Source organism: Pinus tabuliformis, chromosome 7, assembly GCF_031772625.1.
Source record: "Pinus tabuliformis cultivar Carrire ecotype Pingquan chromosome 7, CPIR1, whole genome shotgun sequence".
Classification (NCBI taxonomy): domain Eukaryota; kingdom Viridiplantae; phylum Streptophyta; class Pinopsida; order Pinales; family Pinaceae; genus Pinus; species Pinus tabuliformis.
In genome coordinates this window covers 1,252,032,492-1,252,176,670 of record NC_142293.1, presented here as the reverse complement: position 1 = coordinate 1,252,176,670, position 144,179 = coordinate 1,252,032,492, and the positions used below count along the sequence as shown (strand labels likewise).

The 144,179-nt window shown below is 36.4% G+C and overlaps 1 protein-coding gene across 1 annotated transcript; it reads right to left on the bottom strand.

Moving 5' to 3' along the window:
* Positions 1-54,884: 54,884 nt before the first annotated feature.
* LOC149251911 (uncharacterized) lies at positions 54,885-55,951 on the bottom strand. Its single transcript, XM_089456592.1, has 2 exons — positions 55,452-55,951; positions 54,885-55,305 (listed from the first exon to the last, which is right to left on the bottom strand). Exons 1-2 carry the CDS (start codon positions 55,539-55,541, stop codon positions 54,895-54,897), a joined length of 501 nt encoding a protein of 166 aa, XP_089312718.1. The 5' UTR covers positions 55,542-55,951; the 3' UTR covers positions 54,885-54,894.
* Positions 55,952-144,179: the final 88,228 nt, after the last annotated feature.

The window sequence follows — 144,179 nt, the reverse complement described above, 5'->3', positions numbered from 1 at the left end:
AATTGAGAAGTTAACTGATTAGATGAAAAACTTGAAGAGCATGTTGTATCTTTGTCACAAGTAGACGCATCGCAAATGGTAGAGCACAAGGGATAGTGAGATGAAGAGGAAGTTTTGATAAGGACATCTTCTTTGAGAAAATTATATTCTAGATATAAAGTAAAGTGTTCATGAGAAACCAAAAGATCAGATGATTCACCTAGGAATTCATGATCACATAAATCAACAGAGTCAACATCATCAGAATGATTATTTCTCAAAGCTGCAGATTGATTGAAAGAATTGATATCATTTGATTCACTACCAAAACTAGGAGATTGAAAATCATCCAAGAATGGAAGTGCAACACCTTCACATGGAAAGTTTTGGAAAAGAGAAGAAATATTAAAATCATCTTCACCTTCCTTCTCCTCTACCTGTGTAATGTGACTACCTTGTATATAATCACAATTTGAGCCAACAACTTGAAAATGAAGAGAGTATGAAAAATTAGTTGCTGGAGGAGATTGATTGAGTTGATCATGGTTCAAAGAGTCATGGAATGTAGATGATATAGGATAACAAAAATCCAGATCAGATTCGAGACTATAGCTATGAGTGGTAACATCATCTTATGGAATGGAGAACTTAGTCTTTGCCATGGGATTCATGAGCCATTATGGGATTTCATCCATTGAATCTGAATCATGAAAAACATAAGAAGAATGAGAAGATGAATTAGGAATTTGATTAGCAGATCTCCCAACTTTATTATCATGGAAAGGAGGCACCCACAAAGGAACTAAAAAGGGAGAAGGACAAGGAACAAAAGGAATTCTAGATTCCTTCTCTGAAATTATAGGTGTCTCATGGTTTACAAGATTTGTGGAAGTTGAAACATTAGGAGGTTTATATTCATCATCCAGAGATATGTGAACCAAACACTCAAACTTTTTCTTAAAGAAATACCAATTCATGTCTTCTTCAAGAAATTCATAATAAATGTGAAGGAATCGATCAAATAAATCCTCAACTAAATCATTAGGCTTCATTTTTAGCTAATTGATTCATTTAAGAGAATCTTAGTAATAAACCCTATCGAAGGCCTGAAAAATATCCTTAAGGAAATGATGAAAGGAGTGGATGTAAGGAGATGGTAAGCTATGACACCATTGATTAACACAACCTTCAAGGGAAAGGAAGAAAGCCACACAAGTAAAATCTTCATCATTGATTTTGTAACATTCTCAAAATTTAAGAAAATTAGAAATGTGCTCGGTTATGGGTGTTTCATACTCGTCACTAAACTTCAATTGAGATAAGTACTAAAGAGTCTCATCAAGGATTATCAGTTTACTAGGGGGTAGGTTGGAAAAACACCCCGGGACTATGATTTGAGGATGAGCCATTTATGATAAGAGATTCAAAATAGAATCAACAAAAACAACTTGTCATCTGGCTCTCCTTCTAGCACCATTTTGTTGAATGTATTGGAAATACATCAACCAAGGGAGTATCCCTGATGTGAAGTTCCAATTAGACCTCACACTATTTGGAATAGGACCCCCATCTGGAGTATCAACCTAGTTTCCATGTATTACTATAGATTTTCCTTGGCCCTAACTGTCAGCAAGATAGAGGAATGCAAATGTTCCTTTGAAAAGCAAGTGAGTGTTCCTGGTGAGTGTTTGGTTGTAGGTGTGTGAAGGTTCTTCTACTACAGAGGGAGAAAAGAAAGTGAGCCTCTAAAAGAGAGGTAATAGTACCACCCTAGTAGAGACACATGCAACCAAGTAGGATCCATCTAACATCCAAAGGAGTGGTACACAAAGATGTGATGATCATTACAACCAATCAACAAGATAGATATGTCTAACATCCAGTGGAGTAGTCCACAAGAGTGTGACAACAAGAACAACCACTACAACACATTCTCAATATCATAAGTACCAAAATATCTGAAATAGTTCAAATACTTTAGCACTGAGTAAAGGAAACATGAATCATAAATATCCACAAAACAATATTGCAAATATTCAAAATCCATGCATGAAAACATGTTGAGCATCATGCTTCAAGTATTAAGTAAATTTTCCAAGACACATGTATACAATGAACACCACTAGCTCCAATAGTGGAGTGTTAGAGCCACTCCTTTCTCCCCAAAAGAACCGGCTTGTCTCTCTAATGCCTTGAGGAAGAAGCTAAGGTGAAAATTCATTTGCATGAACAATGTGGGTGCATATATAACAAATCGACCATATTTCATCTCCCTTATGACTCTTGGACTACCCTCATGACTCTTTGAATTCTCATGAATTTTCAACTTCCTACATGACTCTTGACATTACATAGATGATTCTTGGAATTCCACTTCACATTACATTTTCCATTATAGAATTACATAATCCACAAATGATGTGGCACATGATGACTCATGACAAGAAATGACATGACACTAATGACACAGGACTGCATGATGATGTGGCAATTCCAAGTTGTTCTTATTATTACTTATTCCTATTGTCTTAAATAATATATGTATTCAATGCTTCATATTCATGAGAGATATGATTTATTCTTCATATATACCCTCAAAAGGGTTGTGAATCAAATGGAGTACTCATGCAGACCTGATCTTTGGTCTTCTGTTCTAATATAATGCTCCTTCATATTCTTGTATGATGATCATCTTATCTCCTTACCTCCATAAGTGTCTTCTAGCATGTCCTCTTCTCCATCTCCTTTTTCATCATCTTTCCATAGCATAATAGAGTTCCAACATCTACAATCTAGTCATGACAAGCCAACATCAGTATGATAAGCCCCTAGTCTAAGATGCTACATGATGATCCATTGACTAAGCTTAAACTGGGTGGTAGGCCAAGGGAGAGGCTCAATGACTATGCAGCTGCAAAGCTTAGGAATTCAAGGGTCAGGCTTGAACTGACGCAAAATATTACATGGTTGGGGAGATCAGGGAGACAGACTGAGGGCTTGAGCATTGATTTTTCCAATTGTACAGTTGTGGAAGATAGAGGATCCAATATAATTGCACAAATGTGTAGTTCAATAGCTTAGGGATGGGGCTTGAGCCTTGAGACTATGCAATGCATAGTTCAGGCTGGACTATGTAGGAAACTTATGCATTTTTGAGGCTTAGTGAGTCAAGATGAAGGGTTTTTCACTTTTTCTATCAACTTTACAGTTCTAGGAGGCAGAGCAAACCCGGTGATTGTGCGGTTGCACAGTTCAAGAGCCCAGGGTTTTGGATTGAGATCAGAGTCTCTGTAGTGTGCAGTTGGGGCAAGGATGAAGGGTTGAATTCTGTAATTTTGGAGGCCAAGGCCTAGGCTTGAGAATTGAAATTGCACACTGTGTGGTTTCAATGCTCAAGCCTGGGCCTTTGCCTCCAAAATTGCGGAATTCAACCCTCCATCCTCACCCCAAATGCACACTACGAAGTCTCTGAGCTCAAGACCAAACCATGAAATCTTGAACTACGCATTGAATAGTGTCAAGAGGTAGGGTTTCAACTTCAAGATTGGGACTGTGCAATGTGTAGTTTAAGAAGGCCAGATGAGGCTAAGTTGCTGGGAATTTTCTGAAATTTGGCTAAGTGTGGGATCAGTGAAACTGATGTGAATAGTGATAGGACTTGACTATGATCACACACATAGAGTTCTTGAACTGACATCATAGATCATATAGAACACATTAAAACCTACTTCCCTCAGTGTGACAACCTTTATGACAACTTATGACAAATGTGACACTAAAGATACACTTTGCGACGACCATGATGAAACTCGTGCGATATTGCATAAAGCTTTAGAAATGAGTGTGACAGAGGTTTACAAGGTAATATACACTCATTTACATAAGGAGAACCTCTTGAAACCACAAAAACAAACTTATGTACGATTTGCAACACCTAACATGCTAGAAGATGATAAGTGTTAAAGTGTGAACGACACTAGCGATATGCAAATGACAGTGAAAAGAATACATGCCAGAGCGAAGATAACATGAAGAAAACACTAATTAGAGTGAAAGAAGTCAATATTGATAGCTGAGAACATGAAAATGACAGTCGAAAAACAAGATGCACGAAATTGACAATTTTTAAAGATCACTGAAAATAGAAGTACAAAACGGAGCTAGAAGTGAGCAATTGTTGATGTCAGTGCACACTAGCTGTCAACATGGATTGGACATCGCACAAGCACAGTCTTGATGGATCGTGCTATGCTTGTTCTATCTTGCATAAAATAATGTGCTCCTAAACTTGTTGTAGACTGAGCATCTATGAGAGAGTACCCTCGACACTTCTAATCTAGGAAGGGAGCTCAAAACCATCAACTCACCAAGAAGTGACTACAGAACAATCGATCACAATATCCATAGTAGGATCAAAAATTTGATTGTAGGAAAAATTTTGAATGTTGTAGTCGTAGCAACAACAAAACCTTTAGAATACGACATGTGGTAGGTCGATTTATACCTATTTGGTGGTGAGGTGGACCCATTCCAAGTGACATGTTGTAGTGATGTGATAGTGATGTGGCATGGCATGTGGTAGGTTATGATGTTACAGTTTTGTGGACATGGTATTTCCAATCATCAATAAGCCACTAGGTATTAATATACAATGGGCCTAATTATCCTCTACTATTTCATGTTTCATAAGTGCATCAGAAAATAGATTGCAGACCACCCGCTATCCTCCCATCCTTAAATATCAAAAAGGAAGGAGGAATTGGAGGTGCAATATATGATGTTGGATCATATTAACTTATAGGATTACTTAGCATAATTAGAAAAGATGGGGGTGATTTAAAGAGGGGGGTTGGGGTGGTGTAGTGACGTCTTTGCTATCGATTATGATCAAATATCCTAGTGTGACTTGGAATTTTTTGATTGTTTAACATTGAGTAATACGCATAGTGCATGGATAAGTGTGATTGGGGCTTAAGCCCTCAGTTGTGTCTCGTGGTCATATACATAAGGGAGATGAATATAAAGGGTTATAATGGATAAAATTTAGCTCTTGGTAGCCAAATTTAGTGGTTAAACATTTGGTGGTTTTGGGATGAAAAATGGAAAAACACTTGAATCAATAAAGTATCAAAGTTGAATGAAGGCTCAAATGAAACTATGGTTGATGTTAGAGGATATAAGTGATGAAGGTAATTTTATGAGTGAATCTGAAGTAGCTCATATTCTCATTGTGAATGTGAAAATATTGATATAGTTAGGATACAATTTCCATGAGTAAATATCATGGATCAACAACCATGGTAAATCAAGCCACAAGATATAAATACAAAATTAAAATTTTAATCTAATGTGGGGTTTGTAGATATGAAAATACTATAAGATGGAGCTCATGAAATCATGCATATATAAAGAACAAAAATGTAGAAAGAATAGTAGAAAGCTAAGAAAATCATGGAGTATGGAGAAAGAACCTAAGTGTGGTGATTGAGTATGTTGGTAAAGAGCAAAAACAAAATCTGTAGATGTGATTGAGTCAAGTGCTAGTGGTTGGATTATGTTTGAGTTGTAGTAGAATATCTAGCCAACTAGGAGTTGAAGTAGTGAGGGCAACACAAATAATTTTGAAGGGGGATAAATCTTATGGGTTTGAGTTTGAAAATAGATGAAAGAGGGATTTGTTTGGAAAAGTAGATTGGTTCCTGCACATAAGGGGGTTAGTGCCTGTAAACATTTAGGGTGTTGGAGGTTAGGTTGGTTCCTATAAAGTTAAGGGAGTTGGTTCTTCCTTGAAGTGGGTGCTTGTAAATTCAATGGATGGGTGTCTCCTTCTGGCTAGAGATAGGAACGTTGATGGAACAAATAGGTTACATCCTAGAATAATATTGAGACATAAGTTGTGTGGCTTTTTCCCTTTATGGGTTTTCATGTACATCTTGTGCACTTATCCGCTGCTTACCAAATTACTACTTAATTGTTTTAAATAGTTGGATATTGCTATAAATTGTTAAAATATGTTATTATACTTATTCAACCCCCCTCTCAGTGTAATAAAAATGTTGTAAATTTATATCACTACTAGTGGGGGGGTGAATCCATAATGTATTATATCGATGAATTATTAAAAAAAAATATGTTTTAAAAGAATATTGAATATACATCATTTAAATAGAAACATAGTTTACATTTTCAGATCATAATATAAACATATAATAATATGGAAAACATGTAAAAGTAATATGAAACATATAATCATCAAAGAAAAACCACAAAAATCATCATCACATAGGGGACTTAGATATTAGGTGGAAAACCCAACAGGGAAAAAACATTGTTGTTTTTGTATTTGTTTTCTTCTTATTATTATTCATAATATTTTTCTTTACATAGTCATTGGACACCACCAGTGTGCAAGCCTCTAGTCGCAAAGAAATGTGAGCAACTAGTCACTTCGATGCCACCACTTCCAAAACTATGTAGGTCACCACTTGTTGAAGGAAAGAACCTTCACTAGTTTTCCAACGATCACTTGAAGGAACCCTCTAGCCTTTGAGCAAGTTCTTTTTCCTCTATTGGAAGGAAGCCACAAATCCCTTAGAAAACCACAACTAACCCGCAAGCCTTTACTTGTAACACTAAAGGCCCCAACCTTCAAGATCCTCTTACGGAATTCATTTCACATTGTTTTATACTGTATGCAACACTCTTTGCAATCAAACATTTGTGAGCCACATTTCGTAAATTTTCATAATGGACTCATAATAAAAATCTATTGATATATTAATCCCTTTACAATAACCAATATTCTCATAAAAACAACCAATAACATACACACCCTCAACACAAATCCATAAAAAACATAATAAATCTAATCACAAAACTCATCCATGATAGCATTATGATACAATTATTTTCCTTGATGGCAACTCACTCACAGGTCAGTTAATTTTTTGATAGAAAGCAACTCATAGTGTAACAAATCATTTCTTAGGTAACATGGCATTGGTACAGAAGAATAGGAAGATGTAAATAAGGTCCGCTAATTAGAATGAAGAAGTTGAAGGGAAAGGATGGTGTAAAGAAGTTTAAGATGGATACACAGGTCCACTTTGTCAAAGGAGTGCAGGTTCACAAAACATAAATAGTATGCACACACTTTCACAAGAGGAAAATTGTGTATAGGCTAGAAAATCAAGGAAATTCAAGGGTAAAGAATACCAGGGGTAAATACCATGGTATTATCCCACAATATTGAGTAGAGTAACGACTATTTGATCCCGTTCGAATACCACAGGTCCTAAGTGTGGTTTTGGTCTGAGGTGTTGAGATATGACAAAAGCTATATAAGGAGGAGAAGATCAAAGGGCCAAGGTGTGAAAGTGAAAGGGTTTTTTAGGGATACTTCAATCTAAAGTATATTTTATGTTACAGGGTCTATGGTTGTGATATGATCTGAAATATTTTGTGCACCTTGTATTCAATGTTAGATCAGGATCATGGCACCTGTAATGACTTCTCATTGAATTATCTAATTTTGGTTGGGCTAGATATGATTGTGTACACCTGTTTTATTCTTTAAATGTCATGATCTGGGTATGTTTTAAGTCTGTAATAGCAACGAAGTTGTGAGCTAATATTTTCAAATCTATATCCTAGTTTGCCTCAGTAAAGGCGCATATACACACAGCTTCGACTCTTCCAGGTAGCGTATACAAAAGAAAAACATATTCTTCAGAAATGACTGATCAATTTGATCAGTTCCGCTATTTTATTGTTGTCTGTCAATGATGTCTTCTTAGATCTGAATGTAAATTTGAATGCATAAGGAGTTTGGTGTCTGATTGATAGATTGTTTAGTTGAGAAGGGTTATCTCTGCTACTGCTTGTCTAGAGCTCTGTAAATTGACAATAGATGTTCAACATATTGCTGGTTAGTACAAACTTGATTCAATTTTTTTTATGTTTCAGTAGTTTTGAAGGTATAAGCAGGTTTGGATAAAGGAAGTAGTGTGTACACTTAGGTTGGGTTCAATAAAGTAGTGTATGCATTATGATGTATGATTTTTGAGGTTGTGGTTGAATCTGAATGATGATGCAGGTTTCTAGTTTCAGCATAGTGTTCTAGTGATAGTGATCTGATTGTTTAGATTAACTGATTGTTGTTGATGTAGTTTGAGTTTCAAAGTTTTTGATGTGTCTAGTATGAAAATTTGATGAAACAAGGCTTTTGTTTGTATTGTTGTATACTATGAGCATCCAGTCTAAAAATTAATGAAACGTGGTCCCTAGAGGAAGAGAGAAGGTCGTAGCCTTCTGTAGGCCAGTGCCTACATACTAGTAAACATACCAGCTAGTACAAGAGCCAGGGGGTGGTATCTCCCTTCCAGTAGAAGCTAGAGAAAGAGAGAAGGTTGTATCCTTATGCAGGTGTATGCCTGTGTACTCGTATGATTTTGCACCAGTACAAGATTTTAAATAGATTATTCTTTATATTAAAAGAAGACAGAGACAACAGAAGCATGTGGTTTTCTCCTGCATTAGGTTTCCACCTTAAATCTTGGTGTTCATGTGTGTTGCTTATATGTGATGGTTTATTCTGTTATTACTGCACATGGTTACTCTTTAATGTTTAATAAATTATTGATGCACTGATTGAAGATCAACATATGATGAATTAACTGAATCATAAGTTCACTAGATATACGTTGGTTGCCTTAAGAACAGTTGCATGCACACACTAGTTCCCTTCACTGAAGTAGTGTATACAAATATGATTATGAAATGAAAAAGTTATTTATTTACAAATACTAATTCACCCCCCCTTTCAGTATTATTCCCAACAATTGGAATTAGAGCAGGTCCTTCGGCAGAAGCTTTATCACTTGAAGGAGATCCGTAGTAACAATGGGAAAGAAGAAAAAGAAGAAAGCACCTCAAAAGAAGAAGACATCTCAAAGGAACTGTGACAATGGGAGAGATAATTGGCCATTGTGTGGAAGCAACTCTTCATATTCAAAATCACCTCCGAATGAAGATGAACAAGCAAAATAATTTTTAGGTACGAATTTGTTGTCCTCTAGTGATACATTTCTTTGTTCATTTGAATATCATGAATGTGACAACGAAACAACTGAATTTTCTCTTATGGGTGAAAGAGAAAGAAATTAAATAGAGGCATAATTTAAAAAACTCACAGACACAATTAGATATCAAAAATATCTAATTGGTAAAAGGGAATGTGCCTACGAAGAAGAAGTGACCAGATTAAAAGCTCAGTTGGAGGAAGGAAACAAAGTAAGGAAGAAATACAAATAAAAGGAGGATCAATGTGAAAGGTTGTAGGATGAAGTGTCATCATTGAGAAATGAAGTAAATGAGAAGGATACAACAATCAAGAAACTTATAGAAAGATCTATTTACTATAAAATTCTTGAAGCTGAGATAGTCTCTCTGAAAGAAGATCTTGAAAATTAAAATAAGTAGAAGGAAGAACTACCTCAAGAAGATGAAGAACAAGAAAATGAGATTCTCAAATTAAAACAACATGTGGAAGAAGGAAGAGAAGCTGAAGAAATCATGAAGAAGAAGTATCTTGAAAAGGAAGAGAAATATCAGGTATTGGTAAATATCCTAAAATGTAAATTAGAAGAAAAGGATAAATTTTTATGATTTCAAGTTAGTACTAATATTTTTGATGATATTATTAGTAGTGAAAGGTCTCGTGCCATCAAATTTGGTCTTGATTTTCATGAAACGTTTAAAAGTGAATCTAGCTCACAATCTGAAGCAAGGAACTCTAATGCAAAACCTGAAATAAGATATCAACCCCACCAACAACCAAGGAAATAAAGTCTTCAAAGAAAATCTTTTACTCCTAACTATGGAAGTGATAATTGGTTCTTTCCTGTGATGAATAATGTTGAATTTTTTATATGTCATAATTTTGGACATGTTGCAGCCAGATGCAGAAGTAGAATGGCTCAAGCTAATAACCATCACACAGAAAGATCTTTAGCTTCCAGGTACTTTAAGGGATATTTTTTTTCTTGCAATAAGTTTGGTCACAGAGCCATTGACTGCTATAGAGTGAATATGAAACATATAAGATTTTATACTTGTAACAAGTTTGGGCATATAGCAAAAGAATGCAGGATCAAATTTCAACCAACATACTAGAAGGAGCAAACATCATCACACTCCATGGTATGGAGGAAGAGGGAAGTACAATCATAAATATGTCACATAGCTCAGTATACAGATAGAACAGACTCAAGAGGAATAGAAAGTATGAAATTTGATTGTTCTAATTCTCATACACAGGTACCGTGAAGATAATTTACATCTATACAAGAGTTTGAAGTTGCTCAATCGCATATTTTTTGGTCTGATGAAGAAGGAGTGGGACAGACTAAGGAAAGTGATCTGATATGGTTCATACAATTATCAATTATATTTTCTATCTTGATGATTCATGACTATAGTTTGTGGATGTTATTTAGAAGTGTTTTTGATCCTCATAAGTTGTTGATGACTTTATGTATATGTAATTGATAATGATGCCTTGATGATTCTTACTGATATTTTCAATGATCAGATTTGGCAGTGAATAGTTAGCACAGGTTCAGGGGGAGAATATGGAATGCTACTAATAATGCATTGTTGGCATTATGTTTAGAAGTCTTTGGTACATAATTATTATTATCAATGGTGATTCTGCTTATGTTTCTGAAGTGTTTAAATGATACATCATGCCATGCTGCAGTTATGAGTTGCCTATGATAAAGTCTAAGATGATACGTGTATTGCTTGGGGTTACATAATTGTTATTCAGATCAGATTTATGGAGGATTATGGATGATGATATTGATGATGCATATAGTACATATGGTATGTTTCTTACATAGTGATATTCATAAGGTCAAGGAGAAGAAAAAAGCTTGAGTACACAAATTTATGATGATAAGAGTCACTCATTTCTTTTATTCTACTATCATCATGCCTTCAAAGATGCATAAAGTTCATATGGTATAGTTATGGTGTAGTTTTCCCATAGTTCTTGGATCTCACATGATATATTGGTTGAGAATTGTTTCTCTTGATGGTATGTGAATTTATGAGAAGCTAAATACATATTGCTATCTCTATGTTGGATACATATTGTTCTGGATACATGGATGATTACTTAAGTTGCATATTGGTAAATATTGTTGGTTGGCCAAGAAAATGGTGTTATTGCAGGTTTCTTGAAGACATCTATTTGAAGACATGGTTATTTGGAGACATGGCTTACTTAGTCACATAATGATGATGAATTCTTACTCTACGATGATAGTTTTGATTATCATGGTTGATGCTTATCAAATGTGGATAATGGGAAAATCCCTAGTGAAGATACATGGTTGATATATTGAGGGTTCTTGTGGAAAGATCATGCAGTTCTTGATGATGATGTTATGATCATAGATGATGACTATGGTGTTTTCACATACATATGATATGATGTGAATGATTTTGTGTTACTGCTTGGAGATATGACATATGCTTAGTTGATTCATGGAAGGTTATGATAAGACTCTTTCTACTAAGGAAATAGAGCAAATTGATCTTGATTAGATCAAGAGGATGAGTTGATATTTATATGCTGCATACTTTGTCACAGGTTGATGATATTTACATTATCATATCTTGGGAACTGATGATGAACATATAAAGGTTGTTGGTATGGATGTTACTGACAGATGCTTATGGTATAGTTCATATATGGTGTATGATAGTTGTTGATGCCTATCATGGTCTTGTTTAGATCTTTGGTCTTTGTTATAAATGACATGTATATCATTTGATGTAAAGGTCATATAAAGGCCCATGATGTAATAATATATCTTTGTATGTCATAGTCTTTTAATGAGTCCTTTTTGGTCATATGATTTAATTTGTACCCCCACTATGCATGGGAAGGATGATGTAATAATTGATATATATCAGTCATGTATAAACAATTGGTATATGCCCACTTGGTTGGGTAGATTAGTCAAATTTGGTATATCCCCACTTGGTTGGGAGATTGATGTATGGATGAGTCATTGGTCTTAGGGAGGTCATATTCACTTACTTGAGTTATAGAGTCATATTATTCTTTTGAAACATATCTCTATAGACTCTTCATGTACTCAGGGGGAGAGTATTTTGGTGTTGCTTGTTATCTTTAATAGTTTCTACAACTTGCAGTAATAAACACCAACATGATTTCCATCAAATCGAAGGGGTGTGATTGTTTTCATTATGATACAAGTGTTGTCCTTGATGTAAACTCATTCATAGGTCAGTTTGGTTTTTTATAAAAGGCAACTCACAGTGTAATAGATCATTTTCGAGGTAACATGGCATTGGTACAGAAGAACAGGAAGATGGAACTAAGGTCCACTAACCAGAATGAAGAAGTTGAAGGAAAAGGATGGTGTAAAGTAGTTTAAGATGTATACATAGGTCCACTATGTCAAAGGAGTGTATACACGTAGGTTCACAAAACAAAAGGAGCATATACGTATGCAAGCACTTTCACAAGAGGAAAAGCGCGTATAGGTTGGAAAATCAAGGAAATTCAAGAGTAAAGAATACCAGGGGTCAATACCATGGTATTAACCCATAATATTGAGTAGAGTAATAAATATTTGATCCTGTCCAAGAATACCATAGGTCCTAAGTTTGGTTTTGGTCCGAGGTATTGAGATAGGCCAAAAACTATATAAGGAGGAGAAGATCAAAGGGCCAAGGTGTGAAAGTGAAAGGGTTTTTCAGGAATACTTACATATAAAGTATATTTTATGTTGCAGGGGCTATGTTGGTGATATGATATGAAATCTGTTGTGTACCTTGTATTCAATGTTGGATCAGGATCATGAGACCTGAAATGAATTATCATTGAATGATCTGATTTTGGTTGGGCTAGATCTGATTGCGCACACCTGTTTTATTCTTTAAATGTCATGATCTAGGTATGTCTGAAGTCTGGAATAAAAACGAAGTTATGAGTTAATATTTGCAGATCTATACGTTGGTTCGCCTCGGCAAAGGCGCGTATACATGCAGGTTCGACTCTTCCAAGTAGGGTATACAAAAGAAAAGCATATTCTTTAGAAATGACTGATCTATCTGATCAGTTCTGTTCTTTTACTATTGTGTGTCAATGAAGTATTCTTAGATCTAAATGTAAATCTGAATGCATAAGGATTTTGGTGTTGATGTTGTGATGAGTGAATTTTTTATGAGGGGATAGTTGGCATTGATGTCAACATGCTAGTGTCTAAAGCCTGATGAGTGTTGTAGTGATTAATGGTTGGAATTGATGTGAACCTAGGTTTGTCTCTATGCTTGATTTCTTGATGGTATTTATTTCTATGGTTGCCATGGAAAATTTGTGTGATATAGGTCTTTTATGGCTTTGATGGTTGGTTGGTCAAGTAGGTCTCCATGTAGATGATGCTTGTGTTGATATGACCTTAATTGTTGGTTGACAAACTAGGCTTCCATGTAGATGATGCTTGTAGTTTTTCTTTTGAGATACCCTTGATGCTACTAAGTTATGGATTGGAATCTTGATGATGTGTAAAGGTGTTGAAAAGGTTGTCATGATCCTGTTGGAAATAACACTGAGAGGGGGGTGGGGGGGGGGGGTGAATCAGTATTATCAAATCAATATAACTTTTTCATTTCCATATTAAGATTCATATACGCTAATTCAGTTAAGGAAAACCACTGTATACGCAACTGTGTCTAATGCAACTAGCGTATATCCAGAATACTTATGATTTAGTTAATTCATTAAATCTTTAGTTAGTGCATCATAACTTCATTAACCATATGAACAGTAAGCAGGAGCAGTAAAATAGAACAGATCATCACACACAAGAAGCACACATGAACACCATGATGTAAGGTGGAAACCCAATGTGGGTGAAAACCACCTGCTACAAGTCGTCTCAATCTTCTTTTTAATAAGAAACTTCTTTTACAATGGTTCTATACTGGTGCAATCTTATACTAGTACGCAGACTTCTACCTGCAGAAGGCTACAACCTTCTCTCATTCTCCAGACTCTCCTGGAAGGGAGCTACAACCCCCTTTGCTCTTGTACTAGCCGATCCATTTACTAGTACGTAGGTGCCAGCCTAGTGAAATGCTCCAACCTTTACTCGTTTTCCAGCTGCTACTAGAAGGGAGCTATCACCCCCTTAGCTCTTGTACTAGCTGATGTACTAGTATGTAGGTGCCAACCTACAGAAGGCTACAACCTTCTCTTTCTTCCTCCAAGTACCACATTTCATACATTTTCAGACTCGATACTCATGGAACACAACATCATAATCTGAAGGCCATGTTTCATCTAATTTTCATACTAGACCCATCAACAACATTGAAGCACAAAATTAATCATCACTGCAATACATCCATCAACTACAACTGCATCATCAATCTCTAAATCACCAAATACTGAAACACTGAAACCCTGTCAAGAACACAGTCACCAGAACATAGAATAGACACTAGAACTCTACAACAATGACTAGATCCAACTGCAACTTCAATTATGATATCTCATAATGTATACGCTACTATGATGAACCAAAATGACGTACATACGCGCTTTCACCAAAGCCAACCCACGTACATATCTGCAAATATTTACTCATAACTTTGGCGCTGTTCCAGACATCAGTCAACCCAAATCATAACATTCATACAATAAAACATGTGTCAGTATCCATATCTAGAGTAAACAAGATCAAACCGTATAGAGATGATTCATTCCAAGCCATTAGATCCCGATCTATCCTTAGATCTTGTTCTCCATCAACCGCTGAGATTCCTCCTTGGCTTAGATCAAGCAAAGCACCATGAACCCATAACCTGCATACTAGATCTCATACTTCATCATATATTCAAGACTTTCTCAATGCCTTTGCCTAATGATCTTCTTTTCCTTTTATAGTCTTAGGCCTTACTCAATACCATGATCCAAAACCATAACAAATCAATACCATGGACCCAATACATGGGATCAACACTTCTGACGAGATACCATGGTCCAAAACCATAGGTTCAAGTACAAAGGACTAAATACCACGGACCAAAAATAAATTCTCCCACATGTACGCGCCTTTCAGTGCATGAATGTGCGTGCATATGCATACGCGACTTTGGAGTGTCTAACTCGCGTGTATACGCGGCTTTGCATTAGTGAACCTACGTATATACTTTTCTCTCTTCATTCTTGTAGTCTGATCATCAATTCCTTGCTACTGACCTACTGCACTATGATCTGTCATCTGTGTTATTTGCCATCAAGGACAACACTTGTCTGATAATGCCAACAATCTCCCCCTTTGGACTTGATGGCAAAGCTAACTTGTCATACTGAGAACTGTCATCTGATTCCTTTGAGCTGTCCGACATCCCATGCATTCAGTCACATCTGATATATCTTCTGTAGATTCATCTAGTTATAAATAAGTGAGATGTTCTTCTACGAGTGGGTTACCATCAAGTACAACACATGGATCATAATGCCAACAATCTCCCCCTTTGGACTTGATGGCAACAACACCAAATCACTCTCCCCCTTTGACATCAAGGGCAAAGGGCGGACCAAGATATTCTCTTTCCTTGATAAACATTCCGCTGTCCATACTCCCTTGAGTACCTGCTGAAATCTCTGAATGAAATCCCCCTTTGTATATGCTAAGGTGTACCAATCTATCCATGCTCCCTCTGAGTACATGCTGAAATCTCTGCTCTGCTGAAGTGTTGTTCATGCTCCCCCTGACTGTAGGCAAGATCTGCAAAAAGATGTTCTTCAAGAAGAACCATGACTTATACATCATAAAAGACCTTCCTATCATCAAAAGGCTCTATACAAACATCTATCACCCAACCAAGTGGGGATCATCCACCCAAACAAGTGGGGATACATCAGAAGTTTACATATGACAAACAAGTACATTACATCATTCATCCCAGGCATAGTGGGGAAACCAACATAGGCCATTACATGACCTTGATAAGAAAGGATATACATGACATAGAGATGAAATATTTAAAACAATTCTATGAAAGTCATCAGCAGCATCTGTCAATCATCATTCAGATCAACAACCATGTTCTCCTTCTGCACATGTTCCACTTGAAATCAAACCAACATATACGCGACTGTATCCACAGAAACAAGCATATATATATGTGGATGTTATTCATAAAACTCGCTTACAACCACTTCCAGATCAGCAACCTGTAAATGTCCTGTAAAAAGGTATGTCTGCATATAGATATAAACTCATCCTTTTGAACATCATCATAAAATTACCATAGTCATCTCATCATCATCAAGATCTGCATGATCCAAGTATCATCACTTTGGGAACATCTACATCAATCAACATATGTAAGTATCAACCTATCATCATATAGGTATGAACTCATCATCATCATGTCTCCAACAATGCAACTTTGAGTAGTCATCCATGTATCAGCACTATGTATCTTGAGCTCAAGATCATTTGTAAAGACTTCTTTATATCATCAACATCAACAACCCTCATCCACATGAGCGCCAAGAATTATAGGAAACCTGCATCATAACTGTATTATATGATATTTATGCATATGATGACAGCAACATCAAGTAAAGAAGATGTGTATTCAAGCTTTGTACTTCTCCTTATCCTTATGAAGATCACCATGTAAACACCATATATGCATCATCAAAGAATCAACCACAAATCTGATCTGAACATCAACTATCTAACCCCAAGAATCATATGAGATTTTGTCATGGATAACTCATAACCATATCATAGCAAGATATATCATTTAGACATATAAGCATCATCACCAAGGACATAATGCCAACAATGCATTATTAAAATTATATGCTCCCCCTGAACCTGTGCCAACTTGTTTACTGTCAGATCTGATCATGCATATATCAGCAAGAAGTATCAAGGCATCATCATCAACAAGTTAGGATCAAAAAACTTCTAAACATCTTATAAGTATCAAGACATTTCCACACATCATCAGCAGCCTGTAAACAGAGCAAGTAATGGACTGAATCATATCAGACCCTTTTTCCTAAGCATGTCCCACTGATTTTCCTCAAACTAACATATACGCGACTGTGCAGTAACTAACTCGCGTATATACGCGACTTCCCTTTATGAAACTTGTGTATGAGATTTAGGACATTGAATTTTTACACTTTCAGCTCCCTCTGAGTCTGTTATGTCTGTATATTGTGCTGTGCCACATCTTTCTGACTGTACTTCCTTCTTCTTCCATATCTTCAAGTGTGATGATTTTTTCTCCTTTTGGTATGGTGCCTGTACTTTGTTCCTGCAATCCTTAGCTATATGTCCAAGCTTGTTACATGCATAACATCTCACAAGTTTCATATTCATTCTGTAGCAATCAACAACGCTATGACCAAACATATTGCAATTAAAGCAATATCCCTTAAAGTACCTGGAACGTGATGGTCTTTCTGTGTGATGGTCTTGAACCATTCTTCTTCTGCATCTGGCTGCAACATGTCCATAACATTCAACATTTTTCATTGGAGGAGTAAAATATTTTCTTTGAAGATTTTCTTTCCTTAGTTGTTGATGGGATTGACCTCTCATCTCTTTGTTGAGTATTTCACATTGTGCATTAGAGTTCCTTGTCTTATTTTGTGAACTAGATTCACCTTGAATAGATTCATGAAAACCAAGACTAGTTTTGATAGCAGGGGACCTTTGACTACTAAGAATATCATCCAAGATCTTAGTACTATCTTCAAATCGTAAGAGCTTATCCTTTTCTTCTAAGTTATCTTTTAGAATATTTACCTCAACCTGAAGTTGCTCTTCCTTTTCATGATACTGCTTCTTCATGTTTTCTTCATCTTTTATTTCTTCTTCCAACTGATGTCTTAATTGAAGAACTTCATTTTCTTGTTTTTCAAGAGCTTGGAGTAGTTCTTTATTCTACTTATTTGATTCTTCAAGATCTTCTTTTAGCGAGAAATTTGTGGCTTCAAGACTTTCATAGTAACTGGATCTATCTTTGAGTTTCTTGATGGTTGTGCTCCTTTCATTGACTTCATTTCTTAATGATGTCACTTCATCTTGCAACTTTTGACATTGATCTTCCTTGTCCTTGAATAACTTCCTTACCTTGTTTCCTTCCTTTAGTTGAGCTTTTAGTTTGGTAGCTTCTTCTTTGAAGGCACATTCCCTTTTGTTCAACAGATCTTGTTGATCTCTAATTTTGTTTGTAAGCTTTTTAAATTCTGCCTCTATTTGATATCTTTCTTGCTCATCCATAAGAGCAAATTCAGTTGCTTCGCTATCACTTTCATCATCTTCACATGGATGTATACCAGAGGATAACAAATTCATACCTGATAGATCTTGTTCATCTTCATTCTGAAGTGATTCTGAATCTGAAGTGCTTCTTCCACATATTCCCCAATCGATGCTCCCACTGTCATAGTTCTTCTGAGATGTCTTCTTCTTCTTAGGTGCTTTCTTCTTAAGCTTCTTTCCCATTGTTCTACGGATCTCCTTCAAGTGATCAAGCTTCTACTAAAGGACCTGCTCTGATTCCAATTGTTGGAAATAATACTGGGGGGGGTGAATCAGTATTATCAAATCAATATAACTTTTTCATTTCCATATTAAGATTCATATACGCTACTTCAGTTAAGTAAAACCACGTGTATACACAACTGTGTCTAATGCAACTAGTGTATATCCAGAATACTTATGATTCAGTTAATTCATTAAATGTTGATCTTTAGTTAGTGCATCAGAATTTCATTAACCATATGAATAGTAAGCAGGAGCAGTAAAATAGAACAGATCATCACACACAAGAAGCACACATGAACACCATGATGTAAGGTGGAAACCCAATGTGGGTGAAAACCACTTGCTGCAAGTCGTCTCAATATTCTTTTTAATAAGAAACTTCTTTTACAATGGTTCTGTGCTGGTGCAGTCTTATACCAGTATGCAGGCTTCTACCTGCAGAAGGCTACAACATTCTCTCGTTCTCCAAACTCTCCTGGAAGGGAGCTACAACCCCCTTTGCTCTTGTACTAGCCGATCCATTTACTAGTACGTAGGTGCCAGCCTATTGAAATGCTCCAACCTTTACTCGTTTTCCAGCTGCTACTAGAAGGGAGCTATCACCCCTTAGCTCTTGTACTAGCTGATGTACTAGTACGTAGGTGCCAACCTAAAGAAGGCTACAACCTTCTCTTTCTTCCTCCAGGTACCACATTTCATACATTTTCAGACTGGATACTCATGGAACACAACATCATAATCTGAAGGCCACGTTTCATCTAATTTTCATACTGGACCCATCAACAAAATTTAAGCACAAAATTAATCACCACTGCAATACATCCATCAACTACACCTACATCATCAATCTCTGAATCACCAAATACTGAAACACTGAAACCCTGTCAACAACACAGTCACCAGAACATAGAATAGACATTAGAACTCTGCAACAATAACTAGATCCAACTGCAACTTCAATTATCATATCTCATAATGTATACGCTACTATGATGAACCAAAACGGCGTACATACACGATTTCACCAAAGCCAACCCGTGTACATATTTGCAAATATTTACTCATAACTTTGGCACTGTTCCAGACATCAGTCAACCCAGATCATAACATTCATATAATAAAAACATGCGTCAGTATCGAAATCTAGAGTAAACAAGATCAAACCGTATAGAGATGATTCATTCCAAGCCATTAGATCCCGATCTATCCTTAGATCTTGTTCTCCATCAACCACTGAGATTCCTCCTTGGCTTAGATCAAGCAAAGTACCATGAACCCATAACCTGCATACTGGATCTCATACTTCATCAGATATTCAAGACTTTCTCAATGCCTTTTCCTAATGATCTTCTTCTCCTTTTATAGTCTTAGGCCTTACTCAATACCATGATCCAAAACCATAACAAATCAATACCATGGACCCAGTACTTGGGATCAACACTTCTGATGAGATACCATGGTCCAAAACCATAGGTTCAAGTACCAAGGACTAAATACCATGGACCAAAAATAAATTCTCCCACATGTACGTGCCTTTCAGTGCATGAATGTGCGTGCATACACATATGCGACTTTGGAGCATCTAACTCGCGTGTATACACGGCTTTGCATTAGTGAACCTGCGTATATACTTTTCTCTCTTCATTCTTGTAGTCTAATCATCAATTCCTTGCTACTGACCTGCTGCACTATGATCTGTCATCTGTGTTATTTTCTATCAAGGACAACACTTGTCTCATAATGCCAACAATCTCCCCCTTTGGACTTGATGGCAAAGCTAACTTGTCATACTGAGAACTGTCATCTGATTCCTTTGAGCTGTTTGGCATCCCATGCATTCAGTCACATCTGATATCTCTTCTGTAGATTCATCTAGTTATAAATAAGTGAGATGTTCTTCTACGAGTGGGTTACCATCAAGTACAACACATGCATCATAATTCCAATAGATCCACTCTACAATTGAGCTTCACGTTTGATGCCACTTGATACATTTTCTACACTCATGAGTTGGTTCTTGACCTTATGATGACTACATAATGTACAAGCTCAAAAGGAGGTTGCAGAGATGGTTTTAATGATTTTCATGGTTTGGAAAAGATTTACAAATGATAGAGATGTTGAGCAAGAAGTTAGAGGCCATTCTGAGTTGAAGATATTGTGTTTTCCCTTCATCCTCTGCCTAGTCGCATGGATGGTCAGTCATTAAGTGACTTGAAAGGTATAGTTGCTGGGATATAGGACCATGTGAGCGAATAGAACTTCCATTCAACTTTATGCAGGCATGTGCAAGCAACTATATCTATAGCTTGAGTTTCACAAAATTCCTTGTGCATCCTAGTTGATTTAATTGGTTTTTGTGATGTTTCTTGTTTGGGAATTTTTTGATGAAATCAACATGAATAAATGAGTTTTGAAGTATGAATTCCTTAATGAGGTGAGTGGTGGATATTGTGCCAATTTTTTTTTAAAGAAGAGAAGATCGGCCATTATTAGTGTGAGATAGGAGTAGAGCTTTATGTAGAGAACAGAGAGTGACCTCCTCTAGAAGACAATGATACAGAGGTTGAATTTATTGAGTTGTGCACACACATAAGTAATATATTGAGATCAGAAAATAGTTTGGTGCATGGAGAGGCCAATTCTCATTGTTTGTAGAGGAAGAGTTTGATCTACAACCAAAGACATGGTTTGCAGAGTTTGATGCAGAAGTTATGCAACATATATGGAGCACATGGATCAGAGATTGTTGGAGCTAATTATTGTTTGATGGTATGACGTTTTTGTTTGTAAGGATTACTTACTTCTATAACATGTTTTCATGATTTGATACAGGTTTTTGAGTCTATATGCTGAATGTGTTGATATTTAGAATTGTTTCTACTTGATTTGTTTGATTGTTTGAGTCAATTCTTAAGAATTGGATTGATGAGTTGATTTGATGAGTTGATTGAAGGATTTTTGCATATAATTGAAAATTATTATTGATATGATTGAGAGGTATTGAGTTTTTTTGATTGAGATGTTGTATTGAGCTTATCAAAGAGAGAAATTTGTTGTTGTCTTGTGTAGGGGTCTAGTTTGAAATATTCTTAAATGTGGCCCTACTAATCAACAAGTCGAGATATATTGGTGAAGAAGGGATGTGTGTTCCTTGATGACGTGTGTTGATAGATTTAGTAGAGGAAGTATCATTCACATAGTCCAATGGGTGTTGGGTGAGGCTTGTTGAGGGTAGAGACCTTCAGTGGATAGGTGTTCACAAAGTCGACTTCATATGAGAAACTTCCTTGATGGACATAACGAGCTATGATGATGTAAATTGCTTTTCTTGATTAATAAAATTTAAAGCAAAGCAAGAGTAGCAACATAGGGTGGTTTTTCCCTTGGAGGGGTGTTTTCCACCAAATATCCTTGTGTCCCTTGTGCATGCCATTATTTGATTCTATTATGACTTCCATTTGATCATAATTGTATTTACTTTGTTGGTTAATAAATTATATGCACTTTGATACCAATTGTTGGAAATGTGTTCACTACTGAGAGGGGGGGTGAAAAATAATAAACAACAGAAAATATTGCAAATAATTGTTGATAAGTAATGTGCTTACAAATAAGAGATCATCAAATTAAAAAACCCAATTTGATGAAGCAAGGAAAATTGAAGAAGGAATGAGAAAGAAATATCTAGTTCTGGAAGAAGAAATGGCTACTTTGAGAAATAATTCAAAAGAGAAATCCTTTCAGATGATGACTAATCAAAATCCTCTAGATACTTGCTAGTGCAAAGAAGAAACGAGTTCAATCAAAAATTTTAAAAACCCAATAGTAAAGGATAATTCCAGCAGTGAGAATAAAAAGGAAGAAGGAAAAACTAGCTATCAAAGAGGGAAAAAGTTGTGCCAGGTAGATCATCCACTTCCTCAAGATCAATAAGATGCTTCATTTTTCAAAATCATGGGCATATCATTGCAAAATACAGAAGCATGTAGTAGAAGAATTAGTTGGATAAAAAACATATCAAGCAAAATCAACCATGGCTAGGTATAACAATTCATTTTATGGCTATTATTTTCGTGTAATAATTTTCAAGATAAGGCTTTTTATTTCAAGAACTATGTGAAGAACAAGAGTTTCAAATATTTTCCTTTTTTTCTTGGTCATGTAAGGTGTTACACGTGTGACAACATTGGCCATAAGCCCAAAGACTACAAATTTCCTACATGTTATAGGGCATTCACTCAAAAGGAAAAGACTACTCAAAGCAGATTATACAAGAGATCAAACAATGAAGTGCATGTCAAAAACCAAACCAACAAAATCTAGAATAAAAAGGAGCAGCAAGTGACTCCCATAAAAACTAAGGCGACATGGTCTCAGGGAAAGCATATGGAAATATTCTGAATTTGAAAGAGAATCATTGATAATGTAACCATAGTTGGATAAAAGCATATTGAGGTTTGAAATTTGCTTGTTTTTTGTATTGTTTGAATTAGTTGAATGTGATTGATTGTAGTAGTTTGTTAAAGAAATGGAAACATAAATGCATGTTGAAGAGATAGATGTCACAATTATGTATTGAAGGTTTCCTTGGTGAAAAATGACAAAACGAATGTGCATCCGAATTTTTGCATAAATTCTAGCATGACTATTTGTTGATTTTCTTCTTTACATGGTATACATGGAGTTGATTATTGAGATTGTTGCTATTATGTATGATGCTACTAATGGTTATACTATGCTATGATGGGGATGTTGGTGAAAAGAGAATTGTTTCTCATGCTCATGCTGTTGCATAGATTTGAGAATGATATTATTGGGGAGTTTAATTCTGCTATCTATTATCTATTTTTGCTACTGATAATCATTGTGTGGTGCTACTATTGTTTCCATGATATGGATGATGATGATTATGATGTTTGTTTTGGTTGAGAGTGATGTTGTCATATTTGGTATTGCTGAGTTTATTGCTGCTATGATAAAATTCAATTGTTGCTTGAGAGATACAAATATTATGATTTTTCCAAAGATTGTTCTCTTATCTCATTATGGAGACATGTACTAGCTGATGCTACATATATTTCAGCTATGGTGGTTTTCATGTTGTTGCTCTATGATGTTATGTCACTGTTTTATCTTCATTCTTGTTCACATGATACTACGAGATGCTATTGATGGTTTGATCAAAGAGGCAATGAGTTGCATATGTTTCTATTATTATCATTGTTGTTGCTAACGTGAGGTTATATTGTTGCTTATTATCTTATCTTCCTATGAGCTCACATAATGTTGTTGTTTTTGAAATTTTCCATCATGGCCTAAGTGTTAAAGATCAAATATATGTGTCTTATCGTTGCATTATTGATTTTTCATAGAATATAGAATTCCTATATGATCATATACTTTGAAGGGGATAAATTATCTATATATTATTTTTTTCTGCCAAGGGTGCTTACAAATGGCAAAGAATTTACATGGCATATTACACATTTGTTGCTGCTCCTTTGGATATGGCTGAAATGTTGAAGATCTTCAGGCTTATTGATGTCATTAATTTATTCATGGCATATGTATGGTTTTATTTCTCTCCATTAGAAGTTGCTGAAAGATAGAAATGAAGATTAAAATATAGGATAGACAAAAAATTTATGTAGACTAGAACATGTTCTTTAAGGAGTTTTAGGTTAGGGAACATGTGTACTTGCACATCAAGCTGAAGAAGAGCTCCTTATCGATTGGATCATGTGCCAAATTGACAACTCGGTTTTGTGGACCTCTCAATATTATTGAAAGGACTGGACTAGTAGCCTATCTACTTGCACTACCTTCAACGGTGAAAGTCCATGATGTTTGTCATTGATTAAGAAATATGTTAAATATGTTAATCATGTGATTGACTGGTTTGTATTATAGGTGGAGGCAAATGGAGAATTCTAGTCTGAACCACAATGTATATTGTAGAAAAAAATTCTCATGCTCGAGAACCCAACAATTGAGCAGATTAAAGTGCAGTGGAAGCACTTTGGGCCCGATGAAGCTACATGGGAGATGGCAGATCAGATACGGGCTATGTATCCTTCTCTATTCGTTGGTTGAACGAATGTTTTTGGTATATGTCTTGGTGTGATGTTTTGGTTTATGTACATATTTATATGGATGTAAATACTGCTCTGAGTTGTGTTATAAAGATTCAATAGGCAGTATGGGTGTCATGTCATTATGGTTGTCATGTTGGTTTGCTTTTCAGGAGGATGATCATTGTAAATACTCCATCGAGCTAAGTTATAAATCTCCATGGGAAATATGTTTTTATTTTAGTAGTATTATTGGTTGTAGATGTCATTGAACATGAAGGACAATGTTCCCCCAAGGGGGAGGCTTCTGTAATAGTCCTAGTGAAAATTACATGTACATAAAGCTAATAAAGGCAAAATAATAACCATGATTATGTGACACTTATTGCAAGATGAATGTGGGTAAAAATCCTAGTGTGGGTGCTTAAGTGTTTTATTATGGCTAAGGAAAATGGAAAAGGAAATGGAAAAGCATTTGGAAAGGCACGAGGCATTAATTGGCATTTTATTTTTTAAAATAATGGAAATTAGGAGAAAAGGAAGGTGAAAGGTTGCAGGTTGCATGTGAGGAGAAAAGTGAAGGAAAATAATGGAAAATTGAAGAAAATAGAGGCCTCATTAATAAAAAGTCTTCTGAGGATCAGGTGGTACCTTTTGTTAGTTCAGTTTTATTCTCTCTCTCTCACACTCTTGGAAACTTAGAGTTTTCTTGGAGCACTTCATCATTGGATTAAGAAGAGCGAAGAAAGCAAAGGAAATCAAGGATCAAGCAACTACAACAAGATTATTTGGAGGTATCAATTTGCATGTGTGATTTCCTTGCTAGTTTTGGAATGCATGGTTATGCATGTGTGTTCTTGGTTCTCTTGATTTAATGAGTTTTTGCAGGTGTGAAAGTGTTCTTCATCCTTGCTTTGTCATTTCCGGATAGCCATGGTATGATTGGTTCTCATGTTTTGGTTGAGATAGATTGTGAGATGGATTCAAAATTGATTGAAGTGGATCTCTGAAAGAAATAACACAAAGCCTAGTGACCACTAAATCAGACTATGGGTTGCGGTAAAGACAAATTTTGTGTTGCCTCGGTGGGCCTAGGAATCCTTGACCAGTGAATGGTGGGATATACGATAAATCCTAGAGGTGGGTACTCTCCATCAGGCCTAGGAATCCAAGGATGGGATATATGGTAAAGCCTAGAGAGTGGAGTCTCGGTCAGGGCCTAGTGATCCAGTGTAGATTGTTGTAAAGCCCAGAGGCTAGTGTCTCGGTTATGGCCTAGTGATCCCTAAGTTAGATTGTGGATTATAGTAAGGCCTAGAGACTAGGAAACATGAAAATTCCTCATGGTGTAGGTGGAGAAATCTAGTGGCATCCACGCTTGCTTTCGCTTAGTGATCTGGTGAGGATTTTAGAAAATCTTGGCTCTATTGGTGAGGGTGAGGTGGTGTAGCCTCGAGAATCCCTAGTTGAGTTTTGGTTATGAGTCCCACATTCATGCTTGAAATATGGCACATGGGTGATTGGTTGAAAGAAATATTTGATTTAGTCAATCTATGGTCGGGTGGCTCATGGAAGTCTGATACCTAGTTAGCTTTTGCATTCATTAATAACAGTTCCTTTCCTTGGTATTTTATGAGAAAATGTACTGGTTCATAAGTGGAATTTATGGATGATGTATTCTTATTATTTCTATTGTTTATATGTTGGTTATGAATATGTTGTATGACAATGATGATGTATGGCTCTCATCATGTTTGATTGTAAATGAATGCATAATGAATATATGACCTAATAGATGACAATGCAGCTAATGTGATAAGGCATCAATGCTTCTTAGCGATGCTCAAATAAGTATGAGACCCCTAAGCTTAGATCTATTGTTATGACTTGTAGATTGCATATTTGTGACATTTTTGACGAAATGCTTGTCATGGCTAGTAGAGGTCCAGTTAAGTATTTGTTCAAGTATTTTCATATGTATCATTTTCTCGATGTTACATTTCATTTCTGGAAGTTTCATGAAGTTTTGGGTAGTGGCTTGAGTCCTAGCCCTGAAGAGGTGGCACAAAATCTAGGGTTGTAGGCTCATAACTATCTGAAAAAGACCCCACTCTCTTGCATGCCCATGTTGTGAGAGCAATTGAAGGGCCCCATTTGCATGCATGCCCATGTAATGGGAGTGAATGAGGCTCTAGGGAAGTGAAGTTTCAAGCTGTCTTAGGGGTTGATCATCTGGTAGGGTTGGTTGGCTCTTATATGTTTTGTGACATGTGTAGAAGGTCAATCTGGTTTTGTTGTGCTTGTTCCACTTCCTTAACTATATATGGGGATTTGAATAATATTGTAGTAGCCTCTTGTCACAAGTTTACCCCAGTGAAATGGTTACAAGAAAGCTCCAGTTGCTGGGAGACAGGCCCATGTGAACGACCAGAAATTCAAGTCAACTTTTTGCAGGGATGTGCAAGCGACTATGTCTGTAGGCCGAGTATCTCTAGATTCTTCGCGCATCCCAGATGATTTAATTTGTTTTTATAATGTTTCTTGTTTGAGAATTTTCATTAAAGTTTCTGATTGACTAAATCAACATGACTAAATGAATTTTGAAGTGTGAATGCCTTAATGAGGTGAGTGGTGGATATTGTGCCAAAAATTGTTTAAAAGAAGAGCAGATCAACCATTATTAGTGTGAGATAGGAGTATAGCTTCATGTAGAGAACAGAGGGTGACATCCTACAGAAGACAATGATATAGAGGTTGTATTTATTGATTTGTGCACACACATATATAATATATTGAGATCAAAAAATTGTTTGGTGCATGGAAAGGCCAATTCTCATTGTTTGTAGAGGAAGAGTTTGATCTACAACCAAAGACATAGTTTGCAGAGTTTGATGCAGAAGTTTTGCAGCATATATGAAGCACATGGATTAGAGATTGTGGAGCTCATTATAGTTTGATGGTATAACATTTATGTTTGCAGCAATTACTTGTTGTTGTAGCATGTTGTCATGGTTTGCTGCAGGGTTTTGAGTCTATATGTTGAATGTGTTGATATGTAGAAGTGTTACTACTTGAGTTGTTTGATTATTTGAGTCAATTCTTAAGAATTAGAATGATGAGTTGATGTTGATGAATTGATTGAAGGATTGTTGCATATCATTGGAGATCATTGTTTTGATGATTGAGATGTATTGGGTTTGTTTAATTGAGATGTTGTATTGAGCTATCAAAGAGAGAATGTTGTTATTGCCTTGTACAGGGGTCTAGTTTGAAATATTATGAAATGTGGCCCTAGTGATCAACATATTGAGATAGAATTCTCATAATCAATGGGTGTTGGACGAGGCTTCAGTATCTTCAGTAGAGGAAGTAGCATTCTCATAGTCAATGGGTGTTGGACGAGGCTTGTTAATGCTAGAGACCTTCAGTGGATAGGTGTTCACAAAATCGATGTCACATGAGAAACTTCCTTGTTGGACATAGCCAGCTATGATGATGTAAATGTATTTGCTTGATTAATAAAATTTAATGAAGAGCAACAACATTAGAAAAGGGTGGTTTTTTCCTCGGAGGATGGTTTTCCATGAGAGATCCTTGTATTATGGATTTCATGTGATGATCATGGTATTTACCTTGCTGGTTAATACATTATATGAGTTAATCTACTAATGGTGTAATGTGTGGTTGTGAATCAGTAATCAAAAAGGAATTTTAAATGTATAAATATAGACCTTTTCACTTCTAATTCACTCCCCCCCTGAGCAGTGAACATATTTCCAACATTTTTTCTATTGATTATGTTATCACTCCAATATTTCTCTACAGTTGTTAAGAAAGAAATGATTAGAGGTAACCACAAACCAACTTTGGAGATTAGGATCTAGCCTTCCTAATTCTCAGAGAGGGTTCTCTCTTTTTTATTTAACTTTGTTTAGTTATTTGATTTTAGGATAGTTATGATTGTTCTTGGGTTTTGATTTGAATTTTGTGGTGGGATTACTTACATAGATGAAAAGAAGTGTGTCTTTTACCATTGGGCTATGGGGTCAAATATCAAGCAAACATGATTGGATCAAGTTCTAAAAATAGTTTCTACAGAGCAAGAAAGCAGAGTTACTTTAGATCTAAAGGCTAGATGATGAACTGGTTTTCAAGTGGATCCAAAGAGAAATTAAGGGTTCCTTAGGCCGGATTATGAAGAAAGTGAAAGAGGTCAACCGGGATGGGAGAGCAATTAAGGATTCTCATATCCGGATATTAGAAGAAAACATGTAAATGATCAACTGTTCAAAACAGAGTGAACTTAAACAATTTCTAAGATAAAATTCCTGTTAGTTCATTCAACTTTAGATAACATTCAAGTTTGTGAAAAACATTAGCAAATAAAAAATTTGACAAAGAAAATAGTTCACTGTAATAGCTCAACACATGAATCCTGTAATGCAATCTCTTTATTACTTGGTCCAGTCTGCTGACTTGAAAAATTAGTACAATAACCCTTAGGTTTATGATCAAAATAACTCTACAAATGTATAGAAATTCACACTTAATACTTCGAATTATGAAGTATTTATACAAAACTAATTTACAAAATATCCCAAACTGTCATGGGAATTAATCTAGGAGAAAGAAATATCTTCATGCAAAAAGATAGAGACAATTATTGAACTGCTATTTGTTGTCCTTGTTTAATAGGTTGTGCTGTCTTTAAGCTCTAATATTTTTTCTTTTAATCTCTACTTTGCTGTTTGGTCTTCACACTATATGTTCTATTCACTCTAACCTTTCAACTGATACACTTTCATCTCATATACCTTCATCTGGGTGGCCTTTCATTTATCCTTTTCCCATGCTTTTCAATCTTACTGTAGATTTTTACATTTTGATTGTGTATTTCTACAGTAAGTCATTTAATTTCTCCCATGTTTCAGCATCTGGTAATTGGATATTGATCATCTTCTTGTAAATCTCATCTGCCTCTGTGTACTTGGTAAAAGTAGGCTTATTCACAAAAAGGTGTTTTACCTCATGCTAGAAGTAAAACAAGTTCACAAAAGTTTAGTATAGGACCTTGCCAGTTGGCATTCCTTTCATAGGTGAAGTGTTCACTTGATCTCTAGCCACTTCTTTGATTTTTCTGTTGTAGTCCTCCTGTGTCATTAAGTTTTCATTTATTACCAAGGGATTGGGCAGACCCTTTTGCCTCAAAACTTCAAACTTAACCATGAATCTATCTATAGCCAGTTGCATGGTTTGACACTTATATTCAAGGTTTAACATTAAATTCCTCTTGGTGAGGACCCTTTTTACTTCTAATATTGTACCTGTCCTATCAGGTATCTCTAATTCTTGCAATTCATACTTATTTTTGGAGTTGAGGAAGTGAATGATCCTTGCAACTTCCTCTGGCATGTCTCCCAATTCTGCTTTTACTCTCTGTATGGCTTCTATATCTTGTTTTATTAAGTCAACCTGCTCAAAAATTACTTGGATGGATGACCAAATATAATTGACAAAGTAAATGATATTGGCCCACAATTGTTGCTTAGCCTGTCCAAGGGGTTCCTTAAAAATTAATTCCTTCTCCAAGTTTCTTATTCTTTCATTAACCCTGGTGGCTTTCTGCACTTCTTCCTTGTGCATAATCTGGGCAAGCTTGTAGTTAGTCTCTAGACTGGTCACCTTTTCCTTGATCTTGTTCATTTCAGTGGTATGAATGGACATGTTTTCCATTTCCTTGATCAATCTACTTGCTTCATCACCTGTTGACCATGTTTCTGTTGACCTTGTTGCTGATGTAGACGTTGTAGAAGCTGGCAGTGTTGTAGCCATTGGAGTAGTAGGAGCTAATGAGGCTCCCAAAGTGGAAGGTACTGCAGTAGTAACTGTTGGGATAACAGTGGTAGTGGCACTCTCCAGACTAGCTTGTTTTACCTGCATCAAGCTATCTAACTCCTTTTCCATTTCCTTCAGTTGATCATTCAATTGTAGCACTAGGTCCATCGTCTCCTCCTGATTTGTTTGGCTCTCCAGGACCTCTTTTATCTGTGGGTGCTCTGAATGAGGAAGTTTCAATTGTTTTTTAAGAGCTGCAATGTACTCATTCTTCTTCTTTATCAACTTCTCAACAACTTTGATGTCACTGGGATCATGTCCCAGCTCAATTACCAAGTCTTCCAATGACTTGATATTGTTGTCCTTAGCCTGTGAGGAGGCCTTTTCCAATTTACATTGGGCTATAATGTTATCTAATTAATTCTACAACTTATGTGCAGCCATGGCCTTCCTTTTCAGGGTGGAGTAGATCATCTCTCCAGCCTGCTTGTAGAATTCTATCTAGTCAATGGGATGAACATCCTTGGCCAACACTTCGAAATCAGTTTTCCTGTAGTTAGATGATGTCTTTGGCTACTAAAAAGTAGGCTCCAGTTTCCTTGCTTTGATGTCAAAAGAAGACATTAACCTGCTCTGATTAGCTAGTGTGTGCTTGAAGTATTGGGCATATGTTGTAGCCTTCAACTTCTGATTTCTCAGCTTGATCTCCTTGTACCTATCCTTGATATATTTTAGTTGTCTGCTAGCCTGGTAAAAGAATAAACCTCAACATTGAGTTGTCTCTCAATCAATTGCGTATTAGATGTTGATGGTTGATGTGTTTCTCCTGAAGCAGTTGTGGCTTTACTTCTTTCCACCATTGTATTAGTGTCAGTTATTTCCACTGATTCAATGGTTTCTTCATGTTCAGTTACATGATTCAGCTTTGGCCTTTTCCTGATCTCAAAATGCTCATTTGTGGTCTCCATAGCAGAACTGGAACCCTCCTCCCTGTTTCTCTTTGGGTTTCTCTCCTTATTTGCTGGGGTCTGTAAAACAAGAGGAATATTCATGGGTTCCCCTAGTTATGGGACCTATAGGAAATAACTTTCATCAATTTGTTTCTCTACATCAATCAATGTATTTTCTACATCCACTACTGTGCTATCCATGTCAGTTAATGTGTTTCCCAACCGTCCTGATTAGCTGGAAAACCTCTCAATATCCGGTCTAGGATGGTGGATGAAAGGTCCCAATTTGACCTTGATTCTTAACTTATTTATGACCACATGAGGGTCATATTGCCACATAAAGTTGTTCCTTGATTTTAATTTCCTGCAATATCTTGTCAGCCTCTCGTCCAGCCTCTTTGTTATTGCAAATGAATGGGCCCAATCGATTTTTCATTTTAAATTGGGTTTTCTTCCTAGCTGATAGGAAGTTGACTTCATCAGAATTGATGATCTTCCTAAAATATTCTAGTGCAAATATCCTCATAGGGAGGTATTTGGGCAGTTTGTAAGGGGAAAGTTGGCATCCATAAATTCTAATCTTTGTGTAGTTCTGGTATAGATACCAGTCTCCCACCTTGCTGTTCTTGGCCAACTATAACACCCTTTTGATTTCTTGGTTGATTTTGGGCTGAGGGCTATTGGTCAGCATGTTCATGACTGGATGGACAAATGAATCAATGAAGTCCTTATAGGTGAATGTAATAGAGTATTTCTAGATCAAAGGTGTCCAATAAATAACTGACCTTGGATTCCCTTTGGTATCCAACTTCTAGATGCTGACAGGGAATTTGTGTGATTGATAATATAAAAACATATGAAATAACATAAAGGAGTACTTGAAAACTCTCTCAGTTGGTAGTTTGGTGAATTGTTCATGCATCCTATCTGCAATGAACTAAGTATAGTTGTAAATGATAGCAGGTGGATTTCCTGGGCTAAACATGGAAGGAAAGGCCAAGATAACCTCATCCACATGCTCATCCGAGGTATATCCTAGGATGCAAGAGATAATGTAATAATCTGTATGCCTCTCTCTAAAAAATGGTGGTAGCATAAGGAGGACTATCTGTGAGAGTATGGAGGTCCTCTATGATGAAACTCTGGAATATTTGGGCTATTTTTGCCAGGTCTAACTTGACATATAGGTCCAGCAAGTCACCAATAGATAGTGGGGTCTCATTAGGGCTTTGTTGAACCAGTAGCATTTGGTTAATAGACTTTGGTGTGATGGTAAATAACATCTGCTGGTTAGGGGTGATAATAGACCTTTGGCTAGGAATGTAACAGGCATGACAAAAGTGGATGATGTCAGGGAATGGGTGTAATTCTAGGAACAAATACTTGCATAAATTAGATTCCCAAAGGTGGATGTCATCGTTCTGGTTTAGGAATTTGTCTTTACTCCAACAATGGAGCTTTAGAAGGTAAGCTCGAGAAGAAATATCCTTTATTTGAAAATCTTTGTCTACTAATGCTAGGTGGCTGATGTCTAGGTGAGGAGTTGACTGAGGTCTTACATCCAGAGAGGCTTGGGAGGCCATGACTGAGTTTATGGATATTAATTAGGCTTGTAGAGATTCTAGAAGTGAGGTTTAGACACCCTGGAACAGTGGGATGGTAGTTATAGTCTGTAAAAGAGGGGTTTGGGGTATTGAAGTAAATTTCTCTTCAATTTAGGCAATTTTATTAATTAATTTGAATCAATTAATCTTTCAATTAGACTATACATTTTCAAATTGAGAGGATCGTTCGTTTTTTGTTAAGAATACCTAGAATTTGGCGATCTGGCTTGCACACTAGGTCCAATGGTGAATGCAGAGGGTACAATAGCTTATACTGTCAACTAGTTGCTTGAATTAGGTGTTCAGAGATACTTCAGGCGGCAAACGGTGGTCAATTTGGTCGCAGAGATTCAGGTTGTCGTAGAATGGCTTGAGCAGCAGTTACAGTGAAAAGCGAGAGAAAAGAGTGAATTGGGGCTTCTCCGGCCTTTTAATGGGTAACAGTCACATTTTGGCATGGAAAATATAAATGAATAGTGCGCAGTTTTTGGCTTTGGTGGGGAGGTGGTTTTTTGGTCCATCGCACCGCTTTTGGAGGGCAAGCAGTATTTTTTGCGAGAACGCGATTTAGCCTAGAGCCGCCACATAGCTGAAAAGCACCCAGGCAAAACCGTGAATCTTGTGTGCTCTTGGGCTGCTATCATTCGGACAGTGAACCCGCGCTTTATGGATGTGCATCGTCAGATATGGGGTTAGGAGATCAGACGACAGTCGCGTGGTTAAGCTGCACAGAGAGAAATAGGGAAGGGATTTGCGGGGCCTGGGGTTTAATTACAAATAATTGTAATTAATTAGCAAATAAGGTAGGGATTAGATATAAGTAAAAGGTTTAATAAAGTGGAACTAGGGGTAATGTGGCGGGGTTTTTTAAGTGCATTGAGGGTTGGTGGGTTAAAAGGGTTTGTTGGGGAAATATAAAGTGGGGAGTTAATTAAATAATGTGGGGGGGGGGGGGGGGGGGGTAAAAACTTAGGATAATGGGTTTTTTGGGTTTTTTGAAGGGAAACAAGGAAATTAATAGGGGGGAAGTTAATATTTACAATGGGGAATGAGTTTCACACTAAGGAAAGCTGGTTGTGGGTAGGGAAATTATTTTTGAAGGGTAATTACTAGGGAAATGTGTGAAACCAAGGGGTAAGGGTCAAAATGAGGGGAAAAGGGGATTTATAAATGATAAAGGGATAATGGGGAAATTAGCAAATAAGCATGTGGGGGCATAGTGAAGTGAGGGGAAATTAGTTAAACCAGCTTGTGAAAATCTTTTATTTCTCATAAATGCTCGTGCACATGAAACATAGAATTAAACATGATAAATGTGTTGTTGATTCAACAAGCTTGTACATTTGCAACCTTTCTTCTACCTACCCTTTATTTATCCTAACATTTTTTCTTTACTTTATTGGGTGCATTTGAGCTTGATGACCCTTTATTTCATTTTCTTTTAACAAGAAAACTATCTAATTCTAACCTTATAACTTCCAATGGCTCAGATTAGGTTGATGAGCTCATTTTTATTCTCTACCTAACTATTGATCTGCCAAGGTTAAACAGTTTGGCTAGATCATTATTCTCTATCTATCAACATGAAATTTAAAACATGAATGAGTCAAGGTTAAACTATTTGACCATCATGGATCGTGGCATTTCTAAAAAGCTACACACAACCTTATTTTGCATAGAAAAGTAAAAAGTAGTGGCATTTCAATTTGCACACTTTCATGATCTGTTTTATTTCTTTTTGGGGTTCATATTTTTCATATTTTTTTGTCTTTTTCTTTTCTTTTTGTCCTTTGATTATTCTTTTAGGACATAACCTCTTTTTAATTTCTTAATTATTATAGGACCCTAAGAGATTCATGCAAAATTAGCAAATATCTATACATTAATTTCAATAAAGAACTAATCATCATTTTCATAGCACAAAATTATTAACATTTATCTCTGATCTAATAATGGATGAAATTGAAGGTGGGACTTTAATTTTCCACACAACCATTAATTAGTTGTAGCTTGTATTAATTGGAGTAGTCACCCACAAGCCAAACCCATGATCCAAGGGGACCTTTTTTAGGAAAACTCACCTGGAAAATCATGCTCAGTGCTAAGAGTATGGGAATTTTTTTTATACAAATGGCTTATCGGCTATGGTAAGCATTGTTGCATTGTTGAAATTCACCTTTCTTGGAGGCTTCTCAACCCAAAATACCAATTATACCAATTATATCCTTCATCCGATTTCTTTCATCCCAAAAGAGAACCTTTTTTGTTGTTTGAATGTCTTTCTATCTTTTTTCTTGTGTGCCTCTTCATGTCCCTCTTGGAACATTCTTCATGATCTTTCTTGCTAGCTACACATTTGATTAATGGTGCCAACTAACACTCAAGTTCTTCTTATTCTTCACGAAATTATGAATATATTATCCCACTCTTTAAGCCATTCAAATAAATTTATAATCATTTACAAACCGAGTATATTTACATTACAAAAATGAAAGGAAGTATACCAATAACATTATAACATTATCCTTGCTAACATTTATTGAAACAAAATGTGAATGAAGATTATGTTTTAAGTAACCATAACACTTCATTATTAAAACTCAATTCTTCATCATTTGCTCTTTTTTTTGGGACTCGAAACTATTTTCATGCATGAAAAATAAATAATCCATCCAGCACCTTGAAAAGGAAACCTTTTTGAAACAAACTCATCAAATTTATCCAGCACCTTCAAAAGCAAACCTTTTCGAAACAATTACTCATCAAATTTAAATTAAGACAAAATTTTCTAACAGTAAATGGATTAAATTTCAGAAACTCGAGTTATGAATCCTCTTCATTCCCTTTTTAGAGCTTGGTTAGCAATCAATCAAAACAAAAATACTTTAATGTATTGGAATGATCTTTTGGTGTAAGCAAACATATTCCATTATTACTTTTAATTTATTCTAAAAGTATTTGTTTCGACATTTATTTTTTAAAACCAAATATCAAGAGGCAAACAAATTTAGTGTTTGGTTGAATTAAGCTTTTGATTGGAGTTTTAGATAAGGGTAATATTCCTTTGAAGTATATTATTTATCAACGGTGGCAAGGAAACAATCTAAGGAAAATGTGTTGTCAATGGACATTCAAGCTTTCAATATAAATACTGACTAAAACAAAGGGATAAGTTTAATCTAGTTAAGGTTTTTAATGACAAGTGCATAAACCATTCTTTCAATGGAAACTAAATTGCTCATTCAACTCACAAAAAATTCAGCAAGTGATTTAAAAATTCTACAATAAAACTTGTTGAAATTAGTAATAAGATTCATTCTCAAAACCATCTTTTCACTGTTGAGGAAAACTGAGCTATAGCACATTGAAATGATCCCAGGATTACTTGAGAGGCATCTGATTTCAAGAATTACTTCACTCAAATTATGTTTCAATGCAAGTGATATCGTTCTAGAAGTAAGAGTATTCACACAATCTCATGTCATTTAATCCTGGAATAAAAACAAGAGGCTGGCATATTCAAGTCTTGCAAGATAAACACAAAAGCACACATGTTAATATACGGATAAAAGAAAATATTTTTTTTTCAATCGTGCTTGTTATTTTTAATAAACATCAGCAATCAATGGCTAAGTAATGAAGCACTGGCCAGCAATAATGAACCGGTTTCTGAAATTTTAATTTAATTAACCATAATTATAAAGTGGTATTATGAATTTAATTTGTATAGAATATTTTAAAGTTTTTTTTAATTATACTAATTAATTTTTTAATTAATGAATAGATTTCTGAATTTTTAATTTAATTAACAATAATTATAAAGTGGATATTAAGGATTTTTTTTTTAATTATATTAAATAATTCAAAAAAATATCATATTAACAATTGCCATATAAAATGGCTTATGATTTTTTAAATATATAACATATAGTATCTATCATCGGCATAAGCAAACAACCTCACAATATGTCAATTAGGGATGGAATTGTTGTTGTGATCGACCATTAGTCAAGTCATTTTACATCAAATGGTAGATGTTAAAGTGAAAATGTCACCTTTTCTTTTGTCAAGGAGTTTCCAATTTTTAGTGATCTCACCAAGGATGGAAGAGCACCTTTTCATACCAAGCACTTATCATATTTCTTGGCCATTTTGAGGCAATAGATGGCTATGCCAACCTTTTTCTTGAATCTACATTGAAGCAACACACTATTCCTACACTATAATTGAGACATTACTTCTACCAACCATGGACAAGATGCTTTTCTTGTCATCATTCGTCATTTCTATGAAGCTATCTATGGGTTTGTGCTTGGAATTCTTGTGATTAATTTGGAGGGAAGTGATAAATTCACTTATGTTCCATCAGATTTCTTCATGCCTTGTCTTAGATGCATACCTAGTGGGTGTTAAAGAAATGGTTTCCTTGCACTATACATCAATTTCACCAAAAAAAGGACACTCATGAAGATTTAGGTCATTTTTGGAAACCAACATGTATACATTGCTTTGCATCTACTATTTTCCACCATAGTTCTAGTCGACGTGGTAAGTGGATAGCTTTATCCTTTATTCAAGTGTGGCTCCCATGAATTGTAGTTGTCCTTGTAGAGGGAAATTTTCATCAAGGAGTTCCTTAATAGAGCACCTGATCACCATCAAGGTTCATAAGAAGGATGCCTTGCAATGTTCAATATTAATTGTGCTTGCCTAGAAACATGTAATCTATATATCCTCTAGTGATTGTAGGATAGTGTTCTAATAAAAGGAACCTAGGCATCTATCTCATTGGCTGCATGTGTTGTGGTTTGTTATAAAATTTATTGTGGGATGCCATTTTCAATCATGGTGCTTACCCACTTATCTATTGGACAATATAATGTGCCTAGTGATATGGTATGCATATTCTTATTCCTACACCATTGAAAGAAATTTGATAATAGAACCCATGCATACATGTTAAAAAAGCTTGATTTTGTGTGAAAGATAAGGTGGCCCTTACATGTTTTCATAGCAAGCATGACCTTGGATGTAGATTAGGAATTCAAAGTGATTAATTCACATAATTCTCTTCCAAATGTTAGATTAACTAGTCAATCCATAGTCCCATGAAGTAGCCATAGAAAGCCTCATAAGATAGCATAGAAAAGCCATTATTTATACTCTCTTCATGCTCAAGAGAAAGTGGATTCATAAATTAAGATATTTCAATGCATCAACAACCTCAATCCATAATTGTAGTTACGCGTAGGGGTTGCATGAAGTGAAAACTTGGTTCTCTGAATAATTTTTCTCCTTTAGTAGTATAGTAAAATGTTTTAAGGAAAATATGGGCACAAAATATTCTTTAATACATTTCTCTTTCTTTATTCTTTATCTACATTCTTACCTATTCTTTGTATTTTTTTCATGTCTTTCCTTTCAACTTATAGGATAGTAAGTGATATGTGTATATATCCTAATAAATCAAGATTAGAACACAAGTGCACAACCTCTTTCTTTAACCTCGAGTTTAGAGTTTCTTGAGTATTTAATTGTTGAAAATACATTTATGATGGACTTGTAGTTTTTTTTTTTTTATAATTTAAATCAAATGAAAATTCATTGACAAATATATTTATTCCTTGATTATTATGATCTAGGTTCCAACAATTTTGATGTTCATTATTGCATTGTTAGGGAAAATAGAAGTTTTTTCAATGGCATTATGCTTAGCAATTTTACATTCCCTTTGAGTGAGACAAATACTCCTTTAAATAGTTCTACATTCTATCTTTAGCCACGAGTTCATCCCATACATTTTCCTCTATATGCCTTTCTTATATTCCTTTAAAATAGATGTACCACTTATGTATGAAATGTAATCACAAAATATAACACCTTAGTGCAAAGAATTTCACAAGGAATAAGACAACTGTAACATTGAAAGTGTTACCACTATCCTCTTAGTGATTTCTTCCCTTGTTTCATTGAAGGATGAACCTTGTTGACCATGTACATGTTAATAATTCTAAGTAGTAGAGTACAAATCAGTAGACAAAAGTTTTTCAATATCATTGTCGTCATTCAACTTTAATTTCATCATTGTAATCCCAAATGGATCCATAAATTAAACTATTTCAATGCATCAACAACCTCAATCCATAACTATAGTTACATGTAGGGGTTGCATGAAGTGAAAATTTGGTTCTCTCAATAATTTTTCTCCTTTAGTAGTATAGTAAAATGTTTTAAGGAAATGTGGGCACAAAATATTCTTTAACACATTTCTCTTTCTCTATTCTTTATCTACATTCTTACATATTCTTTGTATTTTTTTCATGTTTTTCCTTTCACCTTGTAGGATAATAAGTGATATGTGTATACATCCTAGTAAATCAAGCTTAGAACACAAGTGTTTAATAATCCACGACCATTTTCTTTAACCTCAAGTTTGTAGTTTCTAGAGATTTAATTGTTGAAAACAATTTTTTCATGGAGTCATAGTTTTTATTTATTTATTATAATTTAAATCAAATGCAAATTCATTGACAAATATATTTATTTATTGATTATTATGATCTAGATTCCAACAATTTGGATGTTCATTATTGCATTATTAGCGCAAATAGAAGTTTTTTGAATGGCATTATGCTTAGAAATTTTACATTCCCTTTTAGTGGGACAAATACTACTTTAAATAGCTCTACATTCTATCTTCAGCCACAATTTTATCGCATAATTTTTCCTCTATTCGCCTTCCTTATTTTGATTTAAAATAGATGTACCACTTATGTATGAAATGTAATCGCAAAATATAACACCTTAGTGCAAAGAATTTCACAAGGAATAAGATACTTGTAACATTGAAAGTGTTACCTCTATCATCTTAGTGATTGCTTCCCTTGTTTCATTGAAGGATGAATCTTGTTGACCAAGTACATGTTAATAATTCCAAGAAGCAGAGTACAGAGGAGTGCGCAAATTTTTTTCATTATCATTCTCATCATTCAACTTTAATTTCATCATTGTAATCCCAAATTTTGTAAATGATTCTAGTATGATTATTGATCCATGTATTAACACCTAGGTAAGCCTATGATTCTTTTCAAAACATTTTATAGGTTATTTTTTAACCTCCCCAAATTATGTATGTTTGTAAACACTAATTGGTAGAGTTTTTCTCCGAGATATACCCCAAAGTTAGGGTGGAACTCTTGGATGAGGTCTTAGGTGAGTCCTACTATTTATCGATTCTAGGTTTTTCTCATGCTAGATCATGTGTCTTATTGCATAACTTCGTAAAGTCTTAAGGGTCTATGTCAAATGTGTATTTCCCCTTTTATGGTTTGATGTTTTAATATTTTGATGTAAAAGTGTGTCTAAGAATAGATTAGTGCATGGTTTCTCCTATTTAGACACCATGGCTAAATTATGTTTTAGATCCATGTAGAGGGCAGAATAGTATTTATTCCCCTCTTGAGTCTTTTTATTAATTATTTTGGAAAAAATAAAAAGAAAAGTAATTAGTCAGAAAAGTAATTAAATTTGATCCAAAAGATTAATTTTAGAGAAATTAAACTATGTCCAAGTTGAAAATCATAAAAAATTTGTGGTTCCAGAAGGAGTTAAATTTTAAAGGTCCACCACTAAGGAAAAAATCAAATTTTTAAGAGAAATTAACCCTTTGGACCTTGGAAGTCAAATCAAATTGATTTTTTTGAGGATAAAATCCAAAATATTATTTTTTGGACTAGGAGAAAAGTGTTTTTAAGAGAAATTTTAATTTTTCCTCAAAGTAAAAAAAATAAAATTCAATCGATGGTGAAGATCAATTTATTTGAAAAGAATATCGATAAATGATATTATTTTGACTAGGATCAACCCAAGTAGCCATTATTTCCACTAGGAGGTGTTTTCTCTCTTAGTTATCTATATGAGGAAGTCTTTGAGATCCTCATAGAAAGAAGGAATGATCTAATGACATCAAAATGATCTTTGTAATAAGAAAGGGTGTTCTATATTTTGTAATAAAAGCATAAGACTTTGGGGTTCAGTTCAGGTGTCTCTCACTTGTTGATCTGTGGTTGGATGAATTTTTTTTATATGCTATGAGCTAATATATTGCATGGTTATTATTTTGATTGCTAGTAGTAGGAACATCTATTAGCACATGTATCTTGCTTTGTGTGTTGGGCTAGAGTAAGCACTTTGGGCCTAGGGAATCTGATAGGTATCTCTAGGTTCATAGATCCCTTATGTGTATCATATCCCTCGTGATATAATAATCTATTTTTCATAGTTTGTTTTCAAATACAAGTTTCTCTAGCCCCTGGAAACCCCAAGTTCACAGACTCTAAAGGGATAACAATTTGTTTCACTTCAAGTCTTAATATAATGAATTTTTAATGTAGCATGTTAGGTCCCTATAATACTAGTGTATTCCCTTATTATTGTTATTGTCATTGTAGCCCCTTATTGTTATTTTTGTCCCCATGTTGTGCCCACATTATTATTATTGTGCCCCATAGAAGCCCACTATTGTTATTGTTGTTCCTTTACATTGTTATTGTTATGTCGGCTTTGATTATATTGTGACCCCTTAGACTCCTATATATAGATAGGAGGTATTGTCATTTATATCATCCAAGAATTGTTCATTTGTGTAATGTACAGGAGGTTTCCCCCTCGAAGAGGCTAATTTTTAGGTATTTGATCTATCTCTTCTTCTATTTTCTGAGCTGGTTTCATAACATTTGGTATGAGAGCGTTGGATTCTATGGTTTCGCAGCTTCAAACAGGACATCATGGATTTTTCGCTATAACTTTTTTTCTACGAAGCTTCAGAAGCTAAAATTAAAACCCACTTGAGACAAAATCATGGTGAACCTCATGATAAAATTTCAAATCTTGTCCCACTATATTTTCAGAGATAGGAACTGAGGAATTTAGAGTTTTCGGTAGGCTCCCAAATTCGATCTCAAATAGGTCACCTTGGGAAAATCATCATAGATTTCTCTCTCAGCATCAGATTCAAATTTTGTGAAATGTGAAAGAAATAAGATGGAATCTAGTTTGTTGGGTATCGTTTTCAGGGCCGAAGGTCAAAACAGTGACATGTGGCATGTCATACAAGTTCACTCTACTGAACTAGTCTATAATCAGGTCATCGTGGAAGATTGGGCATAACTTTTTCTTGGAGAATCCAATCACGATAATACTTGTGGGGTAGGAAAGAGGACTGAGAGGGCTATCACAAGACAAAATTTTATAACTTGGATATCCTAAATTACAGAGTTATAGTCATTTCAAGATTGAGCACATACAAAGTGGAGAAAAAAAATGTGTATTTTTTTCTTCTAAATTTACATAAGTTTTGTTTGATAAAGCAGTTTGAAGTGATTAAAAAGGAATTTTGAAAAATAATTATCATTCATTGATGAACCGTAGAAATAAAATGGAAACACCTAGTAAGCAACTTGAAATCTGTACTATGACACATGAAGAAGAGGAAGAAATGAAACATGATATATCAAAATTACGAGACCAAGTGCAATAAATTTTTCTCTCATAAAAAGTAATTGAAGCTAAGATAAATGGTTTAAATCATGGAATGGAAGCTATGATGGATTGCATGGAAGCTAAGATGGATGGTATTGAAGCAAAACTTAAAGGCAACATGGAAGATTTGAAGAGAGATTTCACAAAGTTGCTACAAGAAACGCTTACTAATGGAGAAAGGGTAGTAATGGAAACTCATGATTTGAAAAAAATAAATATTAATTGTCATTTCATATAATCTAACATTGTATTGAATACCCACCATGTTCTAAAGATCGATATGAGAAATTTTGATGGCAAGGATCCTATAACATGGATACTACAGATGGAGCAATATTTCGATCTCCATAATGTGTAAACCACACAAAAGGTATGCATTGCAACTTTACATTTGGAACCCAATCAGTTTGTATGGTATTGTTGACTTTTATCTTGTAAACAAATTGTCACTTGGCCAATTTTTATGGAAGAAATGATAGCACATTATGAGGATACAAAAAGCGACAACTTTTTTAGCCAATTGATAGATCTCAAACAAAAGGGTTCAATGGTGGAGCACATTGAGGACTCCCAAAAATTGAATATAAGGGTAAAATATATTCCAAAGTAACATAGGATTGATGTGTTCATAGAGACTTGAAAGGATAACATCCAACATGAGGTTTTCCTTTGGTAACTTGATTCATTGGAGAAGGCATTCAAGTTGGCAAGAAAAATTGAAAGAAAAATTATAGCAACAAGGAAGTCTACTGCTCACAACTATAAAGATGGAAGATTTATTGCCCCTAGCCTTCCACAACCTACAAGGTTGACACAACAAAAATTTGAAGAAAAAAGAGAAAATGGGCTTTGTTAACAGTTGTGATAGAAAATACATTATAGGCCATTGTTTTGGGAAATTTTAATGTCTATGGATAAATGCCTAAACCGCTAGACTAGAAGCTAAGTCTAGAACAACAATGCAAAGCATTCTTTACTTTTTCTATAAACAATAGATTAAATAAGATAGTAAAAAATCCTACCTAAAAATTTTGCTTACTCCTTATCTCCCTTAACCAATTATGTCGCTCCTTTCTATACTTCATCTATTTGAAAAGTACCTGCACACAGACCGAAGACAAAAACCGATCAAAGCATATGATAATCATCTATTGATTAAACATCAAATGGAATCAAGTGCATAATACACATATGAAAGCATCAATAAACAATACAAACATATAGAAAAAGCTTTGAACACTTTATTAGTAAAAGGAAGAGTTACAACCCAATTTGCTTGATTCAGTGTCACTCCTCTAGTTCAATCCCATCCTCTCCTCATAACAAGAAATAAATTTTGACATCATTACAGTACTTGAAACCAACTCAAGTCTCATACTAACAACATCTCCCTATAATTCAATGATTTCCAACCCCTAATCACTTGGATTAGTGCTCATTTTATAGGTGAATGAAGGAAGTTATGCCATAAATGGTGACAATGAATTCCCTCCAAAACATGGGATTTAGTTGCATGGAGGAAGGGATAAATGGATTGATGTTCCTTAACTTCCTCCCTCATCCAATTTCAAGCCAAAAGGAGTGGATAGCCTTGGGAAACTTCTATAGGCATCCTATGGATAATAATATTCCAAACACTAATGCATATTTCGCTCAAATTCACCTAGCGCAGGCCAAAGTGGGCTCAAGTGCACTGCAAGCACCTTAACAGTGTAATGGGCTACACTACAGTGCACCTTGATAAAGGCCTGCCTGTGCTAATCTTATTAGAGACAGTTTTAGGATGATTTCAATCATGGAGTCCCTTGGCAAGGAGGCATTCTGATGGTTGAATTCATTCGGGAATGTAACAACCGAATTATGGTTTGATGGGCCCTAAGAGTATTGATCTGTAAGTCGGGGTTGATGTGCTGAAATGGATCTATAATAGTTGCCCCCTAAAGCATGAAGTTGTAAATATGTATGTTGAGTGAAATACTTTACCATGTGGAGGGGAGGTTTTGAAGTGGAAGGTGACCTGCATCAATTACAATACATATATCATGATAATTTGATTTCTTCTCATAAACTTTCTAAGGGAAGGCATACCCATGCTCAACTTATAAACTTTCATTACATGTACAAATATAGTCGTCTATAGATATAGACTCATGAATGGATGACCATGAATGTAAGGCCATTATACATTTGATTTAGTACTGCTAAAAATATTGCAGCCCGGATGGATGAAACTAGATCTAGGGTCTTCAATCTCATTCAATCTTTTGCTCAAGTACAAGTCTAACCATGTGAATAGATGATCTAAAGTCAAACATGGGAAGACATTGTATGATTACCAGCCAATAATGTAAGCTGTTAAAAAATGCGAGAGGAATCACTGATAATGATAATGACCCTCAAGGTACTATAGTACATTTCGCATGGTGTGAATAAATGATTTGATGTTGAACACCATACAAAGTCTTTCAGTCGAAGGCTAGTGATGTCAACCTATCACCGGAAGTGAGAAACTCAAAATTGATGTATGCAAGCCTCAAGGTACTAAAGGGGTGTTTCTAAGTCAACTTCTTGGATAATGTACTAATGTCGACAAGAAGCGACTTGTTGCAGGAGGGCCTTGATGTATCCCACATCAACGACATGAAACGAGGTAAATGCTTTTGGAGATGAAAATTGACTGACAACAGAAGGTTTAGGAATGGCAGTCATGAAAATGAAGGTTTACGGTATTGCAAAGGATGAAGTTTGAACTGAATGACTTCTCTTAAACATGTCGGCGACACTAAAATGAATTGGTAGCATTGACCCAAAACAAAGTAATGGATGGTATGATAGACAAATGGTGTGATAACCATCACATTGAATGATCCAACCCACATAGTCATGGTAATGAGGTGAAAGTGTCATGTTCAAGAGTGACTTGCTACCATAAAGTGTTCTCCCCTTTTTCCATTTTCCCCTGTCATTGTTGACTAGTGCCTCTTTATTTTTATCAGTATTAAGGAGGATAACATATGCTTGCTGTATAATTCAACTCTTTAGGTGAATCCATCACTATTTGATGCTTTAACGAGTCTAGCGAAGGTGAAACTTGGTCTTGTCTAGATGGAAACGTTTGTCACTATTTGATGTTTTTAACGAGTTTAACAACAAAGATGACTCAGTCCTTTTCATGTTTAGAGAGTTTGAAAAGGGACGAAAAGGAAACTCCGAAAGTTCTTTTTCATAAATTTGTCTCTCAAGTCCGAAAAAGCATAAAACAATACGAGAGAGAACCTATTGACCATGTTCGATCAACGTATTCCTTTCTCATAGTAAATCTATCTCAGCCTGAAAAAGGGTTAAACTTATATTGAGTAGATATCAATTCCAATCCATTAACGAGCTAGAAATGAAAAGTGCTTGACAATCTTTTCATGTTTAGAGAGTCTAAAAAGAGCTTAAATAGGACTCCAAGGGGGTTCCTTTTTCGTTTTTAACAAAGATCGAAAAAGAGATAAAAGTTTGCTTTGTGGTAAAATATGTTCAATTTACATTTGAGGAAGTCAAATTATGCATGTCAGTTGTCAAACATGCTCAAAACACCATCAAAATAGATTAAAAATACTTGTTTCATGGATAAAACGAATAAAAATTAATGTTTACTCGATTAATGTGCAAGAAATAGACATAAAAACAAGTTTTACCATTCATTTTTACCATTTCACCTTTACTCTTTGATTTGGGTGCTTTGGAGCAGTTTTTACCTTGAAGTTCACCAGCTTATTGTGGAAGATTCAGTGGACTATTCCTCGTGCTGTCTGGACCAGGTAGGAACTATCTTTGTTCTGTTTGATTTCATATCATTCATTTTCAGTTTCAGGCAGAAATTTTGAGTTTTTGGGGCCCCTGGGGTTTCAATTTCCAAACCTGGGATTAGCACACCATTTCATCATCGAAAGGTGCACTGCAGTGCACTCACCTAGAAGGTTGTCTACATTGCAGTGCACTATCCCTAAGGATGGGCTGCGCTGAGCGCAAAACCTAAATTCATTCAGTTGTTTTCACCCAAAAATTCTTCTGTTTTTGCAAGAAATGGATCCTAATTTGCCTTATGGTTGTATTTTCAGGTATTCATCAGATCAAAATGACGATTACATGGAGATCATGAGAGCACAAAGAATGGGATATGTTTGCCCTAAATAACTAGGGCACGGTTGAGGCCCTAAGGAATTGTGGGTTACTCAAATATTTCCGATTATTTGAGGCAACAAATTGAGCTTTTGTAGTTCTTTGTTCGTTCATGGGATCCTACTCATCAAGAATTTCACATTAGAGACAAATTGGTCTCAATTACCATTAATGACATGTACTTTCTTACCAGCCTATCGAAGCGGGGTGCCCCCATCTCACTTTTTAGATTTCCCAAAGGAGGTGAATCAGTGAGAGATTACATACGACAGTTCTGTTAGCTAGGTGCACAACCTAGTAGGGACGAAAAGATTAACATAAGGGATGTTAGTGATTTACCATTGAGGATGGTCCATTACCAAATTGGCTGGTAGTGTGACACTACATTTGGCAAATAGATCACACATGCAGTATGCATTAGAGTGTTTAGAGCCAAAAGTGGTCAACTGGTGCGAGGCAGTACTTTCATCCTTGAAAGAAAAACTGACCAAGGTGAAAAGAGAAAAGACAAAGAACTTTGGCTATGGGTCGATCCTGATTTCTTTCTGCTTGGAGAGAATTCCACTTATGCAACCACAACTTGTTTCACTGGGTGTATTTGGGCCTAGGAATCCACAGATGTAGAGATGGGTAGATCTTATGGCTAGGCATGTTGGTCACTCATTGATTACATTTACCCCTGCATTCTTTGGGTGGCTTGATCGACAGGATATGGCCATCGCAGAGTATCCATATTTAGGGATGGATTTCCATGGAGATCCAGACTTGATGTTACCAGTTGGAGCATAGTGGGGTGCTATAGGTAAATTGTAAGACGTTGGACCTATTTGACCTGTGGAGCACCAACGAGAGGCAGGTGGGCCAACATAAAGACCTGTTGAGAGAGCAGTTCTCCGAGACATAGATTTAGCTGAGACACTGGTTGAACTGCAAGACCACATAGAGGATTTGACCCTAGGCATTCTGGATGTCCAGATCGAGGAGTGGCCTATGCAACTGCAACACCACACCATTGGTGTTCCGAGTCATTAGATGAGACTTTTACACATGATAGCATAGGTTGTGACCTGTTATCATGAGCACCACTAGTCTACTTAGATGTTTTTTGCATACATTTTGAGTTTTTGGGTCAGATGACCAATTATAAAGTGGATATTAGGAATTTAATTTTTATAGAATATTTTAAAACATTCTTTTTTAATTATATTAATTAATTAAAAAATAATAAATAAGTTTTTAAAAATTTAATTTAATTAACAATAATTATAAAGTAGGTATTATAAATTTAACTTTTATAAAATATTTTAAATAATTTTTTTTTATTTATACTAAAAATATCATATTAATAATGATTATGTAAAATGGCTTATGATTTTTTAAATATATTAGATATAGTATCTATAAATCTTGTTATTGAAGTATACTGTTATAACAATCTCTATTTAAAAATTAAAATTTTCAAATATAAAAAAATTATATCATATATATAAAACAATTTATATCTTATTTATTTATAATATTACCGATATAATTTGTTGCAATTTAATTTATATAGTTACACTAATTGTAACCTAAATATTTTGAATGGAGAAAGGACGTTTGCAACTTGCGAAAAGACAACCAAAACGAAACTCAAATTCAGTACCCTAAGGACAAACGAGTGAAGGCACATAGATTCGACGATAAATGACAGTAACATAACATTAATGAATCAACAAATTCTATAAACCATGAATGGTTTCAGGTGGCGTCATTATTTGATTGGTGTCACCAGTGTTGTCTTGAGTCACTTGCGTAGCCACAACGATATCTGAAGTAGCTTTTGGTGGATCATAACTGCTTTCGGCATGAACTTCGTGCGTTTCCTCTGTGTCCGCAGTAGTCTTTGCTTAAGAAAAATGGGCTTGTGCTTAGCAAAAAGAAAATAGAAGTATTTCAGACTTCTATAAAGTTCTTAGGCCACCAAATTTCTAATGGACAAATCTCTCTGCAACAACATGCCATTGACTTTGCAGACAAATTTCCAGATGTCTTAAAAGACAAGACACAACTGCAAAGGTTCCTTGGCTGCCTAAATTATGTAAGCAGTTTTTATCAAGACTGTGCCAGTGACAGGAACGTGCTCAATAAGCGGCTTGGAAAAAATCCCCCTCAATGGTCAGATGCCCATACCAGAGCAGTGCAAGAAATCAAAGCAAAGGTAAAATCTTTGCCTATACTGTATATAGCAGATGATGAGGCATTCAAGATAGTTGAATCCGACGCCAGTGACATAGGGTGGGGAGGGATTCTGAAACAAAAAGTTGACAAAGAAGAACAAGTGGTACAGTTTTCCTCAGGGGTATGGAACCCAGCAGAACAGAATTATTCTGTTATTGAAAGAGAAGTAAAAGTTGCATGGAATTGCATCAGCAAGTTTGCGGTATATCTAATAAACAAGCCTTTTCTTCTCAGAACAGATGCGTCAGCAATGAAGAAAGTCCTAACCAAGGACATCAAGAAACCAGAAGAAGCAAAGTTGCCAGATGGCAGGCACTCTTTGCAAACTTTGATTTTTCCATTGAGCACATCAAAGGAAAGGACAATTGTCTTCCTGACTTTCTCAGCAGGGAATTCCTTGGACAAAATGCAACACATGTCATGATGATTATTACTGAGTGGGACCAGCACCATAAACGAGAGGTCTTGAGAACCATTCCAGATAATCAAGACTGGGATACATACAGAGACAAATGGAGACCCACATGGCAATTAAGGAACACAAAAGTCCTTGATGCCAACTTACAGCCTCACACTGATCTCCAGCACTATGTACCTGAAAGAAAGGTGTACCCAAAGGGTAGAAAATGGATCCATGATATGATGTATGACAAAGCAAAAGCAGATGCTGGAACCGCAAGGCGGGCCCTGGAAACGAATTTTCATGACATTGGAGGTATCTGGCACCATGGAGGCCGTGACACAGGAATATATGAAAGCTATTATTGCATCTACCGAACCAGAGACCTGTGGATCAACCACCCTCAAGTCCAACCATGTGCTCGATGGCCCAGAAATGATCCCAAGGTAATATTCCCCGACATAGTTTATGAATTTTCAGATTATAAAAAGCTGTGGTGGGACTTCATGAATGTTGATGACAGAGAAGAAACCCATTACACAAAGTTGAAATTCAGCACATTGGCCGCATCCCAGAAAAATCTACAATGTGAATGGTTTCAGAACTGGTGGACAGATTACAGAGTCAGCAGAAGTAGGTTCATCACTGGTTCATCAGGAGTTGGCTACCAGAGAAATACGAAGAGACACAGAGAACGAGCAAGCTCGTGACAGGAGCCCCTGCTAGAAATTGGTATCAGAGCCAGTAACGTCTGGTTCTAAAGGTTGGTACTCAGATCTATATTGCTTTAAGTAAGAATGGAGCCATTCAGAAAGTCTGTTTCATTTCGAGAGCTTGAAGAAGAAAATTCCCATCCAGAAGAAAATCCTCTTAAAGAAATGTTTGAAAATAGTTCAAGTAGAACCTTAAACTCTGCTGAACTTACTTATGAGGAATTTCAGCCTTCTGCAAGATGGGCTTTACCAGATATAACACCCTCTGAAGTCTATAGTGATTTAGCTCCTTTCCATTTAATTACTGCATCCAGAATTAGCATTAAAGAGTCTGTTAGTCAAGTTCAGGAGAACTCTGAGAGTATTCAGACAATACCACTGCTAAATCCTCAGGCCTTACAAGCAGAAGCAAAAAGCTTAAAGACAAATTATATGCATCTTGGTTGCATTCGGGTTGGCATTAATCCTTTGGTCCATAAAGGATTAAAAACATTTGTGCTTGCTACTGTTAGATATCTAATGCACAACAGATATACAGATTCTATAATCGGTGGGATTGTAGCCCCTTTGTCTGATGGCCCTGTATACTTTGATTGTTTCCCAAACTTTTCCATATATGTGTTTGATGAAACCATTAAAGATATCTTACAGCTGCAAATCCATACTACGGGTTTTGATATGAAGAGAAAGAGGAACAATATAGCCATCCAGACCAAAGCCTGTTTCAGACATACCAACACTTTATGGCCAGCAATCCGTCATACTCCCAGTCGAGATTCCAAATCAAGTGTGGTAGTCAAAACTAACCCAAAGAACCAAAATATTGAACATCTATTGATAAAATGGGAAGATCTGCAATTCCCTGAACATTGGGTTGTAAATCACTCCAGGCCACAAATTCCCCGAAACATCACTTCTGCCAATATAACAGAAAATGCTTCCAATGCAGTCATATCCTTTCCTCGCAGGTCAACTATTGATCGGAGGAGAATAGATGCTGTTTGTAAATCATCCAAATACTACAGAGATCCTTCCACTGTCGATACCGCCTGTTCATCATCATCCTTTTCTTCTTGTAAACATCCACAACTTTTCGAATTAGCCCAGCTTGTAAATTTTTCTTCTTTAGAAGTAAAATGTCCAGATTGTACAAATGTCGTAAATCTGCTTACTCTAGCCGAACAGAATGTTCATCTGCACCATAATCCTCGCACTGGTGTTGCTCCTCCATCTACTTCTATCAGCTCATGCCCGAATCCTAAATGTTCTGATATTCCTTTCCCACATGAGCCTAAGCCCGATTCAGATCATGTTCTCATTATCCATTCAATAGAAGAAGAAGACCCTAGGCTTACTCAGATGATTTGCTTAATGAGACCAGCAAAGCCGAGGTATGGGTTGGGGAAACTTGAGCAATCAGAACTGATTCCAGAATGCAGATTCAAACAGATTCCTTCTGACTGTAAAAAGCCTGCAGTCATGGAAATGAATAAGTTTTTTGCACTTATGGATGGGTACTTAAACTCACAAATCAGTTCTAAATGGATGAAAGAAATGTTGAATTGGGATTTGTATACAAATCCTCAAGCAGATGAATTTGACCAACGATATACCCCAGATCAGGAAAGAAAGTTACAGACTGGAAACATTATATGGAAGTAAATAATGTTTGGATATCTTTCTACTCATGGAAAGATAAATTTGCTCCTATAAATGTTTTAACTGGTGCTACTTCTAGCAGTATGATTGACAAGCATGGATGGACTGCAATTGATGGATCCACAGTTGAAACCCCTACTACTTTTCCCCCATATAAAGGAATCATCTTGGGAGAAAAGACAAATGCAGCCAAAGCCATTCATTTGGTTCAAAAAGATGACAATGCCTTAGGAATTGATGGAAGAATTCAAAAGGCTAGTGAACAGTTAAATTGGACCAATACTGCTCTAAAAGGTCTAGAAATGAATGTGGCTAAAGCAGAAGATGTAAAGAAGCAAGTAGATATTGTACAGTCTTCACTTAATAGTGTAAATTCTTGTTTGAATAATTTACAGTTTGATTCCAGCATGACTTGTTCTTACACCAAGGAATCATTGAATAAGATTGAAGAAATAGGAGAAAACTTAGCTGGACATATTGATGTAACTAAGACACTCCTTACTGGCTTAAATGAGAAATTTGAAAGGATGCAGGTCACAAAAGTTGAGAAGCCAGTTCCAAATTCTTTCTTGGTGAAAAGAAATATAAAGATTGAGAATCCAATAAGAAATGTACAAAAATTCCCGCTGCTGTTCCCCAAAGAAACCACCTCAAAGACTGATGAGTCTGAACACATCAGTATTGCTTCCTTATTCAGGGAACCAGAAACAGAAGAACAAAAATCTCAGGAAACACAAATCTTCCCAATCTATGAGCCTCTTGAACATAGATTTTCCAGATATTCTGCTCCTGACATTGAAGGGAAAGGGAAATTGCCTGAAGCCCATACTTTCTTCCCTGATTCCCACAGAGAATGGAACATAGACAACATGAGCATTGGCCAAATTCGCCAGATGATTGATTTAATGTATACTGAATATAAACTCATGTGTCTTAGAGGAAAATCAGAGGTAGATGCTTGTAGAACCATCATCCAATGTTTTACAGGTACTCTTCTCAGATGGTGGGAAACTGAATCTTCTCCTAAACTTATTGAAACCATGGAAGCAGAAGTGCTCAAGGATGAAAAAGGAGATGTTATTCATAATCCTGATGGTACTGTAATAAGCAATATGATTGGTGCGCTAACATCAATGATTCTAGAACATTGGTGTGGCTGTGAGACAGAAATTGCCAACAAACATGAGGTCATTTTGATGAACCTCAAATGTCATAAGATGTCTCAATTTGATGATTTCCATAGAGATTGGATGCAGCGAATCTATGAGGTGAAAGATTCCAAAAACTTGCTCTGGAAGAAGGTATATCTAGCTGCTCTACCCTCTAGATTTGTTGACTATATTAGATTGCAAGAAATTTTTCAGTTACCTTTTGAGTCTTATACATGGGGAGAAATTTATTCCCTTATGACAAAGACGCTGGTAAGTCTTTGTACCAGCTCGAAGGTAAACAAGTCTTTGGAAAAACTGTCCAGACTACCAGATAGAAAGTCCATTTGTAGCAAATATGGACTGACAATAGATGACCCATTGGTCAAAAAGAGAAAGTCTAGGAAAAGGGCCAAAAGAGAATTCAAAGAGACTTTCTACAAAAATCGAAGGGATTATCCAAAAAATAGGAAGTATTCTACAAGGGATAAAAGCCATAAAAAGAAGGGCCACTACAAATATATCCCAAAAACCCATTATTATACTCCTTCTGACATCCATTTGCATACATCCAAGCAAGAAAAATGGAACAAAATTACTTGCTGGTTGTGTGGCCAGACTGGGCATACAGCTTCAAGATGTCCCCAAGGGGAAGAATCAAAGCTTAATAAGGGAAAAAAGACAGCTGTTTATGCTCAAAAGGCTAAACAAGTTAAGAAAGAGTATTCAGGCCCAAGCTTTTGTCTGAGATGTAAATCAAAGACCCATGCTACAGAAAGGTGCCCAAATCTTATTATCAAAGACTCAGCCCAGCAGCACCAACTAGAGGAATCGTCTCTTGATTCTTTTAGCACTTCAGAAGAAGAATTTCAAGTTAATATGGGCCAGTATACTGATTCTGAATCATCTGAATGTTCTTGCTATAATTCAGAAGAATGTGCATGTCATATATTTTATGAAGATGACTCTGAATTTTTGTACAGTTCCAGTGAAGAGGAAGAAAAAACAAAGCCTCCTAAAGAAAAATTCCTAATGGCATCTGCTGAAGAAGAGGCGGAAATGAAGATTTTATCACATATAATGACAATGGAAGAAGGACCCATGAAGAACCGCCTGATAGAAGCTTTCACAGATCAGCTTAAATCAAAAGCCTCAAAAGAATCAGGTAAGAAACCTCTGTTTGTCGATGCATCCTATGAAAGGAACACTAAGTCTTTCCAAATGCATCACCATAAACCAGGGAAAGTAAGATCAACTTTGGGAGAAGTGAGTGGTGAAATTCACCAACTCAAAGCAGAGATTTCTGCAATCAAAGCTCAAATTGCAGAAATTAAGAAAGGCAAGGAGATTCAAGAAGAAAAAGAAGAAGAAACCTGGAACACAACAGCCCATAGCCAAGAAATTCAAGTTGCTGAAGGAAGGTCAGACCCAAATTTTGGCTTTCAAGATATGAGATTGTTTACCATCACATATCAGCAACATCATGTCAAGGTAAAAATATGTATCCAAGGCCAGATATTTTCTATGACTGCATTATTAGATTCTGGTGCAGATATTAATATTCTTAACATCAGAAATGTTCCAGCGAAATATTGGGTCTCTGCTGAAAGAGAAGTTGTAGGCCTAGGAAATAAGAAACTCAAATATGAAATTCCTAGAGCTTCACTATGTTTCGATACCCACTGTGTATACATGAAGTTTGCCATAGCAGACATCCCTGTTGATTGTATATTAGGGGATGTCTTTTTAGCTGCGGTAGAACCTCATGGCTCAACCAGGTTGAAAGGAAGTAGAGCTGGTTATTTTATTTCTGTACCCACATCTAAAGGTAGAAGAAAAAGAATTGAGCTTCCTTATGTTTCAACTCCAAGAGTTTCTACAATGGTTCAACCCATTCAGAAATTAGACAAAGCAGAATCTTTGCTATCAGATCTTAAAGATCTAAAAAGATCACATTGAGAGTAAAAGAACAGCTGAAACTACCCCAAATCAAAAGAAGAATCCAAGAACTGAAAGGAAAACATGAAGCTGTCCACAATCTTAATTTCCTGAACAGTCATCTGAGTAGTCTCATCACTGTTCACAATCTCTTGTAATTTTAACTCGGTGGGACTCTCCTCAATCACCTCTTGCTGTATATGATCGGCGTTTGTGTCACAGCTGTTACTCCCACTGCAGGACTGTTCGCATTCTTTCTCTCCCTTTTCTTCTTCTGTATTTTCCTGTTTCTTTTCTTCTTCCTCTGTATTTTCCTGTTTCTGTTTCTCTTCTCCCTCTCCTTCTGGTTGTCGTGACGTTGTAGTCGACATTGATACATCGTCTAATAGAGATGATGTTGAAGCGTATCTGTCAAATATGTCCATCATTTCTGCTCCTTTCTCAAATTCGACCTGAATGCAAGCAGATTCACAATCAAATATTATTAATCGCAAAACAATTTTTCAACATAATCTCACCTACTCTACTCTGTAACCAACCTGCATCCATCCATCCATTATCGGATCTACTTAGATGAAAAGAAAGTATGAATACTTACTTGTTGGGTGTCTCGACTATAGATAACTGGTATCTGATTTTGGTTGTCCATGTCCTTGGTCCTGGGTGGATCTTTCGCCCTCGCTGACATTCATTCTCATGAGTCGCTCTGTGATGTTGCCCACATCTCGAGACAATGGTGCAGCATTACTATTATCATTAGTATAATTATTGTCCCTAAACACTCTTCCTCTTCCTCTCCCTCTGCCACGTCGTGCTTGAACAGCATTACTATATCTTCCACTGGAGCTTCTCCCTCTCCCTGCGTCGAACAAACGTCGTGGTTGGGTTTGTAATTGCAATTGTTCCTGTTGTTGCAACTGATAAAAGCCATCGGCATATGGAGGATAATAATGGTTGTTGTGAATATAATTAAGAGCATTTTCATCATAATAACCGTAATAACGGCCATATAGAGTACCGGGTTGGTTGAAATAATACCCCCCGTTATGCCCATTAATATTCACATCCATTGCAGGCCGTGGATTAGAATATGGGTACCCATTCGGATTCATATCTATTGCAGGTGGTGGAATAGGATATGTGTACCCATTTGGATTCATATCCATTGCAGGCGGTGGAGGCGGCGGATTTGGGTATATGTACCCATTCGGATTCATATCCACTGCAGGCGGTGGAGGCGTTGGATTAGGGTATGTGTACCCATTCGGATTCATATCCATTGCAGGTGATGGATTAGGGTATGTGTACCCATTCGGATTCACATCCATTGCAGGCGGTGGATTAGGATATGCATAATTTGTTTGCACATTTGTCACATGATTTAGGGTACCAGGGTAATATACGCCATTATATAAATATGGGACTCGGCCCTGCCACTGCCCCTGCCCCTGTATCGTCGTATCGGTATTTTGAATATTTGAGTTTGCACCGTTTCCTGCAACATTAACATTAGAGATACCGTCACCCTCATGCCCATTATTTGTCATGTCCAATACCCTATTATGTACATATGGGACTCGGCCCAGATCATGATCTTGTCCCTGCCCCTGGATCATCGTATTCGTATTTTGAATATTTGAGTTTGCACCGTTTCCTGAAACTTTAGATACACCGTCACCCTCATGCCCATTATTCGCCATATATGTAAGTGAAGCTCTCAAAGAACGCACCTGAATATTCTTCACTCAGTCGAACTCCTTCGAATTTCTATTCCGAGATACGTATTATATCTTTCAGATCAGATTCTATGCGTGACGAAAAATGTGTTATGCATGAAAATACACCAAAATGTTTATGATATATATATAGAGCAATAGCCTCTATACACAACTATATTTGGGGTCGGCCTTTTCCATGGACGCTCTTTAATAATTTCGTGGTCTCGTTAGTCCCCCCATATTACGGTCCTTAATTATTCTTATCTATCCCAGAAATGCAAACCAGTCAACATAGGCTTTAATTTTGAGTCGGCCTCTTAGGAAGCTACTTATAAACTTTATGAGCATAGTCATATATTTTTGTATTTTCATCATAGTTATCAGCACAAATAATAATATCCATAATAAAATCTTGTGCTCCTCATATGATTCCGGAGTGACCGAAGCTTAATTTATATTTAATAAAATGTCAATTATTCAACAATGATTTATTAAAATAGTTTCAAAAGGATAATTAATAGAATATCAATTATTTAAACCATGATATAATAAAATAATTTTAATTTCGATTATTATTGTAAATTTTCCGCCAGAAAAATCATATACGATATGGAAATCATTTAAAGAAATAATTTAACATAACATTTTAGGGTAATTTTTAATTATTTATATAGGTTTTATGAAAAAAGTTAATATTTACATTTCAATTGGATTTATCTTGAGTTGTTGGGATTAATAGTTATTATCATCCTCACCCAAGTTCAATTCTCGATAGTAATATGATAAGCCTTTGAAGCTTTTCTTTGGGCCTTGAAGTGTCTTACCCACACCTATGAGTTGGATGGTGGCCTGTTTCGTTACATGGAATAAAAAAGGAAAATAGTAGGAAAAGAGTTAATACATATAAGTTTTGACCCAAAAAACATTTATTGAATGAGTCATGTTGGAGGGTGGAGTGTTTTGTTACATGGAAGAAAAAAGTAAAAGAGTTTATTCTCAAGTAAGTTGAGGTTTATACTTGATATAGAATATTTTACCCAAAAATCTTATGGTGATAAAAATAATGCCTGGTTTTGAGCCTTATTGTTAAATGACCTTGAGCCTTGAAGAGTGCCTTATCCACTCCTTTGATATGCACTATGGTGTGTTTTTTTACATGGAAGAAAAAAAATAAAAGATTTAATGCGAAATTTGAGGCTTATACTTGATTGATATACAATTTTTTACCCCAAAAACTTATAGTGATAGAGATAATGCCTTCTTCTCTCAAATTTTGTTTGATCATTGGCATAAGCAAACAACCTCACAATATTTCAATTAGGGATGGAATCGTTGTTATGATCGACCCTTAGTCAAGTCATTTTACATCAAATGGTAGATTTTAAAGTGAAAATGTCACCTTTTCTTGTTAAGGGGTGTCCAATTTTTAGTGATCTCACCAAGGATGGAAGAGAACCTTTTCATGCCAAGCACTTATCATAATTCTTGTCCATTTTGAGGCAACATATGGCTATGCCAACCTGTTTCTTGAATCTACATTGAAGCAACACACAATTGTTGCACTATAATTAAGACATTACTTCTGCCAACCATGGCCTAGATGCTTTTCTTGTCACCATTCATCATTTCTATGAAGTTATCTACGGGTTTGTGCTTGGAATTCTTGTGATTAATTTGGAGGGAAGTGATAAATTCACTTATGTTCCATCATATTTGTTCATGCCTTGTCTTAGATGCAAACCTAGTGGGTGTTAAAGAAATGGTTTCCTTGCACTATACATCAATTTCACCAAAAGAGGACACTCATGAAGATTTAGGTCATTTTTGGAAACCAACATGTATACATTACTTTTCATCTACTATTTTTCACCATAGTTCTAGTCGACATGGTAAGTGGATAGCTTTATCCTATCTTCAAGTGTGGCTCCCATGAATTGTAGTTGTCCTTGTAGAAGGAAATTTTCATCAAGGAGTTCCTTAATAGAGAACCTGATCACCATCAAGGCCCATAAGAAGGATGCCTTGCAATGTTCAAGATTAATTGTGGTTGCCTATAAACATGTAATCTATATATCCTCTAGTGATTGTAGGCTAGTGTTCTAATAAAACGAACCTAGGCATCTATCTCATGGGTTGCATGTGTTGTGGTTTGTTATAAAATTTATTGTGGGATGCCATTTTGAGTCATGGTGATTAACCACTTATCTATTAGACAATATAATGTGCCTAGTGATATGGTATGTGTATTCTTATTCCTACACCATTGAAAGCAATTTGATAATAGAACCCATGCATAAATGTTAATGAGGCTAGATTTTGTGTTAAAGATAAGGTGCCGCTTAGATATTTTCATAGCAAGCATGACCTTGAATGTAGATTAGGAATTCAAACTGATTAATTCACATAATTCTCTTCCAATTGTTAGATTAACTAGTCAAGCCCTAGTCCCATGAAGTAGCCATAGACCATCAGATCTATAGATCCAATAGATCTAATGGTCATCACGCACCAATAAGTTCGAGCGTTAGTCAAGGAGGAAAAGCGGTTTATTCAGTGTAGCTGGTTATTGGGTGGAGAAAAGGTGGTTAGTTGTCTTTAGAAATTCTAAGTGATTCCATTGATTAACCGACACGCAACACTCGGTGGAGAGAGAAAACCACTTTATCGGGTGGGTAAAAATTGAACAAGATTCCCGTCTGATATCACTGTTAACTGTTGGATCAAATGTGCTTTGACCAACGGTGGAGGATCACCAATTAGTTTTGTTGATCGAGGAACCAACAACCATCAGATTGAAAGGTAAGATGAACGATGAAGAGTTAGTGTGAAATATTTAAGGGAAAGGCAGACGCAATAAGGAATTAACCAAAATTTAAACTCTTTTTTTTAATTCCGTGGAAATTAAAAGGTTATCATATTTCGGTTGAAAAAAAAATAGTTCTGCTAATTTAGCAAAATAGTCAAGTTTGGAGGTAGATGATTGATACTCTAGAGGAAAACCAAGAAAAAGTTCCACATGAACTTGGAGAAATCGTTTCTGGATTTGAACGATTATCTATTACACTTGCACCCGACGCACCATTTGTGGTATCTGAGCGACCTAATAACACTAAATAGGATCTCAAGGATCAGAAAAAGAAATCCAACATGGCTTTCAGAGTTGGAGGAAGAGGTGGTCGTCGAAGAAGAGGAAGACCATTTGCAAATGCTGAAGTGTTGGAAGCTATGCAACAGATGCAAGTTAAATTGGAAGCAATGAAAATGAGAAGAGATGTAGATGCTGGAGATGTCAGTGAACCTGAAGCTGAAACCGTAGAGGAAGAAGAACATGCAGATGTAACTCTTGAAATGAGCTTCTTTAAGTTAGTATTGAGATCCACATCCAAGCCTAGACTTAAAGTTTCAATCTACATAGGAAGCTTAAGCCCTGAGGAATTGATAGAGTGGTTAAATGACATGGAGAAATTCTTTGATTATGAAGAAACAGAAGAAGGAAAGAAGGTGAAGTTTGTTGTCATAAAACTGAAGGGACATGCAGCACTTTGGTGGGATGGAGTGCATGCAAAAAGAAGAAGACTTGGCAAACAACCAATTAAGAATTGCAACAAGATGGTGGAAAAACTGAAAAGTAAGTTTTTGCCAAGTGATTATCAGCAAACATTATTTAGAAAGATGAAAAATCTTAGACAAAGATCTATGATAGTAAAGGAATACACAGAGGAATTTTACGAAGTGTGCATAAGACCTGGATAAATTCACGATATAGATGAGAAGGTTGCAAGATATGTGAATGGTCTTAGAGTGGACATTCAAGATGAGATAAGTGTATTGTCTCCTAAAATAGTAGAAGAGGCTTATCAAATGGCACTGATGGCTGAAGAAAAACTCATGAGGAAGCAGTTTTCTAGAAATAGAGGTACTTTCCGAGGAAGGGGGAGTGAAGGTGGTAGAGGAATATCTACAACACATAGAGATGGAGCTAGCAGCAGCTCAAGTCAGCATGCACCCATAGGAGGTGATGCAAGTGGCAGAGGGAGTTTTTCCAGAGGAAGAGGAGGTAGAGGTAGAGGACGAGAAATCAGATGTTACAAATGTAACAAGCTGGGACACAGAGCTTATGATTTCCCAGAAAATATAGGAATGAATCAAAGGAATGCAATTGTTACAAAAACTGAAGAGGAAGCAACAAAGGTAATAGAAGAAGAGAATATACCAGAGAAAGGGGAATCTTTGGTAGTAAACAAAATTTTGTTAAAACCAGCTAAGGAAATTGTTGAACCAACATAGAGAAAAACCTTGTTTAGGACTATGTGTAAGGTTCAAGGGAAGTGTTGTGAGATGATAATAGACAGTGATAGTATAGATAATTTGGTCTCCACAAAAGTGGTGGAGAAGTTGAAATTGAAAACAAAGAAACAACCAACACCTTACAAGGTTTCATGGCTTCAACAGGAATATAAATTGGTAGTGAATGAGCAATGTGAAGTGGAGTTGCAGTTGGGTAAATACTGAGATAAAATTTTGTGCGATGTGATGCCTAGGGATGTGTGTCATATATTGTTCGGTAGACCTTGGTAGTATGATAGAGGAGCTATGCATGATGGAAAGAAGAACACATACAAATTTATCATAGATGATGTCAATCATACATTGCTACCAATGGAAGAAGAGGATACATCGAAGAAACCTGATCCAAAGACCCTTTTGCTGATTGGAAAGGAGTACTTGCAGCAGATGGAAGAAGATGAGGTAAGTATTTCATTAGTTTGCAAACCCAAGGTAATAATTACTTCCACAAAAGTTTCTGATTTACCTTTGAAATTCAAGAGATGCTGGATGGTTATTGTGATATCATTGTATATGATTTGCCTAATGAGTTACCACCCATTAGAAAAATCAGTCGTCACATAGATTTGATTCCAGGAGCAAATCTACCTAATAAAGCAGCTTACAGGATGACTGCCATAGAGAATGAATAGATCCGGAAACAGGTTCAGGAACTGTTAGACAAGTGACTAATTAGAGAGAGTTTAAGTCCTTGTGCAATGCCAACAGTGTTGAGCCCAAAGAAAGATGGAGGCTGGAGAATGTGCACTGATTCAAGAGCAATCAATAAGATAACAATTAAGTACAGATTTCCTTTACCTAGAATCAAAGGTTTGATGGATTGTTTGAGTGGAACTAGATATTTTACAAAGCTAGATTTAAAAAGTGGTTATCATCAAATCAGAGGAGGAAAAGTGGTTTATCCATCGTAGCTGGTTATCAAGTGGAGAAAAAGTGGTAAGCTGTCTTTAGAAATTCTAAGCAATTCCATTGATCGGCCAACACGTAGCACTCGGTGGAGAGAGAAAACCACTTTATCGGGAGGGTAAACATTGCGCAAGATTCCCATTTGATATCACTGATAACCGTTGGATCAAATGTTCTTTGATAAACAGTGGAGAATCACCTATTAGTTTTGTTGATCAGGGAACCCACAACCTTTGGATTGAAAGATAAGATGAACGACGGAGAGTTAGTGTGAAATATTTAAGGGAAAGGTGGACGCGATAAGGAATTAACCAAAATTTAAACTCTTTTTTTTTAATTTCGTGGAAATTAAAAGGTTATCATATTTCAGTTGAAAATAAATAGCAGAATAGCCAAGTTTGGAGGTAGATGACTGATAATCCAAAGGAAAACCAAGAAGAAGTTCCACCTGGACTTGCAGAAATCGTTTCTGGATTTGAACAATTATCTATTACACCTGCACCCAGGCCACCACCTCAAGTTTAGAGTTTCTTGAGTATTTAATTGTTGAAAATACATTTATCATGGACTTGTCATTTTTTCTATAATTTGAATCAAATGAAAATTCATTAACAAATATATTTATTACTTGATTATTATGATCTAGATTCCAACAATTTTGATGTTCATTATTGCATTGTTAGAGAAAATAGAAATTTTTTTCAATGGAATTATGCTCATCAATTTTACATTCCCTTTGAGTGAGACAAATATTCCTTTAAATAGTTCTACATTCTAACTGCAGCCACGAGTTCATCCCATACATTTTCCTCTATATGCCTTTCTTATTTTCCTTTAAAATAGATGTACCACTTATGTATGAAATGTAATCACAAAATATAATACCTTAGTGCAAAGAATTTCACAAGGAATAAGACAGCTGTAACATTGAAAGCGTTACCACTATCATCTTAGTGATTGCTTACCTTGTTGCATTGAAGGACGAACCTTGTTGACCATGTACACGTTAACAATTCTAAGAAGCAGAGTACAAATCAGTGGAAAAAATTATTTCAATATCATTGTCATCATTCAACTTTAATTTCATCATTGTAATCCCAAATGGATCCATAAATTAAGCTATTTAAATGCATCCACAACCTCAATCCATAATTCTATTTATGTGTAGGGGTTGCATGAACTTTAAAATTAGTTCTCTCAATAATTTTTCTCCTTTAGTAGTATAGTAAAATGTTTAAACAAAAATGTGGGCACAAAATATTCTTTAACACATTTCTCTTTCTCTATTCTTTATCTACATTCTTACCTATTCTTTGTATTTTTTTCATGTTTTTCCTTTCACCTTATAGGATAGTAAGTGATATGTGTATATATCCTAATATATCAAGCTTAGAACATAAGTGCTTAAAAATCCACAAGCGTTTTCTTTAACCTCAAGTTTAGAGTTTCTAGAGTATTTAATTGTTGAAAACACATTTTTCATGGAGTCGTAGTTTTTTTTTTTATAATTTAAACCAAATGCAAATTCATTGACAAATATATTTATTTCTTGATTATTATGATCTAGATTCCAACAATTTTGATGTTCATTATTGCATTGTTAGGGAAAATAGAAGTTTTTTCAATGGCATTAGGCTTAGCAATTTTACATTCCCTTTGAGTGGGACAAATACTACATTACATAGCTCTACATTCTATCTTTAGCCACACATTTATCCCATACTTTTTTCTCTATATGTCTTTCTTATTTTGACTTAAAATAGATGTACCACTTATGTATGAAATGTAATCACAAAATATAACACCTTAGTGCAAAGAATTTCACAAGGAATAAGATAGTTGTAACATTGAAAGTGTTACCACTATCATCTTAGTGATTGCTTCCCTTGTTTCATTGAAGGATTAATCTTGTTGACCATGTACATGTTAATAATTCCAAGAAGTAGAGTACAAAGGAGTGGACTATTTTTTTTCAATATCATTCTCATCATTCAACTTTAATTTCATAAGTGTAATTCCAAATTTTTCAAAATTTTGGTAAATGATTCTAGTATGACTATTGATCCATGTATTAACACCTAGGAAAGCCTATGTTTCTTCTCAAAACATTTTATAGGGTTTTTTTAAACCTGTCCAAATTATGTGTGTTTTTAAACACTAATTGGCAGAGTTTTTCTCCAACATATACCCCAAAGTTAGGGTGGAAGTCTTGGATGAGACCTTAGGTGAGTCCTAGTGTTTATCGAGTCTAGGTTTTTTTCATACTAGATCATGTGTCTTATCATGTAACTTTATAAAGTCTTAAGGGTCTATGTCAAATTTTCATTTCCCCTTTTATGGGTTGATGTTGTAATATGTTGATGTAAAAGTGTGTCTAAGAATACATTAGTGCAAGGTTTCTCCTATTTAGAGACCATGGTTAAATTATTTTTTAGGTCCATGTAGAGGGCAGAAAAATATTTATTCCCCTCTTGAGTCTTTTTATTAATTTTTTTGGCAAAAATAAAAAGAAAATAATTAGTCAGAAAAGTAATTAAATTTGAGCCAAAAAATTAATTTAAGAGAAATTAAATTAAATTTCCAAGTGGAAAATTATCAAAAATTCATGCGTCGAAAAGGAATTAAATTTTAAAGGTCCAACACTAAGGAAAATATCATTTTTTTAAGAGAGACTAACCCTTTGGACCTTGGAAGTCAAGTCAAATTGATTTTTTTGAGGATAAAATCCAAAATATTATTTTATGGACTAGGAAAAAAGGGTTTCTAAGAGAAATTCTATTTTTTCCTCGAAGTAAAAAGGAATAAAATTCAACTGGTGATGAAGATAAAGTTATTTCAAAATAAGATCGATAAATGAGATTATTTTGATTATGATCAACACAACTAGCCATTATTACCACTAGGAGGGTTTTTCTCTCTTAGTCATCTTTATAAGGAAGCCTTTGAGATGCTTGTAGAAAGAAGGAATGATCTAATGAGATCGAAATTATCTTTGTAATAAGAAAGGCTCTTCTGTATTTTGTAATAAAGGCATAATAATTTGGGGTTCAATTCAGGTGTCTCTCACTTGTTGATCTATGGTTGGATGAAATTTTTTTATATTCTTTGAGCTAATATATTGCATGGTATTATTTCAATTTCTAGTAGTAGGAACATCTGTTAGCACATGTATCGTGCTTTATGTCTTGGGCTAGAGTAAGGACTCTGGGCCTAGGGAATCTGGTAGGTATCTCTAGGTTCATAGATACCTTATGTGGATCATATCCCTCATGATATAATAATCTATTTTTCGTAGTTCATTTTGATCTATAAGTTGCTTTAGCCCTTGAAAACCCCAAGTTCACAAACTGTGAGGGGATAATAATTCGTTTGGCTTCAAGTCTTGATCTAACGAAATTTTAATGTAGAATGTTAGGTCCCTATAATACTAGTGTATTCCCTTATTATTATTTTCATTGTAGCCCCTTATTGTTATTTTTGTGCCCATGTCATCTCCATATTATTATTATTGTGCCCCATAGAAGCCCGCTATTGTTATTGTTGTGCCCCTACATTATTATTGTTATGTCAGCTCTGATTATATTGTGACCCTTTAGACTCCTATATATAGAAAGGAGGTATTTTCATTTATATCATCCAAGAATTGTTCATTTGTGTAATGTACAAGAGATTTCCCCCTCGAATAGGCTTATTTTTAAGTCGTTGATATATCTCTTCTTCTACTTTCTGAGCTAGTTTCATAACATTTGGCATGAGAGCTTTGGATTCTAGGGTTTCACTGCTTCAAAGAGGACATCATGGAATTTTTGCTATAATGTTTTTCTACGAAGCTTCAGAAGCTGAAATTAAAACCCACTTGAGCCGAAATTGCGATGAACCTCGTTATAGAATTTCAAATCTTGTCCCGCTATACTTTTGTAGATGTTAAAGTTAAAATGTCACCTTTTTTCTTTTCAAGGGGTTTCCAATTTTTAGTGGTCTCACCAAGGATGGAAGAGCACCTTTTCATACCAAGCACTTATCATAATTCTTGGCCATTTTGACACAACATATGGCTATGCCAACCTTTTTCTTGAATCTACATTGAAGCAACACATAATTGTTGCACCATAATTAAGACATTACTTCTACCAACAATGGCCCAGATGCTTTTCTTGTCATCATTCATCATTTCTGTGAAGTTATCGATGGGTTTGTGCTTGGAATTCTTGTGATTAATTTGGAGGGAAGTGATAAATTCACTTATGCTCCATCATATTTCTTCATGCCTCGTCTTAGATGCAAACCTAGTGGGTTTTAAGGAAATGGTTTCCTTGCACTATACATCAATTTCACCAAAGGAGGACACTCATGAAGATTTAGGTCATTTTTGGAAACCAACATGTATATATTGCTTTGCATCTACTATTTTCCACCATAGTTCTAGTCGACGTGGTAAGTGGATAGCTTTATCCTTTCTTCGAGTGTGGCTCCCATGAATTGTAGTTGTCCTTGTAGAGGGAATTTTTCATGGAGTGCCTTAATAAAGAACCTAATCACCATTTTCGTTAGAAGGATGGCTTGCAATGTTAAAAATTAATTGTGGTTGCCTAGAAACATGTAATCTATATATCCTCCAGTGATTGTAGGCTAGTGTTCTAATAAAAGGAACCTAGGCATCTATCTTATGGTATGCACATGTTGTGGCTTGTTATAAAATTTATTGTGGGATGCCATTTTGAGTCATGGTGATTACCCACTTATCTATTGGACAATATAATGTGCCTAGTGACGTGGTATGTGTATTCTTATTCCTACACCATTTAAATCAATTTGATAATGGAACCCATGCATACATGTTAACGAGGCTAGATTTTTTGTCAAACATAAGGTGGCCCTTAGATATTTTCATAGCAAGCATGACCTTGAATGTAGATTATGAATTCAAACTGATTAATTCACATAATTCTCTTCCAATTGTTAGATTAACTAGTCAAGCCCTAGTCCCATGAAGTAGTCATAGAAAGTGTCATAAGACATCATAGAAAATACTTTATTCATAGTCTCTTCATGCTCAAGAGAAAATGGATTCATAAATTAAGCTATTTCAATGCATCCACAACCTCAATCCATAATTGTAGTTACGCGTAGGGGTTGCATGAAGTGAAAACTTGGTTCTGTAAATAATTTTTATCCTTTAGTAGTATAGTAAAATGTTTTAAGGAAAATATGGGCGCTAAATATTCTTTAAAACATTTCTCTTTCTTTATTCTTTATCTACATTCTTACCTATTCTTTGTATTTTTTTCATGTATTTCCTTTCACCTTATAGGATAGTAACTAATATTTGTATATATCCTAATAAATCAAGATTAGAACACAAGTTCTTAATAATCCACAACCTTTTTCTTTAACCTCAAGTTTAGAGTTTCTTGAGTATTTAATTGTTGAAAGTAATTTTTATCATGGACTTGTAGGTTTTTTTTTATAATTTAAATGAAATGCAAATTCATTGACAAATATATTTATTCCTTGATTATTATGATCTAGATTCCAAAAAATTTGATGTTCATTATTGCATTGTTATAGCAAATAGATTTTTTTTTCAATGGCATTATGCTTAGCAATTTTACATTCCCTTTGAGTGAGACAAATACTCCTTTAAATAGTTCTATATTCTATCTTTAGCCACGAGTTCATCCCATATATTTTCCTTTATATCCCTTTCTTATTCTCCTTTAAAATAGATGTACCATTATATATTAAATGTAATCACAGAATATAACACTTTAGTGCAAAGAATTTCACAAGGAATAAGACAGTTGTAACATTGAAAGTGTTACCACTGTCATCTTAGTGATTGCTTCCCTTGTTTCATTAACGGATGAACCTTGTTGACCATGTACATGTTAACAATTCTTAGAAGCAGAGTACAAATCAGTGGATAATTTTTTTCAATGTCATTGTCATCATTCAACTTTATTTCCATCATTGTAATCCCAAATGGATCCGTAAATTAAGCTATTTCAATGCATCCACAACCTCAATCCATACTTGTAGTTACGTGTAGGGTTTGCATGAAGTGAAAAATTGGTTCTCTCAATAATTTTTCTCCTTTAGTAGTATAGTAAAATGTTTTAAGGAAAATGTGGGCACAAAATATTCTTTAACACATTTCTCTTTCTCTATTCTTTATCTAATTTCTTACCTATTCTTTGTATTTTTTTCATGTTTTTCATTTCACCTTATAGGATAATAAGTGATATGTGTATATATCCTAATAAATGAAGCTTAGAACACAAGTTCCTAATAATCCACAATCGTTTTCTTTAACCTCAAGTTTAGAGTTTCTAGAGTATTTAATTGTTGAAAACACATTTTTCATGGATTATTTCTTGATTATTATGATCTAGATTCCAACAATTTTGATTTTAATTACTACATTGTTCAGGAAAATAAAAGTTTTTTCAATGGCATTAAGCTTACCAATTTTACATTCTCTTTGAGTGGGACAAATACTACTTTAAATATCTCTACATTCTATCTTTAGCCACGAGTTTATCCCATACTTTTTCCTATATATGCCTTTCTTATTTTGATTTAAAATAGATGTACCACTTATGTATGAAATGTAATCACAAAATATAACACCTTAGTGCAAAGAATTTCACAAGGAATAACACAATTGTAACATTTAAAGTGTTACCACTATCATCTTAGTGATTGCTTTCCTTCTTTCATTGAAGGATGAATCTTGTTGACCATGTACATGTTAATAATTCCAAGAAGCAGAGTATAGAGGAGTGGACAAATTTTTTTCAATATCATTCTCATCATTCAACTTTAATTTCATCATTGTAATCCCAAATTTTGCAAATTTTTTGTAAACAATTGTAGTATTAAGTTATTGATCCATGTATTAACACCTATGTAAGCCTATGATTCTTCTCAAAATGTTTTATAGGGTGTTGTTTAACCTACCCAAATTATGTGTGTTTGTAAACACTAATTGGCAGAGTTTTTCTCCGATATATACCCCAAAGTTAGGGTGGAACTCTTGGATGAGGTCTTAGGTGAGTCCTAGTGTTTACGAGGTCTACGTTTTTTTTCATACTGGATCATGTGCCTGATTGCATAACTTTGTAAAGTCTTAGGGGTCTATGTCAAATGTCCGTTTCCCCTTTTATGGGTTGAGGTTGTAATATTTTGATGTAAAAATGTGTCTAAGAATAGATTAGTGCATGGTTTGTCCTATTTAGACACCATGGCTAAATTATTTTTTAGATGCCTGTAGAGGGCGAAAAAGTATTTATTCCCATCTTGAGTCTTTTTATTAATTTTTTTGGAAAAAATAAAAAGAAAATAATTAGTTAGAAAAGTAATTAAATTTGAGCCAAAGAATTAATTTAAGAGAAATTAAATTATGTCCAAGTGGAAAATGACAAAAGTTCATGGGTCTGAAAGGAATTAAATTTTGAAGGTCCACCACTAAGGTAAAAGTCATTTTTTAAGAGAAATTGACCCTTTGGACCTTGGAAGTCAAGTCAAATTGAATTTTTTGAGGATAAAATCAAAATATTATTTTTTGGACTAGGAAAAAATGGTTGTTAAGAGGAATTCTAATTTTTCCTGATTAAAAAAGAATAAAATTCAATTTACGCTGAAGATCAAGTTATTTCAAAAGAAGATCGATAAATGAGATTATTTTGACTAGGATCAACCCAACTAGTCATTATTTCCAGGAGGAGGGGTTTTCTCTCTTAGTTATCTATATAAGGAAGACTTCGAGATCCTCATAGAAAGAAGCAATGATCTAATGAGATCGAAATTATCTTTGTAATAAGAAAGGATCTTCTTTATTTTGTAATAAAAGCATAAGACTTTGGGGTTCAATTTAGGTGTCTCTCACTTGTTGATCTGTGGTTGGATTACTTTTTTATATGCTTTGAGCTAATATATTGCATGGTTATTATTTCAATTGCTAGTAGTAGGAACATCTATTAGCACAGGTATCTTGCTTTATGTGTTGGTCTAGAGTAACCACTATGGGCCTAGGGAATCTGGTAGGTATCTCTAGGTTCATAGACCCCTTGTGGATCATATCCGTGTGATATATTAATCTATTTTTCGTAGTTCATTTTGAGCTACAAGTTTCTCTAGCCCTTGGAAACCCCAAGTTCACAGACTGTTAAGCGATAAAAATTTGTTTGCCTTCGAGTCTTGATCTAACAAATTTTTAATGTAGAATGTTAGGTCCCTATAATACTAGTGTATTCCCTTATTATTATTGTCATTGTAGCCCCTTATTGTTATTTTTGTGCCCATGTTGTCCCCATATTATTATTATTGTGCCCCATAGAAGCCCACTATTGTTATTGTTGTGCCCTTACATTGTTATTGTTATGTCGACTCTAATTATATTGTGACCCCTTAGACTCCTATATATAGAAAGAAGGTATTGTCATTTATATCATCCAAGAAAATTTCATTTGTGTAATGTACATGAGTTTTCCCCCTCGAAGAGGCTTATTTTTGAGTCGTTGATCTATCTCTTCTTCTATTTTCTGACCTAGTTTCATAACATTTGGTATGAGAGCTTTGGACTCTAGGGTTTCGCTGCTTCAAACAAGACATCGTAGATTTTTCGCTATAACATTTTTCTATGAAGCTTTAGAAGATGAAATTGAAACCCACTTGAGCCGAAGTCATGATGAACCTCATGATAGAATTTCAAATCTCTTCCTGCTATATTTTCGGAGACATGAACTAAGAAATTTAGGGTTTTTTGTAAGCTCCTGAATTCGATCTCAAACAAGTCACCTTGGGAAAATCATCATAACTTTCTCTCTGAGAATCAGATTCAAATTTCATGAAATGTGAAAGAAAGAAGACGGACTCTAGTTTGTTGGGTATCATTTTCAGGGCCTAATGTCAAAACAACGACACATGGTATGTCGTATAAGTTCACTCTACTGAACCAATTTATAATCAAGGCATCACAGGAGATTGGGCATTACTCTTTCTTGGAGAATCCAATCACAATCATACTTGTGGGGTTGAAAAGAGGACTCAGAGGGATATCACAAGCCAAAATTTCATAACTTGGAGATCCTAAATTCCAGAGTTACAGTCATTTCAATATTGAGCATATATAAAGTGGAAAAAATAAAAGAAAGATAAATAAATAAAAAATAAAAGTAGTTTGAAGTGATTCAAAGGTAATTTTGAAGAATAATTATCATTAATTGATGACCCAAATAAATAAAATGGAAACACCTAGTAAGCAACCCAAAATATCTGCTATGACACATGAAGAAGAGGAAGAAATACATGACATATTAAAATTACGAGACCAAGTGCAACAAATTTTGCTCTCATAAAAAGTAACTGAAGCTAAGATAAATGGTTTAAATCATGGAATGGAAGCTAAGATGGATTGCATGGAAGCTAAGATGGATGGTATAGAAGCAAAACTTAAAGGCAACATGGAATATTTCAAGATAGATTTCACAAAGTTGCTACAAGAAATGCTTACTAATGGTGAAAGGGTAGTGAAGGAAACTCATGATGAGAAAAAAATAAATGTTAATCATCAATTCGTAGACTCTAAAATTGTATTGAAGACCCACCATGTTCCAAAGATTGATATGATAAATTTTGATGGAAAGGATCCTGTAACATGGATACTACAGATGGAGCAATATTTCGATCTCCATAATGTGTAAAACACACAAAAGGTATGCATTGCAACTTTACATTTGGAACCCAATCAGTTTGCATGGTATCAATGACTTTTCTCTCGTAAAAAAATAATCACTTGGTCAATGTTTACAAAAGAAATGATAGCACATTATGAGGATACAAAAAGCAACACCTCTTTTAGCCAATTGATAAATCGCAAATGAAAGGGTTCAATGGTGGAGCACATTGAGGACTTCTGAAAATTGAATATAAGGGTAAAATATATTCCAAAGGAGCATAGGATTTATGTGTTCATAGGGATTTCAAAGGATAACATTCAACATGAGGTTCACCTTTGGGAACCTGATTCATTGGAGAATGCATTTAGGTTGGAAAAAGAAATTGAAAGAAACATTATGGCAACAAGGAAGGCTACCACTCATAACTATAAATATGCAAGTGTTGTAGCCCCTAGCCTTGCACAACCTACAAGGTTGACACCACAAAAATTGGAAGAAAAAAGAAAAAAAGGGCTTTGTTATAGTTGTGATAGAAAATACATTATAGGTCATAAGTGTGCTGAGAAGAAATTATTTTACATAGATTATGAAGAGGAGGAAGAAAAGAAAAAAGAAACATGAAAATAAGACAATATACACTAGGAACAAACCCTAGAAAAAGAAGAAATGAATATGTCAGATAATAATTATGACATATCAGTTGAGTTGTAACTTAGGAAATCATACCTCAACGTATATGTTGAAGTCAACAAGCTTCAAAATGATAACCTTCCCCAAAATGGGTTGTTTGATCAATACCTCCTCCAATATATCCACTACTAACATATTTTCTACTTAATGACTGTGGAATTACCACGCACTTTCACCTTCGTGAAGGTCACCATTTGTTAGACATGAGAATGTCTCAATTCAACACTTATACTATATTTTGAAAATAACTCGTAATGAACCTTGCTAAACTTAACTCTATTGTACTCCTAAACTACTTTATTTTTCTTTCAATTTTTAGAGTTAGGTCACCTGTGACCACTAGATCCCATTGTATTCCTTCAAATAAATTCCATTAATTGGGCCCTTCAATGGTTAACCACCAAGGATTTCTAACTTTGTTCTTGATACCTTAGTAATGTAAATATTTCAAAACGGCCCTGACCATCTAATCTAGATCTTACCACAATGCTTTGGAAGCTTACTATCATAGAGTAATATTAGTGTGCCAGGTTCCATATTATTGCATTCAATTTGCAGTTGTGCCATGTTTTTTGTCAATGCTTATCCACAAGCTAACTATACCCAAAAATTATTCTATCCTCTTCCAATTCAATTAACTCATAAACCATTATTGTAAATATTGTTCTTTTGACATTTTAATACCAATTGTAATAATGAGGCTATGTACCACAAACTATAATGGCATATAGCTTCTTTCCCATAGACCAATCAAAATGATTTATGTTTTTTTTGTCCTTTCGCAAGTAATCATGTATTCCCATAGTATTGAAAGAACTCATTGATCTCAATTGTCATGCTCCACATTTTAATGCTTGGTCAAACACGTTTAAATATGATATTAAAATCTTCCATCATACCATTGCTTATGTATAATAGGTTGGTACTCTTTTGATAATGGATCATAATCTCTTGGTTCAAAATGTAGATAATGTCATTCAGGAAATATGTTCCTTACTCATTAATGCCTTAAAATAACCAAATCTTGTGATAGTATTTTTGAAAATAAACCATGCAACAATTTTGACAGTAAAATCATTAACTGATGGAAGCTCTTCCCATTTGTTAAAATACTCTTTTGCAATAATAATGCACCATGCATTGGTTCTACATGAAGTGAAATTTGTTAAACCGACAAAGTTAAACTTGCACTTGTTAAAGGTCTTTGACATAATGAAAGGGAAGTGTATTAATTCATCCCTACACAATCGATTCCCAATATGGAAATAGAAAATGTAGTGCTTATAATATTCTTTGGATTTGTGAAATAATGAAGGCAACCACAAGATAATATACAACACTTTGAACATTTTTTTTTACTTGTGTTGTTCCCTCCGAAATTCCTTCATGTAACTCATATAATACTATGCTCTATTCATTCTCCATTACACTCCTACACAATATAGCAACAATGGCTCCCACTTTTTACAATTATCCTACAACAAACTAGTAATCCATGCTTCTTGTTACAATTTTCCTTACTAAGTTATTGCATACCCTTCCATTAATTTTCTTGTAGTAAGATATGTCGCAGTAGTATAGGGATTTGTTTGGCTAATTAACTCTGAACCTGAGTCAGGCCCCATCAAGCCAACAATGTCAACCCTAAATAATTACATATGTGCTAACTCATTATCCATATTTCCTATAGCTTACCCCACTCAACCTAAACAAATGATCTAGTCTAAAATTACACTTATCATGTTTCACTAACAACTAAAATTCAAATTATAAAATAATAACATCTAGCATCATATCCTTTACCCCAACATTGGCTTGTTCACTAAGTATGTTATTTTTAAATGATCTAAAAATAATTTTGAGAGTTCCTAGCAAATAATATCTAAATTTTTGTAGTCCATGTTCCATTGCATAACCTTCATGCTTAGTGGTAGTGTAGTTCCTTTTTGAATTTGATAATTTTCTACTAGATAATGAGATATGATGACTTATATTACCTTCCCATGGCTATGTGAGGACTACACCAAGGGAAAATGATGATGTTTTCACATTCACACATAAAATCTTCATCTATTTTGGAAACATCAAGATAGGTGTACGATAACTAACTTCATCTTTACCAGATTCAATACCTCATAACACTCTTAGGTCCAAACTCCTAACATACCCTATATCCTTTTGTAATAGATTCTCCAATGGCACATCAATATTAACATAGGTTTTGACAAATTTGTTCTAATAACTAGTATGTCCCAATGTTGTGCACAAATCTTTGACTAATGTTAGGGCCACCATTTCCACAATCACAATTACCTTTGTGGAATCCACAAGAGATCCCTCTTTACACCTGACATGTCCCAAGAATGTTCCAAAGGGCATGTGGAGACTATATTTTCCATGTTCAATTATATTTTTTGTTGTATGCATCAATCAAGTATTAACCTCAACACATGTATATGTTATATCAACAACCTGGAAATAGTTTAATCATACACATATACCTCTAGAAACTTGTGCATAACTCCTTAATTGATACTACCACACATGAAAAAATATTGTAGGTGTGCTCTTCAAACCAAAGGGAATCATAGTATATGCAAGTGAACCCCAATCAATTGGAAATGTAGTATTAATGATATCATCCTCTACAATCCACACCTAGTGGTATCCTTAAAATCCATATGTGAATGAATAAGCTTCCCTTCTATAGTTTTTAACTCTATATAATTAATTTCTACAAACAAATTCTTAATTAAAACATAAGAGATGCAATGGCATACACATACATAAATAAAGAGATTTTATCTTCGAAAACAAACCAGGGAAACCAATAAGATTTTTTTAGTGTATGTGTTTTGTATAGTATTACAATACAATATATATACCATGACATCCATAGACCACCAATCCATTGATCATGGAATATAATGCAACTATAGTTCCTCAATCAAAACTAGAAATCCATGGGGAAAACCACCATGCACCACAAAACTACTAAAGGAAAAACTCGTGTGCAAAAGAAACAACAAAATAGACAAAAAAAAGGTTTCGAAAATTTTTCTTTTGTGGGGGGTAAGGGGGGAGTGGGGGGAGACTACCCCAAGACTAGAATGCGAGGAGGGATTTTCCCTTGTGAAACAAGGGGGCCTACTTCCACCCTGTTACACCTAGCACAATGTACATGTGGGAATAGTAGTGAAAAAGTTATAACACAGAATCAACATTATCCCTCTTGTTTTATTTTCACATAGGGGAGCATAGGAGTACATGATCAAATAATCTAGGACAAAAATGCACATTTCTTCTCTACATCGAGGGAACTTCTCAGTGCTCACAAATTTTCTTAATGAATTTGCAACATTCTTCAAAGCACCCACATTCAGCAACAACACCTTTTGTTCAACCATATCTCTCAAAAAATGAAATTGAACATCAATATGCTTTGTCTTATAATGGCTCACTATGTTTTTCATTAGGAAAATTTCACTATGTCTATCAAAATCTATCCTCATAGATAAGTAGACCAAGTTAGTACCTAAACAATCTCTACAACCATACTAAATGTTTTTCATTAGGAAAATTTCACTATGCCTATCACAATCTATCCTCATAGCTAACTAGACCAAGTTAGTACCTAAAAAATCTCTACAACCATACTAATTTCTTTCTTGTTGAGTCGTTGCCATGTATTCAAATTCTATATTGACATTACCACTACAAATTATTTCTTTCTCATCCTATTAATTGTTTCTCCAAATAGTCTAAACACAAACCCACATATAAATATTCTATGATCTAGATGTTGAACCCAATTTGCATCAACGAACCTAAGTGTATCTAACACTCCATCTAATATTGGCCTTTCTTAGTAACATAGTACATGGATATTAGTTCCATACAAATACCTCAAAACCCTCTTTACCATTGTTCAATGTTGCTTCCCTAGTTTCACAATTTCAAATATAGTACAAACAATCCAATACATCAATATTCCGACCACACTGGCATATGGAACACAAGACATGTCCTCTCTCTTTCCACGTCTTGGGAAACTGTTTTGCAGATAAAAATTCACCGACAAGAATAGGATCCTTCATTAGTTTACATTCTTGCATATTAAATATATGCAATATTGTCTTGACATACGTCCTCTAATTTAACCAAGTTTCATGTTTTTCCAATCTTTTTTAATTTCCCTACCCAAAATAAGATGTGTATCACCAAGATCCTTCATATTAAATTTAGAGGGCTACTGAGTTTTCACTTCATAGATTATTTATGTGTCATTTCCAATCAACAACATATCATTCACATACAAGACCAAATAAATAACATGATTACCAACTAATTTGAAATACATATTGTACTATATGACCTTCAATTTGAAATATTGAATAATTCATATATTTATACATGAGAATATTTTTTATTTGAGAAGATGGTCTTTTGGTGCCAAACTCACTTATGACGAAAATTCATATTGTAACTGTAAAATTACAATAAACAAGAATTATTTTATCAAGCTAAACATATTTGCTTATTTTTCTAAACAAGAATTATTGTAATTGTAGAACTATCTTTTAAACCGAGAAGTGAAATCTACAGCTTGTGAAGATAAGACAATACAATAGCTACAAACATATCGGAGGCATAACGTTATTGAAATAACGAATTAGATAACCAGCGTTCACGTCCATGGTTTAGGGTGACGTCAAGATTTGCTTGGTATAAACGGTGCTGTCCTCAGTCACTTTGGTCGTCGCATGGGTGTCTGTCGTAGTTTTTGGTAGCCCATAATTGGTTTCCGCAGAAGGTTGGTGTGTCTGCTCTTTGTCCACATCAGTCTGTTGCGTCTCATAGGTGTTCACAATCTCTTTTAATTGCATCTCAGTACGACTGTTCTCAATCGGATCATGCTCTGTTTGATCTGTGTTTGTGTCACAGCTGCTACTCCCACTGCAAGACTGTTCGCACTCTTTTTCTCCCTTCTCTTCTTCATCTTCCTTTTTCTGTTTCTGTTTCTCCTCCTCTATTTCGTGATGATGGGGCGATGGGCGCGGTGACTGTTGGTGTGACGATGCAGTCAACATAAATACATCCTCCAACAGAACAACATAGCTGTTAAATATGTCCAGCATTTCTACTCCTTTCTCAAATTCGACCTTAATGCAAGCAAATCCATAATCAAATATCATTAATCAAAAGCTATTCTCCTATGTAATCTTCCCTACTCTACTCTGTAACAACCTGCGTCCATTCATTATCTGACATAAAGCCATTATCCATGAGTAAAAAGTACGAATACTTACTTTTTCGGCATCTCGACTATATATAATTGGTATCTTTTCTACCGAATTAAAAGTAATATGCTGGAATTGGTTGTAAGGAACATCCTTAATTATGTGCCATTTCACCGGAAATTTTCCCTTCCATTCAAGATCCCAACAATCTGCGCTAGCCTCAAAATCTACTGGACCATCCATTTCAGCGACGCCACAGAAATTCCCACCTCCTCTCACCTATATGGCCATGCACCCAGATTTAGATAATTTTTGATGCAAATTTTGATTATATCAGTCCAATACACAAGCAATTGAAATACGTGATATACAATCAATTTATTAAAACAGTAGCAGTTTAGAAGGAAAGTGATAAGATTACCGCAAAGAATAAGAAAACTGGGCTACTCACCAAGTTCTCTCGGCTACAAGACTTTATAATAAAAAACTTGGCATTCGAATACTCTCTGCTAAATCTTGCTGCTGCTTCTGCATGTGCATGCTCGTGGCGTTCTGCGTGGCCTTCAGCTTGATCTTGAAGTGGGGCGGATCTTTGGCCCTCGTTGATTGTCATTCTCATCAGTCGCTCTGCGATGTTGCCCATAACTTGGGACGACGATGTATTATTATTATTGGTGCTCAATCCTCTGCCTCTACCTCCAAGGGTATTACTGTATCTTCCATTGGAATTCCTCACGAAGCTTCCCCTTCTTCCTGCCTCGAACAACGGCCGTCGTGGGAGTTGGGGTTGCAATTCTTGCTGTTGCAATTGATAACAACCGTCAGTGGGTGGATGGTAATAATGGTGGTTGGGAATATAGCTCACAGCATGGTGATTATAATAACGGTAATAGCCACCATACGGAGTCCCTGGTTCGTAATAGCCGCCGTCATAACCATTCATACCCATATCCATAGCAGGTGGTGGATTAGGATATGTGTAATTTCTCTGCAAATTTGACACGTTATTTGGATTACCAGGGTACCATACCCCATTATGGACATATGGGACTCGGCCGTGATATTGACCGGACAGGTTGTTTGGGGTATCAGCTGTATGTACATATGGGACTTGGCCATGATCTTGATTTGTGACGTTCTTTGGCTTAACAGGGTACCACACCCCATTATGTACATAGGGAACTTGGCCTTGAACTTGAGATGACACATTATTTGGGGTACCAGGGTACCATACCCCATTAAGCACATATGGAACTAGGCCGTGATCTTGACCAGGATATGTGTAATTTCTCTGCAAATTTGACACGTTATTTGGATTACCAGGGTACCATACCCCATTATGGGCATATGGGACTCGGCCGTGATCTTGACCTGACAGGTTGTTTGGGGTATCAGCCATATGTACATATGGGACTTGGCCATGATCTTGATTTGTGACGTTCTTTGGATTAACATGGTACCACACCCCATTATGTACATATGGAACTTGGCCTTGAACGTGAGACGACACATTATTTGGGGTACCAGGGTACCATACCCCATTAAGCACATATGGAACTCGGCCGTGATCTTGAGCTTGCCCCTGCCCCTGTATCGTAATATTCATATTTTGAATATTTGAGTTTACACTATTTCTAGCAACAACTTGCCCCTCCCCCTGTATAGTAATATTTATATTTTGAATATTAGAGTTTGCACTGTTTCCTGCAATGACTTTAGCATTAGAGACGTCGTCAACTTCATACCCATTATTTTCCATCCGTGTCTGTTGAGATGCTCCGAAACAACAACGCAGCAGGAGAGTCTTCTCTTACAGAAACAAACACCTTCAAATTTCTGTTCCGAGATACGGGTTATCTCTTTCAAATTAGAGGGTAAGCCAGCTGGAACATGGGTTGTGCACGAAATCAAACCAAACGGTTTATGATATATGTAGATCTCGCTATTTTTGGGGTCGGCTTTTTCCCACGCGATATTATGGTTTTTATTTTTTTCTTATTCCATGCAAGAAACCATGGCTTTAAGAGCTTATAGATAACACTAGTTTTAGTCACTAATTTTCGTTCGGCTTTCATATAAAACTATTTATAAAATTCATGACTCCAACAATAATAAAATTCTAATTGAGGATAGTTCGAATCATTTAACTCTTTTCTATATTTTTATTTATAAAAAATTAAAATTAAAATTATATAAATTAAATACCATCCATTCAAAATAAATATCGATACAAAATTATAATTATATAAATAAATACCATCAATTCAAAATAAACATCTAAAGGCTTTAAAAACCAAAAACTCATAAAATTAAATAACAATTTTATTTCAATTAATTAATATTATTATTAAAAAACATATATATTTAAAAAAATGGAATAATAGCTAAGGAGATTTCCTCTCACTTTTATTATCGACATTTTTCTTAATCTATAAATAAATTGTGTGACATTCCTAAAGCTTATCAATGCTATAAGCTTAAAAAACGGTAAGTCTATAGCAGTTTATATATGATACTTTTAAATTTATTAATTTAATTAAAAATGTTATGTTAAAAATATTTCAGAATATGTTATGCTAAAAATATTTCAGAATATTTTGGGAATATTAAATCATACTAACCTTAAATAGAATAAGATCAAAATTTTGAGAATTTTATTTCGAAATAAACACAGTTAATTAATTAATTCATAACCACTACTAACTGATAATAAGATTCCAACTTCGGAACTGATCGTGAACGTTCACTCTCGGTTATTATTTTTAGATTTACTGGTAATTCAGTTGGACATGAACAAACTGTAAAGAACTCCCGCCAAGCTTATGATCTACTGCTTGAGAAAAGTTGAGAACCATCCATGCGTGTAAGGAATAATCGCCGATTGAACGTTAGAATAACTGACCTAGTTGAAGACAACGACATAGGGGAAATCTAGAATGGTGACGGAATTTGGATGCAGTAAACTTAAGTTTACGTAGTCAAGTTGTCACAATCTAAATTTATTTTAATTAGAAATTTTAAATAGATCTTTAAATCACCCAACCCATTGATATGTATACTATTATCAATATTTTCTATATATTTTATCATTTTTCACATAAATAAATACACCTATCCAAATAATGATTAAATAATTTTAATTTCAATTATTTAAACGTTAACTTTTTATTAATTTCAATGACCATTTTAGATTATATACCACTAATAATAAATAATATCTAATTACTTAACTCCATATTAGTCGTTAAGCTTTTACATAGAGTTAGTGAAAAGAGTTAGTTAAGATTTATAATGTTTTCTTAATTGGTATATTATTACTTCCCAAAAAAAAGTTATGGGAATAGAAATAATTTATTCTTCTGTTCAAATTTATTTAATTGTTAGTGTAAGTGATATATTTCTCCCAATACATTATTGTTATTGTTTGTAATTACAAATTATAAGTAAATAACATCAAAATATTTCAACTAAGGATGGAATCATTATTATGATTGGTTATGAATGGAGTTCTATTATACTAAATGGTAGTTGTTTAAGTGACAATCTCAATTTTTTTTATGTCAAAAGGTTTATGAATTTCACAAGTCTCACCAAGGATAGAAGAGCACTTTTTCATGCCAACTAGTAATTATAATTCTTTGCCAAGCATGTGATTGTAGCCTCCTTTCATGAATGGATATTGAATTAGCTCTCAATTTTTGCACTAAAATTGAGACACTGCTGCTACCAACCATGACTAATATGTTTTTCTCACATTCATTCATCATTTCTATGAAGTTGTTTGGGGAGGGAGATTCATTCATCATTTCTATGAAGTTGTTTGGGGAGGGAGATTTGTGCTCGGACTCCAAGTAATCAATTTGGTGGTAAGTGATTGATTCCCTTATGTTCCGTTGCATCACTTCTTTCCTTGTCTCAAATGCATACTTATTAAGCATTAAAAAAATGGTTGATGTTCTTAATCCATTGATTTTCATCAATTGAGAATATTTTTGAAGATCTATGTCAATTTTGCAACTAGCATATCTAGGTTTCTTTGCATCACCAACTCCACCATAATTCTAGGTGTTGTAGTTAGTGGTCATATATCATTTCTTAGACAATCAGTACCATAAATTATAGTTTTTCCTTCTAGACGGGTTTTTCTATGAACAAAGGTCCATGGCTTGCAAATTCCAATTACGATTAATTATGATTACCTAGAAACAAGTAATATTGAGCTCCTTCAATGATTGTAGGATAATTTTCTAATAAAAGGAACCTAGAAATTTATCTCATGCACTTCATTTTTTGTGATCTATCATCTAATATATGGTGGTTGTAATCACAGAAAATTTTAAGGATGGAAGCTTAAGTTAAATTTTAGAAATCTTGGCTAATCTTTCTTGTTCCTAATATGCAAATTATAAAAATCTTGGTGATATTTTTGTAAAAATGTTTAGATTTTCAATTATTTAATATTAGTCGATATAATGTTTTGGTGATTTTTAAGGTAAAATAATGGTGTACTATAAAATTTAGGTGAATCATTTTAGAAAAAAATGAAATTGGTGAATCTTTTTTTTGGAAAAAAACATGGAAAATTAGCCCACCTGCGAAAATTAGCCCCTAAAATTTTCCTTGGTTGTAATACTCCCTTTGACCCCCTTGTCCCATCTCGAGATGTGAGAGGTGTTACTTGTTGATTTAACTTTATCCCGAAGGTCTGTTATAGAGACGAAGTTATACAATTCTTCTTTTCTCAAAGCCTTCAAATTTTACAATTAACAGCACCATCGTGTTCATCTCATTGAGATATTTCCAATGATATAAATTTTACCTCAAGCTAGTTCTTGGATTGAAATTTATTCCCTTTAGAAGTTTAAATAACTATACTAGGCCATGTTAGTAATAGATGTCCACATGGCATCCTTGTGGTCCATATAAGGTCCCCATGATATAACCATGTCAACTCAGAAGAGGACCCACTATCATGGTTGAACTCATTACCTCACCATGTTATACCTTACTTGTGGCTCATCTAGTCCCTCAACCCTATGTTGTCACTCAACACCCCGGATCCATGAGAACTACGATGATAATCTATTATAGGACCATCGTCTTCCATGTGATGTCTATGTGGTGGCCCTCGTGGAACTGCCACATCATCATAAAGTGAGGTCCATTGGGTCCCCATGCCTTAAGCGTCTTTACTACTACACCATTGTATATTGTTAATGCCCATCAAGGCACTTCAACTCTACATTTCCCTTCCACCCCCAAATGGACAAATCCCCATATCCACTATATTCTTGAGGGTAATCTACCCAAAGTCCCATTCTATCATGTGCATAGGTGCCTACCCCAATCGACCACCAGATCAATGGATATGACAACATATGAAGCGGGAGATCTAGTCTCAGATGAGATCTTACCTCTGCTTAAGTGTAGGCTAATCCCAACTGATGGATTTCCTAGATCACCAAATGTGGGGATGATTAAAATGGGATATCCTTCCCTAAAAGATATCTGAGCTCTTGCATGAGTGAGTACTCCATGCAAGTCTTAAAACCAAAATTCCTAGATTACTCCAGCACATGAATAGACAAGGGAGTATGGAAAATTTAGGAATTCATTAAGTCATGGGCACATTAACCTAAATCCCAAATTTCCTGAGAATCGTTGTTTGAGGCTAATCCTGGGCCTCTAGTGAGTAACATAAGTTAGTAACCCATTCACTATGTACACAAATTTTCACAAGATAACAACCTAAAATTAGAACCATGTAGGCACTTAACTACATGCATACAAATAACTTCTAAATCATAAATCAGGTAGAAACTCCATGATGCTACCATTCATTGAAACTACAATATCCAAGATAACTAGTAGTGAATGATGTAATAAATACATTCAAGCATCCACACATGAATATGCATAATCATTGTAACATTCATTAATAGAATGAGGCTAACATAGCCTGCAATCCAAATATGCATAACTTTACACTTATCTAAATGTAGTAAAATGGCTGGAAAGTGGAGGGACTTCAACTCTCTGCCCAATCAGAGGCCAAATACATTGCAGTCTCTCTTGCAATTGACTACCCCCAAAACAAATCTGGACTTTAGGGGGATATTTTGTCAAGGAATATTCACACCACAAATTAGTCAAACACTCATGAGGATTCCATTGTCTAGGTGGTTTATCACCCCATTCAATAAGAACTAAGTGGTTTATTAGCTTATTCAAAAAACACTTAGTGATTTATCAACTTACTCAACAAGAACTAAGTGGTTAAATTCTCCATTGAGCCTCCCACTAACCAATCAAGCTTAGACACACAATCTAGGTCTCAACCCAGTTATAGGGAATACTTCCTAGTCACAAAGAACTAACTTGTGAATAGTTTAGTCTAGTTTAGTATTCTTCATTGTTCCTAGCTCCTTATCCTTTACCAATAATATTTATTTTCCTGTTGTCCATAGTATGATATTTCCTACATCCTATGTTATGTCGTTTGTTCTCTCCATTATCTCTCTTGTCTCATGTGTCTCTTCTTTTTTTCCTTTTTCCTCCCAAGAGAGTTATCCCTTGTTTCTCTCCTCTATGAGGAAACATGGATGGGTGCTATCCTTCAACCTTACTACCCACTAAAAAGTTTTAATGCTTGTAATCACAGGTAGAAATAATTTGAAAACCATTGTTATGTGGAATTTGAAAAGCCTAGTTGGTCAACATAACCTTTCTATTTATGGACTTTCCTTGGGATGTTATTTTCTTGATTATATTTATGAGTTAAGTGATGCCCCATGTTGTAGCACTCATTGTCCATTGTTATTTAAGTCTTATTTTCAGTTTATTACAAAATGAGAGAAAAATCTAAAACATGAAAGAAATGGTTGATTTTATATTTCCAAGGGCTTTGAAAGTAATAAACCCACGAGAAGATTTGGGCCGTCCGATCAACAATCCACAGATCCAACAACAATCCCATAGTTTACTAAGAATGGGTTCATTTCGGAGATTGAACATGACGACGTATCAAACTTAGTTTAAATTTGCTGAAGTCCAGGTTAATCTTAGCTGTCCATCGGAAGAGGTGGGATCCGTTAGATATTGAGTTGCAATATCGGGTCGGAAAGTGATCAATTTTCATCTTTTGATCGGACTCGATAAATCATCAAATTCAGTTTTATTTCCTTTTGGTTCCGGTAATTGGGTCGGCAGAGTCATCGGGTTCTGTCTTTAGTCTCGGACCCGATGAATCATTAAATTTAGTTTTATGTCATATCGGGTCAACAAATCATTGGGTTCAATCTTTATTATCAGACCTGATGAATTATTAAATACAGTTTATGTCCTATCAAGTCTATAAGGGAGTTAAAGGCGCATTGAAAAGGCGGATGCAACAGGTTTTATAAACCAGTGTTAATTCTTTTTAAGTTCTATGAGCCCATCATCATTTAAATGTCATACAAGCTCAAAAAACGAGATCAGGTGATAGTTTGATAAGCTCTTTAAGGTGTGCTGTGGGGAAGTAATGAGCACGAGGGATAATGAGAGCTCAACCTCTGCAGTTGATCGTGACGTTAGCACGACTGATTGGAATGTGTGACAAGAAATCATTGCGGGGGTTCAACCTTGTTGATGCTTCCACACACTCTTTAACCCCCGCGGTGCTCTCAAAGCCTTTCGCCCTTCATCCACTGCTCGATTAAGGTTCAAGTTACAGTTTCGAACAGAGAACGGCCCTCATCTTTTAAATTCCGTTATTTCATGTTCTTTAGAATGAGGTGTCTTTTATCCTCTGTGTAATATTCTATAATGTTTTTTACCTTAGATAGTTAGGGAAAGAGTTAAGTAGTTTGACAGTTTTGGAGACCACAAACTATTTCATAATGTATAAAGAGAGGAAAATTTAGAAAGAAGAGGTTCAAATTTTGGAGAACCTAGATGCTAGGCCACTGAATTCCTAACACAATTGATTGCTTAATGAAAGAATTGGAAGTTTTCCATACATTGTTGGGTATGATTTTGTGACTTCTCTGTTATGTGTCATCTTATGTTTTCTTCCTTTAAGTATAGTAATGAAGCTGCAGGTCTTTATTTTCTTATGTAAATGAAGTTAAAATCCCTTAAAAGAGCGCTCCTATAATTGAAGTTCACACCTATGCAATTCTTCTAAGTTACAAATAGTAGTTTCTGTGTAAGACAACATATTATTTATAACTTCTCCAAGTGTCACAGATAGTAGATCCTATGTAAAACAACATATTGTCTATGACTAATTCAATTTTTCTTCATTCATCATTTATATTCAACAATCAAATGGTATTCTAATATTTTCTGGTCACTTAAGTATTGAGGGTTAAAAACCAAGTCTTCTAGGTCTTTAATTTAAGAACATAACACACAATTAAGTGACAAACAAGTGACAATAACTATAAACATTAATGTCTTAAGCAGAATTTCTACACAACTAGGACATTGGTTTCTTAAGGTACAACATTAATTGGTGTCGCTACCGGGGAGAGAAGAGAAGAACAGTTTTCCTTGGGTTTTCAATAGTTTCCTCTGGTTGTTCAGTGAGGAGAAAATTTTTGGTTGTTTTGGATAAAATCAATAAATTTGTCTCCAAGAAGACCCCATACAAGATCATACACCTCATAAAATAAAGTTCAATCCCTTTCAGATCCTAAGAGGATAGTTTTCAAGAGGGTTGGAAGGCCTAAAACTTCACTTACACCAAGTCCTACACTGTCTGCACCAGGTAGTAGTTCATCACAATGAAATTGATGAATGTTGGAAGCGGTTTTCTGATTTTATGCAGGCATAGCTACATAAGAAATATGACTTGAGATCAAGGAAATGATCTAGAAGTCAAGAAGATGAAGGTGAGCAACAAGTTCCAACTCTCTTACAAAAGGCGACTCCACAAGAACAAGAACCACAACCTGCAAAACAATTGAATAAGATCACTTCTCCCTTGGTTTATTAAGTTTGAAGCTGATTCTTGAGGGTGACAAGTTTCAGCAGTTGGTTGTACATTAAAAACTGTGAGCTTCACTTTGGAGTTTTCTTTTATGGGATTTAATGGCTATCCCTGCATTCTTAACCAATAAATTTGGCCCACTGGATTTTACTGGGATCACCAGCTATCCTCATCATATGCCTACATTTCATGAGTGAAATGAATATCTTCCAAGATTTAGTGGAAATGAATATGACGATCTGGTTCAACACCTCCAAGAGTTTCATGAATGCATGGAGCAACAGAGCATCATTCATGAAGATGTGAAGATGAAGTTGTTTATGTTTTCTTTGGACCAAGAAGCTAGGGTTTGGTACAGGTCTCTACGTTGTTCAAGCATTTCATCTTTGAAAGATTTCCATTTAGTGTTCAATTATTTTTGTAGAACTTCTTATTCACACAAGTTTCTTTTTGAAGGTTGTTGTGAATATTATGATTCTAAAGAAATTTTAAAAGTGCATGATGATCTTGCTGAAGAAACTAATGATCATGTTGATAATATATCAAGCATTCAGAGAGGTTATAACCAAATTAATTATGAGCAAGTCTTTGAAAGCAAAGAAGTATCATTTTCTCAAAATGATATGGAAAAGTAAAAAAAAGACCTTCAATAATCTCACAAGCAGAGAATTTCTTGACCCTATTCCAAGCAAATCAAGACAACATTCAAATGGAGAAAAGTTCAAACATGCATCAAGAATTCTTTCCCAACAATCAAGAGGAGGGAGAAATAATTAAGTTGAAAATAAATCCCCAAAGATCTTATTTTGTTAAATTTGATGGTCCTCCTATTTATAATAGAAATGGTTCAGATAAGGAACATGATGAAGGTCTTTGAGTTCATCAGTTGGGTGATGGACATAGAGAAGAAAACCAACGAATGGGAAATGTTGGACAACAATATGTTGAGTCATTTACCATAGAAAAAGAGGCTATCTTATGTAAAAAGAAAACTGATAAATAGATTGTATATCATTGCATTGAAGAACACAATGGTACCCATGGATCATAGGTAAGCAATCTATTTGAAGTTGGAAATTTGTCATATAGTGATGAGAAGAATTTTCTTTTATTTCCTGAGGTCATAATCACAAATTATTTTGAATAAAAGCTCAAAGATGAAAAGTGGAGGCATAAAAGTGACATAGATCATTTTCTTAAAGATGTTTCTGATTGTTCTAATGAGCATATTATCCCAATAAAAGGTTTATTCGAGCAAGAACCTTCATAAATGGAGATTTTTTCTTTTGGAGCTGATCGAGACCATATTTTTCCTTATACTTTTGAAGATCCTACGGCAGATTACATGGAGAAATTTATTAGCAGCCTACACATATCATTTTTTGGATATATTCTTAATTTTTGTTGTGAGCTTCCCTTATGCATATTTTATTTTCCATTCAGGATGAATTGGATTTTCAAAATTCACTGGCAGAATGGCTCTAGATCAGGCACTCAAATGCCTACCTGGTACCATTGGAAGGTTGACTTCACCTAATTGAGAGTAGTCATGTACATAGGTAAGAACCTATACATAAACAAGTTCAGGTGTTGAGCATTTGGTTTCCAATTGCAGTTCTTCAGTTTAATTTTAGCTGATAAATAAGGGTGATTGTCCTAGTTTGAAACTGGTTCGCAGAGATTTTAGATTTCAAGAATGTGAGGTTTTAGTCCTTCAAATTTCAGGGTTTTCAGAATTTTGGACTCCATGCCCAACTAAGGCTACTGATCTACTATTCTCAGTACTTTTCTATCAAAGCATAAGCATCCAATTATTGTAGATACCGGAGTGAGTTCAGTGTACAAATACCATAGAATTTGAATTAGCTAAGCATTATATGACTCCATGCCTGACGTGAAGGCACTAATATGCAGTCCTTAGTGCTTCTGTGGCAAAATAACTATCCCCAGGTGGAGCCAGATGTGTAGCACTCATTGTCAGTTGTGATTTAAGGCTTATCTTCAATTTATTAAAAAATGAGAGAAAAATCTAAAACATGAAAGAAATGGTTGATTTTATATTTTCAAGGGCTTTGAAAGTAATAAACCCATGAGAAGATCTGGGTCGTCCGATCAGCAGGAAACAGATCCAATGGCAATCACATAGTTAACTAAGAATGGGTTCATTTTGAAGATCAGACGCGATGACGTATCAAACTCAATTTAATTTTGCTGAAGTCCGGGTTAATCTCAGCCATCCATCAGAAGAGGTGGGATCTTCCGGATATCGGGTCGCAATATCGGGTTGGAAAGTGATCAATTTTCATGTTTTGATCGGACTCAATAAATCATCAGATTTAGTTTTATTTCCTATCGGGTCCGGCGATTGGGTTGGCAAAGTCATTAGGTTTTGTCTTTAATCTTGGACTTGATGAATCATTAAATTTAGTTTTATGTCATATCGGGTCGGCAAATCGTTGGGTCCAATATTTAATATTAGACCCTATGAATTATTGAATACAGTTTATCTCCTATCGGGTTCGTAAGGGAGTCAAAAGTGCATTGAAAAGGTGGATGCGATAGGTTTTATAAACCAGTGTTAATTCTTTTTAAGTTTTGTGAGCCCGCCATCATTTAAGTGTCATACAAGTTCGACAAGTGCGATCAGGTGATATTTTGATAAGCTCTTTAAGGTGCGCTGTGGGGAAGTAATGAGCACGAGGGATAATTAGAGCTCAACCTTCACAGTTGATCGTGACATTAGCATGGCTGAGTGGAATGTGTGGCCAAAAATCATTATGGGGGTTCAACCTTGTTGATGCTCTCACACACTCTTTAACCCTCGCGGTGCTCCCAAAGCCTTCCACACTTCATCCACTACTCGGTTAAGGATCAAGTTATAGTTTTGAACAAAGAATGGCCCTCATCTTTTAAATTCCATTATTTCTTGTTATTTTATGTTCTTTAGGATGAGGTGTCTTTTACCCTCTGTGTAATATTATGTAATGTTTTTTACCTTAGACAGTTAGGGAAATAGTTAAGTAGCTTGACAGCTTTGGAGACCACGAACTATTTAATAATGTATAAAAAGAGGAAAATTTAGAAAGAAGAGGTTCAAATTTTGGAGAACCTGGATACTAGGCCACTAAATTTCAGATACAACTGATTGATTAATGAAAGAATCATAAGTTTTACATACATTGTTGGTGATCAAGGTGGATGTTGGTGGCCACCCATCTATCCCACTTGGACCCCCACAACTGTCTCTTTCAGTTTTTTAGTTTCCTTAATTGTAGCATAGTTTACTACTTTTAGCAGTTTTTTGGGTTCTAAACTTCTGGAGCCATTTTGAGGCCCTAAACGACGTTCTTTTGGAAATCTACCACTAGGGATTTTTTTTTCTAAAATTGTCTTTTTATCGTAGTCCTCAGAGAGATATTTCTAATGGGCTATCATGTGCATCAAACAGAGATAATATGACCAACTCACGACCCCGGGAAGTTGGTTGTCCAACTCACCCCAACGGGGCCCATAAACTCTTGGTGTTTCATCTCCTTGGGTTAGGGTTTTGGTTGTTTAGGGTTTCCTCTTATCATTCAATAATAAAAAGGCCCTTGAGCCTCATTGTAGTGCAGTTGATAGGCATGTAGCTGCCACATCTATTCTCAAAGATAAGCTACCATCGCCCTAGCTGGTTTATTCCCATTTCTGTTTGTAAGCATATTTCAGTATTTTACATTGATGTAATGAAGTATTATTTCCATTGCATATCTGTATTTATGGTTATCTCTGTAATTTGTTGCATTCCTATTTAAATCCAGATCAGTGGTATCAAAGCGGTCTGCTTTTTCTCTGTTTTTCTTTGCATGTCCCCAATGAGCTCGGGATATAAGGAGTTAGGGCTTGAACTGTTTGAACCTTTGCAAGACCAACCTCGCAAATCCTGAAGACCTCCCATGGCGGATGAAAAGAAATATGAGGGGGCAGCAGATCCTATCAAAATCTTGCTCAAAGAAGCCCTCGAGCGGCAAACGAACACGATGATGGACAACTTTGCCTAAATCCTTCAATGGCTACCCAGGGGTGACACATCGGCTTCAAACAACTACTCTAGAAATTCCATGTTGTTTAAGGTACAATTAATTTCGAAATCCCCATAATCGAGGGTCAAATAGACACAGGTGCCGTAGATAAATGGTTAAATCTGCTAGATGGGTATTTTTCTGTTCATGATTTTTCTAGCCAAGAAAATATTATTTTTTCTCTTCTTAAAGCAGCCCTCCATGTCAAGGACTAGTGGGAAACCTACTACAATCAGAAGGATGAAAGTACGGGCTCACTATTTTCAGCCGCACCCACTTGGAATTTATTCTGGGATGCCATCAAGGAGCACTACTACCCTGTCAAAAGCTACAAGGGCAAATACATAAAGTGGACCACGCTACAACAGGGAAGAGACCAAGATGTGCCAAAAATCACAAACATTTTTCATACGCTTCGCACACAGTTGGGTATCAAGGATTCTGAACTGCATTTAGTACTCAAATACCGTGGCTCCCTACACAGATACATCGAAGAAGAGATGGAGTTCCTGAACATCTCCTCTCTCAGAATGGCATACTGATATGCTGTCAAGATTGAGCAGAAGCTTAAATAGAAGAAGTGAGACTTTGGATTTGCAAATGTGAAGACCAAAGGACAAATCCAAGGCGGGGTGACCTAAGGCAGCCCATCGAAGCCACAAAAAAACAACACCACGAAGTCAAATAAGGAGATAGGAAAGTGGTGTGAGTTCCATAAGAGCCTGGGCCACTCACAACACAAGTGAGTGTCAAACTAAGCAGTCGTTGGTGGCTGAGTTGAAGGCTTCTGAATCAGATGCATGTTTCGACCCTGAGTTAGAACCCAACAAGGGGAATGGAAAAGGGAAGCAGATCATTGATGTGGATCCCAGCATCATTGTTGCCACAACAAAGATCCAGAAGAATGAGCCCATAGATCCAGAGGAGGGGGAGCGCCTTTTCCACTCACAGATGTGGGTGAAGGGTTTGCTACTGCAATTCATTGTTGATAGTGGGAGCCAAAAGAACCTCATTTTAGCAGAGGTCGTGAAGGGGTTGGGCTTGCTAACAACACTACACCCACAACCGTACAATGTCAGGTGACTTCACCAAGGATGAGATCTCTGCATTCGCCAGCTGTGTCGCCTTCCCTATAGCATCAAACCCTTCACGGACGAGGTATTGTGCGATGTTGCACCTCTGGATGTTTGTGATGTATTATTAGGTTACCCATACTTGTGGAGGTGACATATTGTATATGAGTCAAGGCCTCGCACTGTTATTATTACTTTGGGTAATTCATTATACAGGATACCAGAGGTAGCCCCACCTACCACCACCTCTTTGATCTTTGCTAAGAAATGTAGCAAGATCGCCTCCCAGACTAGGAAATTCATTTTCTGTTTGGTTCACTCCCAAAGTAAGGGGAAGATTGTCGCCACATCCATGACCCATGCGAAGGGTTCCTCCACGTAGCAGTAGCAGTAGCAACAGAGGGATATGGTCATGAAAGAACACAGGAACAACTTCTCCTCACCCATAGGGGTACAACACATGTTTCAGATGGGAAATAGAGTTTAGTTATATCTACAGAAAGAACGCCTTACAAGAGCCCATCAGAAGCTCAGACCACTCCGACATGGTCCTTATAGCATTACCAAGGCTGTGGAAAACAATTCTTTGGAGCAAAACATTCCTCCATTCCTTCTCTTGCATTGAGTGTTCAATGTGGAACACCCTCGACCATGCTTCCCACCATTACTGGACACATTAGAGATTGCAGAACAACTCACCAGGGACCAAGTTTAGCAGATGGAGGAACTCAACACAATGGGGACCATTGCTTCTTAAGGGGGGAGGAATGATCCAGGTGGATGTAGGTGGCCACCCATTTATCCTACTTGGACCCCCACAATTGTCTCTTTCAGTTTTTTAGTTTCCTTAATTGTAGCATAGTTTACTATTTTTAGCGTTTTTTCGGGTCCTAAACTTCCAGAGCCTTTTTGAGGCCCTAAACAATGTTTTTTTGGAAATCTACCACCAGCAATTTTTTTCCTAAAATCATCTTATTCATCATAGTACTTGGAGAGATCTTTCCAACGGGCTATCATGCACGTCAAATGGAGATAATATGACCAACTCACAACCTCGGGAAGTTGGTTGTCCAAATCACCCCAACAGGGCCCATAAACTCTTGGTGTTTCATCTCCTCGAGTTAGGTTCTGGTTGTTTAGGATTTTCTCTTATTGTTAAATAATAAAAAGGCCCTTGAGCCTCATTTTAGTGTAGTTGAGAGGCATGTAGCTGCCACATCTCTTCTCAGAGATAAGCTACCATCGCCCTAGCTGGTTTATTCCCATTTCTGTTAATTGTAAGCATATTTCAGTATTTTACATTAACGAATTGAAGTATTATTTCCACTGCATATATGTATTTATGGTTATCTCTGTAATTTGTTGCGTTCCTGTTTAAATCCATATCAGTTGGGTATGATTTTGTGACTTCTTTGTTATGTGTCATCTTATGTTTTCTTCTTCATCTTATGGGACTTCAACTCTCTGCCCAATCAGAGGCCAAATACATTGCAATCTCTCTTGCAATTGACTACCCCCAAAACAAATCTGGACTTTAGGGGGATATTTTGTCAAGGAATATTCACACCACAAATTAGTCAAACACTCATGAGGATTCCATTGTCTAGGTGGTTTATCACCCCATTCAATAAGAACTAAGTGGTTTATTAGCTTATTCAAAAAACACTTAGTGATTTATCAACTTACTCAACAAGAACTAAGTGGTTAAATTCTCCATTGAGCCTCCCACTAACCAATCAAGCTTAGACACACAATCTAGGTCTCAACCCAGTTATAGGGAATACTTCCTAGTCACAAAGAACTAACTTGTGAATAGTTTAGTCTAGTTTAGTATTATTCATTGTTCCTAGCTCCTTATCCTTTACCAATAATATTTATTTTCCTGTTGTCCATAGTATGATATTTCCTACATCCTATGTTATGTCGTTTGTTCTCTCCATTATCTCTCTTGTCTCATGTGTCTCTTCTTTTTTTCCTTTTTCCTCCCAAGAGAGTTATCCCGTGTTTCTCTCCTCTATGAGGAAACATGGATGGGTGCTATCCTTCAACCTTACTACCCACTAAAAAGTTTTAATGCTTGTAATCACAGGTAGAAATAATTTGAAAACCATTGTTATGTGGAATTTGAAAAGCCTAGTTGGTCAACATAACCTTTCTATTTATGGACTTTCCTTGGGATGTTATTTTCTTGATTATATTTATGAGTTAAGTGATGCCCCATGTTGTAGCACTCATTGTCCATTGTTATTTAAGTCTTATTTTCAGTTTATTACAAAATGAGAGAAAAATCTAAAACATGAAAGAAATGGTTGATTTTATATTTCCAAGGGCTTTGAAAGTAATAAACCCACGAGAAGATTTGGGCCGTCCGATCAACAATCCACAAATCCAACAACAATCCCATAGTTTACTAAGAATGGGTTCATTTCGGAGATTGAACATGACGACGTATCAAACTTAGTTTAAATTTGCTGAAGTCCAGGTTAATCTTAGCTGTCCATCGGAAGAGGTGGGATCCGTTAGATATTGAGTTGCAATATCGGGTCGGAAAGTGATCAATTTTCATCTTTTGATCGGACTCGATAAATCATCAAATTCAGTTTTATTTCCTTTTGGTTCCGGCAATTGGGTCGGCAGAGTCATCGGGTTCTGTCTTTAGTCTCGGACCCGATGAATCATTAAATTTAGTTTTATGTCATATCGGGTCAACAAATCATTGGGTTCAATCTTTATTATCAGACCTGATGAATTATTAAATACAGTTTATGTCCTATCAAGTCTATAAGGGAGTTAAAGGTGCATTGAAAAGGCGGATGCAACAGGTTTTATAAACCAGTGTTAATTCTTTTTAAGTTCTATGAGCCCATCATCATTTAAATGTCATACAAGCTCAAAAAACGAGATCAGGTGATAGTTTGATAAGCTCTTTAAGGTGTGCTGTGGGGAAGTAATGAGCACGAGGGATAATGAGAGCTCAACCTCTGCAGTTGATCGTGACGTTAGCACGACTGATTGGAATGTGTGACAAGAAATCATTGCGGGGGTTCAACCTTGTTGATGCTTCCACACACTCTTTAACCCCCGCGGTGCTCTCAAAGCCTTTCGCCCTTCATCCACTGCTCGATTAAGGTTCAAGTTACAGTTTCGAACAGAGAACGACCCTCATCTTTTAAATTCCGTTATTTCATGTTCTTTAGAATGAGGTGTCTTTTATCCTCTGTGTAATATTCTATAATGTTTTTTACCTTAGATAGTTAGTGTTGTGGGGAAAAGTATCCGATGCGGATGACCCTATCCCTACTCTAAAGGTGACAGTCTTTAGCAACAACTGAAAGTAAAGCTTTGATGTTTTCCTTTATGAAAGTACAGAGAGGGGGAAGAAATGATCAACCAACCTGGTATCCTTCGCTTAGTCGATCTTGATCCTCTCTCTTTGTCTCTTGTTCCCAGCTCCTTGCTCTCTTTGCCGGTCCAGCTACACACAAGCCCTGCACAAAACGAGAGAGGAAACTACAAGATACAAGTACTCATAACTGATGCATGGATTAGAGTGAATCAAATATACATGTAAATACAATACATCAATGCAATACAAGTATATAGGAGAACATGCAAAACTTTATTGATAGAAGTAACAGGGTTCTGAGAAGGTTACAACCAATGATGGCTCCAATCCAGCAGCACCTCCCCAGCAGCAAGAACTCTCCTCTTCACCTCTAGTAAAACAATCACCCAATAGCTCTAACTGTAATCCAACAGCACCTCCTTGCTTTACACAAAATTCCAGCCTCCTTAGACCTCATAGAAGAGCTCTATATATAGGAGAGAAGAAGAGAGGATGAGTCAGCTTGAGGCTGGCATAGAGCTGACTAGTGTCCTCTCCCTCTTCAGTTAATCTTCAGTTCTTGAGTCCACTTGGAGATCCTTGGTTACACATGGTGATCAAGTACCTCTTACTCATCATAGGGCGAATCTTATGAACCAAGTGTCAGTTTGGAAGCTTCCTGGGCAGTTGACACCTTGCAGGATGACTTGTGCCACTTGGCCAATCTCGCCCAGCGCAGGTAGCCTTCATTACTTTTGACTTCCAGCGCAGGTACAAAGAGGGACAGTTGCATTCCAGCGCAGAAGCTCAGTGGAGCAGCTGACATGATCCAAAATAAGCCTGTTTTGAAGTGTTTTCAGGTGGAGAACTGATTGGAAGTGCTGTTGTTTGATGACCTTGTTCTTTTAGGGGTAAGAACAACATGTTTAGGGACTGAGGATCCCTGTAATTATTGACATTTCATGCTCCATGCTGCGAGGCACAAAAATGTCTATAACAGTTGCCCCCTAAAGTATGAGGCCGTTTATCGGGTGAAATGCTTTATCTAGAGGATCCGAAGTTCGTTCCAGTGCTGAGGAGAGTGCCCTGTAATACAATACAATACAATACATTATTTTTCATTCTATTTTCATGATCTAGCTGAGGCGGGCATTCCCATGCTCAGCTTTTATAAATACATTTTGGTACATATGACAGACGATCGTCTAAAGATAGACTGATAATTTTCTGCTGAAATTATCATCCTTTGAATAGGATGATCATCTGCTGCAATGATGTACATGGCAAATGCTTTTATATTTCCTGAATATATATCGCAGCCCGGATGGATGAAACTAGATCCGGGGTCTTCAAACTCGTTCGATCTTCACTCTAAGTACAAGTCAATCCATGTGAGAATTGCGCTGAAGTCGAACATGGAAAGACATCGCTTGATTACCGGTCAATAATGAAAACCGTTAACAAGCGCGAGAGGAATCACCAATAATGACGATGACCCTCAAGGTACTGCAGTACAATTCACGTGGCGTGAATAAAGGACTTGGCGTCGAACGCCACGCAAAATCTTCTGGTTGAAGGTCATTGATGTATACCTGTCGCCGGAAGTGAGAAACTTGCCATTGAGGCATGCAAGCTTCAAAGTACTGATGGGGGTGTTCCTAGATCAACTTCTTGGATAATGAGCTGAAGTCGACAAGAAGCGATCCGTCAAAGGAGGGCCTTAATGAATCCCACATCAATGACACGGAACGGAGCTAATGACTTTAGTGGAGGTGAAAACAAACTGTGACATATGATTCAGGGTGGCGATCATGAATGGATGAAGGATAATGCATGGCAGTGGATGGGACACGGTTGACACTTTCAGAATGACCCCTCTTGAACATATAACGACACTGATGCGATGGATCGGTAGCATTACCCCAAATGTGGATGGTGTGGCGAGGACCATGGTGATGAGACCGGTGAATGAAACAACCCAACCCGATGTGATACGGAGGAAAAGTGTCATGTCCAAGAGTGACTTGCTACCATTAAACTTTGAATGTTCTCCCAATTTTTCCCCAGTCATTTCTGACCAGTACCTCTTTATTTTTGCCAAGCTTGAGGAGGATAACATATGCTTGTTCTATAACCTGCCCTTCGGGCAAGCCCATCGCTATGATTTAACGAGCCTAGCGATAGGGAAACTCGTTCTCGTCTAAAGACAAGTTTGTCGCTATTTAATCATTTTAACGAGTCTAACGACAAGGAAAACTCGGTCCTTTTCATTTTTAAAGAGTCTGAAAAGGTACAGAAAGTCAACTCCATAATTCCTTTTTCGTCATCTAATCCCTTAAGTCCGAAAAAGTATAAAACAATACAGAAGGGATGGCTGTTCGGTACTTTTACGAGCCGAACAAGACAAGCGCTCGATCTTTTTGTGCAATAATCCCTCAGGTCCAAAAAGATTAAAATCTAGAGGAGGGATAGCTTTCGGTCGTTTAACGAGCTAGAAGGCCAAAAACTCGGCAAACTTTTCATATTTTACGAGTTAGTGAAAAGAGCTCAAAGAAGACTCGTCTTTTGAGGAACGAGTGATAAACAGGGATAGCAACTGATTCCAGGTACAAATTGGAATTTTCCAATCACGGTAGTGTCACAAGGATGGCTAGGTGAAATCACTCTTCGCAGCTGTTTCTCAAAAGAGGTAAACACACAAATGGAGGTGAATGATCGGCCAAATGAACAGTGGAGGTGACGGTGCACAAACACGACCAAGGCTTTTATGGCTGATGAATTTACGATCTCAAAAGGTTATTTACCGGTTCATTTTTTCTGAATGAGCTTGAACTCTGAAGGGAAGCCTGTTCATAAACTTATGTTTATTTTTTAACGAGCATGAACTATGCGCTAAAACTGCTCGGATCTTGCGTTTATTTTTTAACGAGCATGAACTATGTGCTAAAACTGCTCGATGATAAGTTTGCATGCCCCCAGCATAATAATACAAATCGAGGTGCATGCCCCTCAAGCTTCATTGCATTCAACTTTGTTGAATGGAATGAAGGTTTACCATTGAGATCTGGAAAGGGGATTGTTTCATTTTTTAATGAGGCTGGCATAGTAAAAGAACTATCCTCATGGTTTTTCATTTTTTAACGAGGTTGACCTGAGATAGGAACTATCCTCGAAGCCGACCAAATATCTAGGAATCTTCCGAATCCAACCAGAAGATTGGATTAGATTTCATTTTGTAGGTTTCCACTGTGGCCACTCCCGCCGGATTAATTGGAGGCGGTAGGGCGAAAGTACCCATTAAGGCAGGGTCTTTTAGGAGACCTACTCCGATATTTTGAAACGAATGGTCGCTTCCATGGATCAGAGGAACGCTTCCTGTAACTTGTGAACCATTAGGGAGGAAATTTTGTTGGTCAATGATCGTAATCCCTCCTTGAAAGGGGAATGCGATTTTCCTAAAATAGGTCGACACAACAGCTTCCATGGCATAAATCCATGGTCTTCCCAGTAGGATGTTATAGTCAAGATTGCCATCGATGACTTCAACATCTATTTCTACTGTTTTGCCCCCTAGTTCAACTCTCAAGTTACTAAGGATACCGTAAGGGGTATATGTCCTTCCGTCGAATGCTTTTAATGTTGTTGATGATCGCGTCAAGGTTGGAGATCCTAAAGTTTTCCAGCAACTCATCGACATAATACATGTCGATGCCCCCTCATCAATAATTTTTCGATGAACAGTTTTGTTGAGGGCTTTCACTTGGATGAGGAAAGCTAGTTGAGCTGGTAACTGAGGATCATATCCTTTGTGATCAAAGGATACAAGATTGGAATCTTTAGGATCCACCCCACCAATTGCTGATAACAATGTCTGCCTTTGGGATGGGCAATGTTGTAGTACCTCAAGAGTCGACATAGCAGATGGCGATTGCGCCAAATCTTCCACTATATTATAATGTTGTGCCGTTCTGGCACGAGGATTAAATGTCGACTTGTGTACTACTCCCTTTGGCGGTTTTATTGTTAATTCATGTGTGATGGGGGGTACAACTTCTGCCGAAGTTGTTGTCGAACTGCTAGGTTGATCTTTACCTTTATCATTCGACACCTGTGGATTCCCGTAATCTTTGTTCCTTGTCGAAATTAAAGCATCATCCTGTTGCTTCGATATCGATAACATAAGCACTTGCGACGGTGAAGCATTTCCACTACCAACCAAATTTTTTCCTCGATCGGGAAACGGATCAGTTAACACAGCTGGAGTTTGCGAACTCTTTAAGAATCTTTTTAGATCAGCTTTGTATGGACATTCTCTCGTCCAGTGATCCTCATCACATATCTGACACCCATAAGGTGGTTTCCTATCTCGAGGAGGGCTTGAAGAAGTTTTTCGAGGAGATGACTCTCCTTGTTTCTTCTTCTTCCCTTTGTTTTGATTCTTCTTGCTTCCTGGTTGATTGGAGTTTTTGCCTTTATCCGTAGATACAGCATTTACCTCCGAAGCAAGAATCTCTTGATTTGCTTTTTGATTCGAAGTCTTACAGGCTTTCTTATCTGAATCCCTTGTCGACTTAGCGTTTGCAGTTCCAATCACGCCATCACCGGCATGAGAGTCACTATTTGATCCGGGAGGAGGAGGGATTGAAAATTCCGGTCTGGGGGCGTCAGGTATCTTATCATAGAGCGTGCCCGACTGAGTATATACTAAGTCTAAATATTGAGTACGAGCAATAACCTGCTCCTCCGTTACGACGCCTCCCTTGGCCACATCTTCTGTTATTGCAGGCAGAAGCGACTTTATAAACCACTCAGCTAATAGCTGATCTGGAACATAGGTTTTTACCATTCTGCGACGACGACGCCACTCATGTATATGATCAGATATATGTGTGGCTGTTGTCTGCTTGAAATTGGTCAAGATCTCTGTTCCAGTTGCGTACCTTATAGGTAATTGAAAGTGTGTTAAGAAAGTCGTGGCTAGGGAACTAAAATTGTCGAACGAGGCTCTAGGTAATTCAATATACCATTTGGCCGCCGGACCAGTCAATGTCCTCTGGAAAAGACGAAGCCTTATCGAATCATCATTCAAGGTATTCGATGAACACCACAGATGGAATGTCATCACATGATTCGACGGGTCTTCGCCAGGATTTCCATTGAATTTAGGAATGTCCAAAGGAAGTTTGTGAGGAATCGCTGGCCACCAATGGGCATAGGCGATTGGATCGTTTGTTAATCGATGTAAATCTGGTAATTCTAGGGTCGCCACGAATGGCAACTGCTGATTCAGGTTTGGCTAGGCGTACCCAGGGTACGATGGAATCGCCTGAGCAGTAGGTCTTTGCATACCAGCATAATGCAACTGATGTTGATATGACTGATACGGCTGGTGGGCTTGGCCACTGTAAAGTGGTTGATTTAACCCGTTCTGAATATAGGGTTGCCCACTATTCGCAAAGATCTGTTGTTCAGATCCCTGGTACACCTGTTGAAACTGAGGTTGTTGGTATTGCACCATCCATGGTTGTGAAGCCATGTTTTGCTGTGCGACACTAACCGACGGACCAAGATGCGGGGTTATAGTTCCCGTTTGTATCTGTGTCGTCCCGGCAGTTGGCGATTGTGGTTGTGTTGCAGGGTCAATAGGCTGTTGCATTACAACTTGGGGTTGACATACAACAGGCATCGATTGAACTTGCGACACGGTTACAATTGCTGGCGTCGTCGGGATACTAGACATAGGTACACACTGTTGTATGGAATATACAACTCTTGGTTGTTGGGGTAACATAGGTACCCAACCACTCGTCGTTACTTCAGTCAAACCTGAATGTTGTTGAAAACTGCCGTATGGGTATCCCCCCGGAAGGGGAAGTGAAAGGGCATATTGCCCCCCATACGGTAACAATCCGGAGCTCAAGGGTATAGATGGCCTTTGAGGACTGGATGGCCCAAACTGATTCCCAAAGGGATCAATTTGTCTAGTTTCAACATAAGAATTACCGGGTATTATACCGGAAGAACAAACTGGAACAGACCAAGTTGTCATAATAGTCCCTGGGTGGACTCCTTCTAGCTGATGAGAGCTAGTCGGGACGGCTGGTATGCCGGCAAACATCGTTGGGTTGGCAGCAGGAGCTTCTGCTGTCGCTGTGTCGTTTGGCACAGTTCTAGATGTCGACGATTGTTCAGACATTTTAAGTCTATCCAATAAACTGCCTATCGATTCTACAGGAACTTCCTGTGGCGATGGACAAACTTCTGATGCAGAAGAAAAAAGAGTGGTACCTACTCCAAAATGAGTTGGAGTATTTGCTTGCTGGTCCTCTACGATTTCCTCTATTGCAATCAGACCAGGAGGAAGAGGAAGACCGTCAGGTCCGTAAAAGATTTCTGGTGCCGAAGAAGGGGTTGCTTCGACAGCGACAGTTGTTTGAACAACAAGACTCTGTGGACCGGTTTCAGATGGAACTGGTTCAGTTATGCAAGTACTTGTCTTCAGACTAGGATCAGTACCACTGTCCTTCTGTTGCTGTTGAACTTCTTCAATAGAGGCAGGGATTCCAGAAATATCAGGAGTGACCAGAATCTCAGATGTTGTTGGAACTTCCGTTCTAACTTTAAAAGGAGATTTTGACCTGGTCGAGCGAGTTCGCTTCGTCCGTACTACTCTCGGTTCCGGAGACAAAGACGGTTGACTCGCAAGTCTCCCCGAACGACGGAGTTTTAATTGACTTTCCTCCACGGTTGCGGATTACTTGATCAACTAAAATACAAAAAAGGGGAATTATGTTTCCGTATTGAATGAATTTTATTAGACGCTTTTAGACACAACTTTGCTTTTTCATGTTTTAAGAGTCGAGAAAAAGCTAAAGATGACTCTAGTCGCCTTCGATGTATTAACGAGCCCGAAGTGACAAATGCTCGGTTGGACCTTTTCAGTTATAGAGTTTGAAAAGGGCCAAAAGAAACTGCTCTGGAGATCTAGGCAGAGGGTGTGCCAAACCTTTCGCGAAACCACAGAATACGTTTTATGGTACGGGTGGTCGATCTTCGTGAATGCTGTGTTCACTGCATCGCGATCAGTAGGGCGGCCGACACGGCTTCCTAAGGATAAAGGATAAATGCCTATAGGGGTCTCCCAATATACGCGACGGTACGCGGGAGCACAAGTCCGTATTAGTGCTATCGTCCCTCAGGAGGAATCACCCACCTTCGTAGAGATCGACAGTCACTACGTTTAACGACGCCGGAACACGTCTCTACCTAGACCTCTATTGTGAGCGTTATGTTACAATGCGTTTTTAGATTCATTCAATATATTTTAAGTTGATCTTGTTTATCAGTTTGTCTTTCAGGATCACCACGAGATGTATTGGTACAAATTCCTAAGTGGAGCTAAAATGATAAGCAAGCTTTTACAATCTTTTTAGCTTTGAAAATCCTAACTACTGAGGGGAGAGAAAAACAATATCTTTCCACACAGAGCACAAAGCACAAACTAATGCACTTTCTCCTAGATCAGACACACAAACTTATCAAAAATGCAAATGCAAGATGCATGTATTTCTTTTCTTTTCCCTTAATGTTGATGTAGACAAAAGGAAATTGTTGTATAATTTTCGAATTCAATTTGAAGTGTAAACAAACAAGTTTCGTCTAACATGAAAAGACACCTTACAGGTACTTGTTTTAACACTAAAAAATATATGAATTCAAACCATAAGATGAAAAACAAACAAACTCAAACAGCCATGAACAGTAATAAAACTAGCTCTTAAGATCACAAAGACACTTTTACAGTTCAGGATCTAAGAGGTCACAACTATACTGGTTCGCTTTTCACAATGGGAAACTGTAACTGAAACAAGAAATACTGAAAGAACATTCACAGTTTCATCACACAACTGAGGCGGAATAATGTCAAGGAGAATGGTTTACAGTAAATACAATGACCAGCAAGCAATCAGCAAAAAATCAGTGAAAACAGGGCCAAGACACAATGGGAAAACTGAGCAAGACAAAGGCCAACTGGACCAGCGCAGGCTCTGGTCTGTCAGTTTGACTCTCAGCGCAGTTCCCGAAGGGAGTACCTGCGCTGTAATGCAGACTGCCTATGGGCAGCCTGCTCTGGGACACGAGAGTTACGTCTACAAAGTTTTCCGGGTCATAAAAAGCTAAAAAATGCACTGTTTTTGCTGAAATAAAAAGCTATAGGTCAAGTACAGGCTAAGGGATGATCAAGAGGATGAAGATCTATCACAAAGAGTAAAGAGTCTTTTGTAGATAAGCTCTTTAAATCTTGAATTTGCTCATTAAATGAGCAAGAGTAGCAGTCCCTCTACTTCGCTTTTGATATAGTCAAAATCTTTTCGATTTGGTACTCTTTTCTTCAAGAAATGAATAGCAAAATACTACAAACACCAACAAGATACTAGGCTCCCCAGCGGAGTCGCTAGTTTGTTGTGGGGAAAAGTATCCGATGCGGATGACCCTATCCCTACTCTAAAGGTGACAGTCTTTAGCAACAACTGAAAGTAAAGCTTTGATGTTTTCCTTTATGAAAGTACAGAGAGGGGGAAGAAATGATCAACCAACCTGGTATCCTTCGCTTAGTCGATCTTGATCCTCTCTCTTTGTCTCTTGTTCCCAGCTCCTTGCTCTCTTTGCCGGTCCAGCTACACACAAGCCCTGCACAAAACGAGAGAGGAAACTACAAGATACAAGTACTCATAACTGATGCATAGATTAGAGTGAATCAAATATACATGTAAATACAATACATCAATGCAATACAAGTATATAGGAGAACATGCAAAACTTTATTGATAGAACTAACAGGGTTCTGAGAAGGTTACAACCAATGATGGCTCCAATCCAGCAGCACCTCCCCAGCAGCAAGAACTCTCCTCTTCACCTCTAGTAAAACAATCACCCAATAGCTCTAACTGTAATCCAACAGCACCTCCTTGCTTTACACAAAATTCCAGCCTCCTTAGACCTCATAGAAGAGCTCTATATATAGGAGAGAAGAAGAGAGGATGAGTCAGCTTGAGGCTGGCATAGAGCTGACTAGTGTCCTCTCCCTCTTCAGTTAATCTTCAGTTCTTGAGTCCACTTGGAGATCCTTGGTTACACATGGTGATCAAGTACCTCTTACTCATCACAGGGCGAATCTTATGAACCAAGTGTCAGTTTGGAAGCTTCCTGGGCAGTTGACACCTTGCAGGATGACTTGTGCCACTTGGCCAATCTCGCCCAGCGCAGGTAGCCTTCATTACTTTTGACTTCCAGCACAAGTACAAAGAGGGACAGTTGCATTCCAGCGCAGAAGCTCAGTGGAGCAGCTGACATGATCCAAAATAAGCCTGTTTTGAAGTGTTTTCAGGTGGAGAACTGATTGGAAGTGCTGTTGTTTGATGACCTTGTTCTTTTAGGGGTAAGAACAACATGTTTAGGGACTGAGGATCCCTGTAATTATTGACATTTCATGCTCCATGCTGCGAGGCACAAAAATGTCTATAACAGTTAGGGAAAGAGTTAAGTAGTTTGACAGTTTTGGAGACCACAAACTATTTCATAATGTATAAAGAGAGGAAAATTTAGAAAGAAGAGGTTCAAATTTTGGAGAACCTAGATGCTAGGCCACTGAATTCCTAACACAATTGATTGCTTAATGAAAGAATTGGAAGTTTTCCATACATTGTTGGGTATGATTTTGTGACTTCTCTGTTATGTGTCATCTTATGTTTTCTTCCTTTAAGTATAGTAATGAAGCTGCAGGTCTTTATTTTCTTATGTAAATGAAGTTAAAATCCCTTAAAAGAGCGCTCCTATAATTGAAGTTCACACCTATGCAATTCTTCTAAGTTACAAATAGTAGTTTCTGTGTAAGACAACATATTATTTATAACTTCTCCAAGTGTCACAGATAGTAGATCCTATGTAAAACAACATATTGTCTATGACTAATTCAATTTTTCTTCATTCATCATTTATATTCAACAATCAAATGGTATTCTAATATTTTCTGGTCACTTAAGTATTGAGGGTTAAAAACCAAGTCTTCTAGGTCTTTAATTTAAGAACATAACACACAATTAAGTGACAAACAAGTGACAATAACTATAAACATTAATGTCTTAAGCAGAATTTCTACACAACTAGGACATTGGTTTCTTAAGGTACAACATTAATTGGTGTCGCTACCGGGGAGAGAAGAGAAGAACAGTTTTCCTTGGGTTTTCAATAGTTTCCTCTGGTTGTTCAGTGAGGAGAAAATTTTTGGTTGTTTTGGATAAAATCAATAAATTTGTCTCCAAGAAGACCCCATACAAGATCATACACCTCATAAAATAAAGTTCAATCCCTTTCAGATCCTAAGAGGATAGTTTTCAAGAGGGTTGGAAGGCCTAAAACTTCACTTACACCAAGTCCTACACTGTCTGCACCAGGTAGTAGTTCATCACAATGAAATTGATGAATGTTGGAAGCGGTTTTCTGATTTTATGCAGGCATAGCTACATAAGAAATATGACTTGAGATCAAGGAAATGATCTAGAAGTCAAGAAGATGAAGGTGAGCAACAAGTTCCAACTCTCTTACAAAAGGCGACTCCACAAGAACAAGAACCACAACCTGCAAAACAATTGAATAAGATCACTTCTCCCTTGGTTTATTAAGTTTGAAGCTGATTCTTGAGGGTGACAAGTTTCAGCAGTTGGTTGTACATTAAAAACTGTGAGCTTCACTTTGGAGTTTTCTTTTATGGGATTTAATGGCTATCCCTGCATTCTTAACCAATAAATTTGGCCCACTGGATTTTACTGGGATCACCAGCTATCCTCATCATATGCCTACATTTCATGAGTGAAATGAATATCTTCCAAGATTTAGTGGAAATGAATATGACGATCTGGTTCAACACCTCCAAGAGTTTCATGAATGCATGGAGCAACAGAGCATCATTCATGAAGATGTGAAGATGAAGTTGTTTATGTTTTCTTTGGACCAAGAAGCTAGGGTTTGGTACAGGTCTCTACGTTGTTCAAGCATTTCATCTTTGAAAGATTTCCATTTAGTGTTCAATTATTTTTGTAGAACTTCTTATTCACACAAGTTTCTTTTTGAAGGTTGTTGTGAATATTATGATTCTAAAGAAATTTTAAAAGTGCATGATGATCTTGCTGAAGAAACTAATGATCATGTTGATAATATATCAAGCATTCAGAGAGGTTATAACCAAATTAATTATGAGCAAGTCTTTGAAAGCAAAGAAGTATCATTTTCTCAAAATGATATGGAAAAGTAAAAAAAAGACCTTCAATAATCTCACAAGCAGAGAATTTCTTGACCCTATTCCAAGAAAATCAAGACAACATTCAAATGGAGAAAAGTTCAAACATGCATCAAGAATTCTTTCCCAACAATCAAGAGGAGGGAGAAATAATTAAGTTGAAAATAAATCCCCAGAGATCTTATTTTGTTAAATTTGATGGTCCTCCTATTTATAATAGAAATGGTTCAGATAAGGAACATGATGAAGGTCTTTGAGTTCATCAGTTGGGTGATGGACATAGAGAAGAAAACCAACGAATGGGAAATGTTGGACAACAATATGTTGAGTCATTTACCATAGAAAAAGAGGCTATCTTATGTAAAAAGAAAACTGATAAATAGATTGTATATCATTGCATTGAAGAACACAATGGTACCCATGGATCATAGGTAAGCAATCTATTTGAAGTTGGAAATTTGTCATATAGTGATGAGAAGAATTTTCTTTTATTCCCTGAGGTCATAATCACAAATTATTTTGAATAAAAGCTCAAAGATGAAAAGTGGAGGCATAAAAGTGACATAGATCATTTTCTTAAAGATGTTTCTGATTGTTCTAATGAGCATATTATCCCAATAAAAGGTTTATTCGAGCAAGAACCTTCATAAATGGAGATTTTTTCTTTTGGAGCTGATCGAGACCATATTTTTCCTTATACTTTTGAAGATCCTACGGCAGATTACATGGAGAAATTTATTAGCAGCCTACACATATCATTTTTTGGATATATTCTTAATTTTTGTTGTGAGCTTCCCCTATGCATATTTTATTTTCCATTCAGGATGAATTGGATTTTCAAAATTCACTGGCAGAATGGCTCTAGATCAGGCACTCAAATGCCTACCTGGTACCATTGGAAGGTTGACTTCACCTAATTGAGAGTAGTCATGTACATAGGTAAGAACCTATACATAAACAAGTTCAGGTGTTGAGCATTTGGTTTCCAATTGCAGTTCTTCAGTTTAATTTTAGCTGATAAATAAGGGTGATTGTCCTAGTTTGAAACTGGTTCGCAGAGATTTTAGATTTCAAGAATGTGAGGTTTTAGTCCTTCAAATTTCAGGGTTTTCAGAATTTTGGACTCCATGCCCAACTAAGGCTACTGATCTACTATTCTCAGTACTTTTCTATCAAAGCATAAGCATCCAATTATTGTAGATACCGGAGTGAGTTCAGTGTACAAATACCATAGAATTTGAATTAGCTAAGCATTATATGACTCCATGCCTGACGTGAAGGCACTAATATGCAGTCCTTAGTGCTTCTGTGGCAAAATAACTATCCCCAGGTGGAGCCAGATGTGTAGCACTCATTGTCAGTTGTGATTTAAGGCTTATCTTCAATTTATTAAAAAATGAGAGAAAAATCTAAAACATGAAAGAAATGGTTGATTTTATATTTTCAAGGGCTTTGAAAGTAATAAACCCACGAGAAGATCTGGGTCGTCCGATCAGCAGGAAACAGATCCAATGGCAATCACATAGTTAACTAAGAATGGGTTCATTTTGAAGATCAGACGCGATGACGTATCAAACTCAATTTAATTTTGCTGAAGTCCGGGTTAATCTCAGCCATCCATCAGAAGAGGTGGGATCTGCCGGATATCGGGTCGCAATATCAGGTTGGAAAGTGATCAATTTTCATGTTTTGATCGGACTCAATAAATCATCAGATTTAGTTTTATTTCCTATCGGGTCTGGCGATTGGGTTGGCAAAGTCATTAGGTTTTGTCTTTAATCTTGGACTTGATGAATCATTAAATTTAGTTTTATGTCATATCGGGTCGGCAAATCGTTGGGTCCAATCTTTAATATTAGACCCTATGAATTATTGAATACAGTTTATCTCCTATCGGGTTCGTAAGGGAGTCAAAAGTGCATTGAAAAGGTGGATGCGATAGGTTTTATAAACCAGTGTTAATTCTTTTTAAGTTTTGTGAGCCCGCCATCGTTTAAGTGTCATACAAGTTCGACAAGTGCGATCAGGTGATATTTTGATAAGCTCTTTAAGGTGCACTGTGGGGAAGTAATGAGCACGAGGGATAATTAGAGCTCAACCTTCACAGTTGATCGTGACATTAGCATGGCTGAGCGGAATGTGTGGCCAAAAATCATTATGGGGGTTCAACCTTGTTGATGCTCTCACACACTCTTTAACCCTCGCGGTGCTCCCAAAGCCTTCCACACTTCATCCACTACTCGGTTAAGGATCAAGTTATAGTTTTGAACAAAGAATGGCCCTCATCTTTTAAATTCCATTATTTCTTGTTATTTTATGTTGTTTAGGATGAGGTGTCTTTTACCCTCTGTGTAATATTATGTAATGTTTTTTACCTTAGACAGTTAGGGAAATAGTTAAGTAGCTTGACAACTTTGGAGACCACCAACTATTTAATAATGTATAAAAAGAGGAAAATTTAGAAAGAAGAGGTTCAAATTTTGGAGAACCTGGATACTAGGCCACTAAATTTCAGATACAACTGATTGATTAATGAAAGAATCATAAGTTTTACATACATTGTTGGTGATCAAGGCGGATGTTGGTGGCCACCCATCTATCCCACTTGGACCCCCACAACTGTCTCTTTCAGTTTTTTAGTTTCCTTAATTGTAGCATAGTTTACTATTTTTAGCAGTTTTTTGGGTTCTAAACTTCCGGAGCCATTTTGAGGCCCTAAACGACGTTCTTTTGGAAATCTACCACCAGGGATTTTTTTTTTCTAAAATTGTCTTTTTTTCGTAGTCCTCGGAGAGATATTTCTAATGGGCTATCATGTGCATCAAACAGAGATAATATGACCAACTCACGACCCCGGGAAGTTGGTTGTCCAACTCACCCCAACGGGGCCCATAAACTCTTGGTGTTTCATCTCCTCGGGTTAGGGTTTTGGTTGTTTAGGGTTTTCTCTTATCATTCAATAATAAAAAGGCCCTTGAGCCTCATTGTAGTGCAGTTGATAGGCATGTAGCTGCCACATCTATTCTCAAAGATAAGCTACCATCGCCCTAGCTGGTTTATTCCCATTTCTGTTTGTAAGCATATTTCAGTATTTTACATTGATGTAATGAAGTATTATTTCCATTGCATATCTGTATTTATGGTTATCTCTGTAATTTGTTGCATTCCTATTTAAATCCAGATCAGTGGTATCAAAGTGGTCTGCTTTTTCTCTGTTTTTCTTTGCATGTCCCCAATGAGCTCGGGATATAAGGAGTTAGGGCTTGAACTGTTTGAACCTTTGCAAGACCAACCTCGCAAATCCTAAAGACCTCCCATGGCAGATGAAAAGAAATATGAGGGGGCAGCAGATCCTATCAAAATCTTGCTCAAAGAAGCTCTCGAGCGGCAAACGAACACGATGATGGACAACTTTGCCTAAATCCTTCAATGGCTACCCAGGGGTGACACATCGGCTTCAAACAACTACTCTAGAAATTCCATGTTGTTTAAGGTACAATTAATTTTGAAATCCCCATAATCGAGGGTCAAATAGACACAGGTGCCGTAGATAAATGGTTAAATCTGCTAGATGGGTATTTTTCTGTTCATGATTTTTCTAGCCAGGAAAATATTATTTTTTCTCTTCTTAAAGCAGCCCTCCATGTCAAGGACTAGTGGGAAACCTACTACAATCAGAAGGATGAAAGTACGGGCTCACTATTTTCAGCCGCACCCACTTGGAATTTATTCTGGGATGCCATCAAGGAGCACTACTACCCTGTCAAAAGCTACAAGGGCAAATACATAAAGTGGACCACGCTGCAACAGGGAAGAGACCAAGATGTGCCAAAAATCACAAACATTTTTCATACGCTTCGCACACAGTTGGGTATCAAGGATTCTGAACTGCATTTAGTACTCAAATACCATGGCTCCCTACACAGATACATCGAAGAAGAGATGGAGTTCCTGAACATCTCCTCTCTCAGAATGGCATACTGATATGCTGTCAAGATTGAGCAGAAGCTTAAATAGAAGAAGTGAGACTTTGGATTTGCAAATGTGAAGACCAAAGGACAAATCCAAGGCGGGGTGACCTAAGGCAGCCCATCGAAGCCACAAAAAAACAACACCACGAAGTCAAATAAGGAGATAGGAAAGTGGTGTGAGTTCCATAAGAGCCTGGGCCACTCACAACACAAGTGAGTGTCGAACTAAGCAGTCATTGGTGGCTGAGTTGAAGGCTTCTGAATCAGATGCATGTTTCGACCCTGAGTTAGAACCCAACAAGGGGAATGGAAAAGGGAAGTAGATCATTGATGTGGATCCCAGCATCATTGTTGCCACAACAAAGATCCAGAAGAATGAGCCCATAGATCCAGAGGAGGGGGAGCGCCTTTTCCACTCACAGATGTGGGTGAAGGGTTTGCTACTGCAATTCATTGTTGACAGTGGGAGCCAAAAGAACCTCATTTTAGCAGAGGTCGTGAAGGGGTTGGGCTTGCTAACAACACTACACCCACAACCGTACAATGTCAGGTGACTTCACCAAGGATGAGATCTCTGCATTCGCCAGCTGTGTCGCCTTCCCTATAGCATCAAACCCTTCACGGACGAGGTATTGTGCGATGTTGCACCTCTGGATGTTTGTGATGTATTATTAGGTTACCCATACTTGTGGAGGTGACATATTGTATATGAGTCAAGGCCTCGCACTGTTATTATTACTTTGGGTAATTCATTATACAGGATACCAGAGGTAGCCCCACATACCACCACCTCTTTGATCTCTGCTAAGAAATGTAGCAAGATCGCCTCGCAGACTAGGAAATTCATTTTCTGTTTGGTTCACTCCCAAAGTAAGGGGAAGATTGTTGCCACATCCATGACCCATGCGAAGGGTTCCTCCACGTAGCAGTAGCAGTAGCAACAGAGGGATATGGTCATGAAAGAACACAGGAACAACTTCTCCTCACCCATAGGGGTACAACACATGTTTCAGATGGGAAATAGAGTTTAGTTATATCTACAGAAAGAACGCCTTACAAGAGCCCATCAGAAGCTCAGACCACTCCGACATGGTCCTTATAGCATTACCAAGGCTGTGGAAAACAATTCTTTGGAGCACAACATTCCTTCATTCCTTCTCTTGCATTGAGTGTTCAATGTGGAACACCCTCGACCATGCTTCCCACCATTACTGGACACATTAGAGATTGCAGAACAACTCACCAGGGACCAAGTTTAGCAGATGGAGGAACTCAACACAATGGGGACCATTGCTTCTTAAGGGGGGAGGAATGATCCAGGTGGATGTAGGTGGCCACCCATTTATCCTACTTGGACCCCCACAATTGTCTCTTTCAGTTTTTTAGTTTCCTTAATTGTAGCATAGTTTACTATTTTTAGCGTTTTTTCGGGTCCTAAACTTCCAGAGCCTTTTTGAGGCCCTAAACAATGTTTTTTTGGAAATCTACCACCAGCAATTTTTTTCCTAAAATCATCTTATTCATCATAGTACTTGGAGAGATCTTTCCAACGGGCTATCATGCACGTCAAATGGAGATAATATGACCAACTCACAACCTCGGGAAGTTGGTTGTCCAAATCACCCCAACAGGGCCCATAAACTCTTGGTGTTTCATCTCCTCGAGTTAGGTTCTGGTTGTTTAGGATTTTCTCTTATTGTTAAATAATAAAAAGGCCCTTGAGCCTCATTTTAGTGTAGTTGAGAGGCATGTAGCTGCCACATCTCTTCTCAGAGATAAGCTACCATCGCCCTAGCTGGTTTATTCCCATTTCTGTTAATTGTAAGCATATTTCAGTATTTTACATTAACGAAATGAAGTATTATTTCCACTGCATATATGTATTTATGGTTATCTCTGTAATTTGTTGCGTTCCTGTTTAAATCCATATCAGTTGGGTATGATTTTGTGACTTCTCTGTTATGTGTCATCTTATGTTTTCTTCCTTTAAGTATAGTAATGAAGCTGCAAGTATTTATTTGCTTATGTAAATGAAGTTAAAATCCCTTAAAAGAGCGCTCCTATACTTGAAGTTCACACCTTTGCAATTCTTCTAGGTTACAGATAGTAGTTTTTGTGCAAGACAACATGACACAGTTGGAAATAATGGTATTCTATAAAAGCACAAATGGATCAAAATGACCCAACAATCACCCTACTTGGCTCCCTTTTCCGCAATATATCAGCCCTTTTCCTGTCGGAACCCAAAAGCCTTTGTTAAAGATTAAGACAATGCTTTTTTCCCTTTTGGCTCCAATGCACTCTCGACAATGTCAAAACAAGGCTTTTCCACCTTTTAAACAATTATATATGCTATTGTCGTGGATCGAGTTTTGGCTAATCGGATGGCTCAGATTCAATCGCCATATCGGCGATCGGTAGTCTCCATGGTCTGCACTATCGTGCTATCCCTTTGGCGGAGCTCTGATGCAATATCGCTAATCACTATCAGTGATTGCCATATGTCAACTTTAGTTTATGCCGCCTCTCCTTCAAACCTCTGATGCGATAAATTTTGCAGATCTGATAGGCTATCTAATTGTTCCTATACGATTTCGGATCTGGTTAGGTTGCGATATTGGAATTCAATGATTTTACAGGTTGATTCTCTTCCTCTGCAGCGATGTGATTTACATGTTAGACCCGATAAGACCCAAAAGCAATATTTATATTATTTCAAATCCGTTTTGTCAAATTTGCTAAGTGTTTTGCGTAGTTTCTCTGTGTAAATGGGTTTTCTGCTTGCGGACCTAGATTACACCAAATTGCTTTAACCACGGGAAATTCTATTGTAAAGAATTAAAATGCAGAGACAACACCAGATTCATCCAAATATAGAGAAAGCTAAACATTCAAGGCCTCCATGGGTTGTTTATGTAGTAATGCATGCAACACTAATTTATTCACAATAAATCCATTACAGAGTCTTGGCCTTGGGCCAGATTACAACATTAAAAACCTCTGTCTCAAAATAAATGCAATCAATTACATAGTTCCACACTCACAATCAATTCTCTATGTACAGATATAAATACAAAACTACATTTGAGGTTCTTTACCCCTCTCTGGCCTGATTATTCTAGTTAGCAACCTTCTCCTTCTATGCTGCCCATAGGCTCACAATGCTCTCAAATCCTCTCTCTCCGTCTCTCTACCTCTCCCTCCTTCAGAAAATATAGGAAAATACATATATGTCTAAGCTAACCATCTCCTCCACAATTGAAGGAATAAATTATACATTTAGAAATCAAATCCTATCCTAATCTAAACAAACTAGACTACTTGGCTTGATCTCCATGTAGGGAGGATCACATTGCCATTTATTCCCAATTCAGTTTAGAATTAGGCAATAATTAATTACTTACATTTATTTTGAAATTAATACAATTTAAACAACCAAGTCTTCCTCCAAACTTGCATTAGCCACAAAATGTGATCACTTCCATCACATTGCTAGCTAGGCCTAGATGCTCCTGCATAAGACTCCCAAATTTTAAATTAATCATGATCTCTTGATAATGCGCTTCTGATATGTGGCCTCACATATCCCATACTTTTTTTGGTAGTCTCTCCTTCGTTACTATTGTTGTTTGTTGTTCTCTCAGTCTCCATACTTTATGCTGCATTTCCCCATTAGCTATGCTCTCACTGTCTGTTGCTTCCCTTTTCATATATCTTACTGTTGTTTCCTCATCATTACAATTTATGACAAGCTCCCACATCTTTGTTTGCAGTTTTCCATTTCCTTCACCTCTAACATTCTTTCCAGTCAATCTTCCTTTCTTCTTTTGTCCTTTATTTGTTTTATTGGAATGTTGTTGTATGAGTCTCCACAAGTCATCCAATCCTTTTTCCACTTCACTTCTCATGTGTTGAATACTATTCTCTTGCAACTAATTGTGTTCTTGAATATGAACATCATAATCCCTGGGCCAATATTTTCCAATATACATTTCGGAAATGTACAAATGCCTTCTTCATTGATCCTTTGTAATAGCTCCAATTCCTTCTTTTGGTTTCTCATTGATGACTTCACTACTTCTTACTTCAATTCTCAGCATACCTGTAACTTCACAAATTTCTTGAAAACTTAGAATTCCTCCTGCTTTTGTAACTACATGGAATATTTCTTCTTCCAGTAACTTCATTTCTGCACTCTTGAAGATTATGACATTATATTTGTCTGCATCTGAAATGTCATCTTCAACCTCTTCTCCATCAATAAATCCCTGTAGTATAATAGTAATTCTGTTACTATCATCTCTTGAATTCATTTCTAGTTCAACACTCCCATATTGTAGATTCAGCATCATTCCATATTTCTGAGACATTATGATCTAACCCTTCATTAATTCGATCTGATCTTCAGAATCAACTCCTTGGTTCAAATTGACTTCACATTGCCTTGTTCCTGGATATAAATCTTCATCAGAGTTAATCAATTCATTAAACAAAATTACTTTACCTTGCTTCCTCATTATGGAAACACTTTTGCCAACTTCTTTCTCATATTTTTCATCCATGACAAATTTGTTCTCATTAAGTTCTGGTTGTACAATTTGATCACTTATTCTTTGGCTTTATTGCCTCTTATCCAAAAGACTTGACTCATGCCACAAATCTATCATCTCATTTGGAATTTTTCCCAAAATCTCTGCACAAGCTTTACTAACTTCATTGTCTGCAGCATCTGTCTTTAGTCCTTCTTTACTCGGGCTTCCTTCAAGGCCAATAATCTTAAATAACTGTTTATCATCTACAAAGTCCTCTATATCAACTTCCTTTAGCTTCTCTCCTTTGGCTTCAGTCCTCAATAGTTGTCCAATATCTGTATAATTCACTAAAACTATGTTTAACAACTGCTCTTCCCTCTGTATCACAAGAATATGTGAATTCCCTTCTTCTAACTTTTGAAAAAACATATCTTTTATTTTCCTTTCCCCCATGAAAACTTTAAACAATTTTCTTACTTCAGTGTATCCTGCATTTACACAAACAATATTAGTTTCAAAATTATGAGATACCAAGGTCTCCTCAAATAATTTCATCATCAACTCTTCTAGTTGATTTCAACTTCCTAAATACACCATAAGATTCCCCATTTGCTTTGTATTAGCTTCATTGGTTTTCCTGAGAAAAATCTTTGTTCCATATTCATATGAATGGATCTCTTCCTTTCCAAACATTCCTTTGATCTCAATAATTCCTTTGTCATCTGCCTTTTGAATTATCCTTTGGGTGTCATCTGACTGGACATCTTCCTTCACTTGATTGTAACTTTTCTCTTTATTCTTCATATGACTGTGAGTAGTCATCTCTTCACCTATTAATATAACAGTTTCCAATAACTCCTTGTCTTTCCTCAAGTCTATATGACCTGCAAACATACAAAAACTATGAGAATAAAAATCACAAGGCTCCATTGCCTCATTTGCTTCCATTGTCACCATATCTTCGAATTGTTTTGAACTATGCCAATAGTCCATGAGATCTTCAACTGATCTCCCATTATCCTCTTCACCCAACATTTCACCTTGTTCTGGTCTACAAATGGAAACTTCCATTTTTTCTTCTACTTCTTTGAGTTCCTCTGGTTCCTCTTGAGCACTCAATATCTGTTCAATCTTCCTCAACTCTTCTTCTATCTCTAAATTCACTTGCTGATTTCTCTTCTCTTGTAGCCTCTGCCACTTTACTCTCCTTCTCATGGTCAAACCATGCTTCTAGTCTTCATCATTTCTTTGCAGCATCTCCATCAATATTCCAATCTGGAAATCTATCTCATCTCTCTCTCTTTGTCAAACTCTTCTTGACTCATCCTCATGCCATTTTCTTTGGCATCTTTCTGTTTGTTGTGGCTTCTTTCTGAACCTTTGCTGTGACTATCAGTAGTCATCTTCTTCTCCTCTTTTTTCATGAGCTCCTCACTCCTCTGCAACAAGCCTCTACAACAACAAGTCCTCCTTATTGCGATATTACCTCACTAAGCTCTCCTCACTCTGTATTTTGGTAAGCACGGTCCTCTATGTAGAACCTCCTCTTGAGAAACACCTTTGCTCCTTCTAGGCTTCTGTAATATCTCACTCTCTCTTGAGAACACTTCAACTTTCCTCTCTATCCAATCTCTTGTTGGATTCTTTAGGTTCACTACCACTTCAAAGTGCTTTCCTTGCTCTACTTTTAAGAACACATCTGGTTCTTCTCTCACAACTTCTCTTGTTCTATATTGTTGCGGTATTCACACTTTCTTATGCTGTCACCTGTTTTTTGAATGGATTTCATCTGTCCCTTGAATTTGCAAGTTCTGCTACACATCACCTCTATGTGCCTTCCTTCTATCATATTAGAATTTAATCCTTCCTCTTTCTTGAATAAATACTTTAGCACATAACTCTGTTTTTAATTCCTTCATACAGGATTTCTCTATTCTGTTTAACCCCAATTATTCAATTATAACTTGGCTCTGATACCAAAAATGACATAGTCGGAAACAATGGTATTCTATAAAACCACAAATGGATCAAAATGACCCAACAATCACCCCGCTTTGCTCCCTTTTCTGCAATATCATCCCTTTTCCTATCGGAACCCAAAAGACTTTGTTATAGCTTAAAACAATGCTTTTTTTTCCCTTTCAGGACTAATGCACTCTCAGAAATGTCAAAACAAGGCTTTTCCACCTTTTAAACAATTATATATGTTTTTTTCCATGGATCAACATCTGGCTGATCAAACGGCTTAGATTCAATCGCCTTATCGACGATCGATAGTCTCAATGGTTTGCACTATCGTGTTATCCCTTTGGCGGAGCTCCGATTCGATATCGCTAATCGCTATCAGTGATTGCCATATTTCCAGTTTACTATATGCTACCTCCCCTTCAAACCTCCGATGCGATAGCCTTTGTGGATCCAATAGGCCATCCAATTGTTCCTATACAGTTTCGGATCCAGTTAGGTTGTGATATCAAAATTCGGTGATTTTACAAGCCGATTCTCTTCCTTGCAACGATACGATTTACACGTCGGACCCGATAAGACCCAAAAGTGGTATTTTTATTATTTCAAATCCATTTTGTCAAATCTGCTAAGTGTTTTGTGTAGTTTCTCTGTGTAAATGGGTTTTCCGCTTGCGGACCCAGATTACACCAAATTGCTTTAACCATAGGAAATTTTATTGTAAAGAATGAAAATGCAGAGCCAACACCAAATTCATCTGAATACAGGGAAAACTAAACATTCAAGGCCTCCACAGGCTGTTTATCTAATAATGCATGGAACACTGATTTATTCACAATGAATCCATTACAGAGTCTCGGCCTTGGGCTAGATTACAACATTAAATACCTTTCTCTCAAAAGAAATGCAATCAATTACACAGTTCCACACTCACAATCAATTCACTGTGTACAGACATAAATACAAAACTAAATTTGAGGTTCTTTGCCCCTCTTTGACCTGATTATTCTAGTTAGTGACCTTCTCCTCCTATGCTGCCTGTAGGCTCACAATTCTCTTGAACCCTCCCTCCCCATCTCTCTATCTCTCCCTCCTTCAAAAAAGACAGGAAAATACATATATGTCTAAGTTAACCATCTCCTCCACAATTGAAGGAATAAACTATACATTTAAAAATAAAATCCTATCATAATCTAAACAAACTAGACTACTTGGCTTGATCTCCACGCAGGGAGGATCTCTTTTCCATTTCTTCCCAATTCAGTTCAGAATTAGGCAATAATTAATTACTTACATTTATTTTTAAATTAATACAAATTAAACAACCAAGTCTTCCTCCAAACTTGCATTAGCCACAACATGTGACCACTTCCATCACATTGCTGGCTAGGCCTAGATGCTCCTACATCACAACATATTGTTTATAACTTATCCAAGTGTCACAGATAGTAGATCCTATGTAAAACATCATATTGTCTATGACTAATTCAAGTTTTCTTCATTCATCATTTATATTCAATAATCAAATAGCATTCTTATATTTTTTGGTCACTTAAGTATTGAGGGTTAAAAACCAAGTCTTCGAGGTCTTTCATTTAAGAACATAACATACAACTAAGTGACAAACAAGTGACTATAACTATAAAAATTAATGTCTTAAGCACAATTTCTACACAGCCAGGAAATTGGTTTCTTAAGGTACAACACCCACCCCATAATCAATGCAAAAAATTAGTGATATACAATATTAGGTGTCACATATAAGTGACACACCTTAACTAACAAGGCATAATTGATGCATATAAGAAATGAACCATAACTATTAACACATATCCATCGATGCATTATAAGTGAGAAATAATTAATGTTCTTACATGAAATAGATATTTAACAAATCATAAGAAAGACACATAATCTAAATTTACAATTTTACATCATGGTTGCAATATTCATAAGATAGGTAAGATATTGGTTGCAATATACATGAAATGATATGTAAGAAAATTATACCTTCTATTAACCAACCCCCAATGTTGACAAGAGGTTTATGCTTGTCTTTCTAAAAAAAATTCCCATAAGCATAAATATTAGAAGGTGGGAAGAATATTGAAGTGGAATTTGAAAAAAAATAGTTTTGTGCAATTTGAAAATCCTAGTTTTATGCAATTTGAAAAGCGTAGTTTTGTGTAATTAGAAAACCCTAGTTTTGTATCATTTCAAAACCATATCTTTTAGAATTTGAATATCCTAATTATGTGCAACTTGAAATCCCCAGTACTGTAGAATTTTAAAAGCCTAGTTAGTGGATAAGGTTTCTAATTTTTGTTTGGCGAGTCTCACTTGTGTCAATTTGTAATATGTTATGGTGTTAAGGCTATGTGTGGAGTACCTAGTTAATGGCTAAGGTGAAGTGTGGATAATTTAAGAGGTCTACATAGCCTTTCTCATTATGAAATTTCCTAGGGATGTTATGTTTGCTAATTCTATTTATGAACTAAGTGATGCCCCATAAGAAATGCACTGAAGGAATACACATAATCCATGATACACAATATTAGTTGTCAGATATAAGTGATGTACCTTTACTAACATGACATAAGTGATGCAAATAAGAAATGAACCATGAACATCAACACATATCCATTAATGCCCCATAAGTGACACATAATTAATGCTCTTAAATGACACACACAATTGTCACACCATAAGAAAAACACATGTTTTAGATTAGCCATTGTATATAGTGGCTGGAATACATTCAAGAAGATATGCATGAAACTATTTCCTTCTCTTAACCAATCCCTAATGTGACAAGAGGTTGATGCTTATCTTCCTAAAAATGTAGTGTAAGCATAAATATGGGAAGGCAGAGAGAATTGAATGCAAGATGCTGATAGTTTGATGTGAACACTTTAACATTGAGAGTTCAAATTGGAGTGCATAATTATAAAATTTAAGTAAACACACCATATTGACCTTGCATGACAAGTTGGAGTCTAATTTGAAAATGCCAAGTTTTGTGCAAGTTGAAAACCCTAGTTTTTGTGCAATTTTGTCCTAAGAGGCCAAAATAAGATTTATCTTAATGTGCATTCCTTTGGGATTTATATCTGGTCATTATATTTATGAATGTTATGAACTAATGAAACATAATATGGATGGAATTGTTGTTTAGACCATTGTAACTAATTTATACTTAACACATGATAAGGTATTGTAAGTTAGACACTTAAGAAACATAAATAAGTGACATATTAAGTGATTCCAATTAATCAATGGATATAGGTTACTCTTTAAATTGAGATATGTAGTCAACATGCCACAAAATACTTGCCATAAGTGAGAGAGTTAAGCAACAATGCATCAAAGCAATGTGCTAAAGCCATGATACACCATATTATGTGTCACATATAATTGATGTATTAATGGTAATCATTAGATTCTCATGTTCATGATTAGGTAGGAATTATTGTACATTTGATGAGTTCTTTCTTAGCATTGTTGGAAGTTGGAGGTTTTGGGAATGCATATATGTGCCCTGCAAAAAATGGAGTGCCAACATACACATCCATCAAAATACAAATATATTTTTGAGATGGCTAGTGCAACCATATAACCAAATACAATTTTGATCCATCTATACATTATTATCCCTAAATTAATTGTATAAAAGTTCAAAGTAGTGTTATGCATAAGGTAATTCATAAAACCTTCATTACTTACATGGAAGTGAGACTCCTTCAATATAACATTGTTTTCTTTGTTATTATCTGGTGGATATCTAAATGTGATATGGACCATTATACTAAGAATTATTAAGCATTCCTAAGTAGTAATATAGCTAAGGATCCATGCACAAGGGTCTTATGAAATACAAATATGTATGTGTGTGTGTGTATCAAAATAGTAAGAATATTCAATAATGTATAGGAAACAACATGTGTTATGTATTTGATTCAAAGTATTATTTGATAATTTTATAGGATTGGAAATGAATCGTACGTCAAGTAACTTACCATGAAGTAATAATAAACAAATTTCATGCACCTAAAGGTTTTTTGGGTTTCTTAGTCACGCAATGTATAATCTAGGTAGGGCTTATGGATCTGAATCCTAAAACTCTTGACTTCTTTGTTGTGAACTAAAGTTTCTTGAAAGGGGACTGGATGTGCTAGACTAGTCATTGAAAGATAAATTAGCCTATCAAAGTCCCAAACCCCTTGAATAGATTGTTGTGATGGAAATTTAAAAATAAAATGTCACTACCATAAGACATAATGCAGAAGGAATGATGTATAATGACATGTTTTCATAGAAAATTTCCAAATTTATTTCATTAAAGTGTCCTATTGCACCTCATGTTGAGTCACAAATCATTGCAATTCAACCCTAGACATATTAAAAAACATTAAAAACACGTTAATGAGCTTTTCAATGTTTGAACTACAAAGCACTAGAGAAATAAAAATAAAATTGGCACTCACAAATGTAGGAAAGAAAGAAAATATTGGGTTATATATAAGGGAGAATTATTTGCATTTACAAAAAAATTACTAATGGATTGGAAATATCTCCAAACCAATCAAGATATTATAAAATGGGGAAAAGGATGGAGAATATTTCACCATGGATTTAAAAGGATGGCGATAATTTCACTGCAGCTTGAAAATGATATAAAGAAGTGACCAAATTGAGAAAGAATGCTTCAAAATGATTCTGAATAAAACCAAATACTCCATAGCTTGAATGAAAATGGTCCAATTCTAGGATAACTTTTGAAAATTATCAAAAAAAGGGGGAAACAAGAAAAATCAAACTAGATGCCTTATAAAATACATTATAGGTTGTCAAATTTCAAGCATTGTGGGAACTAGAAAAAAGAACACGTGCAATCTTAGGAAAAATCACATATTCTTGGGAATGTGCACATGTTCTCAATAATTTTCATGCATTCTAAATAAAATTAACAAACTCATGAGACTCTTATACCATCCAAGGTCATCATTGGAAAGACTATTGATATAGGTGGCTCCAAAGACACTCAAAGATCCAAGAGGGCTTAGGAAAATCCCAAAAATTAAATTTTATGGATTGCAATGAAATTATTGTCAAATCAAAGAGCTCGTCGCAATATTTCTAATGGTGAAAATGGCACCTCAATCCGAGTTTGTCTGTGAAATTTATGTCCATTCAAATTTTTGGTCAAACTAGGCCCATTAGCTAAATTTCACTAGAGTGCCAACTAAATTTGGAGGTCCGCTAAAATTGGGGGTCTGCTAAATTTGGTGAACACTAATGAGGCCACAATTTGGCACTTATCTATGATGGAATTCGGCGGTCGGAAATGGCGAATTTGTCGCCTCTTTAAAAATGTCATTGACCCCTAATTTTCAGTCGGTGGTTTTTGTCCAATATGTTATAATATATATAAAAACAAAAATTTAAAATATATTTCTGGGTTCGCGGCCTCGACCACCACCAACCCCCCCCCACAATGAATATATATATATATATATATATATATATATATATATATATATATATATATATATATATATATATATATATATATATATATATATATATATATATATATATATCTTATAAATAGGTTGGTAGGTGGTCAAGCCCTGCCAACCCTCTACCAACATATACCATTGTATCACAGCCACCAAATTAAGGCAAGGCCCGTGCGAGTCAAACCCATAGCTAGCGGGTCCATTGGCTTGCCCAATCGACGACCTTAACAACTACAATAAATAACAAATAACCACCATGCTAAACCACATTTCGCCAACCAATAACTAACTTACACCATATTAAAATAAAACACCACCAACGAATAATGGTGGGAAGGCCCGCGGGTTTGACCCCCGGACCTCCACCCCCCCCAATTTCATTCACCATTCGTTACACCAAGTGGAAAGACTTGGTAAATTCCACCACCCTCGCATTATTTAAACCCATCCTTTTTCTAGCAAAACCTAATGGAGGCGAAAGACAGAACGAAGGACAGTGCCCATCGGAACCCTAATCATGAAACACCAAGATACTCTCCCCCTTTGACATCAAGGGAGAATGACAGACCAAGATATTCTCCCCTTTAATACATGTTGAGATGCACTATACTATCCATGCTCACCCTAAGCACATGTTGAGTCTGCAAAAATAATTTTCAAATTAATGACTCTATAACTCATCTATGTGAGTATGACCTTCCTATCAACAATGAAACATACATAGATCAATCACCCAACCAAGTGGGGATACATCAAATATCCATACATTCTTGAAAATTGCAATTATTACATCATCCTTCCCATGCATAGTGGGGGTACAAATTACATCATATGTCTAAAAGGATTCATTCATAATAGACTATGATATAGAGAGACATATTATTACACCATAGGTCTTTACATAACCTTTCATCAAATGAAATTAATAACAAAGGCCCTAGCTAAATTCAAAAACCATGATTCCAACAACATTTTGAAGGCCAATGCTCCCCCTAAACCTATGCTACACTACTACTAGCACAGAAACTCTCGTATATACACAACTTTGCTTCATGAAATCCATGTGTTCCTCTGAATCTGAATAAATTGATTTCCACAGTAGGATGAGGTAGATACAAATCCTAGCTTTTGTCTGAGATATTCAAATGCTTCTCTCGGAAGAGGTTTGGTAAATGTATCGGCAACCTATTCTTTGGAGGGAACATACTCCAATTTAACCTTTTGTTAAAGAACTTTTTCTCATAGAAAGTGGTAGTTAATGGGTATGTGCTTCATCTTGAAGTGCATGGCTGGATTTTTCGAAATACTAATAGCACTTGTATTATCACATAGGATGGAGATGGGTGGAGAAAATGTGATTTGAATATCTTGTAAAGTTTGCATCATCCAGAGTAGTTGTGTGCAGTAATATGAAACAACCATATTTTGATTTAGCTGTAGATAAGGTAATCAAACTTTGTTTCTTTCTAAACCAAGATACTAATCGTGATCCCATATAGAATGCACCTCCACTAATAATTTTTCGGTCATGAACATTTCCAACCCAATCCGCATTTCTATATGCATGGAGAGTGAGATCTGTATCGGTAGGATAACATAGACTGAAGTCTTGAATTCCCTGGAGATATTTAAATATTCTTTTTACTACTTAAATATGTGGTTCCTTTGGATTGGTTTGGAATATTCCAACAATTCCTACCACATGCATGATATCTAGTGTGGTACCTGTTAGATAAAGTAGACTTCCAATCACAAATATGTACGTTGGTTGATTCACTGTAGGAGATTCATCTTTAGAAATGAGACTACATCCTGTTACCATTGGATTACATACTGGTTTGGAATATTCCATTCTGTACTTCTTCAGAATTTGCTTAAGATACTTAGTTTGTGAAAGAAAGATGCCATCTTTTGTTTGTTGTACTTGTAGACCAAGAAAATAAGTTAGTTCTCCAAGTAAAGACATTTCAAATTCTTGTTGCATAACAAAAGCAAAGTTTTGACTCATAGATTCTTCATTACTGCCAAAGATGGTATCATCAACATAAACAACAATAATTAGTAGTTTATCATTATCAATTTTTGTATATAAGTTTTTGTTTGTAGATCCTTTTGTGAAACCTTATTGTTGAAGATATTTGTGAAGACGATAATGCCATGCCCTCGAAGCTTGTTTTAGTAAATATAAATCATTTTTGAGTTTTCATACAATATTTGCATCATTTCCCATAATGAATCCTTTTGGTTGTTCAACGTATACTTCTTCTTCTAAATCTAGATTAAGAAATGCAGATTTTACATCCATATGATAAACTTTGAGTTTTCAAAAACTTGAAAGAGTAAGAAACATTCTTATGGCTTCAAGTCTAGCAATAGGTGCAAAAGTTTCTTCAAAGTCTATACCTTCTTATTGAGCATACCCTTCGCAAACAAGCCTTGCTTTATTCCTAATAACCTCTCCATTTTCACTCAACTTATTCTTGAATATCCATTTTGTTCCTATAACATTTTTATCATGAGGTTTAGGAACTAATTCCCAAGTATCATTCTTTTCAATTTGGTCAAGTTCTTCATCCATGGCCTTAACCCAAAATTCATCTTTGCTAGCTTCATTTACATTTTGTTGTTCTATGGAGGATGATAATGCTAGATAACTGGAAGATCCTACAAGAGTTTTTCTTGTCTGTACTCCTGACCCTTTTTCTCTTAGAATTTGAGATTCTGATGATTCTTTTGAACATACCTGGATGGAGCCTTTTCCCTGTTAGATGTATCTACTTTTGATGCTTCATTGATTTCTTCCTCTACATCATTTTGATTTGATACAGAAAATCATTCACCATCTTCATTATTATCATCTTGCTTTGTTGATGTCACCTATTTCATATTTCTGCATGCTTCATCGATTACAACATCAATGCATTCAATAATTTTTCAAAGTCTCTTATTATAAAATTTGCATCGTTTACTTTTACATTAATAACCAAGAAATATTCCTTCATCTGCTTTGGGTTCAAACTTACCAAGCTTTTCATCCATCTTTTTGATGAAACATTTTCTTCCAAAAACTCTAAAGTGTTTTATAGTGGGAGGCTTACCATACCAAAGTTCATATGGAGTTTGATCACTATTTACACGTACATGAGCTTTGTTGAGAATATTTACTGTAGTATTTACAGCCTCACCCCAGAAGGTGTCAGGAGTTCCAGACTCATCAATCATAGCTCGATCCATTTGTTGAACTATTCTATTCATTCTTTCCACCATGCTATTTTTTTGAGTTCTGGCAACAGAGAACTATCTCTTTATTCCATGTTCTTCACAAAATTCAAAAAAATCATCTGATATGAATTCTCCTCCACGATCAGATCTGAGGCATTTGATTTTTATATATAATTAATTTTCAATTAAAGCTTTGAAGACTTTCAACTTTTTAAATGCTCCACACTTATGTTTTAGTAAACCAATCGAACACATTCTAGAAAAATCATCAATGTATAAAATGTAGTATTCTTCTCCACGAAGTGACTTTTTCCTTATTGGTCCACACAAGTAAGTATGAATGAGTTCAAGAGTCTTACTTGTTGATCCTTCTTTGGCATTGAATTGAACTCTGGTTTTCTTACCGAATTGACATGGTTTGCAAATGGTATTTTCTGGGATTATGATATCTGGAAGATCATGAATAACCATCAGCCTACATGATTTTCTTATTTGAGAAAAGATTAGATGACCCAATCTTCTGTGCCATAAATAGTTATCTTCTATTTTTCTTAGATAACATTGTTCTTGGCCTCCTTTTAGTATATATAGATTGCATGGAGTTCTTGTACCTTTGATTATGGTCTTTCCTATGTCAAGCTCAAGAACCACATATTCTTTTGATCGAAACACAACTTAATTTCCTTGATCACGCACTTGACTAGAACTTAATAAGTTATGTTTTAAACCATCAACATACATAACATTTCCAGCTTTGACCTTTTCATTTAAATAAGAAAAACCTTTACCCTTAATGATAGTTGGTGTGTCATTTCCAAAAGAGACATTCTTTTCCTTTTCTAAAGAATTGCATGAAAGGAGTTTATCTTTATCACATGTCATGTGTTTAGAGAATCGGCTATTGATGTACCATTGATTTTCTTGTCTTTGAAAACAGACCTATGCCACATCTTTCTGATTGAAATTCCTTATTTTTCCATACCTTGGAATTTGATGATGTTTTCTCCTTTTGAAATGTTGTTCGAAATTTGATCCTGCATTTAGATTCTTCATAACCATAGTTATTGCAAAATGAACATTCAATTTCATCTTCAAGAGGAGAAAATTTATTATAGGAGCTCTTCTTTATTCTGGTCACACTCCTTTGTTTTCTTGCTTCTCTAGTCATGATAGTTTTGTAAGAAACACATTAAGCAGCCTTATGACCAAAGTTATGACATGAAAATAATTGTCCATTAAAGAAGAAATTTATGTGATCATAAAATATTTTGGTATTGTTCACATTTTGGTTAGTGCTTCTATTGATGTTCACCCTTGGAGTAGAATGAGCATGATTTACTTTGGGATTACTTTTAAGCTCTTGCTAAGGATTGATGCATTATTGACTGGTTTTTGCTGCATCAATATAGCTTCTCGTGATGGCTGAAGAATTTTCTCGTTGGGATGTTTCTCCAGTGTATCCAAGACCAGTCTTTATAAGAGGAGAATGCTAAACCTTGATGATTTCTTCTAAGGTTTCTGATCCTTTAGCAAATCTAAGATTTAGAGATTTTGTCTTCTCAAGTTCTTTTCTTAGACCCACTACTTCACCTTCTAATTTTTCATTGTGCTTTTCCCTTTCAGTGAGTTGATGTGTCAAAGTGTCTATGACCATATTCTTTTCTTCCAAATAGATTTTAAGTTGAGTGATCTCTTCAAGAAAAATTTCTTATTCTAATGCATCCATAAACTCATCATTTTCATAAGCCATGAATAGTTTAATATTTGTTCAGATTCACCTTCATCACTATTAGAAATGCCATCACTATCGTCATGACAAACTGTTTCCCATTATATTTTGTAGAATCCTTTCCTTTGTCATAGTTATCTTTATGAGGAAATTTGGCAGCATAATGACCAAATCTACCACAAGAAAAGCATTTGAAGGGAAGCTTACCTTTGAATCTTCCGGTAACCAGTTGAAGTTTCTTCACAAAGTTTACCTCGTCTTCTTCTGATATATATCCTGATTCCTTGAGATCTTCCTTTTCTTCCATTTGTAAAGGCTTTGAAAGTGACTTCTATGATTTTGTCCCAAATTGCTTTGGCTGTGTTGGGCTGCATGACTTTGACGAATTTTCATTCTGATAGACTTCCCAATAATGCATTGATGACTTTGGAATTTGTTTCATAAGATTTCTTTTCTGCTGGATGTGTGGGGACTGTTGTTGGATATTGGTATCCTATTTCCACAATTTCCCAAACATCAGCTTGAAGTGACTGAATATAGGCTCTGGTTATTGTCTTCCAATATGTTAAGTTATTTCTGTTGAAGATTGGTAGTCTGATAGATCCCATTCCTTCATGATTGCTGATCCTGAAAGATCTTCCTTCAAGCGATCAAGCTTATTCCGAAGGACCTCCTCTGATACCAATTGTTGGGAAAAATACTGAGAGGGGGGGTGAATCAGTATTTATACTTTCGTAATAATGATATTTTTTCAAACTGTATACGCTATTTTACTGAAACCAACTAGCATATGTTTGCGCCTATAAAGAATGAAACCAATGTATAGATAATAAATTTTGATAAACAACTAATTCATTTTATTAAATCAAAGTGTAATGCATTTACTAAGCAGTAAAAAAATGCAGTAAGAGCATAATAATTTTTACACACATAAGTAGCACACATGAACACCAAGATTTTTCAGGTGGAAACCCAATGTGGGAAAAAACCACAGTTGTTGTCATCTTTGTCTTCATTCTTCTTATTATAAAAAAATGTTTACAAGTTTTGTACTGGTGCAAACTTTTTCTAGTACAAAGGTATCTACCTACTGAAGGATACAACCTTCACTCATTTTCTAGCTTCTATTGGAAGGGACCTCCAACCCCCTAGCTCTTGTACCAAATGATATGTTTACTGGTACATAGCTATCAGCCTACAAAAGGTTACTACCTTAACTCTTCCTCTAGGGACCACATTTCATAAATTTTCAGACTGGATACTCCTGGTATACAACAACACAATATGTAGGCTGTGTTTCATCAAATTTTCATATTGGAGCCATCAATAACATTGAAGCTCAAAATCAATCACCACTACAATACAACCGTCAAATACAACTGAATCTATCAACAATTAGTCAATTTGAACAATCAGATCATTATCACCAAAAAAAATAGTTGAACCCAGAACATTGCATCAATAGCTAGAACCAACTACAACCTCAAAAATCATATGTTATAATGTATACACTACTTCAATGAAGCCAACCTACATGTATACACTACTTTCTGTAACCCAACCTGTGTATACCTTTAAATATATAGAATCATAAAACCTGTGAACCAAAAACTATACCAACCAATGACATTCTGAAGATATACTCTCATATTAGAGAGTTCTAAACAGATAGTAGCAAATATCACCCTTCTTACTCAAACAATCAATCAACCAGACTCAATCTCCTTATACAATCAGTTATACTTTTAGACCTAATGAAGACATCATTTACAAACAATATTAAAAGAGCAACACTATATCGAATAGATTAGTCATCTCTAAAGAACAATCTTTTATTCGGCATAAGCTACTTGGAAGTTTCAAACCAATATGTATACACACATTCACTAAGGTGAACCATCGTATATATCTCCAAATAATGGATTATGACTTTGCAGCTTTACAAGACTTCATATATAAACATATCATAACATTTAAAGGATAAAACATGTGTTAACATTTATATCTAGCCCATCCATTATCATATCATACAATGATAAGTCATTTCAGGTCTCATGATCCTAATCCAAAATTGTATCCAAAGGTGCACAAGATATTTCAAAACTATATCATAACCATAGCCCTTACAACACAAAATGTACTTCAGATAGAACTATTCATGAAAAATCCTTTCACTTTCACACTTAGCCCTTTGATATTCTCCTCCTTATATACTTAGAGCCTTTGTCAATACAATGCACCAAAACAACACTTAAAACCTATGGTATTATTATACGGGATCAAAAAACCATTATTTCACTCAATATTGTGGGATAATACCATGGTATGGACCCTTCATATTCTTTAACCTTAATTTTCCATCCCATATACACTTTTCCTTCTAGGAAATTGTGTGCATACATATACACTCCTTTTATTCTATGTACCCATGTGTATACATTACTTGGACTAGGGTAAATAACGTATACAACTTAAACCATTCTCTTTGCTTAATTTCTTTATTATGATTTGTAATCCTTTGTCCCATCATCATGTTCTTCTATGTCATTACTTTGTTACCTCGGAAAAGACCTGTTACAATGTGATTTTCCCTTTATCATTTCTGAACTGACCTATATGTGGGTTGCCATCAAGGACAACACATGTAATATAATTCCAACAATGGGTGGGAGGGAGGGTAGAACAACCAAATAAGCCCTGTTGAAAAGGAAGGGGCTCTGCAAAATTGAATGGATCATCTAAAGGAGATATGCATGTTATGAATGTTGCAAGTGGTAGTAAATGAAACCATCAAATATGTGGAACTGCATCTGAGGTTGTAGCATAATATGAAGTCATCCGGGCATGTGGTGGGCTACCTGAAGGGCCTCCCCCTCATAAGGTCTGAAACATCTCAGACACCTGAGAATCATTGGTATAATCTGCTGCATCACTAGACCATCAAGAGTATGCATCACGCACATGAAACAATAAAGTCAAAGGGAAATGTTGATTCCCTTTTCTTGATTTGAGGCACCAAACGAGTTTGGAAGATGGAACCATGATAAATCACCTTCTAGGTCGTTCTTCTGGAATATATGTGTCGATATAAACATAATAGGGACCGCCATAGGTGAGGCAATGAGGATCCTCAACTAAGTCATGAGGGAAAATAGTAATGTGACTGATGGATTGACACTATGGACAATGTAGAAAATGGGGCTGAGACAAACATATGACTTCCCCTGTCAGAGCATAAAGTGCATGGTTATCCTGGCAGCGACTGACTCAACTCTGGAGGGGATGGAAGACAGTATGACTGAAGGAAAAAATGAGCAACATAAGACGAATGATATGAAAATATGGATGGAATATTTTGACATGATATAATGGCATGTAAAACATGCTCCATGGATGTAAAGGTGACTCATCATAGATGATCTAAACAAGGGTGACTCGATGACGCTGCTACACAGTATAGGTCGATGGGGACAATGAAAACATAAGAAAATGATGGTTACTCATGACAAAAATTGACACATGAGATGAAAAGCATGAAAGGGAGATGGTCCCTAAGGTACAAGCATCACATATGAAGATATTTGATTTTAAGGGGCGATGAAGTGACCCTTCTTGGAAAAAAGGATTTTGAATGAAGCGTCAAATGATAAAAAACTAATAAATACCCATTATAGTACTCGACGAGAGGATTCTAATGGTCCTAATAGTTCAACAAACTAAGCTATGGTTTGGTCACAATGGGAAAAAAAATAACTATCGGTTTTTCTATAAAAAGACATTTTCCCTCCAATTTGAATTCATTTGCTAAGTGAGATGTGGTGAATTTGGAGAGGAGGAAGGGGTCTTAAATATTGTGGATATCATAGTGGACAAACTAACCATCGGAATCGGGATCTATAACTTTCAGGAAAGTGGCCTTACTTGTCTAAAGATGGCCTTAATGCTTCATGGAATGATGGTTTTTGTTGAAGAATAAGGGAAGAGGAAAACAAGAATGAACTACTAGAGGAGGTCTAGAATCATCCTCACCCACTAAGTCAAACATGGGGACTATGTGGTAAAGGTGGTATGACATAGAGTAGAATATTTGAAGATATAGTATCAAAGGTCTACGATATGCGACATGAATATGTATCGCTGGAGAGGCTAATGGGACAAACTATCCAAGGAATGGGAGGATAATCGACCATACCTAGATTTGGTGGGATCTAGGACGAGACTTATGTGAATTAATTGAGAATATGGATAGGGGAAAACCATCATGCCCCTAGCATGGGATACTTCCTGCAAGCTTATGTGATGGAGGGGATTGATCTGGTATGTAAAGGTGGGAATGATGCCCCATAGGAGGAGGAGTTTGTAGAGCATCATTGAGTTATGAGTGCTAAAGAAAAGGGATTCAATCATCTCGGCAAAACTTGGCATGAGATCCTCCAAATGATGACAAGGAGATGTAGTGCCTTATGTTCCCCCTAATATGCTATGGGTGTACTGGATGTATTTAGAGTGCTGGACTCCAAATATGGAAGGAGGTATGCACGATGGTGCATATCATCCCAACGATAGTCAGGGGTAGTCATGGCTTCCATGATGTCCTCATGAGAATGGTAGATGGGGGCCAAGAGGAAGATTGAATACACGACGTGGTGACGGTACCTGGTGCATCATCATGAGAAAGACATACACATCATCTGGAATGGTAGATGGCAAGCTAGTAGATGGAAAGTTACCAATTTTGAGACCTAGGCTTCTGAAAAAGGAGGTTCAATAGAAGCATGCACAGAAACCTCAGAGAGGTTTTCCTACAAGGAACTCAAGGATGATGATAGGTAAACGATATGGACTGCGGAGTTTGTCATATAAACATTTGGAGGAGGGATCACGATGGTGGGACCAAAGTCCCCGTGTTCTGGTGTACTATTGGTCCCGGAATCAATAGGTAGAGGAGTAGGTGATCCATTATGAGTGGTCTCATATTTTCAAAGTTCTTGAAGGCGATCACGAAATTCTTCAAGATGAGGGAAATAATGGGAATAATGACCACAATGATTGTAGAAGTCACAACAGTGCTTTTCACGCAATGTTTTTAGTTTCTTGGCTGGTCATGGTAAGGTAAGATGGATCTCGAGTATCTTTGACTCAGGGAACACTTCATGAACTAAAGGTTTGAGACGAGGAAGCTCAAGAAAGTTATTGGTGGCATGCCCAACAAACTCACACACAAAAAATGGAGGGGGTGGATTTTGAGCTTTGGGAGCTGGAGGTGCTTTGGGAGCCTTGTCCTTGGATTCCTTTTTCTTGGCTTTGCCCCACTGTGCATATGATTTTTCAACATGAGTGGGTTCTTGTTGAGGTGGCAGTAGAACTGGAGTAGTGATAGGGGTTGTAGGGACCAGTTGAACCTGGGTCAAAGCATGATATGTTCTTATCAGACTAGGTTAGGTTCTTGTAGGGTGATCAATGTACCACATTGGGATCCCCAAAGTCATGTTAGGGAGGACCGACGAAGCCATGACAGGGACATAAAAGATTATTGGAGCAAGAAAGAAGAAAGGTATTTGGCCTGCAGGGTAATGTCCCAGTGGAACAAGTCCTGGATGGTTGAGACCTAGAGGAATAGTTCCCGGTGGAAACAAAGCGGAGGCACCCACAAAAGGAGGAGGTTTTGGGGGGGTGGAACCAGATGGATTGGTTGAGATGGTAACTCCGGGGTGTTGACAAGCAGGTTACGGATCAGATGTACCAAACTTATTTTGAACATCGCGTGACACTTGTAACATGCAAACACTCAAAGAGTTAGGCTCAGTGATAGGAGGGGGAGGACCAAGGAAAGCACCTAATAATGAGGAATCTTTGTAGACTCTAAGTGAAACATCGGTGATAGGGGTAGAGGACTATTTGTTTGACATCAATGAGATAATTGACTCAGGGGAGGTCCAAGATGTCATCTTGTAGTATGTCGATTGATCGATGGTGACAATCTTCCCTTCATGGGAGAAGAACATCTTGCAGAAAATCGCATATGTGACTACTGACATGGTATAAGTGTAATTACGACCCAACAAAATGTTGTAATCTAGAGGGGCATCAATTACCTCTATGTCGACATGAACATTATGTTGGCATTATGACACAGGTTTGGTGCTATGACACAGGTGTTGTCCTTGATGGCAACTCACTCAGATGACAAATCACAGTTCAGGCTCTCAGAATGAAGGAAAAAGAGATATATGCAGGTTCTCCTTGACCAAGCTACATATACACGCGAGTTCGCCGACCAAAAGGCGCATATGCGTATACATGCACTTTCACACAAGGAAATGCATGTGCATGTTGGAGAATTTGGTTTTTGTCCATGGTATTTTGACCCATGGTATTGGTCCAAGGTATCTTGTTCAAAGTGTTGACCCCAGGTATTTGGTCTAAGGTATTGATTCTAAGTGGTTTTGGACCATGTTATTGAGTAAGGCCTAAGACTATAAAAGGAGAAGGAGATAATTAAGCAAGGGCACTCAAGTAATTGAATATATAATGAAGAGCAAGATCTAGAATACTGGTCATTGGGTTATGGTTCATAGCTGGATCTAAATCAAGGAAGAACCTGAGCGCTTGAAGAAGGATAAGTTCTATTGATGGGTCAAGATCTTAAGGCTTGAAGAGAAGTATCTTTATGTGGTTTTGATCTTTTATCTGAATAATTGGCGCATGTCGTAATCTGTAAATTTGATGATCTGGGTATAACTGATGTTTGAATAGTTGTAAAGGTTAAATCATCTTTTACAGATCTGTACGCAGGTTCTTTATAGCAAGGGCATGTATACATGCTGGTTCGACATTTCAAAACAACGTATACACAGGTTTGTCTTGAGAAAAGTGCATATGCACGCAGGTTCGACACATTGAAGTAGCGTACACCTCATAAAATATGTTTTAGCTACTTCTGTTTGTTGTTGCAGTGTTTTGGGTTCTGGCTTGGGTTCTGGTTACTGTTACTATGCTCTAGTTACAACATTAAGAAAAGTGATTGTTTGATTCAATTTTGGTTGGTGCAAAGGAGATTGGTTGATGCAAATGTCTGATTGATGTTATTGGTGGATCTAGTCTGAAAATTTATGAAACGTGGTCCTTGGAAGAAAAGAGTGTAGGAATTTACAGGGTAAGTTCCTCAGAAAGAACACCAAAAGGATACTGCTCACAACCAGATCACAGATCAATACACCAGTATTTTTGACGTGGTTAAAACCCTCAAAGAGGGAAACAGTCCACGGCCTGCGCCAACGTGGCTACTACAGGCAATTTATTAATCAAAGAATGAAAATTTACAGAAGCTTCTCTCATGCACGGATTACCCGAACAATGACCCTCCATGCGCTTTAAATAGAACTCATGGACCAATCGGGTGTCAAGCCACGGATCAAGTGTCGGTAATACCGAGGAGAGAGTGAACCGTCGGATCACTACATATCGTGACCGTCGGATTGTAAGTTACAAAATGTACAACGGTAAAGAAACACACTTTACCTAACTCTATACCTAACTCTACACTAGACCAAGTTGAACTTAACTATATCCTATGTGTCGGAATATCCTAACATCCCCCCTTAAGAACAACTTGGGATAGGATTGAAGGATTTACAAATATGACACAATAGGAGAAGGAAGGAGGCACTAGAGCCTATCCCCCCTTAGTGACAACTTCCTGAACTCCAAGCATATATCGAAGTTTAGTGAACTTCGCCTCTGTGAGAGCCTTTGTGAACATGTCTGCAACCTGATCATCTGTTGAACAATATTGCACTTCAAGAACATGGTCATGAATGAGCTTTCTGATGAAGTGCATGTGTAGTTCAATGTGTTTGCTGCGCTGATGTTGGACTGGATCTTTGCATAGCTGAATGGCACTTTGATTATCACACCAAAGTGTGGTTGGATGCTGCTGCTCAAAGCCAAACTCTGATAGGATCTGACGAAGCCACAAGGCTTCCTTACTGGCTTCCACGGCACCACGATACTCTGCTTCTGCTGACGAAAGAGAAATGGCAGCCTGTTTCTTACAAGCCCATGTAATAAGTCCTGAACCAAGAGTGAAGACATAACCGGCAGTAGACTTCCGATCATCAGGGTCACCAGCCCAATCAGAATCAGTGAAACCAACTAATAGAGGAGCTGCTTTGGCACTGTAATGAATCCCAAACTGTACTGTACCTCGAACATAACAAAGTATTCTTTTGGCTGCTTTCCAATGACTTTCACGGGGGTTTTGCATAAAACGAGCAACAAGGCCAACAACAAAGGAAAGGTCAGGACGAGTATGGGTTAAATACAAGAGTTTTCCTACAAGTTGATGGTATAAGGTAGCATCAACTTCAGGAGAAGTACAAGAGACTGAAAGTTTGACTCCAGACTGAAAGGGAGAAGGGGCTGGCTTATAGTCTTCCATGTGAAAGTGACGAAGAATATCACAAGCATACTTGGACTGGGAAAGGGAAATACCCTCCTTGGATTGCAAGACTTGAAGACCGAGAAAATAGTGTAAGTGTCCTAAGTCTGTCATTTCAAATTTCTTTTTAAGGCTGGACTTCACATGGTTTATAAGGTTGGGATCACTACCAGTAAGAATAAGATCATCAACGTAAATAACAAGGATGATAAGAGAGTTTCCCACTTTCTTGGTGTAGACAGTATTGTTAAAATAACACCTAGAAAAGCCAGATTCTAAAAGAGAGCTATCCATTTTGGCATACCAAGCCCGAGGAGCTTGCTTGAGACCATAAAGGGATTTCTTAAGTTGACATACAAGGCTGGAGTCTATTTGGATGAAGCCAATGGGTTGTTCCATATAGATTTCTTCATGCAAGTCCCCATGCAAGAAGGCAGATTTAACATCCATCTGATGGACTTCCCATTTTAAAAAGGCAGCAAGGGAAAGAACAAGGCGGATAGAGTTTATTTTGGCAACAGGTGAGAAGGTTTCAGTGTAGTCAATGCCTTCAACCTGTGAAAAGCCCTTAGCAACAAGACGAGCTTTATGTTTATCAACTTTCCCATCTGGTCCATACTTGGTTCTATAAACGCATTTACATCTAACAAGTTTGCGTCCCTTTGGTAGAGGAACAAGATCCCATGTATCATTTGCCAACAATGAATGATATTCTTCATTCATAGCTGCTTCCCAATGTGGATGGCCTGAAGCTTCTGCAAAAGTGTCAGGATCATGATTTACTGGAGCTTGAGCCAGTAATGAAGAGGCTCTTTCAAACTGAGAACGTGTACGTCGCTGATCTGTAGGATCACCGACAAGATCACCCGCTGCGTCCCGAGTAGCACGGACCCATCTTGGAAGTTGAGTATCCTGAGAACGTGGGGGAGGATTGTCATCCTCACTTTCATCATCTGAAGAAGAAATGTTTCAAAAGTAGAAGAGATAGGAAGAGGTGGCACATCCGCCGGACTAGGCTCGCAGGCCGATTTATTTTCATCAAATTTTACATCTCTTCTAATGATAACATTTTTGGACTTAAATGGAATAAGTCTATAACCTTTTACATATTCAGAATATACAAAAAAAGTACATTTCTCACTCTTAAGTTCTAAAGCTTTATGCTTTTCATCTAGAATATGGGCCCATGCTTCACTTCCAAAAACACGAAAGTGACTTACATCTGGTTTAATGGAACTCCAAGCTTCTTCTGGAGTGATATTCTTTAGAACCTTAGTAGGAGTGTGATTGATTATATAATTTGCACAATTAATTGCTTCGGCCCAAAAACTAAGACTGAGTCCTTTAGATTGCAGCATACAATTAGCCATTTCCTTTAAGGTGCGATTTTTCCTTTCAGCTACACCATTTTGTTGTGGAGTGTATGGAATAGTATGTTGCATTTGAATTCCATTTTCGGTGCAAAAGTTGATGAATGTGTTTTTAACATATTCTCCACCATTATCAGTTCTTAGCTTAAGAATTTGATGTCCAGATTATTTTTCAACAAAGGCTTTGAAGGCCAAAAAAGTGTTAAATACTTCGCTCTTGAGTTTTAAGAAGTATACCCAAGTGCGTCTGGAGAAGTCATCAATGAAAGTTAAGAAATAATTGCAGCCAGAGAATGAAGCAACAGGAAGTGGACCACATAAATCACTGTGCACAAGCTGTAAAGGGGTTGAGGCGTGCCAAGAGGCACGTTTTTCAAAACTGTCCTGATGATGTTTTCCGAGTACACATCCGGAACAAACACCATCTCTGCAAGATACCATAGGAAGACCTGTCACCATATTTTCTTTACATAGATGCTGAAGGGAGCGATAGTTTAAGTGACCAAATCGCTCATGCCAAAGTTTGCTCACTTCATCATTATGAGCAACAAATACTAAGGGAAGATTTGATGACCCAAAGTTGTGAAACTTATACAACCTTGTGGAATCATCAGCAATACCAGTAGCTAGAATCTGTTTAGGATCTCTTAGATCCTTGATTACAACATCATGAGGTGAAAATTCAACAATTTTACCTTCACCTGAATGAGTTATCTGATATACAGATAGAAGGTTGCAGGATAAGGTTGGAACACATAATACATCATTAAACTGACCATTGTCTAGATGAACAGTTCCAGTCCCTACAACATTAAGAGATCTATCATCACCAACATATATATTTTTGGTGTTACAATCATTTAAAGAAGAAAACATGGCTTTGTTTTTGGCCATGTGATAAGAGGCTCCAGAATCAATGAGCCACTCATGAGAATGAGAAGAAGAAGATACATTTAATGCATAACCAGACTCAGATGATTGACAACGACATGCAAAAAGTGCCATTCCTGAAGATGAAGTTGAAGTTGAAGTTGAAGAATGCTCCAAATGGATGTTATGTTTCTTCATTGCGGCTTCCAAGGCTTCCATCTTCTTAAAGCATTTAGATTCTAAGTGGCCATCTCGATTACAAAAGTTACAATGTCTATCAGTCTTCTTCCATTTGTTTTTATTTGTCCTATCATTTTGCTGAAATGATCTTTCATTTTGAGGCTGAGTTTTCTTAGGACCCTTGTTTGGTTTAGGACCATTCTTTTTAGGCTATGACTTCTTAGGATTCTTTGAATTTGGTTGCTGCTGGGCGGCTAGCGCTTTCTTGGAAGAGTTTCCAAGATTAAGAAGACCAAGGTGTAAGAGTTTTTCTTGTTCTCTTAATAAAGAATCACAAAAAGAGTCAAAGGAAGGGGCCTTGTAGTCTTTTCCCTGACAAATGAAAGCTTCCCTTGTAGAATGGAAGGTGGAAACAAATACAGAGTAGGCTGGTCCCAACTTAGTAAGGATGGAATAAATAAGGTTACTATCTTCTTTCTTAACCTTAACACCTTCCAAGAGATATCTAAGGGTCTTGAATTTGGACAAGAAATCTTCAATGCAAGAAAAATTATTAGGATCCAATGTAAGCAACTCATTTTCAAGTTGATGGGCTCTAATTTCATTTTTAATCCCAAAAACTTTAGTGATTTGTTCCAATGCTTCATGAGGAGTTTCAAGTTCTACAATATGGAATCTAAATCAGGAGAAATAGACATCCCTATCAAACCACGTGCTTGATCTTGTCTATTTTCCCATTTTGCAGCCTTGTCTTCATCTTTTGGTTTCTTCTCTTGGTCTGTGGCTATTCTGTAGAGACCTTTACTTCTAAGTAAATCTTCCATGTAGGATATCCATTGGAAGTAGTTAGTGCTATCAAGAATGACTCTGCATGGACTTTCCATTTTTTTTTTAAAAGCTGAAGCTGAAAGTACTGAAAGTAAGTGTTCCAATGGAAAGATCTCGAAAAATTAGGCTGTTTAAAAAAAAACGGCTCTGAAAAAGGCTTCCGGATGAAGAAGTTATGGCTTTTTGAAAAAAATTTGTTGAAGTTGCCGGCAAAGTGTGCGAATGTGCGGGAATGAAATAATCCGTCCCCAAAAAATGGAGACTTGAACCCAAGACCTCTACTCTCTTAAAATAGCTTTGAACCAATTGATCTATACAAAAAATTTGAGAGAGAGAGAGAGAGAGAGGGGGGGGGGGGCCTTGGTTTGCGTGCTTGCCTTGAGAAAGCTCTTTTTCCCTACAGAACACAAAACACAACACAGACATGCAAAAAAAATGAACCTTATGGCTCGAAGTTAGCTTTAGCCAAAAAACTAGATATTTTCAAAAATGAACCTTGTGGCTCAAAGTTAGCTTTAGCCGAAAAACTAAATATTTTTCTCAGTGTTTCTGATTTTCCGAGATCACACTAAGGTGCAGGAAAAAGAGCATACGCATGAGAAAAAACCTTCCTTTCTGTTTCTGATTTGCCCAGATCGCACAGAGTCGCAGGGCAAAGAGCATACGCAGAAATGAAAGGTATAGATCTGGTTAAAAAAAAGCTAAATAAACCGAAACCGAAATAAGCAGAGAGAAAATAATAGTAAACTGCAAATAAAGACTATATACCTCCAGATCTTAAAAATGACGCAGCTAGGGCTACCGGAAACCTTTTTGCGTGAAACGAAAGGGGTTCCTCACTGGAACAGATGCTCCGAACACAACAGAGCAGTCCTCTCGGCCCGAAAGCAGTCAGAAACAGCAGATCTAGGAAACGACAGTCGGATGCAGTTCTACCGGCTTCAAATTTGGATCACCAACGGACGCGGCCCTCAAATAGCTCTGATACCATGTAGGAATTTATAGGGTAAGTTCCTTAGAAAGAACACCAAAAGGATACCGCTCACAACTAGATCACAGATCAATACACCAGTATTTTTGACGTGGTTAAAACCCTCAAAGAGGGAAACAGTCCACGGCCTGCGCCAACGTGGCTACTACAGGCAATTTATTAATCAAAGAATGAAAATTTACATAAGCTTCTCTCATGCACGGATTACCCGAACAATGACCCTCCATGCGCTTTAAATAGAACTCATGGACCAATCGGGTGTCAAGCCACGGATCAAGTGTCGGTAATACCGAGGAGAGAGTGAACCGTTGGATCACTACATATCGTGACCGTCGGATTGTAAGTTACAAAATGTACAATGGTAAAGAAACACACTTTACCTAACTCTATACCTAACTCTACACTAGACCAAGTTGAACTTAACTATATCCTATGTGTCGGAATATCCTAACAAAGAGAAGGTTGTAGCCTTCTGTAGGTCAGCACCTACGTACTAGTAAACACATCAACTAGTACAAGATCTAAGGGGGTTGTAGCTCCCTTCTAGGAAAAGCTGGAGAACGAGAGAAGGTTGTAGCCTTCTGTAGGTAGAAGCCTGCATACTGGTATAAGGCTTCACTAGTATAAAATTTGTAAAAAGAAGTTTCTTATTAAAGAAAGATAGAGATGATTGCAATAGGTGGACAACGGGTTTCCACCTTATATCTTGCATTCATGTGTGTGATTTCCTATTCTGTTTACTGCACCTGATTACTGGTTATATGGTTCTGATACACAAATTAAAGATCAACTAAATTACAAGTTTGTAAGGTATATGGTGGTTTCTCTAAACACAACTGCATATACACACAAGTTTCATTAACGGAAGTAGCATATATAAATCTATTTATGGAAATGAGATATTATTAAATTTCTAATACTGATTCAGCCCCCCTCTCAGTATTATTTCCAACAATTGGAATCAGAGCAGGTCCTTTAGAAGAAGCTTGATCGCTTGAAGGAAGATCTATCATCATGGGCTGCTACGAAAGAGAGGGATCCATTAGACCACCAATCTTTGATGAGAGCAACTTCATCTATTAGAAGGTGAGAACCACAACCTATCTTCAATCTCTTGGAACAGATGTTTGGGAAATCATGGAAGGAGGATATACATTTCCATCAGAAATTCCTATAGATACAGCAGGTAAAAAGCAGTACATGAAACAAATGCCAAGGCTGTCAATACACTATTGGGGAGTCTGTCACAATTAGAATTTGTCAAGGTTATGCAGCTCAAAACTGCCAAAGAAATATGGGACAAGATCATTCAAAGCTATGAAGGAGACAATCAGGTAAAACATGCAAAACTACAATCTCTCAAAATTCAATATGAAACTCTCAAATTGTACAATGATGAAAGTATATCTCATTACTTCCTATGTATAGATGAGATTGTCAATCGCATGAAAAACTTGGGTGAAGAGCTAAAAGAAGTTACTTTAGTTGAAAAGGTTTTAAGATCCTTGTCTTCTAAGTTTGAATCAAAATTTTCTGCCATAGAAGAAAAGTAGGGTCTTCAGAGTATGACTATGACACAACTGCACAGAATCCTAACTGCTATCATAATGAGAAAAGGAGGTCCATCAGATATGAGAGAAGCTGCATTCAAGGCTTCAAGAAGAGAAGAGCTCAATGAATCGGGAAACATTTTAGAAGGAGAGGAAGAAGCAAACTTTGTCAAAAAATTTCAATGAGGTTCTAGAAGATTCAGAGGTAAACTACCTTTCAAATGCTTTTCTTGTGGAAGAGTTGGTCATTATGCAGCAAAATGTCCTCATAAAGATAATATTGATAAAGGTAAGGAACCGTCAAAATGGAATAGAAAGCAAAATGTAAGTAAGAAGAGCTACTATATGCATGAAGATAGTGATGGTTTATCAAATAGTGATGAAGATGAATATGGTAATGATTATAGACTTTTGATGGCTTTTGAAGATGATGATTTCTTGGATGCTTTAGATGAAGATGGTCTCTATGAAGAAATTTCTAAACTTAAAATGTGTTTAGAAGAAAACAATATGATTATAGATACTCTGACATTCCAACTTGTTGGAAGGGAAAAACATAATGAAAAGTTAGAATGTGAAATTGTGGGTCTAAGAAAATATATTGAGAAAAAAAAAGCTCTCAATCTTAGATCTGTGAAAGGATCAAAAACTTTAGATGAAATTATCAAAGTGCAACATTCTCGTCTAATAAAGATAGGTCTTGGATATAGTAAAGAAGCATCTCAAACACAGAAGCCATCAACCTCCAAAAGTTATCTTGATGTAGCAAGGAGAAGTGAACAGGTTGATGATCGTCAGCAAAGGCATAAAGCAAATCACCAGGTAAATCAGGTTCAATCTACTTCAAGGATGAACAGAAGCTATAACCAACCATAGGTAAATCATTCTCAATTTGCTTCAAGAATGAATGTCAATGGAAACTAAAATCATCAGGTCAGTAGATTCGATAATCATAGGACTTTCTTTAATAGCCAATGTTTTTCATGTCATAACTTTGGACACAAAGCTACTCAATGTGTTTCTTACAAGACCATCATGACTAGAGAAGCACGAAATCAAACGAATGTGATTGGGATCATGAAAAGGACCTACAATAACTTTTCTGCTCTTTAAAATGAAATAGAATTCTCTATCTGTAACAACTTCAGTCATGAAGACTCTGAATGCAGGAGTAAATTTTGGCAAACATCTCAGAAGGAGCAAGCTTCATTGGGTCCTAAAACATGGAGAAAGAAAGAACCGCAAACAGAAAGTTGTGGTATAGCCTTGTATGCAGAAGACAAGAAAATCAATGGTACATCGACAATGGATGCTCGAAACACATGACAGGTGATAAAAAAAACATCAGTCATATAATGCCTTAGAAAAAGAAAAGAAGGTCTCATTTGGTAATGACACTCCTGCAGTCATAAAAGGTAAAGGCTCTGTTCTCTTGAAAGAAAAGGTTAAAGCTAGAAATGTTATGTATGTTGATGGTCTAAAGCATAATCTATTTAGTGTCAGTCAATTGTGTGATCAAGGAAATGAGGTAGTATTTTGATCAAATGGATGTGTTGTTCATGAGCTTGATATAGGAGAAACAATGATCAAAGGTGTAAGAACTCCAAACAACCTATACATACTCAAGAGGGGACAGCAACAGTGCTACCTAAGCAAAAATGATGAACACTGGTTAGCACAAAAGATTGGGGCATCTAAGTTTCTCTCAAACAAGAAAAGCATGCAGATACAGGGCTATTCGTGATCTTCCTGATATCAGTAGTCCAGAGAATGCAATATGCAAATCATGTCAATTTGGTAAGCAAACCAAAGCACATTTCCTTGAGAAGGAAGGATCAGCTAGTAAGCCTCTTGAACTTGTTCACACTGATTTATGTGGTCCATCTAGGAAAAAGTCATCTCGTGGAGAAGAATACTTTATATTGTTCATTGACAACTTTTCCAGAATGTGTTGGATAGGACTTCTAAAGCATAAAGATGAAGCTTTCAAAAAGCTCAAGGCCTTCAAAGCCTTGGTTGAAAATGAATCAGATCGCAAAATCAAATGCCTCAGGTCTGATCGAGGAGGGGAATTTACCTTGGATGAATTCTTCGACTTCTGTGAAGAACATGGAATAAGAAGGGAATTATCTACCATAAGAACTCCTTAGAAAAATGGAGTGGTAGAAAGGATGAACATAATTGTTCAACAAATGGCTCATGCTATGCTAGATGAGTCTAGAACTCCTGCAACCTTCTGGGGTGAAGCTGCATTTGCTTCTGTCACTATTCTCAACAAAACAAACATCTGGGTAAACAACACTCAAACTCCACATGAACTTTGGTATGGTAAGAATCCTACTGTAAAATACTTCAAAGTTTTTTGAAGCAAATGTTACATCATAAGGACTGTTGAAAAACTTGGCAAGTTTGAACCTAGAGCAAATGAAGGCATTCTCCTTGGTTACTCTTCCCGAAGTAAGGGATATAAGTGTTATAATAAAAGACTTGGGAAAATTGTTGAAAGTATTGATGTTGTGGTTGATGAAGTAGGCAAAAATCCAAAGTAGGTAAGAACTTAAGATTATGAAGAAGATGAGGACTATCCTTCCACATCAAATCAGACTAATTCTGAAGAAGAAACCAAAGAGGCACCAGAAGAATAAATAAGGGTAGAAGAAAAGACTCCATCTAAGTATGTTCAGAAGAATCATCTAGAGACTCAAATTTTGGGGCAGAAAGAGGCGGGTGTGCAGACAAGAAGAAGTATTACAGAAGCTTCAAGATATCTAGCATTGCTTTCCTCTGTCGAACCGTAAAATGTAAATGAAGCATGCAAAGATGAATGTTGGGTCAAGGCCATGAATGAA

What these genes read in the sequence shown, in the direction of transcription:
- LOC149251911 (XM_089456592.1), bottom strand. Translation starts at nt 55,541, where the DNA reads ATGTCAGCGAGGGCGAAAGATCCACCCAGGACCAAGGACATGGACAAC. An exon ending in ATAGTCGAGACACCCAACAA is followed by an intron (nt 55,306 to 55,451) that starts GTAAGTATTCAT and finishes GCTTGCATTCAG; the next exon opens with GTCGAATTTGAGAAAGGAGC.